Raw genomic sequence first — 125,480 nt, forward strand, 5'->3', positions numbered from 1 at the left:
CGCGAATTTGGCGGCATCCGTGTGGTATATTCCTAAGTTGTCGGGCAGGAGCATGGCGTCGAGCATCCTTATCACCTCGCGACCGTTGACTAAGCGAAAAGGTGTGAAACCGGTACTTTCTTGAACAGCAGTGTTATACGCTAAAGTTATGTAAGGAAGGATGGCGTCCCAGTTCTTGTGATCAATGTCCACATACATTGACAGCATGTCTGCAATTGTCTTGTTGAGTCGTTCAGTCACCAATGCCTACTCATTTAAGATAGGTATAGCCGACAGCATGGAGTGCATTGACTGTGTCGTCGATGAGACTACTGAACACATCTTATGTTACTGCCCGGCTTACACAAACGAGAGGCTCCACCTGCGCAGTGTTTTAAATCAACTGGACAGAAGCGATTCCACTGTCGAGAAAGTATTGGGACCATGGCACTGCTCATCCAATTTCCGAAAGGCAACGAAAGCACTATTGCATTTTCTCAAGGACACCGGCCTGTTTCATCGTTTGTGATGGTGAAACTGTTACGCGTCGGCCCAGTCAGTGACCTTTTATCTGCTCCTGTATAACTTTCCTTCCCCTCTCCCCTTCCCCAGTGCAGGGTAGCCTACCGGGGCTCAGCCCTGGTTAACCTCCCTGCCTTTCTCCTTGTGTTCTCTCTCTCTCTCTCAGTCAGCCCGTTTGCTTGCGGGTGGTAAGCCGTTGTTTTACGATGTTCCGTGCCACTTAATCGCAAGACTTCCTGCAGCATCTCTGCGGTGAAAGCTGTCCGGCGATCAGTTATGACGACATTTGGCGCACCGTGACGTAAGACGATGCTGTTAACGAAAAATTGGGCGACGTCTGCTGCGGTGGCTTTTGGAAGTGCCTTTGTTTCACAGTAGCGTGTTAAGTAGTCAGTAGCGACCACAATTCACCGGTTTCCAGACAAAGACGTGGGGAATGACCCCAGCAAGTCCATGCCAATCTGATGAATAGGCACCTTCGGTGGGCCTATTAGTTGCAGTAGTCCCGCTGGTCGAAAAGGTGGAATCTTACGTCGCTGACAGTCGCGTCATGTGCGAACGTAGTGCTTCACTGTCTTTGCGAGACGTGGCCAGTAGTAGGAGCGTTGAATCCGTTGCAGCGTGCGCATATAGCCGAGGTGTCCAGGCGATGGCTTATCATGACACGCACGTAAAATGTCACCACGAAGCATGATTGGCGCAACAAGCACATACATAGTTTGTGTAGGATGAAAGTTCTTTTTATAAAGCACTCCATCGCGAAAACACAAGAAGGATAGCGAGCGTGAAATGCTTTGAGGAGGGTGGGAATTGCGCCCCTCCAGGTAGTCAATGAGCGGGATGAGCTCCGAGTCATGACGCTGTTGCTCAGACAAGCTGGTTGCTGACACAGCAGAAAAAAAAAGTGTCGTCGTCTTCAAGGTCAGTGTTGGCATTTTCTACCGGTGCACGTTAAAGACAGTCGGTGTCAGTGTGTTTCCGCCCAGATTTGTGGATGATGGTGACATCGAAATTCAAAGGCTTCATCGTGCTTGATGACCTGAGGAATCTTTGAGATTCGTGAGACAACAAAGGGAATGGTGGTCGCCAACTACCCTAAAAGGGTGGCCATACAAGCATGGGCGAAACTTTGTTATGGCCCAGACAACAGCGAGGCATTCCTGTTCGGTTGCAGAATAATTTTTCTCCGCTGGGGATAACATTCTGCTCGTATAAGTGATCACGCGCTCTACGCCATTATGCCTATGAACCAATACCGCTCCTAGTCCAACGTTGCTGGCGTCAGTGTGTAATTTCGTGTCGGCGCTTTCGTCAAAATGACCCAGTACAGGCGAAGCCTGGAGAAGGTTTTGGAGGGTGTCAAACGCATGGCACTGATCGGGACCCCAAACAAACGAGACACCGTCTTTTGTAAGCTTGTTAAAGGGTTCAGCAATCTTCGAAAAGTTTTTGACAAAGCGCCTGTAATACGCACAGAGCCCCAGAAATCGGCGTAAGTCGCGCTTATTTGTGGGCATGGGAAAGGCGGCAACGGCGCGGGTTTTCTCCAGATCTGAGTGGATGCCGGCATGGCTCACAACATGACCAAGGAACTTCAGTTCTTCGTGTCCAAAATGGCATTTCTTGGGTTTGGGAGAAAGCCCCGCTGTTCTAATTGCCGGAAGCCTGAAGAACTGCCTAAAGGCGTTGGACGTGTTGTTCTAACGTGTCTGCAAAGGCCATGACGTCATCAAAGTAAACAAGACATGATTGCCATTTGAGCCCCATGAGAACCGCTTCCATTATTCTTTGGAAAGCAGCTGGCGCTGAGCATAGACCAAAAGGCAACACTTTAAGCTCGTACAGGCCGTCGGGAGTAATAAAAGCCGTCTTTTCGTGAATGCGCTCATCCACTGAGATTTGCCAGTAGCCGCTACGCAAATCCTTGAAGGAAAAATATTTAGCGTTGCGTATACGGTCCAACGAGTCATCTATCCGGGGTAGAGTATAAACGTCCTTTTTGGTGACCTTGTTCAGTTTACGGTAATCGACGCAAAAGCGCAAAGTACTATCCTTTTTCTTTAGTAGCACAACTGGCGAAGCCCAGGTACTGGTCAATGGCTGCATGACGGCGTCCTGAAGCATCTGCTGGACTTGGTCACGTATAGCGTCTTGTTTTTTTTTTTTGCAAACACCCTATAGGCATGTTGTCGGATAGGTCTCTCGGTGGGTTCCGTGATGATACGATGCTGAGCAAGTGGTGTCTGCCTAACTTTCGACGTAGTGGAAAAGCAGTCTTGAAATGAGCTTAGTATACGCAAAAGGCTTTCTCGTTGAGCCGAAGGTAGACTCTCGTTTACGTCGAGAGTGCTCTTTTTTTATTGCAACAAAGACTTGCCTTTAAGGCATAATATTTTTATTAAATGTGTGCTGTTAGGCCGGTGTTGTGTATGAAGTGAAGTAGTGTCTCGCGAAGGCCTCGTCAGGGTGGCCATTTGATGAAAATGAAGCTAACGTGGACGAACCTTCGGCATCGGCAAGTTCTTCGAAATATGCAATGGCAGTATGTCTCCTTAAGTGGCGATATTTGTCGCTGGAGTTCATGACCAGCAGGTGAACATGCCTGTTCCTAGGCTGAATGATTCTTCGGGCAACACAGATTTTTCGCGATATTGGGAGAGACAAACTGGCATCTGCAATTACCGCGTCAGACACGCCCTGTCCCTATTCTACCTAGTAAAAGAGGCTGCTTCGAGATGGGAGAGTCAGAGAATCGTCAGTAACATGGAGCGCTCTTTTCCGAAATTGCGTACCGTAAGTTGCAGCGCAAAAAGGATCCTAGAACGACAAAAGTAATTCACGGAGGTCTATGACGGCAGCGTATTCACAAAGGAAGTTCATTCCTAGAATGACTGGCCGAGAGCACACGCGCAATACGAGGAAAGAGCCCGCAAATGTCGACGTACGTATTTTAATGCGTGCCGTGCACATAGCAGTAGGCATCACCAGATGGTCAGCTGCCGTGCGCAACTGCATGGGGTCCTTGCCACGGTGTGGTAACCTTCGTCAGTTCAGATGCCAGTGTGGCGCTCATTGCGGAGTAATCGGCGCCAGTGTCGACGAGGGAGTTGACAGCATGACTGTCGACGAAGACGGCGATTTCGGTAAAAACGATCTTTCTGCTGTCGGAGAACACTGCAAAACCGGAATGGTCCTCGTAGGGTCGTTGCGTCGAAGGAGGGTCTTTTACAGTTCGCCGGACCGCGACTTCACCCCCAGAAGTCGCTGTTCCTACTTTCCCCTGTGGGTACTTGGTGACCGGCTCCTGAAAGGAGTGGAAGACGACGAGGGCGAACTGGGTGCGTAAACCGGTGAGGCGATGGTGATCTCGAGTGGTGCTGCTGAATAGCCGAAGGAGTTCGCTGGCCCGTTAATAGGCTTCGATTTCGCGGGGGCGCTCACGGTAGTGCGGGCATCGAGCATCAGGGTGGAAGCCGTGGAGCCCTAGTTGCCGGTATTAACAGTTACGGTATACGTGACCCGCTTCGCCGCAGTGAGAGCAGAGCGGACGGTTATCCGAGGGGCACCACGTGCTTACCTTGCTACCACTTTGTCTTGAGGCAGGCGGTAGATAGGAGGGTGTGCTCGGAAACCTTGAGCCGAGAAGCGGGCTCAAAGCAGTGTCTTGGAATGTTTGCATAGCTTGGTACCTTGGCCGCATAGCAGGGTCTGTGGCCGGTGGCGCAGGGGATCGCTATGCCACTGCGTATGTCAGGACTGGGGCCTAGGGAATCGGTGGTGTGATCGGGGCAGGGGTGTGACGGCCTGCCGGACTTCTTGTCTGATTACATCGGCGAGGGCTGGCACAGGTGGATGGGATCCCATTCCCTGAAGCTGTCGCAATTCGTCCCGAACGATACTTTGAATGAAGTCTGCTAGGGCCAGTTTCTTGCTGTCAGAGCCGATAGATCATGCGGTGGCCGGGATCTGGCGTTCGTATTGTGACGATCGACCGTTGCTGCAGAGTACATTCCATCGTGCTTGCCTCACTGATGAACTCGGCGACTGTCGTCGCTGGATTGAGATCTATTCCAGCAAAAAGCCGTTCTTTTACTCTGTGCATCGAATGTCGCACCTTCTTTTCCCCCGGCATAGCAGGGTCCGCGCGCCTGAAGAGCCGAAGCATGTCCTCGACAAACATAGATACTCGTTCGTTCGGCCGCTAGTTTCTGCAGAATATGGCTTGTTCAGCCCTCTCCTTCCTCTCGGTGTTGCGATAGGCGTCACGGAGTTGTCGGCTAAACTCTTGCCAGGTTGCAAAGGAGTCCTCGTGGTTCTCGTACCACGTCTTCGCAGAATCTTCCAAGTAGAAGTAAACTCGGCGCAACTTGCGAACATCATCCCATTCGTTGATACCGGCAACCTGATCAAAGTGGTCGAGCCAGTCATCAACATCCTCGAAGATGTCTCCATGGAACGGCTTTGGCATCTGTGGCGCATGAAAAACATGCGCGAGAACAGAACCATGGGCATCGCTGGTTTGGACCGCCTGGCTTGTCATCGGAGTTGCCATTTTTCTGGGTGTCGATGCCAAGGGACCGAATTCAGGGGGTAACCCACGCAGGCGGCGGATGCTTCATGCTCTGGGAGATGTAGCTGTCTCCAAGATGGCGGACACAGCCGAAGTACACGTACTCAGCGTCTCCACCAGTAATGTCACGAGCAAAACAAGACCTACAGCCAGGAGGTCACCTGAACCAGAGCAACGAAAATGCTCTCTTCCTCTTCTCAGCACAAAACGAGTGTCAGTCACAGCGGCTCGTTCATCAATGGTGGCTTGCGTCAATATTAAAAGTCACGTCATCCGCGTGTCAGCCAAATCTCGGTGACACTGCACAAAAAAGAGTTTTCTTTTATTGACAAGCGTATCCCTTAATCGATTTGTTACTCACCTGTCATGCGCGGTTTTTCACTTATAAAGTCTTGTTTCTTTTCAGCGAACTTCCAGTTCTGAGCGCATCGCTGTGTGTTCCCGCTCCTCTTTGTCTTCATTTTTTCAGTGCGTTGTTTTTTGCAAATATGAATACGCGCCAACTTGCCGAACTTGCCATTTTGTGGGGATCAATTTCGTGTGAAGCAGTTGGTGATCCGCAGCGCTCGCTTTGAGCCATTCGTTGCTTAGTGGATCGACGTCATTGCGGGTGAGTTTAGCAGTTGTCCGCGTATTGCGCAATGGCTAGGCACGCCGACTACACTGGAGTGTAAATGGTAGCGGATGGTTCGACACAACGTCGGTACTTACGTTAGAGCTGATTCAAGTTTCATCGTGAAAGAGCACATGCTTCTGTTCAGTTAAGTGCGTAGGTTTAGTAACGTTCATCGATATATTCAAGCGACTTAATTTCACTATAGATTGCATAGTCAAGGTTTATCACATTGTTATGAAATAGGGTAGCCAGCACTGCAAAGGTGGCTTTGCCCCGACATAATGCTTTCGTCGGGTCTTTTTCGAAAGAATTTCGAAGCGCTGACGTTACTTCGTGGTAGAATAGTTTATTTTTCTACACCAGACACGTCCAAGTCAATTTCTGAGGACAATACCGAACCAAAGCACATGGACACCGAAGAATGGCCGCCATTATCAAAGCTGCTACTAGAGCCACAGCCAAAGCCACAGCACAATTCGCAGCGACTCGAATGGTCGTAGCAGACATTGATCGAGTCAATGACAGTGCTGGTTCCTTACGACTATACATGAAAAAAAACGGACACTTTCGATCTCTTCTGAACACCCTGCATATGCTTTTGAATAAGCCGTATACTTATACTTTTGAAAACCCCTACAACCCTAACTGCCCTGCAATGGCTAGAGGTTCTCAATCCAGTTTCAGCACTTCAGTAATCACCACGGCTCACCCACAACCATCACAAATTCTGGAAGTTTCCGGTATATTGTCAGAACGCTGAAGCCATGTAGGCCAGGGCAACTCCGGTCTCACTGACTGCACTACTTTGTACGTACAGTGCTCTTTTCCTCTCTTTCTTTTTTTGATCCCCATTTTCTTATCCTCAGTGCAGGGTACAGCTCGTCAGGTTAACCTCCCTGCCTTTCCTCCTCTTGCTTTCTCTTTCTCTCTCTTATGTACAATGTCTGCGTTTGATTCCGGCTCGAGCTGTTATTTCAGTGTTTTCCTTCAATCGCTATTTCTCTCTCGACGATGCTCAGTGCTGGTACCGGATTTTCTGCGACACGAGCTCCCTAAAGCTTTCACATCTCGCTGTTCATTGCCTGCCGTATAGCACGGGCCGTGTTGTGTATGTATATGTCACACGTGGCGGGTGGAAAGGGTTTCATGACGCCCGCGACAGGCAAGTCACGCTGTTCAGATCACAACCTGTGAATCGTGGTCGGCGTACCCTCATGTCTGCCTACGCCATTTTGGTACATACCAAGTTGAGAAGACGACTGCAAGGGCGCTCGGACGTAGGCGGCTAGATAGACGTAAACGGTAAAAATTCGAAGACGCTTGAGCTTCGCCTTCAAGTGTAGATCACGATAGTGCATTCGTGTCCCGTGCGCGTCGCCTTGTGAACTGCTAACTTGGCTTTCGTTCTCGGTGCATGCCGTTGCACGTAAGGACACGAAGGGTTGTGCGCGTAACGTTGGTCGTTTCAAGGTATCATTGAATGCATATTACAAGAGCAGTTGTCAAGTGCCTACTATGCCATAATTGTTCCTTATTTGGAATTATCATTATCATCATTAATAATGCCGTAGTGGGTGCCCAGCAAATGTGCTAGCAGCAGTTACCCAATGAGTGTTTAGAAAAGGCTTTGAAAGGCCGCTCTTCTAACTTTCGCTGTGACTTTGCTGCGCTTTCCGCGCAGGCCTGGCGTTTTTTCGTCGTCGTCAGCCACTGCATAAAAAAATGCTCAAAATTTTCACCTATTGCATAGCGGATACCACGCCACTCCAAATAATGATGAAGGATAGCATAGGGAATGCTTGCAGACTACACAAAATTTGATTATTTATGGCGCAGTAGCTACCCAGCAGTGTACTTGTAGCATCCCAAAGGGTGTTTTGAAAAGGCTCTGAAAGGCCGCTCTTTAGCTTTCGCTGTGATAGTGTTGCACGTTCCGCGCAGGCCTGGCGTTTTTCTGAATTAGCGAAGAACCCACTACGCGTCCGCAGGTCAACACGGGAACCTGCGCAGCTGTTCACCTTGTTCATAGTTCGGCTGCTGATAAATAAATATGTCTGAGCGCTTCGTAATGGGTGGGCCTTTAAAATACTCGTTACTCAATCCGCATTTCTGACGCCTGATGTGATTCCACACTTTTCCCGCGCAAGGTATGATAGTTAAGGAGACTCCTTTTACTATATGCCACTCGTAGCGTATTTTTTATTATTCCAAAGTAGTTTCATAAAACATTGTGGCTCTGAGGTAGAACACCTGCTTGTCACGGAGGCTATCTTGGTTCGATCCTCACTCGGACTCAGAAATTTTTAGTATTTTATTTGCATCATTGTCGATTTTTCCGTCACAAGTAAGATTATAATTTTTCGCTCACAACCAACAAAATTTTCGCAATTTTCGTGAAACGAGCTCATTCACGCTGTGGCGTTAAAGGTTCGTTTGGTTCACTAAGAAATGCTTCGCATTTCATACCAGTAGCGATGAAGCTGTAAAAGACTTCATAGCGCTAGAAAAACAGGACCTGAAGCGCTGAAAGCGATTAAGCTTTGCCTTCAAGCTTGTGTATTGATTCATCATTACGTAAGAAGATTGAGCATATTCCCTGCTTTTAACATGAAAGTGTTTTATGCGGGGGTCCACCACGGTTCCATGGCGTATTCCCGTCACGGATATGACGTTTTAAAATATTTACTAGCACACTGCAAAGAAAAAATGCCACCTGCATCTTACACGAGTAAACGCGTCGCAGGGTGGTGGAGATATCGTGTGAATGTTGTGTAATTCGGTAAGGTTTGGGAATGCTTAATTACTATTAGTTTTTTTATTATTATTATTATTTATTCAATGAAGAAGAAGCGTTACCTTCAACGAGTGGTGAAACGCTGATGTACAATCCAGTGCCTACATATACATGGTGGCCAGTGAACGGTTGTGCAGCTCGAGCAGTGGGTTTTTACTACCAGACACTGCCTACTTCGGCATCGCGAGGCGATGAGGGGGAGCAAACAGTTGCCAAGACACGCAAGCATGCGGCACAATACGTGAGGCGCGAGCATGTGCAGTGGGGGTGTGGACAACGCCGGCGCGTTACATCATGTGACTAAGAAATGCTCCGCATTTAAATGGAGTTCCGCAGCTGGGCGTCGAACCAGTGACCTCACGCTTCTCAGCGCACGACACTAGCCACAAAGCCACCGAGCGACCCTCCTCCAACAAGTTAACGGTGATTCATCTATATACACCATGTACCGCTAGCGTTCCTCAGAGCTGTGCACTTTAGCGCTGTTTCACCTTGAGCAGCGAGATGGCACGACGAGCCCTCGTCGCGCACGCACGCTCTAAAGGTCGTTGTGCCGCGCTACCCCACACGTCGATGTGCTCACGTGCCTCCGCATTGCGTGGTCAAGTGTGTATAGATGATATCTAGCGTGCTGGCTAAGGTGGTCGAAATTTCCGGAGTCCTTCACTGCGGCGTCTCTCATAATCATATGGTGGTTTTGGGACGTTAAACCTCACATATCAATCAATCAATTAGCGTGCTGGCTTGGTCGTGCGTGCGCTTATCTTGGGATTCAGGCGCTCTTTCACCGCAAAGTTGCTTTGAAGTTACAGTAGTTAAAAACGAGGGCGCGAACGTGTGCACTTCGCTCGCTGCCACGGCCGCGTTTACGAAAAGAGGGCTCTGCTTACACATGAACTGAGAATTGTGACCATGGCTCGCGCTCGTCCAGGTGTATACTTGTGCGTTCGTTTCATACATATTTCTGTTTGAGCAGCGTGCTATTAGAGTCGAGCTGTGAGAGTTGTTTGTCCGCGCTCGTCCTATGTATGGTCGTTTCAACCAAAGGCCAGTTTCACAGCTCCGCGCGCACGCCGGCGCAATCGGCTGACGCGTGAACTAACGGCGCTGCTGTTTCGTTTCGCTTCACCTGCTGCGCCACTCGTGGTGACGCACGTGATGCCCCTCAGACACGACATTACGTGTTCGGCACTCGCTTGCTTCTTCGCGCCATTATTTAGTCAACTGTCATCTCTTACGAAAGAATTCCTACATGTGACAAGGGACGCCAACAAACAGTGTTTTCTTGTTTTGCGCCAGCCTGCAAAAGCGTCTACAGAAATGACACCGATCACGCTTTCTTTGAACGACCCCGAGATCCCGATGAGTTTAAAAGTTAAAAGTTGAACGCAATAGCGATATCCTGTACCAAGTGCGTACTTTAAATTCTTTGATGATTTGATTGGTATGTGGAGTTTAACGTCCTAAAACCACCATATGATTATGAGAGACTCCGTAGTGGAGGGCTCCGGAAATTTCGACCACCTGGGGTTCTTTACCGTGCACCCAAATCTCAGCACACGGGCCTACAGCATTTTCGCTCCCATCGAAAATGCAGCCGCCGCAGCCGGGATTCCATCTTGCGACCTGCGGGTTAGCAGCCTTTCTTAGCCACTAGACCACTGCGGCGGGGCGACTTTAAATTCTTAGTGCATGAAATATTTTCGAACTTTTTACGCACCCAATATGTGGTTCTAATGGAATAGGCACTGTGACGTCTGTGCCTCTTGTAGTGGATGACCAGCTTTAAACCAACAAGCCATTATGATAATCGCATGTTCAGACAATCGATGGAAATGTACGCTTATACCACGCATTATTACTGCAACAATTCATGTTGTGTTGTGAAGCACCTGTACAGGCCGAGTGTGTTTGTAAAGCATGAAAGTTACTTTCAGTGCATTTCTAAGTAGAGGAGATTATTTTCACTGTATTCATAAGTAGACACGTGCCTTGTATCAAAGAAAAAACTGTACAAAACCTTGATTGCTGTAATGATGCCCACAGCAGCATAAACTAAAGAATAACGCCCCCAGGCAAGACGTGCAAAAGAGAGTGAAGAGACTGACAGCAGATCTATAGAATCGTTTTTCTTCAAGTCACATGTGAGCACATTGCCCGTGGAAATGTAGCTGAAAGACAAAGGGATATTTATACCATGAACGCATAAATGTCCTTCATTTCAGGGAGGGCATCCGCTTTGAAGTTGTCATTTCTTGCTCTCTATTTCGTGGCGAAAGAAATTTTAGGAGGGGGGGGGGGGAGGCACGGACCTGGTGTGCCAGCCCCTGGATGCACACCTGCATGGACGCAAACTGCACTCTTTGTAACAAACCAGAAACAATTGAACACGCCATCATTGACTTCTCGGATCCAATATTCTTTTAGGGTGTGTTAAAAAACTTTCAGTAAAGATGTGCCGATAAAACTTTATGAAATACGTTGTCTATAAATACAAAATGAGGGTGGTGTTCCATATGATATGATATTGATACTGGGCCTCTACAGTCTCTGGATAACACGTATGGTCATGAGGCTTATGGATCCTAAAGCAAAATTGGCCCGGGAAACTTTCCTGAATGTGTAACACATGTGCGCGAGATATATTGAACGTTGAATGAACCTCCAGATTGTAAGGAGGTGTTTGATGAATTAGTGGAAATGAAGTATTTTTAAAACCATCACAATGGTGGCGTGCACCAAAGTGGTTTTTATGAAGATGAATTTCGTCATTTTAAAAATACATGTTATAAAGCAACGGGTGCGTGGCTGTGTGGCAGAACAGCCGCTTGCTGCGCGAACGCCCCGGATTCAATCCCTACTGTGACCCACAGTTTTTAATTTTTATTTTATTTGGATGTTTCTTAATTTTTAGGTCACGTCCAAAATGATAATTTTTCACTCACAACCAACTACACCAACGCCATAATTTCTGCGAAACGAGGTCTTCAACGCTGCCGCGTTAGGAATGGGAACACATGCTCAGCCACAAGAATAGGCGGCTCACTCTAAGTCCAAGGTATGTGAGAGACATATTGAGGTGGATGATATTGTAAAATATTATAAGTACATTATAAATGGAAATGAAATATTTCTACCTCAAAGAAAAGGGGCGCCAGGGGCATTGCCTCGCCTTTGTCCCGGTCTGCCAGAGCGCATCTCGAAGCCACAAGTGATGACAACGACAAGCAGGTAGCAAAGAAAAAAAGTGTGGGGATGACCTCATGCCATACAATGAAATGGGGCTGTCATGGAGTTGGTTGAGTGATTCTGGTGATGACTCCTCGCCGGGTGTCTCAGCCTCGTCACGTCGGCTACACCGTTCGGGTTCAATGAAGTGAAGAACGTCTCGTTGCTTTCCGCGTCTCGGCGCCAAGAATTAATCGATGACGCCGAGTCAGAGAATGCGTGCGGTATTTCGTACTGCAGAACTCTTGAGCCAGGAGAACTGCTATAGTACAAAAACTTTCATTCTTTAACGTTGTGGCAGGTGCACTATTCGGCTACAACGAAGTGCACAAGCAGCCGTTCCGCACTCTGACCACTGTCGCCCATTTGGGAAGTTTAGGTAGACAAACCGAACATCTTTGGAGGCATAACATCAGCCGACAATGTGCCCACAACCGTTACTGTTCATCATAAACACCGCTCAGTGTTTACAAAGTGCGCACTGGCTTTCTTTGCCTGTGCCTACGGAGACCATTGCGAACCTGTGAAGGTGGTGAAAACCAGAATACAAAAGGTTCGGTACCTCTAAAGAAGATTTGCCCGTGCGGCTGCCGCAAAAAGGAACAAAATTAGGAGATCTTGGCTCTTAAGCGACAGCTTTCCACGGTTTCGAATGAGAGAATCGAGGGGGCCCTGGCTGAGCTTCCTCCTTTGCTAAGGCTGTCATTTAACGAGTACTGCGTAATAAACAAGCGAAAGTATGTGAGATAAATGGCTAATATTTTAGCCATCTCTCTCACGAGAGATGGCTGACTACTGCGCTCTCTAATTACTTTCATAAAAGAATTCTCTCCGGACAAAGATGGCTAATATCTATGCGTTCGAAAAAATGCGAATACGAGCAAACTCGATTTCTAAAGTGTTTGAATGATAGCGTAGTGGCCATTTAGTTGGGAAATTTTACAGGCCGATGAACACCGGAAAGAACATGAAAGATGCCCAGCTGATTGGAAAAGTAAACTGCGCCTAGGCCGAGTCTCTGGAATAGAAGGACGACCACGGCCTAACAGCTTGCCCTGTGTACTTCTATTCCTGTGTGTCGTCGTTAGCGCAGTTTATTTTTCTAATCATGTTTTGCTAACTAGAGTTCAACACCCGCTTCTCGGGCCCAACCGATTTCGCCCGAAAGCAGCGTTCTGGAGACTGTAGCAAAATAAATAGGTCAAAAAATAATGAAATAAAAATACATTCTCCGATTAAGAAAAGTTCCTGAATTTTAGTGGTGATTATGGAGCAAATTTTTTTACAAATTTCGGTTTTTGAAGCAGGTGAGTTTACTGCGCAAGTGTCAATGGCGAATCTTTGCTCTCACGACTGGCTAGAGCTGCGCCGACAACACGGTTCATTCGCGCTGCAGCAGACGACGTGCGTGGCTTGAAGCAAAATTAAAGTTACTCTATATGCCGCCTTAGGTAGCATATATGCTACCTAAAGGTACCATATAGAGTAACTCTAAGCAAAATGACACAGCAGCAGTACTAGTTCTCGCGTCGGCCACTACGACCACTTCGGAGAGCACGCGCCTACGGGGAGCTGTGAAACTGACCTGGTTCTATAGTAAAGTTGGTTTCAACCACGTTTCTTTTCTCTTTTTTTAATTAAGAAGTAAGTTTCATTCTAAAAGACTAAGACATCTCCACTCGGGGAGCTTCGATAAATGCGAAAAAACGCTTTAAAATCCCTCTCGTTAAAGGGCCCTTAAAACTCCCGGCGGTTTAAAGGTGAGAGAGCAGTTCTTAAATGCGAAGCATTTCTTAGCGAACTTCGGTGACTTTGACCGTATCTATCTATCTATCTATCTATCTATCTATCTATCTATCTATCTATCTATCTATCTATCTATCTATCCGGCCGCCTACGACTTAGCTCTCCTGGCCGTTTCGATAATGGTATCTATGCCAAAATTGGTATGGCATAACATGAGTATATTATTAACACAAGTCATTAGTCGTAACATTAAATAAAACATGTATTTTATAAATGTCATGATTTACATTTCATGGCTCTTGCTGCTCTTGCGGTGGTTTCGTTCGCATGACATATTGCAAACCTGGTATGGTATGACATGACTGCATGGCGAACATAAGTGACAAACCCTAACTTGTAAATCATGACATTCATCTCATCGAAGCCATGACTACAGGCGACGCACATGGTGTGCTCGTGGCCGTTTCGCTAGCTACACATATACCGAATTTGGTATTACGTCACATGCATGGACGACGAAGGTAAATGACACGTGCAAATATGATAATCAAGGCATGCTTGTCATGTAAGAATAAGACAACATACCACGCTCATGATACGCTTATGGCTGTTTCGCTCGCTACACATACACCAAATTTGGTATTACGTTGCGTAAATGGGCGATGAACACAAATGTCAGGCGCAAACATGATAATTATGATATGAAAGTCATGTACGACATAATTTATGTCCACCTCGTAGTGTTTTAATGGTATTAAAGGTACATATGAACCTTCCCCATTCGTGCTTCACACATCATCGATTTCCACTGTACGTGAGACCTGCTCAAATTTTTTCTCGCCTTCGATACCCCTCCTACAAGCGCCAACTCTTCCTTGCCATTTACTTCCTTGAAGGACAGCACGTTAAAGAACCCCAGGTGGTCTAAATTTCCGGAGCCCTCCACTACGGCGTCTCTCATAATCATATAGTGGTTTTGGGACGTTAAACCCCACATATCAATCAATCCTTGAAGGACACGTGGAATGGCAGCACTAAGCGTTCAGCTAGTTAGCATTTCGCGCTTTTCGAATACACGCTGCTATCTCTGCTTGCGCAGTCGCAAAAGCCGAAAACGAAGAGACATCAGTTTATCGCACACTATAGTCATGCAATACAAGGTGGAACGTGCATGCGACTGCATGGTAAAGCAAAGCACGAAACAATCCACAACATATATCTCTCGTATATTGACAAATCAAGAGCCCATTTTATCCTGACGTCACGTGAATAAACTGTGGACGTCATGAATTGTGCTGTCAGAACAGGAAACGCCAAGATAGAATACAGCGCTGGTTTCCTGTGTTTTCAAAGCTCTTTAAGAGCCCTTTAAGTTGTATGATGTACTAGTAGTAATGTTTGGCCTTAAGGTTAATAATGAAAAAAATACATGATTGATGCCTCCGTCGTATGAATCGATATAACCCGAAAATGAAACTTGTGCTCGCAAAGGTGCTTGAGTGTTTATTCTACATTGATATATGAGAGCTTGTACATTGCATTTTGGTGCTTAGCACCTAGAGCACCGTTTGATGTGGATGCACTTGCGTTGACGCCTACAGTAGTACATCTCTATCCTGATGACTGAAGCCTATGACCAAGATCGAGCCGTTGTAATAGCTGAAGTTGTCAAGATATATGCCTGGACACAGCATATCGGCAACTCCGCGCGAAGATGGCATCAATAAGCACATACAAAAGTCACAGTTTTGCCGCAAGGGTTAAGCAATGAATGTGATAGCAACGTATTGGAATGTCACGCTCGAAACTGCTGGAATGTCACGCAAGCAGCTCGAAACTTGCTGCACTGTGCTCAAGCAACACCCACAGGACGAGCGCGAACTTTCTCAGCTCGACACGTGCAGCGCGCTTCTCAAACACAAATAAAGACGCGTGAATCGAACGCACAAGTACATGCAAAACTGGCGCATGTTAACGATGGTCACAGGTGTTACTTTGTGTTTGAAGCACGCGCTCCTTTCACAAACGCGGCAGCTGCGGCGAGCGAAGTGACCTTTGTGTGCTTTGTAGCTTCACGCAAAGTTAGTGGTCAAAATGCGGAGCGTACAAAACACTCACCTCACGAAATAAGCACGCTCGCTTGAGCTACCACGCCCTGTAGGGCAAAGCACAGGGCCGCGTGCACCGCAACGAGCGAAGCAAAGACCTTTACGGCGCACCCTTCACTCCAGCTCGCTGGTGATTACAGAAAGATGCCTACGAGCTCTGCGTATCATCCGGTAAATGGTGTACATAAATAGCTTGCCGCTAGTATGCTGAGGAAGGTATGCTCTGTGGTGGAGTCGTTTAGTGCCGCGCGCTGCCTAGTGAGGGGTCAGGCGTTTATCCCGGTGACGGAACTTTTCTAGTTTTTTTTTTTTGTCACCTGCTCAAGTACATTTTACAGCGTCATATTCGTGGCAGAAATACGTCAGTGAAGTCTTAATGGACCACTGAATTAAAAACTTTCGTGTTAAAGAGAGATCGATTAGCCAACATTTTATTTTTCAGCCTAGTGATCTGTAAGAGCTAGTTGTACTAGCTGAATGTTAGCAGGTTATACAGAGTGTCAAAAATATCACGCGTGTCGATTTTAAAAAAGAGGAACGTCGTTACTAAGCGCAGCGCACCTAGTGCATGTTGTTCCCAGTATACTGTAGTGGCCACTACTAATTTTTGGTAATAAGGTTAATTAATTAAAATTACGTTTCTAGCTCGATAAATACTTTAATTATTAAAATGTCAATGATGCATATATAGGTATGTTCAAATGACGCCTAACTGTGCCATTTTGAACAACGTACAAAGGGCATGCTTGCTTTTCTTTTTTTTTCTTTGTGGCTACTCAAGAAAACCCTCGAAACCTGCGCGCGCGCGCGCGCGCGCGAGTGGTTCTTAAGATAGAGAAAGGAAGAGAAAAGTGAGCCCCGTTATTGTCTGCTTCAGGAGCGACACCGCCACAGAGCTCACAAGGGATGGGGGTGAGAAGGGATAAAAGGGTGGAGGTAAAGGTATAGAAAAGAGGAAGAAGAAGCAACAACAAACTGAGGGGATAGGAGAGACAGGAAAGATGGAAGAACGGTCACTGGAGTCCGAGGACGGGGTACACTTGCGAGAGATGTTGTCGGCGTCTGTAGATGGCGTAGAGCAGGTCCAGTAGGTCAGAGCTGCGCTGTCACCGAAGACCGTTGGCGACAGGAGGTGACGTAGGGCCAGCCCAGTCGGCCAGAGCTACGATGACGCCGAAGGTCGCGAGCGCGCGGAGCGCGCGGGCGCACAACCGGTCGGCACGAAATCCAGGGAGCGACTCCTCGAAACCTGAAAATTGCATGTGACTAGAGAGAAGCATGCATGAGGAACCAGCGCCTTCAAACAGGATCACTGGGAGGTAACAAGCCGAGACTACGCTGTCATATTTCGAGGGTGGGGGGGGAGGGGGGCGTATACTCACACGTTATTTTTCAAATTTAGCTTGCTTCGTTTATCAGCCGTGGAAAATGAGCACATAATTAGTACGTTACAGAAAAAAGGCAGAGTTAGATGTGATTTGAGCATGCGCACAGATGCCTCATTGACCTATCAATGAGGTAGGTCATTACTTGTTGAGTTACGAACGTTATTAGAAATAAATAACTAAACTGCATCAACAAAACTATTGTAGTAGCTACTATAGTAAACCGGGAACCATATGCACTAGATTCTTGTTGCTGGTCACCTATTAGTTCGGGCACCCACCCAATGTAAATTGGCGTGCTTCGCATAACGGCGTTTCTATATTTTAAATGCGAAGCATTTTTTTGCGTACTACAGGCACATTCATGGTCTATCTATCTATCTATCTATCTATCTATCTATCTATCTATCTATCTATCTATCTATCTATCTATCTATCTATCTACCTATCTATCTATCTATCTGTCTGTCCAGCGATCTGCCTATCTATTTATTTATCTATCTATCTATCGATCTAGTCACCTACGTCTGGGTGCTCTCATGACCACCCCCTTAACTTGTGGTAAACCAAAATTATTGTGGAAAGGTAGGATGGTTCGATGAATATGACTCACTAGTCATGACATGAATAAGCTCACAATCCCTTCGCGTACTTCGTCAAACCCTTTCCGCCACATGTGTGGTACATACCCGCGGGCCGGTATGTGTCACAGGTATGCGGGTATGTGCCACAAGTAGTTGACATTTTATATACTTTCACGATTGGCGAGAACAGACATGGGTTATATTAATGTGTGAACATTATTAAAAAGCTCTCATCGCTAGCGTTTACCCGACGAATGCAAAGATTAGGTATCAGGGCCCCAGCAGGAATCGAACCCCAGCGTGCTGAGTGGCAATCAAGTATTCTAACACAGAGCCACGCCAGGTCTCGTAAATTGTTTTCAAATAGACGCTAATGTTCGTGAAACGTCCATTGTGGTTGCAGTGCTGGCTATTCAAATTTATAAACATTACACATGTACTCCTACGATACAGCAGTCACGTCGGTTTAACGTCAAATGTACTTAAGCACCACCCACTGAAGTTCATTTATGTAGCAGTGTCCAGGGCAACCATCCTCGTGAGCACCAGTGCGTCATATAAGCTTAGTGCTTCTGGTGTTTCTAATATCCACGTAGCTGTTGGCATTGTTACGCAACTGTAAGGAACTGGTTATATAAAACATATGCGGCTGTTTGACGTATGTCTGTACATGCATTTGTACAAATCCTTAGCGCCCTTTTGTAGCGTTTCGCTGAATAAGAAAAATTGCAATACGGTCGCCTTCCATCCGCATGCTTTGCGAAACATTGATTTTCAAGGTACGTGGGATCTTCCGAATGTTTTTATGAACGATGATTGGAACACCCTGTATATACGCAACGGTACTCAAAAGTAATCGTTTTGGCGCTGTTTTGGGTGGGGCTACCGTTGCACGCAATTCTCTCGCAAAATAAGCATCATGCCCCACCTTTCGAGTTCTTTGCCTCCGAGGAATTCTCCCAGGCAGCATTTCTCAGGGCACAGAGATTTTCTTCTTTTTTGTTGGTTCTTTGTTTCGTGAAAGCTTTTCTTTTTTCCGCTCGGCGCTTTCTTCTTCATTGAAGTGAGCAAGCAAGTGGCTGTGAAGGTTGTTTTTTTTTTTTTTCGCGCTCCGGCATTGTGAATTATTGCTTATTGCAATATTACACGCTGTTTAGATGGGCACTTCAACGAGAGAAAAATAAGGGAATAAGTCATTTTCTCTCCTTGAAAAAAGTGGAAAATGTCCCTTCCTGAGAAATTTTTTTCTGGACGGCTATCAGTTGCACGATCAGACGAAAATGTCTATCTATCTATCTATCTATCTATCTATCTATCTATCTATCTATCTATCTATCTATCTATCTATCTATCTATCTATCTATCTATCTAGCCACCTACGACTTTTACCTCTCCTGGCCGTTTCAATAATGGCATCCATGCCAAACTCGGTATGACATAACATTACTGTATGAAGAACATATTTGACTAGTCATAACATAAAAATCATGATATATATGTCATAAGTGTCATGATTTACATTTTATGGTCCTGCAACTCTTGCAGTGGTTTCGTTCACATGGCATGTTGGAAAACTGGTATGGTATAACATTATTGCATGGCGAACACAAGCGACAGACCCCAACATGAAAATAATGACACGCGTGTCATGTAACAACACGACTATGTTACACACTCATGATGCGCTCACGGCTGTTTCGATAGCGTCACATATACCAAATTTGGTATTACGGTACGTGAATGAATGACGAAATATATGGCTGGTGCAAAGATGATAATCCTCACACGCATTTCATGTAGGAACATGACAACATACCACCCTTATAGCGTGCTTGCAGCCGCTTTGCTAGCTCCACATTACTAATTTTGATATCACGTGACGCGAAAAGATGACGAAGGTAAACTACACATCCAAACATGATAATCATGATACGGAAGTCATGTACGGCATCATTTACCTCCACCTCGTAATGTCGTGATGAATTTAAAATGAAACATCAACATTTCTCATTCGTGCTTCGCATATCATCGATTTCCACTATACGTGGGATATGGCCATTTTTTTTCGGCACAAAACAGACGATTACAAAAGGCCTTTGTTTCTCGATCTTTCATGGTCTTATGTCTCACGCTGAATAATTCTCGCTCAAGGTCAATCACTTGAACCAACTTGAACCAAAGTCTTGCGAAGCAAGCTTCGCCACAGTAACGTCTTTTATAAGGAGAAGCCGACCTTTCATTTTGTTTCCTGGAATTTTTTTTTTTTTTGCCGGAAAGGTTGGCAAATCTAGAGCGATGCATGGTGTCTATTAAACAATGAATAACTTTTATAATAAATGCGCCTCTCAGATTATGGGTTTATTGTTTCTTCGAATGTAAAACACTATATCTTCTTGCGCAATGCTATCAACTCATCTTCAGCATTACTATCAGCCTTATCTCGACTCACGTTTACTCTTCCATCTACTCCTTGTATTCCAAAAAGGTATCGTTCATACACAAAATCGATATTCATTTAACAGAGGCGTCAATTACATTGAAGAAAGGTGTTTTGACTTCCCCCGCCAACTTTTCTAGAGACGTTCTTGACAAACATATATTTTCATATCTAAGAAGAATGTTCTTACTTGTTTGCGACCACTCATAATTCGTGTTTGAAGGTACTATATCAAAATACACCCAGAAGAGCCCCGATTGCCTGAGATATTGGTGTGAAAAGACATTGACGCCAAAGTCGAAAAACCTGATTCTACGCAAACCAACTATGAGTAGATTCACTCGAACTCACTCCGACTAAAATCGAGCCATGAGTTTGAGTGTGGGTGAGTAATATTTTCCCGAGTGTAGTCCGAGCGAGCCTGGCTCGGGAAAATTTTGGTGCTCCCGAGTCCGAGTGAGCCCTATGCGCAAAATATATTCCATAAGAGAGTCTGAGGGAGCTCCACAAGTTTTGTCGACCTAGAGCTTGAAAAAGGTCGGTCTACATGATGGACGCTTCACAGCAACAGTGTGTGAATAAGATTCAAGTTGGAATAAAGCTGCAAACGCCACGACACTATATAGGAAATGCATGAAGGTTCTTCGAAAACCTTGAAAGGTAAAATAATTCATCCTGGTGCGAAAAACACAAGTTCTACGAGGGTTTATTCACTTCGCGTATTTTCTAAAATTCTGTTTCAGTAGTTTTGTCATCGTTTCAGTAGTTTTGTGACTAAGCAGTTAACTTGGATAGCATATTTGTGCTCGGAAAGATAATCCACAACCTCATTTGCGTTATGCTTTAGCTTCCAAATAAGTTGGTTTTTGCGTAAAGTGTCATCACTACATAAGCTGAAGAGTTTATAGAATAAAACAGTAAAAGTACGTCGCTTTATTAGTTTCGACTGATAGTGACACACAAAACACGAAGTCGGTCGCAGAGCTCAAACAGCACACCACATGTAAGAAGTTACAGATGCTATAAAGCGCACTACTTCTTCTTCTTCTTCTTTTTTCCTTTGCTTTTCTTCTTCTTTTTACCCTTGGAGTGTTTCTTCTTGTGTTTGGATCCCTTCTTGCTTTTTTTCTTTTTGTTTTTGGAGCCCTTCTTCTTCTTTTTCTTCTTGTGTTTAGAGCCCTTCTTGCTGCCCTTCTTGCTGCTCTTCTTTGAAGAATCGCTCTCGCTCGTCTCGGAGGGACTGGTGGCGGCCGACGTCGTCGGAGTCTTGCGCCCTTCCACCTGGATGGGAATGATGAACTCTTTACCCACGGCCGGCTGCATCAGGTACTCCTCTCCGGGCAGGAACTCGCCGCGGTACACCTCGTGCACCACTCTACGCGCTAGTCGGTCGTCTCGCGGGCGACGGCCGAACTCGTCGGCCATCGGTCCACCGCCTGCTGCCGGCGACGCACCGCCGCTACGCAATCCTGTGGACGGAGACCCTCCACTAGCCTGCGCCATGTACTGCTGCTGCTCCTGTCCATACGCCTGCTGTGCGCCCAGCATGGTTTGTTGGTGGAACATGATAGGGTCGTTCTCCAGGAGCCTGTTCATTTGCTGGATCTGCTGGAGTCGGAGGAATGTCTCCACGTCACCGGTGGCCAGAAGGTCTCGCTCGTTGCGAACGCGACCGCTCAAGCCGGCAGTTGCACCGGCAGGCTGGTCCCTGCCCATCAGAATGTCTATGTCGCTCATCCCGCCCTTCTTGCCTTTGCCCTTCTTGCCTTTGCGTTTGCTCTTTTTGCGCTTAGGCTTGCGCTCGGGGTGCCGGCTCTTCAGACAACGCAGCTCGTAGCTCACGCACAGGTTGAACATGTATATCAGCGAATTGGTGATGCTGAGTACCTGTGCAGAAAGAAGCATCCGTGACATTCAACGATCCTAATTACACTTACACTGCTGGTGCTATAATAAGCTGACGAAGGGCTCACTTTCAGCTAAGCGAAGAAATCAGCGTATATGCGTAACTTATTATCGCTTCACCCTAAACTGGGGCCCGCGTCAAAAAATAAATAAAAGTGAATAATAAATAGGGTGTGGGGGGAGGGGTTACGGATCCAAGCTTTCTCCATATTTTGCTGGTTTAGGTGACGCTTTCTGTTGGACCTACGTGAAGTTGGTATGAACTATGGAAAAATGTAGCGCAAAACCCGCATAACAGTAAGGGAAACAACCCAACAAACAGCTGTTTCAAAACGACAAAATAAAAGCCGTTGATTACGTTTTGAGGTTGAAACATATACACGTGCGCAGAGATACATTACCCCTCCTGCAATTGTCTGCTTGATGTCGCCATGCATGTACTCTTCATAGATGAAACCCACGGTGAAAGGGAAGTATGTGATGGTGGCCAAAAGATAGTTAATACGATACTGAAAAAAAAAGAAAACAATACTAAGCAGATATGTTGGAATGTTAAGAAGTGAAAAGGTCACAAACAATCAATAAAACATGGTAAGTGTCAAAATACGCCAAAAAGGTCAAATGTTTCATGTTTTCTGCTGCTAATTAAGAGCTCGTGGATGATTCTGCACCAAAATATACTACTATATTCTACTCATTTTATGAGGACACGCTTACTTAACGATTTTATTTGCTCCCAATCATTGCCTCAAAATGCAACAATGAATATTTCATCGGCAGATTTACTTATCTGAAGCTGAATGACGACGAGCGATTGCCCGCGACTAACACAATCGCAGACGCATACAGGGTGTTTCAAGATATCTGCTTACTACAATCGGCATTCCTTTTGCTATGACGGAAAGCATCCTTAGATGTATGCAAACAATTACTGCAGTAATTAAAAAATAACGCCATTAACTTATTAACGAGTGAAAGTTAGCAGTCAATTCAAATGAGCGAATTCAAGCCGTTCCTGCGAACCGTCTATAGACGACTGAAAATAGCGCTAAAAAACGAGGACACAAGAAGGGGACACACAGCGCCTGTGCTGTGTGTCCTCTTCTTGTGTCCTCGTTTTTTAGCGCTATTTTCAGTCGTCACAATGCACCAACAAGCCCAAATTTCGACAGTGTCGTCTATAGACACTTTGAAATATCTGAAAGGCGGCCACAGGTGACCACCGCGTGGCAATAAAAACTGGCCAATTTAGCAGGCAAAACCTAAACCGACCCGCCCAACAGCGCATCTACCATCCACTTCAAAAACTCCCTGAATGCCCACACTGTTTCCCTCGCATTGAGGTAGAAGGATAAGCGAGCGTCAATAAGCGGCCATGCGACAAGACAAAAAAGCTCTGCCACGAAACGAAGTATCTAAATTGACGGTTGATAACGGCGATGGAAACAGTGTCGTCATTGAGTGAGTTTTCTAAGTGAATGGTAGATGCGCTATCTTATGCATCAGTTTCGGTTCCACCTGCTAAATTAGCCAGATTCCATCACCCCACAATGATTACCAGTGCCCGCCTTTCAAAAATTTTCAAGTAGCTATTAACTGTTCTTAGGAAGGACTTGAATTTGGCTAGACCACTTATTTACACTGGCTAAAGAGTTAATTGTGTCAATTTTGATAATTAGTGCTGTAATTACTGTTTGTACGCATCGGGAAATGCCTTCTGCCACAGTAATAAAAATGGCGCAGGTAGCACGCAGATACTTCGCGTCTTTTCTTTTTTTAATAATATTGTACACATTTCTTGAAACACCCTGTATGGGTCGAAAGATACACAGGGGAAGTACATTGTACAAGAAGTCACACTAGACAGGCATAATAACTAAAACAACGAAGTGTGGTAAATATGAGATTTTACATACCAAAAACACGATATCATTTAGAAGCACGCCATTATGACCACCCATGAAGTCTACTGTGACTCCAACCAAAGCACGCGGGCGCTTTCTGGATTCGCGTTCTTCGAAATGGAACTGCTGTGGTCGATATCGAACGTACTACTTCGAGACCAACCGAGCTACATTAGGTACCGGACAGTGACACAGAACCCCATAAGGTTCACTGCTCTACCATTGTTTTGTGCAGCACCAGATTTTAACACTAGACAAGTAATTGTTAAAAATCCCGCAGTAGCAAATGGATGAATAAAAAAACAACCGCCGGAACAACTTCTGTCGCAAGTGCTAACTATAGGGAAAAGGCGTCTTCCCAAAGCTGCCAAACTGACGCATATCCACTTCCTATGCCAACCATAGCATATTCCCAAGTAGCACCCGTAATTTGATATGCGCTTGATTCTCGAATGTTCTTATGTTATCAAGCCGCCATGCTAGTAAGCACTCGTAAATATTAATCAAGGATGCGCATATTGCTCACAATTTTCTCTCTCTCCCTACTCTCTCTCTGTCTCTCTCTTGTAAACGCCGTGTTTTAATTAAGCTCGATTGCTCTCCTTATAGTATACATATATGCATAACATTACTTTAAGACGACAGTCTTATAAATCTATATTTCAGGGTCGCGCATGAGAGCCACAGTAAATACCCCGTGGGCGCGTCAGCTGCGCGTCCACTTCGTCCCGCGGCGTTGACATGAGTGAAAAATTGAAAGAAAAGCGCTGATACCACACCCCAGACGCGAGCAGGAAAGAGCGCACTGTGTCACAAGGTATCTGTTTCCGTACCAACGCAGCTTCTCTTTCGCGTCGGATTAGCCTATATATGACATCTCGTTGCCTCCAGAACGCGGCTTCAAAATGCGCGAATATCACGCGACCAGGTCCCAGTCGTGGGTGTGAAAAACCGACAAAGCATATATATACTCCACGGTGGAAGAGGCTAGAGAAGCTTAAAATTCCGCTCGTTGTAACCACCACCGGGAGGATTATGACAGCGGCCCTACGAGAACAACATGCAAGAGCAACAGCAGCAGATGTAACCGATGTGTACTGCCATCCTATTCAATTTTCTTATTCACATTTATTTCCCAATCATGACAAATAACGTCCCCTGAACATTTCTTGGCTTGATTGCATGTCGGTCGTCATTTATGGGGTCCTGATGCGACGCAGGCATTTTGAGAGTGCAGAATGGGTTCAGAGAGAAAAGTTAGATCCGCTAAAGTTAAGATCAGCAGAAAACTCAACAGAAACCTCAACAAAAAAATCCAACAAAGCTTTCAACTTCACATTCTTAGAAAGTTCTAAATATCCTACATATTCTCTTTTTGTGTGTGTGTGTGTGACAGCATGTCTGTTGCTATTGTCTCGCTGTATCGTAGGCCGAGGAGGATTTAAGCAAGCTTGAGAAAACAGTGGTCGTCCGTGACCGGTTTAAGCTGCTCGTGCGCAATGCGTACAATGCCGTGAGCTCGGCTTACATTTGCTTCGCATCGCGCTGCAAGCGACTCCATCGCAAGCTCGGCGTGGATAACTGCAATCCCCAAAAATTTTATTATGGAAGAAACATAGTTATTGCTGTACATGAACCCCTTGAAGGGGCCCTGCATCACTTTTGCAGCGTGGTCCGAAAACGCTGCCGATCGATAGTAGAGGCTCCGCACGTTCGCCAAACATTTTAGCGAAGCACGCAGCCCGTGATCTACAATTAATACTCAAAGTCAGCTACAAAGCGCACGCTCTTCTCTCGCAAGTGATGCCATAAACCCAAATTACCACGCCATAAAACCAAAGTTTACGACGATTGACTGACTTGAACATCGTGAGCTGCATAATTAACGCAGCCGACGCGGGATGCTGCTGTGCGCCCGCACGCGTGCTCGCGATAACACTGAAAGTCAGCTGCGCGTTGAAAGAAAAAAACAAAAATGAAAGAAAGCGCTAGAGTGCTGATGAAAGGACGGAGGGTCTCGCCCTCTTGACATCCCTTCCAGCTCCCCCACCCCTTCCGCGTAGCCTTCAGCGCACTCGCTATCCCTCCCATGTAACTCCGCCGGCTCGTACTTGGCGAATTCCAAAAATTTGTTGCGGAAGTCAATTCATGAGGCAATAAGCTTTTTTTAATGAAGCCATTAAAGCCAGAGCAGTGAGCCAAAGCCATTAAAGCCAGAGCAGCGATGGCGTAGTGGTTAGAGCATTCACCTCGCATGCAAAAGGTCCGTGGCTCAAATCCCGGTGCCGCGCAGTTCCCAACCGGATAAAAAAAAATCCGCGTGGTGATGGAACTGCATTAAGAGGCCTGAGGTGCGGCCTCACCGGTAACCACCGCCGGGAACGCACTCCCTCACCAGCGAAGGATTGGCCACCCTGGTGCAGTATCTGGCCACTACCTCCCACATGCATACGTCAATTAACTCACGTCCCTCAGTCCCCAGCAGCTGCGAAGCAACTGACCACGCCGGTGGTCAGATCTGCAACGCAGCAGAGGGTGCTAAGAATCTCTGGATCCGGACAGGCCGCCATTGGAACCTGAACTTGGCAACGTTTAACGCTAGAACCTTATCTAGTGAGGGAAGTCCAGTTGTACTATTCGAGGGGCTATAGGGTGTTAAATGGGATATAATAGGGCTCAGTGAGGTGAGGAGGACAGATGAGGCCTATACAGTGCTACAGAATGGGCACGTCCTTTGCTATCGGGGCTTGGCTGACAGAAGAGAACTGGGAGTGGGGCTCTTAATTCACAGAAACATAGCTGGCAACATAGAGGAATACTATAGCATTAATGAAAGAGTGGTATGTATCGTAAATAAACTGAATAAAAGATACAAGATGAAGGTGGTACAGACTTACGCGCCTACATCCAGCTATGATGACGTTTCAGTTGAAAGCTTCTATGAAGACGTGGAATCGGCAATGAGTAAGGTAAAAACACAGTATACTATACTGATGGGAGACTTTAATGCAAAGGTAGGGAAGAAGCAGGCTGGAGATCAGGCAGTAGGAGATCATGGCATCAGTACTAGCAATGCCAGAGGAGAGCTACTAGTAGAATTTGCAGAATGCAATAATTTACAGATTTTTAATACCTTCTACCGAAAACGAGGAAACCATAAGTGGACATGGAGGAGCCCTAATGGCGAAAAAAAGAACGAAATAGACTTTATAATGAGTGCACACCAAGGCATCGTGCAGGATGTGGAAAAGGTTGGCAGGGTACGATGCAGTGACCATAGAATGTTACGGTCTCGAATTCACCTAGACTTGAAGAAGGAACGACAGAAACTGATACGCAAGAAGCCAATCAATGAGCTAGCACTGAGAGGGAAAGTACAGGAATTAAGAGTGTCGCTTCAAAACAGGTACTCGGTTATTAGTGAGCAAGCCAACCTTAACGTAGATATAATGAATGATAATCTGACGAGTATCATTACGGAGTGTGCAGTGGAAGTTGGTTTCAGGGTAGTTAGACAGGACACTGGAAAGCTTTCCCAGGAAACGAAGAATCTCATTAAGAAGCGTCAAATCATGAAAGTCTCAAGTACGACAGACAAAATAGAACTGGCAGAGCTTTCAAAGTTGATTAATAGGCGTAAGGTATGTAAGAAGGTATAACATGGAGAGAATTGAACACGCTCTGAAAAACGGAGGAAGTGTCAAAGCAGTGAAGAGGAAACTTGGGATAGGCGAAAATCAGATGTATGCACTAAGGGAAAAAGAAGGCAAAATAACTACCGATATAGATAGGATAGTTAAAATAGCGGAGGAGTTTTACAGAGATCTGTATAGTAGCAGGGACAACCACGACTTTACTACTATAAGAACTAGCAGTAACCCAGATGACACCCCACCAGTAGTGATAAAAGAAGTCAGAAAAGCTTTGGACAGCATGCAAAGAGGCAAAGCTGCTGGTGAGGATCAGGTAACATCAGATCTGCTGAAAGATGGAGGACAGATTGTGTTAGAAAAACTAGCCACCCTGTTTACGAGATGTCTCCTGGCGGGAAGAGTACCATAGTCTTGGAAGAACACTAACATCATCTTAATACATAAGAAAGGAGATGACAAGGACTTGAAGAATTACAGACCAATGAGCTTGCTCTCTCTAGTATACAAGCTATTTACAAAGATAATTGCTAACACAGTAAAGAAAACATTTGAATTCAATCAACCAAAGGAACAAGCAGGATTTCTAACAGGCTACTCAACAATCAACCACATTCATACTATCAATCAGGTAATAGAGAAATGCTAAGAATATAACCAACCACTATACATAGCCTTCATAGATAACGAGAAAGCGTTTGATTCAGTATAAATATCAGCCGTCATGCAGACACTGCGGAATCAGGGCATTGATGAAGTATATATAAACATCCTGGAAGAAATCTACAGGGGATCAACTGCTACCATTGTGCTTCATAAAGAAAGCAACATAATACCAATCAAGAAGGGTGTAAGGCAGGGGGACACAATCTCCCCAATGCTATTGACCGCGTGCTTAAAGGAGGTTTTCAGAAGCCTAGAATGGAAACCGTTAGAAATAATAGTTAATGGAGAGTACCTTAGTAACCTGCGCTTCGCCGATGACATTGCATTGCTGAGTAACTCGGGGGACGAATTGCAACTCATGATTACGGAGTTAGACAAGGAGAGCAGAAAGGTAGGTCTTAAAATGAATCTGCAGAAAACGAATGTAATGTACAACAACCTCGGAAAAGAGCAGCGCTTCGAGATAGGTAATAGTGCACTTCAAGTTGTAAAAGACTATGTCTACTTAGGGCAGGTAATAACCGTGGAGCCAAACCACGAGATTGAAGTAACTAGAAGGATAAGAATGGGGTGGAGCATATTTGGCAACCACTCTCAAATTATGACAGGTATATTGCCACTATTTATCAAGAGGAAGGTATATAACAGCTGTATCTTGCTGGTTCTTAGCTATGGAGCAGAAACCTGGAGACTTACAAAGAGGGTTCAGCTTAAATTGAGGACGACGCAGCGAGCTATTGGAAATAAAAATGGTAGGTGTAACCTTAAGAGACAAGAAGAGAGCAGAGTGGATTAGGGAACAAACGGGGGTTAAGGATATAATAGCTGAAATCAAGAGGAAATGGACATTAGCCGGGCATATAGCGCGTAAACAGGATAACCGCTGGTCATTAAGGGTAACTAACTGGATTCCCAGAGAAGGTAAGCGGGTTACGGGGAGACAGAAGGTTAGGTGGGCAGATGAGATTAAGAAGTTGGTGGGTATAAACTGGCAGCAGCAAGCACAGGACTGGGTAAACTGGTGGAACATGGGAGAGGCTTTTGTCCTGCAGTGGACGTAGTCAGGCTGACGATGATGATGATGAATGAAGCCATTCAATTATTACATGAAAAAAAAATGTGGCTGATGCCCAAATATAGGAATCCATATAACGAAAAAGTGAAGCGTGTGTCTAGAGTGGTAGTGGAGCGTTTATTGCGCATTCTTTCAAGAACAGCAACAAATGGCAAAGTCACGTTAAGAACGGTAAGCAGCTCGAAATTTGCAGCGCACACCTCAAGCAGAAAGCATGCCCGAAATAAGCATACACAGGACGAGTAAGGACTCACAACTGTCGCAGCGCGACACTTAAAGCGCGCGGTTCAAATAGAAAGAAAGACGCACGAAACGAGCGCACAAGTATGCACAGTGCAAGAGCGAACAACTTTTACAATTTTTTCTGCGTGGTGCGTCAGCAGCGCACTGCTTTCGTAAACGCGGCCGCGCAGCGCGCGAAGTGACCAGTGTTGTGGAGTTGCTCTTGCATAAACGCAATGAATCTGGCATCATTCCACATCTTCGTGACCCCGGAAAGGAATGGGAATGAAGTCGCGAAATATCTTGAAGGGATGGAATGGGAATGAAATTAAGCGCATTTCGCATGGAATGGAATGTAAATTGAATTTCTTCCTTTTTCCGGAAATATAGAACGTTTCCGCCGACGTGCTGTTTTTCAAGCTTCAAACATTAGTAAGTCAGACCCTCCAGTTTAACAATAAAGCAGTGATTTAAAATGGCTTGGCTGATTACAAGCAGAGTACATTCATAAGAAATGCACCTACTACAAGTACGTCCTTATATAGAATGTAGGAAAGAAGTGTAAACTTGAGGGCTCGTTTCCTTTGTTCGAAACAGTATTATTGAGAAATGACAGGCAATTATGCCAAGGAAAGCATAGGGGCTGTTATTAGAAGTAATTGTAATGTGAATGTAAAGAAAGAAAATGAATGAAAAGATAACATGTGCAGGAACCGAACCTGCGACAGTTAATTCAATTCTTTTTAACATTTACATTACAATTACTTCTAAAAACAGCCCCTCTACTTTCCTTGGCGTAATTGTCTGTCAGTTCTGAATAATACTGTTTCTAACACACGATACGGGCCCTTAGGTTTACCCTTCTTTCCTTCATGCTCGTTCTGGCAGACGTAGTGCCTTCGGGTGGTATGCGAAGGATTATTGGTCAGCTGCCAGCTCGTAACACGACCACGTGCTACCTGACGCCAATAGGCAAAAAAAAAATTGAGTGTCCCACACTCGCCGCAATGGCAACAGGCGGTGCTATCTAACAATCCCACGCTTAATGCACATACATACCCAATAAATTGGATGTGGTGATAGCCACCGTGGTAGCTTAATTGGTAGATCAGCGAATGCGTTATTCGAAAGTCGCATGTTTGGTTTCTGTCCATGGCAAGTTATCGTTTCATTCACTTTTCCTTCTTTACGTTCACATTATAATTACTTCTAATAATAACCGCTATACTTTCCTTTGCATAATTGTATGTCACTTCTCACCTATATAGAATGTGTTGCTCTAAAGTTTTCTTCTCTATTACTCGCGTAACCACGGCTTTACGCATTATATCCGTCGTTCGGAACTATAGTGTCGGCATGACCCCCCCCCCCCCCACACACACACCCCGTTAGGCCTCGCACTTTTTTGCCCCTCAGTGGCGCCTCCGCCACCTACTGCCTCCCTTTCATTCACTTCTTTGTTCTTGCTTCTGCCGCCGTCGGTTACTCGGACGCATATTCGAAAAAGCGCTTCTCTAAGTTGTGATGAGCATTGACGCTGGCGCGATGCTTGTGTTTACTGAAAGCTTTCGTATAACAGCTTGCGTGCCGTCTCACCTATTAACCCCCCTCTTTCTTTTTTTACCTCCCCCCCCCTGCCTACACACATGGGCGCCTTTTTGCCAAACTCTATCGCAAAGGTCTGTAGGTCAGCGCAGCACACATTCGCACACAATGAACTCTGTGCTGGGTGAACTCTGTGTGCGATGAACTGTCGTACAAGATATACGCATGCACATAGAGAGAGAATGGACTTTTGAAAGCATTGGTTCGGGTAGCCAGCCAAAACAGCGGATCCCACGTAACGAAGGCGGTGCCTCCCCGAATCCCTACGTGATGATTCACTATGTCGTCATTGTAGCACTAACGTGTCTAATCCTAAACAATGTCAAAGCATCACGATTCGTTCAAACATGCACTCTTAGAAAAAAAGGTCTTAAAATAGAGTTGTTGTACGTCGAGAAAGCTTCAGACACAGCTTGGCAAAAGGTGCTTCAAGAGGCAGGTATGGCTACCGGTGAGCGGCGTGCGCGAGCTACTACTACTATCACCAATCATCATCGTGTTCTTCAGTAGCAGCAGAGCGTCCGTTATTCAGATTCATTACAATTACTCCCCGCGAAATAAGGAGCCATCCTGGCGACTTATAGACAAGTAAACACGTGAAGGTCGTAGCAGGGCTTAAGTCTCGACACGTAGACAATTTCCTGGCCACGACGACGTTGGTCAGAAGATGGTTCCAGTGGCTCGATGAGGTAATTTACCGGTGACGTTTTCTGTAGTTACAATATGGGCCGGGATACTTGGGGACCAACTTGGTAGAAAGACCAGGTGTAGCAGAAAAGACATGCAGCCAGACGAGTGCACCTGTATGGTAGGAAGTGGTGTTTACTGATGCGTCATGGTGGTGCTTTTGGCGTCCTTGGTCTTGGGCTGTGAATGATCTTGCCTGCTGGCGGCACTCATCAGTGTATGTAGCGACTTGAGACAGAGTCGTGGACTCTGAGGAGTCAGGTCTGTACGAGAGAATGGTGTCAATAGTGCAAGAAAGTTCGCGTCCGTAAAGGAGGAAAAAAGGAGAGAACCCAGTAGTTCTTTGAATGGCGGTATTATAGGCGAACGTGATAAATGAGAGCACTCGGCCCCAATTGGAGTGGTTGACGATATGTACATAGACAACATGTCACCAAGGGTGTGGTTGAAGCGCTCTGTCATTCCATTGGCCTGGGGATGATGGGCGCTTGTAGTGCAGTGAACGACGTGGCACTCTCGCAGAAATGCTGTGATGACGTCTGACAAGAATACGCGACCACAATCACTCAGTAACTCTCGAGGTGCTCCATGACGTAATACGATGTTGTGAAGAACGAAAGTCGCAACGTCTTTTGCTGTGGACGAGGGAAGAGATGAAGTTTCGGCATATTGCGTTAGGTGGTCGACGGCAACTATGATCCAGCGATTACCGTCTGCAGTGTTGGTAAGGGGACCATAGATATTGATGCCAACACGGTCGAATGGTCGGGATGGGCGTGGTAGAGGTAATAGCTACCACTGGCGTGATGAGGGGGAGTCCTTCGTCTCTGGCACGTCGAGCAAGCCCGAACGTACTGTCGTATCAAACGGTACATGCCACGCCAGTAATATCGGAGCCGTATGCGAGAATAAGTCTTCAGAAAACCTGCGTGGCCACATTGGAGGTCGTCATGCAACGTGGAACAAATTTCGGATCGCAGATGACATGGAATCACGAGTAGCCACTGACATCCACCGGGTGCGTAGTTGCCTCGGTACAGCACGTCGTCGCCAGTGGTGAAGTGCTCCACTTGCCGACGCAATGTGCGAGTAGGGGGAGAAACCGTCCACCAAACCAGGATGTGTAGAATAGAAGCAAGCCAAGGGTCCTTGCGTTGCTCAGATGGCATGTCGGTGATGGCGACGGCAGTGATATCACAGATGAGACTTTCGCAGCAGGCAGGGTCAGCAGGTAGGGGCGAACGGGAGAGGGCGTCTGCGTCCGAATGTTTCCGGCCGAAGCGATAGACCACGCGAATATCATATTCTTGAAGGCGTAACACCCATCGGGCGAGGCGGCCACATGAATCTTTCAGTGACGACAACCAGCAGAGGGCGTGGTGGTCAGTCACGACGTCAAAAGGGTGCCCGTACACGTAAGGTCGAAATTTCTCTATCACCCAAATAATGGCGCGGCATTCCTTTTCAGTGACGGAATAGTTAATTTCGGCTTTGCTAAGAGTTCGACTTGCGTAGGCTACCACGTACTCTTGGAAGCCGTCTTTCTGCTGCGCAAGAATAGCACCTAGCCCGACACCACTAGCGTCGGTGTGGATCTCTGTGGGGGCCGATGGGTCAAAGTGTCGCAGAATAGGCGGCGACGTGAGGAGGCGGCGCAGTTCATTGAAATAATCATCACAGGTGGCAGACCAGGTCGAACGGTCTCTAGAGCCGGCAAGGAGCTTGGTTAAAGGAGCGATGATCGTAGCGAAATTGTGAACGAAGCGCCGGAAGTAAGAGCAAAGGCCTATGAAGCTTCAGAGCTGTTTCATGGTGGTTGATTTGGGAAACGCTGAAACTGCAGTAAGTTTGGCAGGGTCAGGAAGAATGCCGTCCTTCGAAACCACGTGACCAAGGATCGTAAGCTTTCGAGCGGCAAAATGGCATTTCTTCAGATTCAGTTGCAGCCCCGCGGTGGAGATACAAGCGAGGACTTTCTCGAAGCAGATTAAATGGGTTGCGAAATCAGTTGAAAATACAACAATGTCATCTAAATAACAAAGCAAACGTTCCATTTGAGACCTCGAAGGATAGATTCCATCATTCGCTCGAACGTAGCTGGTGCGTTGCAGAGGCCGAAGGGCATGACTGTGAATTTGTAAAGCCCGTCGGGCGCGATGAAAGCTGTTCTTTTCGCGATCGGCCTCTACCATGGGTACCTGCCAGTATCCAGAGCGCAGATCTAAAGAGGAGAAATATTCCGCTCCCTGTAGGCAGTCAAAGGCATCGTCAATGCGTGGCAGCGGATAGACATCCTTGAGCGTGATTCGGTTGAGACGTCGGTAGTCCACGCAGAACCTGATGGATCCGTCCTTCTTCTTTGCCAGCACAACTGGAGAGGCCCAGGGACTGCTTGACGGTTCAATTATGCCACGTTTCCGCATATCGTCGACCTGTTCATTGATGAGACGGCGTTCGGCAGTTGACACACGATATGGACGCTGTCGTAATGGTGTCTCTTGACCGGTATGTATACGGTGAACAACAGATGACGCTCGACCTAAGGAAGGCTGACTGTGGTCAAACGAGGCTCGAAAACGCTGTAGAAGCTCGATCAGCTGTTCCTGCTGCCCATGCGTGAGGTGGCGATCAGTGGGCTTGGGGAATACATCCATAGGGTCATTAACGTCAGTTGTGTGTGTAATGGCACAAGTGGGTAAAAATGGTTTGTCTGGATACATCGGGCTTTCGAAAGTACAATCTAAGGTCTCGAGGCTCCCCAGACACTCGCTGCGTAGCAGGATGTATGGGTAAGCAGAGACGTTGCGCGCATAAAGTACCGCCAAACCATTGGAAAATTTGATGACGGCAAACGGGAGGACGATGGTTCGGTGGTGCGCACTAGCTGTAGTTGGTTGGAACAGGAGCGTCGAGTTAGTGGCAGCAGGGGAAAACACAAGCACTAGGACGGCGGATAAAGGCGTGATGCGGACATCAGCTGCGGCAAACACTTTCGAGGGACTGTGGTAATTGATATCAAGGCACGGAGTCAACAAAAGTTCAGCACGAGCGCAGTCGACAAGGGCCTGATGGGTAGAAAGAAAATCCCATCCTAGTAAAACGTCGTAAGATGAACGTGGAAGAACAACAAATTTGACGGCGTACGAAACATCTTGAATAAGAACACGTGCTGTGCACTGAGCCGTCGGCGCGATAAAATGGGAGTTGGCTGTACGTAGAGCAAGATTCGTAAGCGGCGTTGTAACTTTTCTCAAATCGCGACACAGTTTTTCACTAATTACAGAACGACGGCGCCTGTGTCGACAAGTGCACGTACAGCAACACCTCCTAGTAGCGCATCAATTTCGTTGGGCGGACAAAGAGGAGGTCTTGGAGAGTTCGACGACGACGCAGTTCTTGCCTCCGGAACTGCGGCTGTCAGTTTTACTCTCGAGCGGGGCTCCTGTGCCGAAGCGTTGGGGAGACAGATCGGCGACGGGGCGGTAATGACCGGCGAGAGTCGACAGAGCGTCGTGGGGACAACGAGTCGGCAATAGGGGAAGATGGTCGCTGGGGATTCTGGGCAGCCTGGTAATTTGCAGAATTCCCATGGTCTGAAGGCTGGAAGTTGCGACGGCGACAGTAGCGTGCTCTATGTCGCGCAAAACCACATGCAATTCGATTATCGAAGGTGCGCCATGGGTTAATGACAGAAGGTGCAGGGGGCGTAGTAGGCCGGGGTGTCGTGTATGTAGGCAGCGTCGTAGGGTAGGAGGACCCGGTGCCCCGGTATGCGCCAGAGACAGGTGGGGGTGGGGGTCTAGCAACGACAGCAGCGTAGGTCAGCAGCGTAGGAACAGATGGCGATGAAGACAGTGCCTGCGTGACCTGTGTCTCAATGACCTGGCGTAGACGAGGGTCTGACCAGGTCACTGGCTCGGATGCTTCCGCCACAAGAGAAAGTTGACGTGCAAGTTCTTCACGAATGAATTGTTTGATGTGGGGCAGTAAGACGGTGTGATCAGCAGCGATGTCGTGCACGATGGCGGAAACTTCAGCTGTATCTACAGCGGCCCTGCGCGTCCAGACACGCTGCTTGCGCAACTAATCGTACTCCTGACAAAGCCGGACAACGTCGGTGACAGTCTGTGGGTTCCTAGCAACGAGCATCTAGAAGGTATCGTCGTCAACTTCGTTGATGACGTGCTTGATTTTCTCGTGTTCAGTTAGAGATGCATCGACGCGCTTGCAAAGAGACAAGACATCTTCGATGTAACTTGTAAAGGTCTTGTCCCTGCGCTGGACTCGACTACGCAGACGCTGTTCCGCGTGAAGCCGGCGCACGGTGGGACGACCGAAGACCACGGCGATGGTGGTCTTGAAGGCAGACCAGTTGGTGATTTCGCCTTCGTGGTCCTTGAACCAGAGGCTGGCCACATCAGCGAGGTAAAAACGCACGTTCGTGAGCTGGTCGCAGGCGTTCCACTTGTTGGAAGCGCTTACGATTTCGTACTCGACGAGCCACTCCTCGACGTCTTGTTCGTCGTTGCCGCGAAAAATTGGTGGGTCGCGTTGCCGAGGCACGCCAGTACAGTAAACTGTCGGTGGTGGGGCAGCTTGAGAAGGGCCAGGAGCAGTCATGGTGAACAGTGAGGGTAGCGTCCAATAGTGAAGTTCCAGGTTGATGGGAACCACGGCTCCTCCACCACTTAAAATAGAGGTTTTGTACGTCGAGAAAGCTTCAGACGCAGCTTGGCGAAAGGTGCTTTAAGAGGCAGGTGTGGCTACTGGCGAGCGGCGTGTGCGAGCTACTGCTACTATCACCAATCATCATCGTCTTCTTCAGTAGCATCATAGCGTCCGTTATTCAGATTCATTACAGTCTGCATATTCACTAAGATTCTAACGGTTTACTGACACAAAAAGCATTAACCTCTTAGTAAGCGAAAGTAGTAAAATGCAGGTTGGTGAAACTTGCTAGTTTGCTAAGTAGTTGGTGAATAGGTGAATATGTTGCTCACTGGAATGGTTAATACATTACTAAACTGTTAGTTAATGCACGTCTATATGCGCCAGTACATTACCATATCAAGACGATTTTATTACAAAAGTGTGCATAAAATAATAAGCGAGATACTATTATAACGTACATTAATTAGTAGTCACTAATTACTTGATGTTTCCACCATGACAAGAGCGCATTACAGCAACATAGGCATGAACAAATGACAGACGAGGACATACAAGCTAGCAAACGCGCACGCATAGTCTATAACAATCTACTGTAACAGCTGTTTGAAGGCTATTTATGCTCCTACTTTAGAATACCACGCTGTGTGCTGGCTAGCAGTCATTGAATTCAGAAAAATAATGGACGTTTGGTGCAGATGAGCGTCTGCCCTTTTATTTTCATATATGTTTGTCATCACTTAGCACGGAAATTTCGTTCATAAGTAATCAATACAATTAAGGTTGGTCTAAATTTTTCTAAAGAATGTCACAATTACTGTTAGATATACGACAGTGTTCACGAGAGCTCTGGCAACGTATGTGGCTTAGTAGTTACCTAGTTAAAAAGACCAAGAAAGCTTCCTTGGCTAGTATAACTGCAAAGGTTTCAATCTTTACTAGCTGCTGGCTATAGACGGTTTCGGTGTTTGTAAAAAATTTGGTTCACGCCGAACGGCCTACCCCAGAATACTTTCGGTGCGACACTTCTGGTAATGCTTTTTCAATGGTCCCGGTGGTGTTTTCATGGTGTGTTTAAATTTGCTGCTCTATTATTTTTGGTGCATTTCTTAGGATGTGTTTGAAGCAACGTCTAGCAGCTACATAAAGGGGTTTGCAACGCACGGGAGGTACAGGCGCGGCCACTGCTGCAGGTAACACGGCTCACGTGGCTGACGGGTGCCACGCAAAATATCCGTCGTGACGCTCCGATGAGCGCGGCCCCCTGCTTCGTGTTACCTCTGGCAGTGGCCGCGGCTATGCAAACAAAAAATGCATAAACTTCAGTAAAGTTTGTCAGCGAACCTAATTGGGCCAGTTGGTTCTGCATGTTGACGATGTGTATGCGCTTTGAAGACGCGGACAGGGAATTGACAGCGCACACCCGTCTCCTCCATGTCGGCATCTTCAAAGCGCACCCCCATGGTCTACATGCACGAGCAGAGTTACCCGATCCACAGAGAAGTTGTTCAATTCAGCTTTTTGACTAGAACTGGAAACCTGACTTCTGTCGAATGTGTTTTCGTCTAAGCACACAACCACGGGTAAAACGCTTATTTCTGCGCCTGCGTCACACCGGGCACTTATTACAGAGATCAGCGGCAATCATAATCGCTCGCGATCCGAAGTGTTTGTGTGACTGAATATATATATAATATACTGATTATGTGATGACGTAAACAGCGGCTGGGTCACGCGAACTGTTATAGTTTCCTTACGTGTAAAGTATTGATTAATCAAACTTTCAAGTTGAACCCACCTAAACATACAGTCCATGTTCACACTGATATATAAATTAGCTAGAATGCGGCGATTTTCGCTAATGGCAGAAAGACAGGCGATAAGTCATTTACTCGAACAGATGAGAGCCCACTCGCTGGCGTCGCTTGCAAAAAAAATCAAATAAAACGGCAACGAAGCGTGAACACTATGACGTTCACTGTGCAGCGATTCATGTTGAGCGTGGCTCCTTTGTGTCCATGGTTCCTTCGGACAGTACACACCATTGATGTCGATCTAACTATAAAAGAAACGCCTTTGCGATGGATTTTCAGTGTTATCTTTCACGTTTTGCTACCCATGTCAGACGTCAGTACACTCATCTGTTATGGGTGTAACACGACAGCGACCGATGTGTTTCCGGCAACTGGGGGCCTTCGACTAGCCTAACGTCTGAGTATCGCCTCTGCGCCATAAGTCTGCGCCGAGCTTTACATTGCATTTAATGAAGTGGGCAGAACAAACCTACGTGCTCTTGGTGGGAATCCAGTTTTCTCGTGTGATCGCTGAATGCAGGCGCTCTTTCTATCGTCATCGGTCAAAAAACAGAACGGTTTGACTAGCGTATTAAATTATTTCAGACTTGCAGACTGCATCTTAGCTTGACACAGCTGCGCCCGAGTTGCTAGCGCTTAATCTGAATAATTTCATCCGCATAAAACATCGGAACACAGGCAGTCACGGCCAGCAAAAAGGACTAAAAGCACGCAGAAACAAGCTAAACCAGAAGTTTCCAGGGGTGGTTTTCTGGTGAGTGCACAATGTTGCCAGAGACCGGCAGACTCTGGCGAAACCGTCGATAGATGCCACCAAGGTAGTAAAAAATACGCTAAAAACAAGTAAGTAGATGCGTTGCCAACTGTTTACTAACATTTTTTTGCTATGAGTGTGCTGACCATGCCAATACTATAGGTAGAGGGAGAACTACCCCTATGTAATTAGTAGTGTGGTTGTACTGCCCGAGATACGTCACCAAGCTACTATCCCTTGACTGTGGTAACGTGTTTTGCGTAATTTTGCAGTTCATATACTTCTCATGACATCAGCTTTATAGGACGTTCATTCTTAGCTCGATAAAGCTATCAAGACGCCTCTCCTACGTTGAGGAATAGTAGGAATAGAATTGACCTGGCCAGCCACTTCAGGAGTGGTAATGGGCTAAGTTCTTTCATTCCGAAGAATTGAAATGAATGAAATTACGCCAATCTCTAAATCCCCGTAATGGAAATGGAATGGAATGAAGGCGTACATTCCGCAACCCTGGAAGTGACCTTCGTCTTCTCCCGAATTACGAGTCTGATAAGCGCACGCGCAGGAGAAACCACGCTCTGCGGAGAAGGGGGTTCGTGGAGGTGACGAACTTAAGAGCGCGCCCAGTGCGAGCCCGTCACGCCATCTCACAACTGGTAACGAAAACGCGCCAAAGTTTCGAAGCTCTGAGCACTGCCAAACGGTGTATGGTGTATATAAATGACTTGCCGTTTGCAATCCAAACAATGCACGCGTTGTGGCATAGTGGCTAGCGCGCCGCGATAAAAATCTCGAGGTTCTTAGTTCGATTCCGCGCGATGAATCCTTAGTGTTTTTGTATTTGCAATCTCTCCGTATATATTTCAACGCCACTTCTGTGGCGGAATTTCGTCAGCGGAACCGTAGTGAACCCCAGCATGAAACCTTTTCTTAAAGGGACCGACAACTGCCCAGAACATTAAATGAGATGGCTGCACGAATGGGAACATTGTTCCTTATAGTGACTCAAACGAACCCTGTTTTTCTTGTGAGAAGTGAATTTTTATTTTTATTCCTTCATTGAAAATTTCGAGAAATGGCCTGTGGAGTCTCTGGTGGCAAAAACATAAACAATCATGAATGCTCAAAAAATGTGGCAGGGCCCATATAAAGGGGCCCTACCACACTTTTTGAGCATGGTCAGAAAACGTTGCTGATCGGTATAGTAGAGGCTCTCGACAACACGCGAGCGAAATATTATAGCGCATCACGTGGCCTGGAGCTCACAATAAATTATCAAAGTCAGCCGAAAATTGTTTTCTCTTCTCTCGACAAATGACAAAAGATGCTCAAAAATCACTCGTAGCAAGCCCATCAGCCATTGGCTGATTATAACATGGCGCCCTCGGTCGTTACACAGATCGCCGCGGGAGGCCGCGACTTTTTCATGCGTGCGCACGCGATCAAACTGGAAAAGCCTAAAAAAAAAAAGTACTCAAAGTCGAGCCATGGGTGACGTATTTTTATTATCCCTACCATCCCTCCCTGCTTAGCTTCCAGAGCTTTCGTCGGGACGAGAGAAGAGAGAATACAATTGCAGCATGCGACAAATCTTTGCAACTCCACTCGCACTGGACGGATTCTTAAAATTTTTAGGGTGTTGAATTCAATAAGCTCTTCTAGTGAATTCATTCCATGGTTACTTGAAAAAGTGTTTTAGGGTTTTTTCAATGTAGCATATGGATGTAACTCTAGGGGAAGGTAGCAGCCATACTAGTGGAAGAAACAGCGTCAATGCTGTATATAACTCCCTTAGGTAGCATATAGATGTAACTCTAGAAAGAACCATGTTGCAAAGGCGCGTTAACAACGAATGCTCTGTTGATGAGCATAGGTCAACCACGCGGAGGTGTGGACGACACTTTTATGGAGCCACGGCGCGACAGATGTAGCATTTCTATAACGTATCTCTAACAGGCTGCGTGCACCCGGCAGAAAGGGAACGCCAAATTATCGCAGTCTGGGATCATAAGTAACTGCAAATAAATACAAATCACAAAAAGAGTCAATATTTGTCTCAGATAGGGCGCATGGAACCTTATAAATAGATGTCCTTGACACAAGCAAGGACTAAAAACTCATCAATTCGCCTAGAGTGCCTAGAATGCGCAAGTCTCCCGGTGTTGCTAAGCTGACAGTGGTACAGCCCGTCGTAAAATCTGATACAGCGAATACAATTGAGAAGAACCCACTACGCTTTAATTCATCATTCTTCGAGGCAGCAAATGCAGCACGCGCATGCATGTAAGACGATGTGTGCACCTCAGTAGGAGCATACTGTATGGATGCTGTGGCTGCTGCTGCGGATGCTGATCATGATGAATTATGGTCGAGCCCTTCCTATGAGGGCAGCTTTGAAACACCCGTTCGTTGTGCAATTTATATGGCACGACGCAAGTTGCGTGTATACACTTCTGTCAGGCAACAATACATCAGTGTGATCATTTTTGCGTGCCGTGTGTCATGGCGTGTGCCGTGGCCTGCGTCGTGGCGTGTATATCACGTGGGGCGGTGAAGAAAAAAAGACGCCTATTAGTGTCTCCCAAGCTGGTCAGTGGGTGGTAACGCCAGCCTCAGCTGCTGGGGGAGAACCCGCGTCCACAGTCGTCAGCTGTGCCGTTACCCAAGGCTTGTGTTCCTCGGTCAAGTGTTCAACCGGCATCGGCGTGTTCCGCTGCTGTCGAGCCATGCCGTTAGTCTGTCCTGTGCTGGTCAATGCCTCAGATACTATACCAGTGCTGAGCTTCCGTCCCGCTTTCTTCCTATGTCTACCACGACGATGTACGACGACGTCATGGTACGGTCCAACGTCTGTGAATGTTATTAGACAGTTATCGTTTCCCGGGCTTAGCGGGATAGCCGGCTTACCAGGATAGAAAAATCGAAGTGTGCATGCGCAGTAACGTACGTGATCCCTACCGATCACTGTACGCATGCTATTTTTCAGATTCAACGTTACCATGTTATTGTGGTGTAGGTAGTGTGCGTAAAATATGGCGGCACTTTCGGACACCCGCGTCGAAGAGACTTTGGCGTAGTTGTTGGAAGATTCACTTTGCTCGCAGCAAACAACCGTTTAAAATGACTTCGCTTGCCATCAGTTAGCTTCGATGACCGGATATTATGGATAAGTTAGCTTAGTTTTTCAAATATTTTCTCATTTCAAGCGTCTCTAGGCCTAACTATAAGAATGATATAAACAAATCAGCAGCATTAGTGTTTTTGCGTTTTGTTCGTGGTTCATATTTTTTACTCTCATTATTACTAAAATCGTATTATTATCTGATGAATATATAGAAACTCTATTTATATGATACCACTTTTTTTCTATTTGGCTACAAATTTAGTGCTAAAGTTAGACGACATGGCTACTTTTAGCTCATTTTAGATTGAGTTTTGGCATCTTTCTAAGTCTATACCGAAAGGCAACATAGCTCCGAACTCGACTATGATGAAACACTTTTTAGAGCACAGATCTGTCCCCACATTGGATTGAACAATGAATAGAGGGCACTTTTTTATGAGTGATGTGAAATCGCGCTGGCCTTCAAGAAGGAAATTGTTCAAAATCGTTTTCGAAACATTCTTATACGGTGTTCTGCTCCATCTCAAGAGGCGTAAACTCGCCCCCGGGGTCTAGTGATTATGGCGTGGACTGCTAAACCACAGGTTGCTGGATTGAGTCCCGGCTGCGGCGGCCGCATTTTCGATGGAGGCAAACATGCATGCTCGAGGCCTGTGTACTTTGATTGGGTTCACTTTAAAGAACCACAGGTGGTAAAACTATTCGGAGACCCACTACGGCGCCTCTCATAATCATACAGTGGTTTTGGGAAGTTAAATCCCAACAATTATTAGTAAACAGTGTATGCGATGAACTGAGCTGACGTCACTCAAGAGCGTATGAGCGGCGTAACTTGCGCTTAGACAGACCGCCAAAACTGCCGGTGGTGCTGAGTGTTTAGATAAGCAGCGTTGACGTCATTTCGAGGCGACATATGATGGGACGGTCGTATCTAAGTGACGCAAAGTAGCTACACAAATGATATACGATTAAAAAACCTGATTACGCCACTGCAGGTAGCCCTTTGCAGGTATGAGGCATTTTGAAGGCGTGCGCTTACCAGAACAGAGTTCGGAAGCTCTGTCGAGCCCATGATGGTGCACATCAGAAGAAGAGCTGACGTAAGGACAAAGGTGAAGACGGTCATGGTCATCAGGAATGCATCGATACGAAGGCGGTACAGGCCCGTGCTGATGTCGTAGTGTCCCCCCATCAGTATCAACATCAGCACCAAACCGATGAGCTGCAGACACGGGCTCGCTTCAATTATCGTGTCATCTGGCTTCACAAAAACAGCAACAGCTCTATTGCACAGCAGCTTCGCTTTTACTGTCCGTAAATTAACCATATCGTGAAGTGGCGAGGGACCAACTACACGTATATAAGGCAATTAGTGCACCAACGAAGCTGCCTACTGTGTTGATGTTGTGGCTGCTGCTGACCATTACTAATTATGGGTGGGCAGGTTTACCACTCGTTATGTACTTCGGAGTGTGACGCCTCGTGCGGTTCTGCGCTTATTACATCTCGCATAATCACGCAATATTACATCTGTTAAGGTGACTCTGAATGACATCGCGACTGCACAGGTTGTGTTTCCGAAAAAACTTCATGCGCTGGAACGGCTTTGAGGGTTCAATAATTGACTGCCATTCGGGCTCGAACACTGCTTCTTATCTCTCATCTTGCACAAGGTCACTTGAGTTTTTGTTCCACACGCCACTTTTTTCAAGGCCAGCATAAAACTCGGGGGCAGCCACCACGGCGCTTCTTTTAGTATTTGGCGCCTATTTAAAATTTAGGATTAAAGCTTAAGCCACACATAACACACGCAAAAATTTGCGCTATATATATATATATATATATATATATATATATATATATATATATATATATATATATATACTTGCGTACGTCAGATGACTTGTAATTTCTTGACCAGATTCTGCTTCTACACGCCTTCATTCAAATTTTACGTCACTAGCTTACTTAAAGGGGCACTGAAACACTTTTTCAAATAACCATGGAATGCATTCACTGGAAGAGCTTATTGCCTCACGAATTCAACGACGCAAAAATTTTAGGAATCCGTCCAGTGCGAGTGGAGTTACAAAGGTTTGTCGCATGCTGCAATTGCATTCTCTCTTCTTTCGTCCCAACTAAAGCGCTGGAAGGTAAGCAGGGAGGAATGGCAGGGCCACCGAAAAACGTCACGCGCTTTGCGACCTTAAGCACTTTTTTTTTCTTTATTAGAATTTGCGCCTTTTTTCAGTTTCACCGCGCGCGCACGCGTGGACAAGCAGCGGCTTCCAACGGCGATCTCTGTAACGAGTGAGCACGCCATGTTCAAATCAGCCAATGGCTGATAGATAGGTCGTTGACGTTTGATTTTTCAGCATATAACGGGATTTGTCAAGAAAAGAGAACGCAATTTGAGGCTGATTTTTACAATTTATTGTGAGTTTTAAGCCGTGTGCTGTGCTACAATATTTGGCTCGCATGTTGTCGGGAGCCTCTACTATCGATCGGCAGCATTTTCTGACAATGCTCAAAAAGTGTTGCAGGACCCCTTTAAAAATTCAGAATCGAGATGTGCCCTTCCTGCGATTGCTGGGTGTGCGTAGGTCGTCTTGGCAAAATTTGAATAGAATGTGTCCCGTGGAACTTATTTTATTTCGACGGCAAACAGCGTACGAGAGTATAGTGAAAATGGAGTGCCCTGTGACATCGACACTTGTGCTACGGGTTCGGTGTGATACATTCCACACACACCATCCAGAGTGACGATGCGCTAGTACCAATGACGTCTACTTCAACGAGTGTTCTTATTCTGGCGCTGACGGGTGCCGAAGCCTAGAAACGCACTCGCTCGACACGTTTGATCTGCGTCACATCGCTTTTGAATGATTTCGTGAAATTACCAAGATGCAAACCACCTTTAAAAGAACGCCGAAAAAACGAGCATGATTCAACGTGTGCTTGTCGGTCAGCATGCCGGGGAACCATTCCGAATTGCAGTCGTCTCGTTAGAAGCGCGGAAAAAGCGCAATGAGGGTGTCTTTTCATATCACGTATGTGTTACACGCCGACAAGACCACAAACTACCAAAGTGGAACATCATTTAGGCAGATACCATCGCTAGCAAGTAACGCGAAGGCATCGTTGAATTTTACTTCGTCTGTAGACTTCTTCGTCCTCGTAATACCGGGTTACTGCCACCACAACCGCGAAAGGCTGGATAGGTGGGGCCTTCTGGATGTGCAAAGAAGAACACCGAAAAAAAAGAACGTATTGTATTCCTCCAATGATGCTCATTCCCGATAGCGACATTCCATTGACCCCTTTGCGTATACCTGAATGCCGTGAACGTAAAAACACACCAATATAGCTAACTGCATGAGACACGAGTGAACATGGCATCCTTGGGCACCTCCTCAGTGCTGCTTGGAACGGCGTCCATTTTGGAATCGTTGTTCTGTAAAGGGTCGATCAAAGCTAAAATAATTCGCGACATCGCGAATCGTGGGGATTCCAAGCTCCAGACTATCCTATTCAACTTGAGTCGAAACTTTGTACGGCGATTACGGCAATGAAGGTGAGAAGACATGACTAAATGTGTCCGCCTAGCAGACGAAATGTTTGCGGAGCAGTTGAGCCTGACGTCACTCTTTTCTGCAGAGAAGATGTCAGCTGTGGCACGATATAGAGGTGACCGCGAGGTCGCGCCACTGGTAGCGCTCCCAGCGCTAAATATGGCGGGATTGCCGGCCGCTTTGAATCGTACTAGGTACCAGTGATATAAATCAATAAAAGTGATAGTTATTCATCCATCAGTTGCGTTTTAGGTCGCCAATCGCTGCTACGGGTTCTATATGTACTCGCTGATGCAAAAAATCTTAGCATGAGTAAATTTGACGCCAGTGCTTCTTGAAGTGTCAGTGTGACGTCAGGTAGTGGCCCTCATTCCTGTGAGCCTGGTTCGCTTTTTTCCACATTGCCTTTAAAATTCAATTATGAATATCTCAAAATACGTGCAATTTCTATGACTTCAAAAAATGGAACCTACTTTTTTTTTCAAAAGTACCCTTAAATACATTGCTAAATTGTAATTAAAAGTTTTCGTTATTTAGACATTCCGGTGTAAATTTAGCTGCGGCCTCAACGAAAAGTTTGTGCGCAAAGACGACAGGTACCTGCCTGTCATAACATTTTTATAAGAAATCTTCATTGCCTAATCACATTACATATATATATATATATATATATATATATATATATATATATTATGTTTCCACCAACGAAGATAAATTTCTTACGATTTGGATCATCTTGAGGAGTCCTCCAGGGCTCCTCACGAAGCCCGTAAAGTAATACGTCATTTTGTTGCCTTAGTTGTCGACCTGGAACAAAAGAGCCGTGCGAATAATTGAATTCACTTTAAGCTCGCCGTACAAGCGACTGTGTTACAGCGTTTACCACGACCCCGTCCGAGTAAATTTGAAATGGCGCCGTCCCTACTTTCCAATTAGGGGAGTATATCAATAGTAATTGGTAGAGAGTTGCACCTCTCACTCACAATAAAAGGAGGAACATCCCGTCCACGTCTCTGGCTGTTATGGTGCAGCTGTCATAGTTGATATTATCTTTACACAGCACATGCATGCTAATCGTAAGCGTACAAAGTGTATTAAACTACATAACGACTCGAAAAAGAATGCCTCATGTGCTTAAAAATACATAGCAAAGCAAATAACGGCGCAACTAACTAGATAAATAACTTTCAATCGCGCACAACGAGATATAAGCCTACACAATTGGTCCTACCTGCGTAGTGTTTTCAGAATTTATCTGTCCCCTTAACTACACGAGAGTAGAATAACCATCCCCCACATATCTCTGGAAGTATACAAGTAACTGAACTCGCTTTGGTGGTCTATATTGCTTATGGTGTTTCACTCGCAGGTTGCAGAGTCGCGTTCCTGCCACGGCAACGGAATTCTATAGAAAGAAAAAAAGAGGGTGCCCATGTGCTTAGATTTAGGTGAACGTAAAAAACCCCAGTTGGTTGAAGTTTTCGGAGCCATTCATTACGGCGCCCCTCAAAACCACATCGTGCCTTAAAGCCCTAAAACTCCGACAATACTTATCATAAGCCGAGTTCATACCTGCAATAGAAGGCAAAACACGGTGAAATAGTTCTCTTTTACTTTTGCCCCATTGACGTATGCAACAACATCTGCCTGCGTGTTTTTTGTTCATTCTTTTTTATTGTTCTTATTTTTGTTACCCACAATTACATAAGCTACACATTATGGGTCTTCTCGCGCTGCTGCACCACTGCTTACATCTTGACCTCGAGCACTTTTTTCTTCTGTATGTGAAATTTTTCCCACTAAGATCTATTTTTTTTTTTTCCTATGCTAGCCTGTTTTATATTTAGGTTAACCATGATACTAATAGCTCTTCTTTGCTCGTTCTTTGTAATGATTTTTGTGACAAATTCATTACAAACTGTGACATTTGATTACTATATCTGCCTGCTGTGTACGCCCCCCTGCTGTGACCTCTTCGGGACTGAGAGTACTTCTAATTAAACTACAGAATAAATAACAAATAATACTCTACTGGTGGTAAATAGCGAACCCGAAACACCTCCGTGAGTGCTATGCGCATACTCTGATAAACTAAAATTGTTCATTTCAATTACTTTAGTATATATTCATATCTGTCAACTTAGAAATGCACCTAGTATTGACGGGCAAGCCTGAGAGCCTTGCAACACGTGTAAATAGAACGGCGGCTGCGATGTGTTTACATGTTTAATGCTAGAATATGGACTTAGTGAATGAAGTAACGGGTACTCGACTATCCTCGTTCACAATTAAGTACAGATGATTTCCTTGTGATTCTAGAAAACCACCATAGTGGCTTCTAGGTTGCAACACGTACATATCTATAACTCTTCGTCAAAAGCTCACGTGGTGCCCCGCCGCGGTGGTCTAGCGGTTAAGGTACTCGGCTGCTGACCCGCAGGTCGCGGGATCAAATCCCGGCTGCGGCGGCTGCATTTCCGATGGAGGTGGAAATGTTGTAGGCCCATGTGCTCAGATTTGGGTGCACGTTAAAGAACCCCTGGTGGTCTAAATTTCCGGAGCCCTCCACTACGGCGTCTCTTATAATCATATGGTGGTTTGGGGACGTTAAACCACACATATCTATCAATCAATCAAAAGCTCACGTGGTATAAAGTGCGTATTGATTACGTGTACTTTATTGCACAATTGAACTGTTTCGTGACCTCGCAGCAATCGAATTTCAGTGCGTTTTCAATCTAGACCCTCGATAAATGTCTACTGATGCTGAAAACAGACGCTATTTCAATTTTATCAACGATTTCGAGTAATAGCGTCATCATTCACACTCTCATTGACGTAAATGCGTTCGCAGGCTATACGACATCGTTCTGCCAATTGAAAACTAGGACTTGCCGATTCCAGGCGATAGCATTCCGCAGTCGTAGCTCGCTCTTCTAGGCTTTTCGGGGGTCGGCATCCCATGTTAGCTACAGGCTGTCCTAGGCCCAGAAATCTTGCTCCATCACCGATGTGGTTATGACATGTCTGTTGTCGCCCTGAGACCGTCTTGCCTGTCACCGAAACACATTCCAGGTACGGCTCGTGCTTAAAAGCCGCGCGGGCCGACCACCTCGTCGTTCTCTGCCAAAAAAGCGAAGAAGATGATGGTGAGCGTTCGAAACTGTCTAGGACTGCCTAAATTTATAACGATACACAGCAAAGATTATTTCTCCTGTAGTTTGCTTTTGAGTATATTTACCAAGCAAACATCTTTAAAGACATTTTAATTTCGTCTAAATATAATGACACAGTTCTCACTCCGTGCAGCTGAGGGGTGTGCGAAAAATGAGAAATATATACTGAAATATTGAATCGAATATAGCGCTATTAGACTCCTTGCTACAATAGAATAGCATGTACACTGTCGTTCTTTGCGAAAGAAAACACGCGACGGCGTGACCTGCTCTCTACAACGGCTGCCAACAGTATCTTGCAGCGCTTGTCCAGCGGCCATAACTCGTTGTTTTGTTTGCCAATAGATGACGCCAAAAGCCAACGTCTGTTTTTTTTTTTTTTTTGCTGTCGATTGATAATGAGTTTGTAGGTAGCCACCGCAGAGCGCAGGCCACGCCCTCACGTGTGCCCTTTCATAAAGGACGACAATGTACATTTTTTTTTTTCATTTTGCCCTCATATAGAGTGATCATTCACTGAAATAGGAATAACTTTCGTCTTCGAATGTCAACACACATCAAACTAAAACAGAAATGCGAACACAGTCACTCACAATTAATTGTTAATTGGACACACTAATCTGTGATGCGTAATTTTATATTGTTTATAAATCTATATCTTGGGTCTCCTCATCGGAATCATTATAAGAAAGCATTTCACAGCCACGTACTATGTACTTACAGTCTCACCTCTCACTGCTGCAACCATTCGAGCTATCAATTCCCGGCAGCGGCGGCTGCATTTCCGATAGAGGCGGAAATGTTGTAGGCCCATGTACTCAGATTTGGGTGCACGTTAAAGAACCCCAGGTGGTCAAAATTTCCGGAGCCCTCCACTACGGCGTCTCTCATAATCAAATGGTGGTTTTGGGACGTTAAATTCCACAAATCAATCAATCAACCATTCGAGCTAAATAAAACGCTGCATTGTTTTTTATTCATTTTTTTTTCTTCGTCAGCCATGCCCTCAGATGACACAGATTTCTGAATTTGTTCCGATTACTGTAGTGTACAAGTCAATATTTGACAGTAAGGCTGCCTTTCATATATTATAATAATGAGTAAGTGGCGTAGTGTAAGTACAAGGGTGAGAAAATAATTTAATATTAACATCAAGAATGCAGTACGTGATGAAAAAGCTATTCGGAAATATTGTATTCCGTTGGATTTGCTGTTGGCACTACTCGATGTGAATTCCATTCAGATATAAAAGCTGCTGTTTGCGCACCCCTGTGTACAAAGTTTTCTCGATCCGTGGAACGTCTATATCACAGAGTTAAGAAGTTGAATTTACCATGCCCAAATTCTCTTCGTTTACACTTCGACTGTACTTATCTTATGGTAATGATAGACATCCCTCGTACCAAATGGCAGATGCTCCTCTGCAGGATTACTCTTCGAACATAAAAACAATTGTGTTTATAGTGGCTGACGCCTCGCAAAAAGGAGGACAGTATATTGGTACATTCTGTCCTATTCTCGGCTGACATTGGCATTCAAGCATTACTTTTGCTTAGATCTCAACAAAAATCATTATCTTGGACACGCCGAGACCGAGATAATTCAGCCATCTACCAGTTATTGAAGGATGCGGTATAAATAAAAATATCCTAATTTTAAAGTATTTAGGTAGAATGCGGGCGCTTCGATAGTGGACGAGCACTTAATATGGTTCTCTTCAATATTAATTAAACTTTTCCAGTCGCTTTTGAGCAAAAGAACAGTACACCAACTGCGAAGGAGAACTGCACTACTTTGTCCCAAGCTGTACGCTGGTGTTGCAGATACAAATAATAAAATGGGCTTGAAGCTATTGAGGACGTCTGAACCTAACCCTTGATCCACGCATGTGTCCGAAATATCAGGGTGTCACAACTATCCCGCAGCAACATTTCAAAAAGGGGGAACGACGTTGCGTCGTGCAACATGATATCCCAGTCATCTCCCAGTACATAAATGGAGTAGCCTTTTTTTTCGTTAGTGCGATTTAATTAATTTTACATGCGAAGCATTTATTAGCGTACTGCAGTCACTTTGAGCATATATCTATCTATCACCAGAGGGCGGGTATGTGCCACATGTGATTGACAGATACCTAAGAACTGCGAGAATAGACATGGGCAATTTTAACGCGTGAGCGTTAAGAAAAAGCTGACATCGACAGGGTTGACCAGGTGAATGCAGAGACATCAAACCCCAGCATTCTTCGTGGCAATAAAGTGTTCTACCACAGAGCCACGCCAGGTCTAGGAACGACATTTTATATAGACCCCAACGTTCGTGAAACGTCCATTGTGGCTGCAGTGCTGGCTATCGAATTTTATAAACATTACATATGTACTCCTATTATACAGCCGTCACGTTGGGTTAACGTCAACTGCAGTTATGCGCCATCCACTGAAGTGGGTTTATGCAGCAGCGTCCAGGGCTACGATTCTCGTGAGCACCAGCGCTACATATTTGCTCACCACTGGTGGTGTGGCTAATATCCTTGTTAATGAAGGCACCAGTATGCAACTGTAAACAATTGGTTATGTACGAATAAAACCTATGCGGCAGTCTAAACTATGTTGGTGCGTGCATTTGTACATATCTTTAGCGCCACTGCGCAACGTTTCACTCAATAAAAAAATTACAACACAGTCACCGTCCATCCGCATGCTTCGCATAACATCTATTCCGGACTTTTTTATGATTACATTTGTAAGGCGATAAGTACTCACCTAATTGTCAAAATAATTTAGATGAGGCGTATGCGTATTCGAATGACCTCTAACTGCTCTGTTTTCAGTAATGTACTTACTGCGTGATTGTTTTTATTTTTTCCTGGCTTGGAGAGAAATCCCTCGAAACGTGGAGTAATCCCTTCCACACGATTGTGGGCCACTGTTAATATCCATACCTTGTGGCCGACTGCTCTGATTGATATCGCCGCCGCAGAACTGCTCTTTACTCCGTAAAACTTCCAGGACACTTTGTAAATTGCAAAGCTTGTTCGGCGAACGCCTGTACCCAATTTAGAAGGAGCCGGTCAGAATGGAACGCGATGCTGGGCACAGCGATGCTGCGCAAGCAGAGCGCGAGTGTAGAACGTTGAGACCGCGGCGTCCGTTGGCGCGTCCCGCCGGCGACCTGGCACCATGCCCGGGCACTATAACGGACGAACCTGAGCATGAGGCATTAAACGCTTTCGCCTTAATAGGGAGTTTTAGAATACCGTTTGCAAGCGCTGCGGGCGTTGCGGGCGCCATAAGAGTTTTAGAATAGCGTTTACCCTGCTGCGATCCGCAACGCACGATCGCAGCGACACCGTAGCTTCGAAACCAGCGCTTGCGGGCCACATGCGGGCCGCCATCACGGCACGCAATTTCGGATTTTTTGCGTGCGGTCCGCGAACGCGAACGCCGACACGCGTTATACGACGCACGCGAAATGGCAGCGACCGCACCACAAGGGCTCGCGGTGCGCTATTCTAAAACTCCCTAGTATCAATGCCATGAGTTTCTTCAGCCGGGGAGTGGCAGCTAGGACGGTCCATACTTTCCTTCTTTCTGCCTATTTTTCATGACCCCAGCTATCTCACAGTGAGCCTTATGAGGGAGCAGCTTCCTGACGCGCACTCCTCTCCAGTCACGTGTCATTTTTTTTTTCTTAATTTCGCGGGTTTTCTTCACTACCCGCAAAACAATCTCATTCAAATATGCCAACTATGATTGACATTTTGAGAATTAGCTGAGTATTTCTGAAGTTACAAATATAATTATTAGTAATAATGAAACCACATCAACAACAAATTAGCAGAGGCTACCCCAGCATGCTGGAAACAATATGCACAAAGTTTAGTTTGCGTAACACTGCTCCTCTTTGTCTTCTTTTTTCAACGTTTCTGCGTGATATATCGGAAATTGTGTATATAAGCCACCGCACACGACCCCGTTTTTACTGCTGCGTAACACCTGGCGCAGCATGTTCTTCCACTTCATCCTGTCAATCAAAGAAAAAAGTTGTTGGCACATTCGGATAGTCGAATTGATCGAGCACTCCGGACACACTCGCATAATTGTTCGCTCGGAGCGTCGTGGTTCACACCCCGGAGCACTCTGCGCAGGTCGCGGGATCAAATCCCGGCGGCGGTGGCTGCATTTCCGATGGAGGCGGAAATGTTGTAGGCCCGTGTGCTCAGATTTGGGTGCACGTTAAAGAACCCCAGGTGGTAGAAATTTCCGGAGCCCTCCACTACAGCGTCTCTCATAATCATGTAGTTGTTTTGGGACGTTAAACCCCACAAATCAAACAATCAATCAATCGTTGCTTAGGCGATGTTTCAAAGAAGATCCAAGAGGGTTCAAAAAATGCCCCCCCCCCCCACCGGAAGAGAATCGTGGAGAAATGTGCGAATGCATTGCGTAGCGTCCATAACGGTGTTTCGCACATGAGAACCCGGCGTTAGAAGAACAATATTTTCTTCTTTTTTTTTTTCTCACACCGTGCAGCCAATAGTGTCGTTCGCCGCACGTGGCGTTTTTCTGTCGCGAGAAATGTGATATGCGTTTCCAGCTGCAGTAGCTAGCGTGCACGGTTAAAAATTTATGTGAAGTGTACAAAACAAACAGCGTTCTCGGCTCGGCGTTTCGCAGTGGCGTCTCGAGCACACAATTACTCCTGTTCTTGAGAGGCGCCCAGCCAGCGAACAGTCGAGAGTGCGGCGCAAGCAGACGGGAAAGTGGGGCGCAGGGAGGAGAGATAGAGAACGGCGAGAAAAGGAGCGGCGACGCATGCACCTACCATCTCCAACACTCCATCGCACCACAACCTCCGGTTCATAGGCGCGAGGATTAGCGCGCGCCCGCAGCTGTTGCTATGAGAGAGGAGTAATAGCGGAAAGTGAGAGCGGCGCCGCGGACAGCGCCGCATGCCTGACATAGCCCGACTAAGAAATGCATTCGCATTTTTAACCGCCCGGCCCGCGCGGAACACGCAGCACCAATCACAGCAAAAGTAGGAAGAGTGACCTATGTAGAGTCTTCTTTAAACACTCTGTAGGTAACTGCTACAAGCACGGTACCCACTATACCATAAGTCATAATTTTTGTGTAGTAGGGTGACATTCAATTGCTATGCCATTCTCCATTCTTCGGAGAAGCATGGTACCCGCTACACACTTGCAAAAAATTTTCTACTTATTTTTTTAGATGCTGCGGCTGACGACGAAGAAGAATTATGCCTGAGCCTTTTGTAATGGGTGGGTGCACTCAACTACTCACTCCTTACGCAATTTGCTTTATGTGACGCCAGGTTGTTCCTTGCTGTTTTTTACACTTTTTCAATGTGGTTGAAAACGCTGCCGATTCGTAGTAGACGATCCCGACAACACGCGAGCCAAATATTATAGCGCAGCACGCCGCCTGGAACTCACAATAAATTATCCCAGCCAGCTAAAAACTGTTTTCTCTTCTCTCGACAAATGACGGAAGACGTTCAAAAATCACTCGTAGAAAGCCCGTCTATCAGCCATTGGCTGATTGGAACATGGCGCGCTCGGTCGTTACAGAGATAACCGCGGGAAGCCGCAAGTTGTCCACGTGTGCATGAGTGATTACACTGAAAAATCCCCGTATTCGAAGGGGAAAAAAAGTTCTCGAGGTCACGAGGGACGCGTAATATATATTCGTTGCCCATAATATCCCCCCCCCCTGCTTAGCTTCCAGCGCTTTCGTCGGGACGAGAAAAGAGAGAATTCGATTGCAGCGTGCGACAAATCTTCGTAACTCCACTCGTACTGGACGAATTCCTCAAATTTCAGCGGCGTTGAATTCGTGAGGGAATAAGCTCTTTCAGTGAATCTATTTCATGGTTACTTGAAAAAGTGCTTCAGGGCCCCTTGAAAGCAATTACTTTCCTGACATGAATCCTGGCTATATATGGTCATCATGTTTGTTGTGTATTCTATTATATTCATCTTGTCCCCTTGTGTGTAACGTCCAACTGAATAAAAAACAAAAAACGGCGTGGCTAGGTGGTAGAATGCTGGACTGGTATGCACGAGACCCGGGTTTGAATCTCGTAGTATTCTTGGTGTTTGTCTAAGCTTTTTTTTTTTTTCGCGCGATAGTGCTTATGAACACCGATGCCGGCAGCGGCGGGCAACTACGGCGCCAAAAACAACCCTTGTTGTTATTTCACAACCACTTTCGCTGTAAAATTTAAACTTTGAATTCGATTGAACATTGTACTTTTTGGGTTAGCACGCAAACAAAATTTGTTTATTTGCTCATTGAAATAGCCGGGAGCAAAAATTCTTCGAGTTTTTTCCTCAGTATGGATGTGCCATTTACATCAAGCACACTCGCCAAATTCAGAATGATGTAGCATAGGAAATATCATGGCTACAAAAATGCGTTTACATTTCTTTTCCTCTTTAATGTAAAACTAGTACGTACAAAAAAATGCTAGCATTTGTTTTAGCCAAAACCACAATATTCTGTATTGAGAATTCAATTTATGCATTCTTTTCAAGCTTTTTGGACAGTGCGAACTTAAAAAAAAAACCTAGGACAAAATTTGGAAACATGAGAAGCTTGAGTTGTTTGACAGTGGTGCATGCGTGGGCACTTCTGACCGATTATTAGTAACGAACGTTGCCTTTAAGATAACTAATTTGGTTGGAGAAAGCGTCAGTGCTCATCTTAGCTTTCAGCACCTTAATTGCGACATTCGCCGCATGTATAAGATAAACAGAGGCCCCTTGTGATGTTCCACAAAAAGAAGTGAGCAATATCGACGTCGCAGAACATTCACGGGGCGCACGCGAAACCACGACAGGCGCCCAACGGGAGCTATTTATTAGGGCGGTGCGAATAGTGAATTTCAGAACCGAATCAAATGCTATTTTAATAGTACATCAATAATTTCTATAGAAGACCAGGATTGGTAAGGTGACCATTTTCAGAACAGCCCGAGAATTCCACCACATTTTTATTGAAACGAATAATTAGAGCATTTTACAAAGGAGTATTGTGATTACATTTGACCAACAAAAAACGTTCCACAATCACTGTAATGGCTACTGGCAACGCTGACTGAACCTTCCATGTTTCAATGCACATATACCCAATAAAGCGGACGTGGCGTTGACCACCCCCGTAGATAAGTGCTAGAGCATCAGAGGAGTTATTCGAAGGTTCAATTCCTGCCACCTGCAAGTTGTCTTTTCGTCCACTTGGCTTTCTTCCTGTTTACATTAGAATCACTTCTAATAAGCATTCCTTGGTATCATTATCTGTTAGTTCTCATTAAAATAATGCTACAATTGTAGCAGCAAGCACAGCCTTCGAAATATTTCTTGACACTTTGTCAACAGCTTTTCAATGAAACTAATAGTTTAATATTGAGACATGTTCACGAGTTAATAGCATGAATTTTGCAGTAAGGAGTTGATTGCTGACAGTGTTGCTTTGGCGACATTGAAGTTTTTAAGCGAAACGCGAGCATCCTGTGATAAATATACCGTCGATAGTGCCGGAGTACACGGGCTGCATGCATCTGGGTAATCCGATTATTAAAACATGAAAAGGAACCCCTGCATGTTCAATATCTCGTTCCGTACAGCATTTTCCGACATTCTTGGTTGTTCGAAAATATTCGATATTTTGAATAGGCGTTATTCAATTCGACAACCGAATCAAATAGCACGTTATTCGATTCGTTATTCGAAATTTTGGAATATTCGCACACCCCAACTTTTATTGTTACTCGCCCCTCTCGCTCTGTTGTCAGGCTGTTCTCGGGGTGGTTTTGGCTGCTTACGATTTTAGCAGCTTCGTCGGCAAGCTTCTATAGCTCGCGACTCGCTCGCTGGATTTCATGCCGACCGGTTGTGCCCCAGCGATCTCCGACGACAGCACATGCAGCTCTGGCTGAACGGCTCGCCCTCCGTCATCCCTTGACGCCGTGAAACTCTCGCTTATTGGTGCCCCGTCCTTGGGCTTCTGCGACTGTGTCCATCTTTCCTATCTTTCCCTTACTTCTGTATGTGGGTCTCTTTGTTCCTGCCCCTATCTCTATCTCTATTGCTTTTATTCCTCCCTCTCTATTTTAATCCCTCCTTACCCCCATCCCTCGTGAGCTACTGTTGAGGGGCCGCACTATGATGCAGCCAGTTACGGGGCTCACTTTTATCTTCTTTTCTCTCTTCTAAAAATCACTTATTATATTGTCCAGCGGCGGCTGCCGGCGTGTACACCAGTATTTCCAGTGTACCCATCTCCGGTAGCCACCATATATCCCAGGTGGCGGGATAGAATCCGGGCTGCGGTGGTTGCATTTCTGATGGAGGCGGAAATGTTGTAGGCCCGTGTGCTCAGATTTGGGTGCACGTTAAAGAACCCCAGGTGGTCTAAATTTCCGGAGCCCTCCACTACGGCGTCTCTCATAATCATATAGTGGTTTTGGGACGTTAAACCCCACATATCAATCAATATATGCTACCTTTACCTGAAGGTAGCATATCGGGCGCGAGGACATACCGTGGCACCACCATGCGTACGCATTTCTGTGACGTCACGTACGTGGTTGGATTGCTCCACCAGCACTCTCGCGCAGCCCACAGCCGCTTTCACGTCTCCTTTTAAAGATTGTCTTTCTTGGGGACCTTCGAAAGTAAAATTTTGGTCTGTCCTGTCTGTCTGTCTGTCTGTCTGTCTGTCTGTCTGTCTGTCTGTCTGTCTGTCTGTCTGTCTGTCTGTCTGTCTGTCTGTCTGTCTGTCTGTACATTTCTCTGTTTGTCCACCCTTAACGATGCTCCAAACGGCACCAAACGATACCGCAAACGGTGGACACCATCCGCAGCGCCCACCAATTTCGCTCCAGATTCAGCGTTAACACTTGTGCGATTGTCAATTAAAAAGCAATTTTTGCGCATATCTGAGGCACCATAACAACACGTGGATGTTTTGTGTGCGTGCCTTTACACTAGAGAAGGCACACACAAGTAATTCTAAGGACCGTAGCGTTTATAACCCTGCGCTGACAAGGCCACGCTTGCACGAAAAAGTAAGCGTTTTCAACGCTTTGCTAAGACGACACAGTGGTGGCACTTACCCGTCGCCTTGCGTTCTACACCTTATCGCCTCCGAGACGGGCACGCTCACCGCCTCTGCCAGATAGCGCTCATGTCTCACGTTTGACGTGACTTGATGCGCTCGTTCGCCTCCGCTTCACGCTCGAGGCACTTTAGCGCAGCGCCTCCAAAATACCATTCACCAAGTTTCTTGCGCAGAAAATCAAATAAACGTTTTGATCACTCTCTCCAGACGCAAGCCTATCATGCTTTGACGACATTTGCAGTGTAACATGCAGATACGAGGCCAATTTTTTTTAATTCTTATTCTTGTGCTTAACTAAACAAAATGATAAGATACTACTGCAGCTTCTTCACTGACTGTGCGAAGTGCTAAATAACTGCTCCGGAAGTCTTACTCTTCTAATAATGCCTGATTGCCAGCATCGTCTGCTATGGCCACATATATGAAACCACGGGCGCTGAGCGCGCTGCTTTGGTAAAAAGTAACGACTCATTCCGAGTCGAATTGAAGCATCAAATGGGTATTAACGCGTGCTTGCGCCAAAGAGACTTAATTTTGCTGGGAAAAAAAACGCGCGCAACCACGCTACTTCATTCATTGTAGATTTGCACCTAAAGACGGGTCGCGGTCAACACGACAAGCATGAATTTGCATTTTCGTTTAGCACACATAGCCTCACGAAGCACAGCGCAAGTGGATTCCCCGCTTTGTGGGAAGCAAGGAAGCTGAAGGACTACAGCAAGGTGGTGAGTACTGCCATAGAAACTACGCGGAACAGTATGCTATCTTGCCTGCTGAGGAGTATGACCAAGACATAAACCAAAAAAGGTCGCACAGGGAGGCTGTAGGATTATAAGGGAAACCAACTTTGATGACAATATAGACAATCTCCTCAATAAGGGTCCGAAATATGGTATTGAGCCACAGGTTGCAGCACAGGAGCTTCTTGCGTGGAATCGGCAAATCGTCAGGAAAGCGCCTCATGAACAGCGCGAACGTTGCCTGCTGGAAGGTGTTGACGATCTACGCAAGGCTGTGATACTGGGCGACAAGTGCATGTGTTGCAGCGTGTAGTGTCATGTTTTAGAGACAATGAACTCTGTCTAATGCAATCTCATAAGGAAGGTGGGTTTGTGGCTTTGTCTAGGCACTCCTTTAATGAAAGGGCAAGACAAGCAATTAAAAAGAACTTCAAGCCTGTAGAAGTGAGCCTATTTAAAGCTAAGAGAACTGTGGTCTCTTTGTGTGAAGAAACTGTATGCGAAACATTGGCTAAACAGATAAGCAGGTGCAAAAAAGATTCTCTTGCTGCTTGGGTTGCGTGAGGCTCGCAATGGCGTGAGACACGGCTCCGCGTCAGCTCCGTGAAATGACCACTTCTTCACGCGGAAAGGACAACAGCCAGCTGATAAAGTGCTGTGTGTGGTTGCGGACGTGCTCAGTATCCTGTGGCTACCATTCTGAGAACTGTAAGTAGATTTTAAAGTATTGTATTGCGCCTTCGGTGTTCGGCTACGTTGTGCGTCTCGCCAACTCCACCGTTGGGCCTAGCGCCGAGGCGGTCGGATCGGCGTTCGAGGCTCCAGGCGTCGTCTTGTAGAGCGTCTGCGGAGGCACTATGACGATGGAAGTGACTGTTAATGGTAGAGATGCCGATCAAGAAGAATTGGAAAGCTCGGACTGGGTGACGAAAGTGTCGAAACGTGTGGCGGAGCTCCAGGAGAGTCAACAACGGGAACGCGATGGCGCCACCAGGGCGGCGTCTACCAGCAGTGGATGCGGAAAAGAAGGCAGGACGATGCCGGCCGGCTTCAATGGCGACAAGCATAGTGTAAGCGGGAAACCCTCATATAAAGCGGCGGGAAAAAAACTCGCGGAGCGGTCAGTAGCGTCGCATCTACCGCGTCTTCCGAACGCGGATCACAAAGTTAATCAGGCCCAAAGAAGGACTGACGCTCACCAGACGCTCGGCACCTGTGATTGGTGGAGCAGTAAGGATGGCAGCAGGCATTCCATGGCAGAAAGGTCGGGAGGAAGACAGGATCGTTGTCAACGACAAGCAAGGAACATTGATATACAGCACGCCCAGGGGGGATGATGCCAAGAAAATGTTGGACCTGAAAGTCATAAAGCTCGACGGCAAGGAGTACGAGGGGAAGGCATACATGGCTGCGCCTGAAAGCTGTGGCAAAGGAGTGGTACGTGGACTTGATATCAGACTCTCTGAGAGAGAATTGGAACTGGCTTTCTCACACGAAGAGAATCGTCCTATTCTTGGTGTGCGAAGGATGGGCAACTCCACTTCGGTAATCATCACCTTTGTTGACGACTACGTGCCGAGATGGATGATCTGCTTTGGGACGCCGATGAAATGCTTTCTCTACAAGAAGAGATATGAAGTGTTTTACAAGTGTGGTGAGCTGGGACATCGATCCGACGTACGTGACAGCCCACAAGAAAAATGCAGAGGTTGTGGGGTGGCCTCCCCACCCAAGGACCATGAATGTACGCCGAGGTGCCGTCTGTGTGGCAAGGAGCACGTGACCGGAGACAAAAGGTGCAAAGAACTTTTTCAGACACCTTATATAGTGAAGAAGCGACAGTGGGAAATGAAGCTTGAAGAAGCGCGGGAGCAAGAAGAACGACGCAAGGCCGAAGAGGGCACGCAGCGGCACAGCAGGACAGACGGGGTTCAAGATCGTTCGAGGCGCAAATCTAAGCATCGAACTAGATCGAGAGGGCGCTCGGAATCCTTCCCCTGATATCCACCGCTGGAGAAGCCGGGAGTTTCTCACAAGGCATCCCATGATGGTGGTGATTGCGCCCAGGAGAAGTCAAAATCCACAGGACCACAGGTGGGTTGGGTAACTAAGGTCTCCCAGGATGCTAATACAGAGATGATTAATGCTCTTAAAGAGCAAAACAGGATATTACAGGAGCAAAATGCGGAATTACGCAAACAGCTTGATGAGATTAAGGCTCATCTAACCAGTAAACCAGGGAAGGCGCTGAAAACACCCCAGGTAGCAAACCAACCGCCTTCAAAGAAGAAGAGGGCTAAAGAAACCGAAATTGAAGAAAATCACGGAGCGAGAATTGAAGCGCTTGAGGTCGAAACAAAGTCATTACAAGGTATGCTACAAGCTGTACTAGAACAGATGAAACAAGTAGGCAACGCTATTGAGCAAATTAAGGCTGAATTTGCTAGCAGGGACCGACAGATAGAATGGCTATGCCAAGCGCTCAAGCTAAACCATGATGGCTCTGCACCCTTACAGTAATACAATTTGGCAGTGGAACTGTAGGGTTTTCTCACGCAAACGTGCGGTTTTACAATCTTTTCTTACCGACGCCCATCGACCGGAGGTTATTGCGATCCAGGAGTGTGGGGAAAATGCAAAATTAGCAGGTTACAAATCTTTTGCCGGGTCGGGTAATGATACCCAAGTTACGACCTTCGTAAAGAGAAACATTACGACAATGCAGCACGAGACGGGGAGCTCGCAAATCGATCATGTTTTAGTTGAACTCGTGCCTCGCAAGCGCAAAGACAAGAGTCTTTTTATCCTGAATGTGTATAGTTCCCCCAGGCAGCGCAAAATCAACTTTGGTGATCCTTTCACGAAAACAAAGGTTATTTCAGCTAACGGTCTACTATTGATTTTGGGCGACTTTAATGCGCATCATACGGCATGGGGTTATAAATTCACCCAGGTTAAGGGCAGAAATTTGTGGAACGAAATTCAACAACATGAGCTCATACTTATAACAGACCCAATGCAGCCAACGAAGAAAGGAAATAGCGTATCTCAAGACACGACGCCAGATCTTACCCTGGTCAGCAGTGCCACCGCCGCCACGTGATGCAATACCGGCGAAGACCTAGGTAGTGATCATAGAATTTTAGAGATTATCGTTGCCAACGGCCCGCTGGTGGTCAATAAGAGAAAAGTTAAAACTACAGGTTGGGTGACCTTTTGAAATATCAGGTCAGAACAGGACCCATAAATGATATTAACGATTGGAGTAAAGGGGTGATCCAGTCGGTTCAGCACGCTACCGAAGAGATTGACGCTGGCGATGAGGAAGTTGTTGATAGACATCTTGTAAGCATGTGGAAGAAAAAGAAAAACCTAGAGCGAAAAATCAGTCAGAAAAGAGGAGACAGGAATCTCCGAAACGAAGTTGCTGCACTGAATAGAGAGATCGAAGATTATGCATTGGAACTTACCAAGCAAAAGTGGGGTAGTATCGGTGATCAGATGGATAGAGATATTGGCAGTGCTAAAACATGGCAGCTACTACGGCATCTATTAGACCCAGAGAAAACCAAGTCGGAGGCCCGACAGCAACTTCAAAAGCTTGTATATGAATACGAAGGTCAGACGACGGAATTATTAACGAAGGTTAGGGATCGATACCTCTGCTGCGCAGAATCTCAAAAGCTCCCTGGCTACGCTGGTTCAGAAAACCCGGAGCTAGACAGCCCCACCACGGTTGGAGAAGTCAGGGCTGAAATTAACCGACTTAAAACTGAAACGGCTGCCGGTCCGGACAAAATCAACAACAGAACGCTCAGGAATCTTGACGACGGCTCCATTCGTCAACTTGCAGCTTATATGCAAGAATGCTGGGACAAGGGAGAAATACCGCAAGCTTGGAAAACGGCCAATGTAGTCTTCATTCCTAAGCCAGGGAAAAAGCTCAGTCTTGAACATCTCAGACCCATTTCCATCACATCTTGCGTAGGAAAATTGATGGAGCACGACATCCAAACAAGACTGACTAGGTTCATGGAAGATAAAAACCTGTACCCTGATACTATGATAGGCTTCAGATCCCACCTATCGACGTGCGATATCATGCTACAGCTAAAGGAGAAGATAATAGACAAAAAGACTGTTGACACCAAAGTAATTGTGCGTCTGGACGTCTCCAAGGCGTTTGACAATGTCAAACATGAAGCCTTACTTAAGAACCTTAGTGCGCTAAACGTAGGCGTCAAGACATACAACTACGTGAGGGGCTTTCTCTCAAATCGTACAGCCACTATCAACATGGGAGGGCAGTCGCTCGAAAACATTAAATTGGGGAATAAAGGGACGCCACAAGGGTCTGTACTCTCTCCGACTCTTTTTAATATAGCGATGATTGGACAACCTGAGAAGTTGGAAGGAATCGAAAATCTGCATCACACAATATACGCAGACGATGTGACGCTGTGGATAAACAGGGGTAGTGACGGACATATTGAAAACGCACTTCAGGCGGCTATAAATACCATCGAACAATATCTCGAACCACTAGGGTTAAAATGCTCGGCAGAAAAATCAGACTCTTTTTCTACCATCGCAAAAAAGGAAAACAAACAATCCCCTCGGAAGGGGTTGTGACATCGCTTTGCGAGTGAATGGTAGTGCTATTACAACCGTAGACAGTATTAGAATTCTAGGGATGCGTATACAAGCAAATAGAAAAAAACACTGAAACTATCCGGAGACTCGAAGCTAGTGCGAACCAGACGTGCCGCCTGCTTAAGCGCATTTTTAACAAGAATGCGGGGATGAAGGAAGCCAATCTTTTAAGATTAGTTCAAGCTTTCGCGATAAGCCGTGTACTAAACGTTGCCCCTTATCTTAAATTAAGTAGAGCAGAAAAAGATAAAATTGAAGCCATTATAAGGAAAGGCATCAAGACTGCGCTAGGGCTTCCCCCGAACACTCTACGGTTAAACTTCTTGGGCAGGGTGTCTCCAACACTTTAGATGAACTAATAGAAGCCGCCATGATGTCACAGCACCAAAGACTTCTGAGAAGTAGAACCGGGAGGAAAATCATGGAGCACTTGGGGTTCGAGCCCACGGAGTGTTCCAGGCAGACCGCTAGCATACCTAAATCAACAAGGGCAAGACTGAAAATTATACCGCTGCCGAAAAACATGCATCCGGCGTTTCATGAAGGCAGACGCAAAGCTAGAGCTGTAGCCCTGCTGGTGAAACTTGAAGGTCGATCTGGCGTGCTTTACACGGACGCTGCAGAATACGAAAGAAAGGGAGCACACACAGCGGTAGTGGTTCGCGAGAATGGGGACCTGGTCTCGTGCGGCACCTCTAAGAACACAACCACCACAGAGGCAGAAGAACTTGCGATTGCTTTGGCAATAGCTCAAAAAGGCACACGAGTGATTGTTAGCGACTCTAAGTCAGCCATTAAAAACTACGATATGGGCAGGATCTCTGCTACAGCCGACAAAGTTCTAACACAAGGACCAGTACCCGCAGGGCTAATCTCACTAGTATGGTCCCCGGCCCATCAAGGTCTGAAGGGGAATGAGAAGGCGCACGCGATCGCCCGAGGGCTCACTTTCCGGTCCATCGACGCTGACCCGCCGCCTTCGCGCGAGCAGCCCCTCTCCACAAGAGCCGAACTACGAACGTTTCAGGAAATCACCGCACACTATAAACTCCACTGTAAGATTTATCCAGAGGCAGCTAAACAGCTGAGCAAAAAGGAGGAAATTATGTGGCGAAAATCGCAAACCGGGGTGTTTCCAAACCCTCACCTGTACAGTAAATGGCACCCGGAAGTGTTCAGCTCTAGATGTGCGCACTGCAACAGCACTGCGGGTTTAGTGCACATGGTATGGACCTGCCCATCCTACAACGATCCAAGTAGAAACGTAGAATCCTGGGAGGCCTTATTACACAGCCGTGACGCCGAAGAACAGCGTCAAGTCATCGGTCTCGCCCTGACCGCCGCCGAGTCCCAAGGGATTCCGGCCGATGGCTAGGGGGATGATTGGGGGCAGAGGCCGAAGCCTCCTCCCCCGTCATTATAGACGGGTGCAAAAAACGTTAGTTCTCTCTCTCTCTCTCTCTCTTGCTGCTTTGTTTAGTTCCAAGACGTATAGCCGACGTACCTTTCCACACTCTCATTTGTGAGCGTTGCACTTGGCAATATCAGGTTAGTGGTTTTTTGCTCGAAGCCCTCAAACTTCTTGAATTTCATGACCCTTTCTTGACGAAAAATTCCGATGAAGTATTTGAGTTTTTCTTTGGAAGCCATGAAAAGGCTACCTTTTTCTGTTGTTGTAATAATTGGCCTTTTTTACTCGGTTCCGCATCCGGAACTACTTCGAGCGGTTAAACAGTGTATCGAAGAAAGTGGCCAAGCCACCTTTGTGACTAAAACGGAGATGTCGTCTGCGAACTTTGTTACCTTCTTAAAAGCCCATATCTCAACCACACTTTCGTTCCTTTTGAACATGGCATGTTTTTACTGAGGAAGGGCATTTGCATGTGATTACGAGTTGCACCGATTTTATGCGACATCGTTTTATTGTCCCTTGACCATGCACTACACAGTGTTTATACTTCATCTCATCCGATTGTTTTTAAGGTGTTTAGATATGTTCCTGATTTTTTTATCTGTTATTGACAATAGATGCCAATTTCCTTGCCCTGTGATGGTTGAGGAAATTTTAGAAGTTTTTAAAGAAAACGCTCACGTTCACTAATGAATTTCCGAAAGATAGCTCTTTGCAGTTTTTGGACCTTAACCTGGCGATATTGGGCGATCATATATGCTGCGTGTACCTCCCACGAAGTAAGAAAGATTTGTTACTGTATGACTCAGCGCATTCAAAGACTGTGAAGCACGGAATCGCACTGCTTTGCTTGCATAGAGTTGGCTTTACGCCGATCATGTGAGCATGTTATGCAGGCTAGCTTTTTGATTCAGCTTCAGAGACTTTCCAAGGCGGCTATCCTCACTCTGTTGTTGGTTCAGTGATGGAGTCCCTGCTGCAGAAGTTCAAAGGCAGTGCTGCCAATGGAAATGCGAGCCCGAATGAGAGGGAGCGGGTTAAGCCAGAGATAGTCCCTAATGTACACCGTGCGAGTCATAACCTCAAGCATGTGGCCACCCATGCGGCATCCAGATCATTTTTTTTTTCAGCTCTTAACAAGCTGTGTCCGCGTATCACATGCGATGAGCAAAGGGAAGCAGCACACTTAACTTTTTAGGCGCTGCGCACAGGGGGTGGTATATGAGACACCCTTAAGCTGCGGCAAGTCCTACACGGGTCAAGGGGCGTTGCATCAATGACCGATTCAGGTATTATTGTATGAAACTCTATGGGGAGCATAGTTAAGACAAAAGTGATCATGCGCATCTTCCTGCGCACTGTAAAGCCTGCGGATGTGTGCCTCGCTTTAAGCAAACGGTGATTCTTAGTAGGAGTAGCAAACAAACAGCTAGAGAGCTCTTGGAAGCTTTTCGTATAAAAAAGAAAAGGCCCGATTGTATCAGTGATATATCTACAATGTTGTATTCTACAGAAATGAGGTTTTTCGATAGCTTATATTGCCTTGAACATGACGCTGTGCGACGTTTGTTGGCTGTGCACGCATGCATGGAACTGCATTATTTTTTTCCATGTGCGTTTCTTAGATTGTCATTAAACAGTTGGTAGTTTGCGCTGTTCTTTATTCTCTTCTGCTTTCCCCGTTTCAAGATATGTTTTTTGAGCCTCAGACATCTGCACCAAGTGCCCAACAACGCTTCCTTCGACGAACACATCATGCGCCGGCAGAGATGGCCTCGCCAAGGTGCAACCCCGAGCAAGCTCCAATAATTGATTGATTGATATGTGGGGTTTAACGTCCCAAAACCACCATATGATTATGAGAGACGCCGAAGTGGAGGGCTCTCAAAATTTCGACCACCAGGGGTTCTTTAACGTGCACCCAAACCCGAGCAAGCTCCTCTAACATCATTCACTTTGAGGATATGGCGGCGATTTTTTTTTTCCCGACGTTCAAAGCACTCACACCATTTCATTCTTGAGCGCGCGTGGGTCCCCCCGATTTGAAAACTGCGTGCTCAGCGAAGCTTTAGAATTGAGTGCACATAGAGCGCTTGTTTTTTTGCGATTTCAGGTGGCCGTTCTGAAGTGACGCTGAAAGTCGTCACAATGCACGTCGCTAGCATTAATTTTATGATACGTTAGAGCATTTACGATTTAATTTTGGCGTTGCCAGGCACAAGTTTACAAATTACGATAGTCACAAAAATTTGCTCTAAGGGGTCCTTTAATTTTCTCAATAATTGCGCTAAATACCTTTGATGAAGCAGAAATACTTATTTTCATGAATTATCACAGATTGAACCATATTTCAAAATTTAAATCCAGAAACAAAACACTGTTTTTTCTTCAAAATCTCGTCAGGTGCTTTTCACAAATACTAAAAAACGAATACTTAAAAAGGCGCAGCGTAATTTTGTCTGCAACGATTACTCCTACATGAGCGGCAAAAGTAAGAAATAGATTCAAGAGAACAAAAGGAGGGCAACGTATATGGGGCTTTGACTATATTTGAAGGGAGCCTCGCTCACCGAGCTGCAAAAACACATTTGTGCACCATAATGATGTGCTTGTATACACGATAAATATATCCAAATCGTGATGCAAATGACCGCAAAGCTGGAAAACGTTTAACTGGTAAGATTGCTAAATTTACAGGCGCGCACGAAGTGAGATAACTCCCACTGTCTGAAAAAAGATCTAGCGGAATGCTCCGTGTTGCTGCTTTCTAGAGAAATGGGAGACTGCTGAGAAGACATGTTCAGTTTGCATAAACAGCGAAACTTTTTGCTTCTTTCGATAAGAACAACAGAAGAAATCTAATATGCAGCTGCCTGCCTCTTAACTTGATGATCTGGCACTGTTTTCAAACGAACGTTGCATCACCTCACAAGTGTCATTGGCATTGTAGGTGTGACCCCCGCAAAAGAAAAAAAAAAGAACAGGCACACACCAAGTTTCGCGTGGCCCCATTTGCCTAAAAGGACCAGGGTTCCTGAATTTTTCGCTTGTATGGTACACATGCAGCTATCCCGTGACCTGCAAGAGATATGGAAATCTTTAAAAATACCCTCTATTTCACCCTTTATATTACTTCTCGGCAACATCTTGGCTTCAGCTGCACCTGGCCTACCTACTGTTATGATGTGTCATAGCTATAGCTGCACGTTTCCCAAAAAGTCAGCAAGCCGTGAGGTTGGCCGCGGTGACGGATGCTTCTCGATGATGAGCAAACAGTTATCTTCCAGTTCGTGCGGCTAGACCGATGCATTTTAGAAGCTGTCCAATCTGGCAGGAAATGCGGTTTAATTGAAACGTCGAGTACTTACCAACGTGCCCAAACTAAACCACAATGTGTGCCAATGCCAATAGCTTATAAATTAACCCTAGAGTAAAACAAAGCTTATATTCTATCTAAAGACAAAATTATCACAATACTGCACAATATAAGCATAGATAATGGCAAAATAGAAGTTGTAAACAATGTCAAAATCATGGGTGTTTTCTGTTCGAGCGATTTAAATAGAGTACTTCTGTTATAAAGTATCAAAGTATCGTAGGAAGTTGGTGTACAGTAATTTACTAACTTAGAGATATACTCCTCTAAATACATTAGACATTTACTCTACAATTAAATGGTGCTTTCATATAATCAGCATTGTCTTCCTGCATGAGGTAGAACAGGTATCATTGACATCACTAAAATACATATATTACAAAAAAAGTTTTAAGAAGTTTTGGAAACTGCCCTTTCAATGAGCACACTAAAAATCAGTTTTTACAATACTATGACTCCCTTGCACCAACAATATAACAATATATTAGGGATGTGTTTTAAATCCCCATCAAGCACAACACTACATAGCAAAGCTTACAAACCTAGATGTAAATAGAAGTATAGCACATACAATAAACAAATAATTATGGCACATAGCAACCCCAAGAGCTATAATAATAATCATTTATTACAGCCACCCATTCCCTATTTATTAAATAGTTTACATAAATCATTTGAAACTAGTTTTGTTATCCAAACAATGAAATCAATATTTTCTGATGCCTAAGTTGTATCAAACTTAACACCCATTATTTGTGTGATCTCATAAACTATACAGTAGTTAAACTTATGTTACCATTCCAGTTCTGTAAGAGAAGTTTGTCCTTTTTTTTTTCTGGCACGTATTCAAAAGTGTAACTCTTAGGCACCTGTTCCTGCATTAAACGGCGTCGGCGTAACCGGCACAGCGAATGCAGACGGAAGAGAGCGAAAGAGTTCAGCTGCATCTCCCGAAAGAGTTTTCTACCATGAGAGCAAGCAAGCTGCTGTGACAGCCTTTGCAACGTCTCATGCCTGCGTGCTTCTCGAGACGGCACAACGCACGCCTTTCGCGCATTAAGAAGAAATTGGGTTGACCTGCGAGGCTTGGGAGAAGACGTGCTTTGGTAGAAAGGACACCTTAAGTGTGGAACACTCTAGCGGTCTCTTACATTTTTCATCTAGTTTTCAGAGCACAAGCTCGTCCATAATTAATAAGTTTTACAGCGCAGCTATTAGGTGCCCATCTGTGCATTGAGCGTCGTCATCATAACAAGCACAGCGAACAAGGACGAAAGGATGAAAGACTGCGATAGCAAGCTCACCACAATGAGGAGGGAACAACAGTGGTGAGACAAGTTCCACGGCAACCACATGTGGGCCGCCGTGGGTAGTCGTGGCGTCATCACTAAGGCATGCGGCGAGGCTTTTACCAGTACCATATATGGAAATAGAGCGCTGCGTGAACGGAGGTCTGTCTCTGGCAGCTGTTGTGGAATGTGCCAATGTACGTGCTGCCTTCAGCAGTCTTCCGGTTAGCGAGGCAGTCGCGCCTTACCTTATCGCAAGGCCAAAACACCTAAACAGCTACGCTTGTGATTCGCATTAAGCAGTATCATAATCATTAGCGATGCATTCTATGAGGGATTCTTCGGGAAAATTCCGACAGATTTCACACCATGCAAGAATCTACTTCGAAATTTTTTTCTTGTACTTTATTTTTATTCTAAAAACAAATAATTAAGTTTTTTTAGAAAACAGTTCTTTCATAAAAATATTACGGTGGTCAGGCGTCCACCGTTTTGGTAAACGAACTCTTTGTCGGGGCGCAAATATTTTGCCACACCTTAAGTTTTATTGGAATGATTCACCAACAAGAAATTGTTAATTAGCTTTGTACATTTTAATTATTACACCAAATCTCTCTGGCTCATTAGACCACACCCCACAGCCCCCTGGCTATGCTAGCTCTAATCCAGGTCTTAGTATATTAGCATAATTGAATACCAATGCACTGGCAGTGAAATATGCATACATAACAGCTCTGACAAGTTGTGAGAACGGCCGTCAACAATAACTGCAAAAAGTATGCAACCATATAGTATGAAAAATAAAGCAATAAAATAACATGCAAAATGTTTACTTTGTTCCTTTTGTAACACACTTATACAAATAACCATAAGTAGTTAGTATTTAGAACTGATGCAAAAGTAGTTACCAATTTATCACAGAGGAGCCACGCACCAGTTAGGGCCACGAAAAGAAACGATGCAGACATGACAATATACAAGTGCCATAGCTAACAGATTCTTTCTAGCTCTTCTAGAACAGTTTTACTAATACTCAAATTTACTTGGCCACTGCAGTACAAGTGTCAGCAGCAAAATAGGGTTGGCAAGAAATATGCGTTCCTTTAGCATATTGCAATAGCAGATTACAAACTACCTTTGTACAGCTGTATTTTATACCACATTTTCACACAACACAAAAACGACGGTCAACATTCAAACATATATTTTACAACAAAACAGACAAGTTGACGTTTGTGAGCTCAAGTAATGACAATTATTACAATACGCAATACTACTAAACCAAACAGCCACTTCTTATTTCAAATGCTATTTCTGGCGACAAAATACCAGCATACACATTTTACTTGGCATCACTAGATTAAATTCCTTGTACTGGTCAGTGCATTTCCAGGCTGTACCTAATTGTTGACATTGTTCTCTTGTACCGCAATAACTTTAATGAAATGATTCAAAATCACATATAAATCAAAAAAGAAGAAGAAACAAGGGATGACCCACACCAATACATTCACCGAGCTTGTCTAAAACACAATATTTACGAGATGACAGGCAGACAGCAGCCATTGTAGTTGCTTATAATAAACTATTTGCTCTTTAAAGTAGATGTGCATAAGCTTTAACAAACTAAGCACTGAAATGAGGCTAACATGGTATGTACAGTACCTTTGAGGTCTGGCTCACAATTATAAGTAGCATGCTCCAAGTACCATAAAACAATGTTATGATGCATAACCTGCATTGTTAAAGGCTGTGGTTAAATGTCTGTTAATGTAATGACTAATAAGTAACTTAATTCTTCCATCAGATGGTTATTGCAACGTGATGTTCATCGAATGACCTTAAGAAAACATCATTTTTCCTGTATGCTGCCATATGACAAAGACAAATGTCATCATAACTTCTTGTGCTGTGACTGCGGAAGAAAAAAATGCCAAAAAGTTTGTATTTACTATCACATACCCTTTAAATAGCTGTTTCTAATAGTAAAAGTTGCTTTAAAGGTATATGCCAGCCATTCTATATAATTTGTCACATCTGCACAACATAAATCAAGCCAAGCCAACAACAGCGTCGCATACACCTTTTCAATCCGCTTTATGCAACATAGGTTCTCAATATGGTCCTCCCATAATTTTTAATAGCACATTGAAGTCTGCTTTGGTCCCTTGAGAGCAGCTTTTTGGTCATGTACATTTAATCCTATATGCAGGTGTAAATGAACTGAACTATACTGATCAGACGATACAATCGCGGCCGCAGAATAAAAGCCACTGGCATTTAGACCAAATTTTTGTCAAAGAGCTCTTAAATCAATGAACCAGCAATGAGAATAAAAAACCACAATTTTAAATGACAAATATTAGAAAAAGACTAGTAATTAGCAATTTTTCTAAAATGTCCCTGGCCTTGACACAATGCATTCGGTTCTAAATTTAATGTGAATACAGTGCAATCATTCACTTGAAAATTGGTTTTCATCATAAATGGTTAATTTTTTCCATACGACAGCAAGCAAATGACAGTATTAACAAACGTAGCTTGTTGAACATGACATTACATTCATAATGTGTCTGAGGTATATGTGCCATGCACACTTTGCTCCATTCATTAAGATTCAGTAGCATGGCTCCTGTAAAGATTTTTCATCGCAGGCAATTACACCAGTCAGTCACGAGTTCCCGTGAAAGAAGCAACAGCACAGAAATAGGTCACAACCTTCTTTCAAACAGCACAGAAATAGGTCACATCCTTACTTAAACTCATCAGAAAACAGGATTTGAAAACTTTCTTTCCAGGAATGTGCAACCTGTATTTACACACTTAAATGTCTGCAATGCTCTAGTGATATCTATTTAGACACCCTCCGATTGGCTAAATCTTGAGAGTGAGTAGGTGAATGCCTATTGTGAACTCCGCTCTAATTTTTATCCGATCGGTGCATGCTGCAACCAACAGCCCATTTAGTGAGCACTGGTAGAATACCACCCCTGCGCTTGGCTTTTCCAGAGATGAAAGACAATGCACAAAAACTTCCTGAAGGATTTTGCTGTTTCACGAAATAACCAGATTGGTATCACTGATAACATCAAATTAAAGTTCTGCACGGCGACTGTGCAGAAAAGTAGCGTAATTTTTTATGTTGTTAGCCCTTTTTTGCACAGTGAAACAGACCTAAGAATTTACATTAGTTGCTACATTACTTACGAAAAACCTTGCTGTAATGAACTTGAAGAGAATTTCCTTCAATCCGTAGATTACCTGCCCATAATTATTGCCCATCCCCATGACTATGTTGATTTTTTTCAATAATGGAGAAAGTAAGCACTACACTCTTTATATTAAATTACTACAATAAGCCTTTACAAAAAATTTCTGAAGGAAAAGATTATTTGAAAGGCATTGCAATGCCTCCAGTATGTTTTTAGTACTGAACAAAAGTTACAGCAAGCACTTTTTACAAGCACAGATCAGGACTATGATTCTGGTAAATGCTACTGCTTTGGATAAGCTGAGAATGTCCATAGCAGTAATACCACACAATTATGAGCAAGTGCTTCTCACTGCTAATTTACCATTTATGCGATGTTCCAGGATATATTACAATATTATTAAAATGTTAAATGTTCTGTGCACTGTGCTGAGTTATAAACCATCATTTTGCTCATCAATCAACCACCACCATCCAAATTAACAAATACTCAAACCATATTTTGTGATTTGTGAAGTAATCACAAAACAAGAAACAACAAAAGAAGCATGTGCACAAATCCCAAAATAAATCACCAACTCTCTCTGTTTTCAATCTTAATCACAGTCACAGCAAAAAAGAAATCAAGGAAGTTTACATATAAATAACACTAACACCTATGACACAAAACCATCCTAAAAAAATAAGGGGAAAAACACCATTTAATTAACATCTTAGGATACAAAGGGAAAGAGATCAGGTTTTAGAGCTTTTACACATTTTGCAGCTACACAATGCTTACTTTCACTTATTGCCGTTAAAGAGCAAAAACAGGTGACTGTGGAGTGCAATATACAAAAAAGTAGTTATGCAACAAGCGTTGAGACTTGTTCTACAGGTGACTACTTACGTGACGTACTCAGTCTTATGTTGAGTAGGCAACTTTGATACATCTAACATATCACCACGACAGCACACATACTAATGTGATATTACACAATGCCATCATTGAATGAAATGCAAGATAATGAATGTGCAACTCTCCACCGACATTTGAAGTTGAAAAAAAAAAATGATCTAAAGTCCACTGCTGCTAGCGCAGCTCTAACTTCATATTCTTCTCTTCAAGTTCTTTGGGATCCCCATTTTCAAGATAGAAGTTTCTCTTCACGTGAGCAAATAGCAAATCTGTGATGAGAAAAATCTGCAAAGGTGAAAATAGCAACATCAAACAAATGGTGAAGATATTTTACTATGTTTCATGGTTAAGGAAACCAAAAGAAGCACAGAAATAAATTTTGAGGCAGCTCTATGACTGTGTCTGCTTTTGTAGGTCACAATCATGCCATTCTGATCACATGCATGCATCCAACCATGATCGTCAGAAGGACTTTTTCTTGGAGGGTGCAAACCAGTGTTGCATCACAGCTGGGGGAGGGGAAAGCAAGGGTGTAGCACGAGTGAGAGAAGCTTCCGGTGAGGTTTGACGGAGGCAAGTGTCCCTTTTGTACCCCCCTGTCAATCCCCATGCATCCAATGCACACAGAGTGCAAAAGTAACACTGCTTGCTGTAACCACTGCAGACAAAACCATGGTCCCTGCAATATGAATGGCAATAATGCAGCTCCAAAAGTAAGTGTGTGGCCAATAAACACGGGTATAAAAAGGAGTTTACCATGCGCCAACATCGCTGCCGACAAAACTGTGGTCACTATCGACATGATCATACAAGCATTCACTGCATATCGAGTCAAAGTGATGCTTCTTTCTGTGACGTCATCCTCATATGCCCTGCACTGCCTGTTCCACAGACAAGGACCCAGATACAAGGGGTACCCAAAAATAACCGACCTGGCTATTTGTTACGCAGAGCTATGAAGTAAACAATTTTCCAGCTAGATGAGCATCAAGCCACACCTCTCAAGTCCATTGCATCCAGTGGATCCTCCCACAAAGCTTTCCTCGGGGTACAGTGATTTTTTTTTTTCATAAAAACAGTTTCGCACACCTGACGTTTTTTGTAATGTCTGCTGCAAGAGTACTGTGAATGGGCATCAAATATTATTGTGGTGGTAAGATTAGCACTATGACTAGATATGAGTAACATCCAAGAGCGAAAGTGTGGGTAGCTTCGGAGCTGTTCTTTCACAGCATGGCCTTTGTTCACTCGACCAGCTCTTTGTTTGTTTGTCCAAATTCAAGGCAGAAATTTCTCAGTGGCCCTTTAAATCCCGAAATCTTTTTTTTTAATTTGCTCAACCAGCTCTTTCCAAGTCACACTAGATAAATTATTTAACTCTTTAGTTGTCCATCGTCAGTATTCATGAAGTGTCAAATTTTTTTTATATATATAATTTTGCCCACTCGTGAAGTTGACCCAAGTCCAGAACGAGATTTTTCTAGAACTGACATTTCCCCCCTTTTCAAACAGACAAAATCTTTCAAACTTTCCCCGTCACATCATTCTTGTAAATGGTGTTTAATATCACAATATAGGTGCTCAGTAATTTTACTAAAGCATGGAACGAAACTTAACAGCCGCCCCCTGTTCACTTCAGCTGACAATCACGAAAAAAAAAAAAAAACACACCGAGCACGCAAAACTAGTTTCATGAGAAAAATCACTGTACCCAGTGAAAAGCTTTCTGTAAGAATCCTCTAAATGCAATGAACTCGAAAGGTGTTGTAGCCTGATGCCCACCTAGTGGGATATCTGCGTACTATGGTAACTCAGCCCAACGCAGCACCGGTCCGGTTACTTTTGGGTACCTGTGTTTTTATCACCCATGACCCAGTCCTCACAGAAGTCATATGCAGACCTGCCAAGTACTGGGACACATAATTAGGAAGACCCTGCCCGAGGGGGGAGGGGGCATTTTTTTTATTTTTTTGAACAAAAAAGTGCACCTTTCGGAAGGAAATGGTCTCCAGGCTTTTCAACTGAACTACCTCTGCATTAGGCAGAGCAGGGTCTGTTGGGGAAAACTTGTGTCGCATGTAGTCGCACACTGTCACAAAGTAGTGCCGAACTGCCTCGAAAAGTTCCTGTTGTTCCTTGGGCTTTAGCTTGTCTTATTTTTGAACAAAGGTGGTGGTCGCCGACTTGGCCCTCCTCAAGAAATCTTCCGTGTAGGTCTGGTTGTAGCAATGTCCAGCCTGGTCGCACTTCGCAAGGAGAACATGTCCGAGAGTTTTGTCGGACATGGACGACCGAAATTCAGTTCTTGTTTTCCTCACAAGGCTAAAGAGACGCTCACACTCGGCATTGCTGTGTGGAATTGACAAAATTCCAAACATCACCTCAGCATTTCGGCTGAACTTCAACCTTCCATCTGCAGTTCTCAGCTGTGACACCATTCTCCACTGGGCATCCACTCGTTCTTCTTGTAGAATATGGGGAGGAAGATCCTGAGCCTGCCACTTGGAAAACTCTACCTCCAGTGCGTCGACCCCTTCCATTTTCGACTCTCCCGGTTGGAGAGGTAGCATCGCTGAAAAATAGTCCACAAAAAAGTGAACCTTTCGGAAGGACATGGTGTCCAGGGTTTTCAGAACTACCTCTGCATTAAGCAGAGCAGGGTCTGTCAGGGGAAACTTGTGTCGCATGTAGTCGCACACTGTCACAAAGTAGTGCCGAACTGCCTCGAAGAACTCCTGTTGCTCACTGGGCTTTAGCTTGTCTACCACAGTCCTAGTTTCCTGTCCAATGATGAGGTCCTCGTCCCCTTTCTGTGCCTCCCTGCTATGGTAGTCCAAGTTGAGCAGCTCTGGGCTTCGTTTCAGCCACGATGGGTTTACAAATCTTGAGAAAATGTCTCGAAGAAGTTCCAAGAGAAGCGACCGTAGCACGTGGATCTGGGGAGCTTGTGCTTGCAAGGAGAGGTTCACTTTCTCGAAAATGGGAATAATATTCTGCAAGAAGAGACAATATGCTCGGTTGGTTTCCAGGCTGAGGAAAACAAAAAGCCGTTCTTCACGTGTTGGGCAGTGCTGGTCAGTCTTCTGTGTGCAGGAAACCTTGGCTTACTTCGCTAGCACTGAAGGAGCCTGTGTCAAGTTCTTTCTTTTCGTTTTGCACTGATCAGGCTTTTCTGCTGGAGCTGTTGCTTGCTTTGCTGATGTTTTTGGGATCTGGTATGAGTCCAGAAAGCTGGGACTCTTTTTGTCCTTCACTTCGTGCAAGAAGAAGCTCAACAGAGGCTTCCACTGATCCAGGAGCCTGGTCAAGCATTTCCTAAGAGATAGCCACCGAGTTGGGACATGTTTCAAGATTTTTCTGAAGTCTGCATCATGAATTTCCTGAAACTGCCTCAAGGCCTCCTTCTTCTTAGCACTCTTTTCCAGGTAATAAAATATATCTACAAGAACTTCGTCCACTTTTGCTGGAAGGCACACTGCTCCCTTCTCAGCTGCCAAGTTTATTAAGTGGCATGTGCACCCGATTTTAATCAAATTTTCTTGGACTTCCATCAGCACCGCTGCCACGCCATTTTTACCAAGCATCACGTTGGCGTTGTCGGAACAAAACGCTACACAGTTCGTGACCGGTATATGAAACGACGCGAGAGCCTCCAGAATTAGGTTGCCTATGTTGCGACCACTTGCTTGTCCCGTCAACGTACACAAAGAAAGTAGTCGACTCTCAACTAAGCCAGACTCCCCCACGTATGTCACCACGATCGGGTACAACTGCGAGTGGCTATCATTACTGCCGTCGATGGCAACCGAGAAAACTTTTTGCTTCAAGGAACTCATTGTTGAATAAAACAGGTCACTGACCAATGTCAAACAAAACAAGACGTTTCGGGACCCGTACGGGTCCCTTGTTCACAATCGTGTTTTGTTCACAATCTTGTTTTGAAACGTCTTGTTTTGTTTGACATTGGTCAGTGACCTGTTTTATTCAACAATGCCTTTACCTGACCAGACGGCATTCCGTCGAACTCTCGACTACTTCAAGGAACTCACTATGCGCTCCTGAGTATGGTTTGCCATCTCGCCAACAATTGCACTTGTCTTGGTTCTCGCACAGCCGTACCGCTTTGCGACATCCGAAGTAGGGAACATCTTTCGTAGAAGGGGACCCACGTGGTCAGAGACGGTCAATGGAAGGTTATGTTCCAGCAGAAACCCAGTGAAGAGACATTCCGCTCGGATCACGTCACTATCAGAGTTCCGCTTTGAAAAAAACTGTCCCAGCTGCTGCTGCTTTTCTTGGCATTGCACGTGACTTACGTGTTTCTTGGATGAAACGTGAGCAACAACGTCGGTTTTGCCTCTGTGAGAAACGCTGATGTCGCAGCCACACACCACGCAGAACGCAAAATGCTTTCCCTTCCTCGATTCCACGATGCAGGGGAATTCGGATGTGTACTGCTTCAAAAACACCTGTAAGTACTGTTTTCGCTCCCGCTCTTTACTAAGAGCCATGGCTGACAGCAAACCAAGACACCAACACCACTGCTCCGAAGCACGCCAACTCAACCGCTAACAAAGCACAACATGCGAACATCGCAAGCTCGATCAACTGAGTGATGGCGATGGCAGTTGGTTTTGATTAGTCTCACCAAAGTTGCCAGACCAACAGTAAATTTTCTGCTAAAAACGGCTAAAACTTTCCACAAAACTACGTTTTGCACGCTTCCCGGAAGATTTTTGCGTCAACCGTACAACCGTACAAAGGGGTCAAAATTCGTACATTGTACGTGTAATCCGGAAGACTTGGCAGGTCTGCATATGAGCATTCTGGCAGTATATATTTTATGACGCAACATTAAAAATGGCCTCTCTTCGTCATGAAGCAATGAGCATCTGTTGATAAGAATGACACTTTTTGCAAATGCTGTTGAGAAAACTGTGGTAGACGTGGACATCGATGGTGCAGTTCTGAAGGCAAGTTCGCGGCCAGTGCACAATGAGGTAAATAATGAACATTAAACTACTGCTGAAACAGTTACTGCAGATGAAAACATGATCACTAGTATAATCACATTCACTGATAGCAACTATTGATAGCAGCTGCTGAGCTGAGTATGTAGCCAACACAGCAGATTAAACACAATAATATTACAGAAGGGCACGAACAATTTTGAGCTTTTCTGTCATTCAGTGGAAACTATGGTGGCATAGATTTCTACACTTTATTTTCAGTTGGCCTGCAGTGCAGCTTTTGTGATGTGCATTTTTTGTGTTTCGTTGGTTACGCCAATACCTCTATGAGTGGCCAAATATGCTCCTGTTAATAAAATTTTTATGCCAATAAATAACTCTCACAACTGTAGGGACCAGGGACCAAAGACAAGCCGTAACTATCAGACTTTCTGAGCTTGTGCAGTCTATGTATGAAACTTGGCAGCAACAATATTCTACAACAAAAAATTTCCTGCATGTGTCTGGTCGATTTCACTGAAGGAAAGAAGTTTAAATTTAAGGGCTCACTTTTCTTTGTTAGATGCAATATTAATGAGAACAGGCAATGAACTAACAGACATTGTCCATGAATTCTCATTAATATTCCGTTAATTTACATGAGGGTGTTTGCTGTGTCAATTTTGTCAAACATTATAGACACAGTGAACATTTTACGGCATCACAGTACAGCATGATGGGACAGTGTAGTGTAACATCATCCCTAGTATAAAAACAAGAAACAAAATCAAGCTTCTTTTTTTTCGTTTTGCTAAATATTTGAGGCTGATCTAACCAGGACTGACATATGTTGCATACTTATTTTGTTTTTGCATTATCTATACCAGCCTTTATTATCAAAAACTGCAAGTAGCAATAAATAGGATATAAAAATAAAGTCTGAACTCTTTATAATTTGTCACATCTATGTTTAACTGTACTCAGAAAGATGTTCTAGGACATCTTTAACATGCTTTCTGTTTGTAATATTTGCGTGCAACATCTGAAGAAACTTGTCATCAGTGTTTGCTTGGCAGTGGTTTACCAATAAAGAAAGTTGCAGGTATCATAAATTACATAGTATAAAGTCACAGGGAGCACAAGGGGCCTTTGATTTGATATTTTTAAATCTTTTATCATAGCAATACATAAGTAATGATAACATTATGCAGCAGCTGAACATTTAATGGCCATCTTCAAATCATTACAAAGCTTATTCAAATGTGAAAATTCCCTTTTATGTGTATTTGCAAGCATTAGGTTTATATATCTTGCTAAAAATATTAAACACTATTCTAATAAAAGTTATTTTCAATAGTCTTCGGCTCCGTTTAAAGCAGCCAGTAATTTTATTTTTTCACCTATAGCTTTTTATAACCTCTTTTCACAGAAACTGTGAATAGTACCAGCTAGGTTCACAGCAGCATGTGTGACACCTGAAATATACTTAGTCACACATGTGCAACCATGCAGACGAATTTACACTTAATATTATAGTTCATGAAAACTTTCCCTACGTACTTGTTGTGATCAATGATGCGCTTAGATACCTCCCAATTTCATTTTGTTAACCATGCATTAGAAAGGACAGTGATGCAGGAGAAATAACAGATAATTAAACAAATATGAACCAAAAGCCTATTTTCCTAAACAGTACAGGTTTACATTCATCAATTGTTTGGCCGCACTGCCTTACCTGACCAGTGTTAAAGGCTAATGTAATGCCAAAGTAAAAGTTGGCATTGGCACTACTTGAAAAAATCCACAGGTGCCAGAGAAGCGGTGCAAGTGCTGAGCATGATACAAATATACAGCCCACCAGGAAGTACTGCTTCATATCTGCAAAGAAACAAGCCAAAAATATGGAGTATGTTAAACATCTTGAGCAAGTAATTAAGATTTTCCAAAATGTGTAGTGTGCACAGTGAGGCAATGGTCTTTGCAGAAAACTGCAGTGAATTTGTCGAAAATAACAGTGTGATATCTGTCTAAAAACTGCATGCCAAATGCCGATGCCAACAGCAGTGCCTATGTACCTACCTTATGGCTACATAAACAACCTCAGTCATCCATATTAGATCATTATGCCTCAATTTCTATGCTTTAAAATCATATTGTTACGTAAAATGATACGAGACGTGACTATTTGTGAATGTATTGACACGGATCAAGACGGAGCACAGCACACACAGTGCACAAGCCAGTCTTCTTCAGCATCTTCTGTACGCAGAATGTTTCACCCTTCATGTGCTAGCTACATAGCAATATTCGCGTGTCTTCCTACTTGTAATTTATATTGTAGAGCTACTGAATAGACACCCTAAATTCAAATTACATGACAACAAAGGGTGTATGAAAAACTGAAAGCATCTATCTCGGACGCTGAGAGAAAGCTGGACTCCAGTTATTCTGTCGTACAATTTTCACTCAATTACTGCCAACAACAGTTATGTGCCTCTGAGTCCAGAATAAACATAAGAGACTCATTTGAGAAGAAACTACCAGTGCTCATACAAACCACAGACTCACTCAAAACTCCAATGATGCAACATTCACATTTGGTAAGACTTTGTGTGTGATACAAATTTGCCACATTCCTTGGCACAAATAGGTAGTGAACAAACTGAAGAAGCACCGAAAGGCAGGCTAGTTGGTACATAACTATAAACTTGAAAAAACAGCACAAGGACAGGACGAAGGACGGTGACACGACTATGGGAACCGACTGCCAACTGAACTTTGTATTGACGAAACCAAGACTATTAGTTTGCAATTATTAGTGATGTGCGTAACGTCAAATAGCCGATTTCTTTTTCAAACAGATCAAGCGGCGATGCACTTACACATCGACTGTCTCTTTGGTGGATGACAAATGCCTCGAATATCTCCCCCACATGCCTTTGACGATTTAATTGTTTTTCATTCTTTCGTGTATCAACACATTCTTTGTTTCGTCAAAAAAATATTTCATTTGGCAGTCAGCACTTGTCCTCGTGTCACCTTCCTTCATGCGGTCTTTGTGCTGTTTTTTTTTCCAAGTTTATAGGTAATGTACAACATACAGAACATTGGCTGTTCTAAATGCGTTGTCATGCTGTAGCAGATCATACAAATGTGCCCCACTGTGCCCCAGGCAGAAGATCCAGCAAACCAACCAGTGGCACAGGATGCTGATCCTACCTATACCATATCCACAACACCCATACTCATACCATACCTATAACAACCATACCTATACCTATACCACCCATAAAACAGCACCCCTAATCACTCAATGCCTCGCATGACACAAGCATTTCGTGGACCTCCTTTGGGCAGCCAATGTCTCTAAGCTAGTCGTTTTTTTTCTTGATTTATACTTCGTTGTAGCTACTACTCAAGTAACAGTAGCAACCACATAAAAATAGTTAAATTATTAACAATAATAAAAAAAGTTGCTCATAAATTACCATGAAATTTACAATTGCAAGGCCTTCACTAGGCTGCAAAACAATAGGCAGTTGGTGGAATGGAGAACATTGTTGGCGGCCAGATGGTCATTACCCCTAGACACTTGCCTCAATACAACAAGTTCCTCAATGCTCTGGACAGACTATTCTGGGGTGTTTCATTGACTGATATTATAGCATTTTTGGGAACAGTGTTGCGACGGCATTTTAGAGCAAGAGACGACCAACCACAAGAAATTGTTACTGTCTTCGTTCACTGTATGGGTGTAGTCTCACAAAATGAACTTCCGTTCGAAGTGTAGCTAAAAAAGACTAAAGTATTGTTCCTATTTTTAATTTTAACTTTATAAAATATAAAAACAAGAACATTATTTCTCCACTACTGTATAGAAAATTTTAATAAAAATTGGCACTACTATGCACTCACATGGAAAGACATGCTTCCAGACAGGCAGCAGAGATGTATAGAGAGCGACGTCACCGATACTAGGATAGGATTTGAAAACTGCTGTCAATGCAACCAGTAAAAAGAACAGGAGTAGTGGTTCTTTCCTGAAAATGTACAGACAGGCAAGTAAACACATAGTTTAAACACACATGAATGGTTAGCACACGAAGTATTAACTTCTAGGGCTGAAGGCACGAATGAAGTACTATAAAGACAGCGGTGTAGCTATTTTTTATAGAAGCCAGAGGGCTAACCTATTTATGCAGCTTATGATGTGCACGGTCAAGCAACTACTATTGATAAGATGTATTTGTCTGCTGTCAGTACAATAAAACAATAAGTGCTGAAAAAATGCACCTTCCCACAAAAAAGTGGCAAAGATGGCAGGCAATTATAGTATATAAAACAGGCACTTGATAATACTACAATTGTCAAGATTAAATAAACGCTATACCATAGACTCCCTTTAAAAGGAGCTCAAAGGGACCACGATCATTTATTTGTCTTATCAGGAGTTTGTCTTATCAGAAGAGCCCCCCAAAACCAAATGCTAACATGCCAAGTACACCCAAATATGTTGCTTGAAAACATGAATGAAGTGTACTTATTCGGCTCAGCTTGATAAAAAATATGCTTACAAGTAGAGTATTTAGACTAAACTAACGAGTACTACTTCATTTCACGAGTTCATAATAAATATGCTCATGAATAAATTTCTACCACATCTTAACAATAAAACTGTAGCACGACCCTATTTTGACAATTAGAAAAAGATGAAAAGAAAGAGACAAGCACAATTTTCCTTCAAAGAATGAAAAAATTATTCTTCTGGCTGTTCACCTTCTGAGAAACTGTTTTACTGGCTTTGCTATCACTTTTGGATAAGCTTCCATTGCACACCGCAACCTTGACAAAGCCAATATACGCCAAGTTGCTTATGATTGTCTGCAAGCTTTTTTTTTATGTGAGGTTCCGATAATTTCTTATTTTCAGCTTGCAGTAACTTTTCCTGAACGACGTGCAGCTCAAGATCTCCGTTTACTCAACTCATGATCACAAGCCTCGGGCACAAAAAAAGGACATGATGCAGCTATATTTTGTGTGCAAAATGGCCTCCCTTTGTCGTGCACTTTCATTATAAAAATAGTGCATTACAATTCGCTGCATTTCACTGCGAACAAATATGACGTGCATAATAGGCCCTATGAAAAACAACGCTAACTGACCACAACGTGGGCTCAGGCGCCATTGCGTGACGGCAATGACAATGCATTTGACTCCCCTGATGGGAGTGCTAGTGCCACATATGTGGTTTCCGTTTCATGTGATTATAATGTACAGTCAATTTTTGTTCCCATTCTCACTTTTATTTGGCTTTTTTTTTTCTTCCCCTTCTCTTTCATTTTCCCCTCTAGCCAAGCTCTTGTGTTCTTCTGTTCTCTATAGTACTCCTGTTGGAGAACTGACGAAAGCGAAAAGAATGCGAAAATATGAATGCTTTTTGTTGCTTTCTTTGCTAATAAAGCCGGCCTTTTCTCCACCTACAGGCCAGGGGTGAGAAAGACACCAGCTTTATGCACTGACCTTTCTTTTCCATTTATCTCGCTTTCTCCTTTCCACGTCGTAATTTGATTTCGATTTGCTTTGAGTCTTGACGCCAAGAAGCTTTCTTTTTGCTTTCTTTTTGCTTTCTTTTGTTCGCCTGAGTGCCCCTGACAAGTCTATATTGTTTGTTGCGCAGAATCCCCATCACTATTGGTCGCTGCGAGAGTTCGTCCTAACAGAAGAGTCCTGTTAGGCTGTTATTCTTCAGCAGATTTTTTTTGCATTGAGTCAATGGAAAACTAAACAAACACTCCCGTGTTGTTTCTCTTAAGCAAGAATTTCTGTTAACAGAGTTCATCTTAACGGGAGTTTACTGTACAAGTATACAGAGTAGGGTGCCTGAATACCATGTCACATGATTTAAAAAAAAAAAAGGGGGCAATGAGTTAGCTAGCGGAGAAGCAAGGAGGTACACACTGTTCACAGTCAAGTGGGATAGATGCCAGTAACCTTCAATAATAATTGCTGATGCTTTAAGTGCCGAAACCACGAAATGTTTATAAGGCACAACGTAGTGGATGGCCCAAAAGCTTTGACCACCTAAATCAGGCCTCTAACATTCTCACCTCCTCTGAAAATTCAACCACCACAATAACGATTGAACCTGTGACCTTTGAGTCAGAAGCCAAGTACTGTGATCGTTGTAACACTGTGATGAATTGCCAGTAGCCTTCAAACATGCTCCAAGGAGCATGCTTGATTCCTATTTCAACATGTGGCATAGGTAAATATTACACAGAACACATGTATTAAATATTCTGGCACTTTGTAGCACTTTGTAAGATCAACATAAATATGTCACGCTAAAAAGCTAAGCAAGTCTTTATAATGCTAATAAGCAAATCTGGAGTCACTAAAGAAAATGCTAGAGCAAGTGTTTGATTATTCAGTGCCTAGCTGCTTTCTACCAAGACATGGCTAGCAGTACGTTGCTCATTAAGAATCGACTCCTTATCTAGCTGAAAACCAAAATAAGATATTGTGAATGAATAAATGCAAAGTTTTAGCAAAGAGCAGAATCAGCACTCTAATGCAAGTAGGTGATCAGCAGATATGTTTTACAACTGGCACAACTATGATTGAACATTTTTTTGCATCCATGCAATCCCCTCATGCATTTGTCTCAGATTAATGTTGACACGATGCAATACATTAACTACCCTTCTATATTCAGGCCAAAGCTGAACCCAATTATTTATGGTAAGTTTAACTACTTGTCATGTTGCAACAGAGCATGTATAGTTGGTCAGAAAAAAATGCAAATAAAAATTTGGTGTCACAGTTATCTAAGAGAAATCAAGATTACAAAAAGGAAGTCCTAAACTGCCAACATGCAAGTATGCACACTCTAAAAAGACTTGCCTTAGACGAATGCTCAGTGGAACCATATAGACGAAGGCATTAAGTTGGAAGATCCAGAGAAAAAAGACCCGAAAATGTTCAAAAACTTCAGTAAAGAAGTACCAGAAGACACCTATGTTAGGTGTCAAGTCTGGCACAGCACATCTGCAAATAAGCATGAAATGTTTTAGTGAGAATTTTAAATGTTATGATGCTACTAACTATAACTAAGATAATAGACATGATAACAGTACTAGAGTCTAACTGATATGTCAAAAGCACACACTATTTTCCTGTCTGACTCCTCACCTTTTAGACAGATAACTGAATTTAACCGATTCCGATGAGGTAATTTAGATCAGCCTTCAAAACCACACTTCATTTCTTACTTTTAAGTGTGGAGTATTTCTTTAAGAATGAAAGCCACTTTGACCACTTCTATCTGTCTGTATCTCTATTGAGCTATCTAGCCAGAAACTTAAATCAGGCGCTCTCGTGGTTGTCTCCTTGAGTTGGTATATACCAAAGCTTGCACAACATTGCGTGAGAATAGGATGCACATAGTTCACAAGTCATGAAATGAATACCTTACATGCCTGTCACATACGTTATGTCACATACATCATGAAACCCTTTACTCGAATCACGTGTGGTGCTATCTGCACACCATGGCCCATGGTGTATAAGCAGGTATGTACGTACCACAAGGAACTAACAGTCTACATCAACCAAGGAACAATGAAAATTGACATTGGAAACCACACACTATGCATAGGTTAAATAAGAGAAAGACATATCATTTGTTAAAGCTTGCAATTTTAATGTAACAGAAAATCACTAAAAACATGTTGCAATGACCTTAAACAGCAGCCGAGTGGTACAGATCATGAATTAACGGTTGCCAATAAGCTGTGGTACCGTTGTTGTTCAACAGTCTGTGGGTTCATTAAAATTTTTGACATATTATTAAAAATTATGCCTGCTGAATATCTGAATAACCTGCTTAGAAAAAGTATGAAGCAATTTCTATCAAAATATGACCATTAGTCTACAAGAAAAAAATGGGACGTATCTGTCCCATTCACCCATAAAACCTCTTTGAAAAAGTGGGACACCAACAGTTCCATTGTCTCATGAGGGCACTAAGTTGTAATCCTTTATCTAAATTTCTTGCACAAAAAGACCCAATGCAAGCAGCACAGAGGGACACTTCAAGAACTATGCAAAGAAAAATTTCCGGTGGATCTCATTTCTAGGTGTGGTATACAATCAATGCATCTGCCTGCTGCGTTGCGCTCCATGACTCTGTCCTAGGTCTTCAGGTATACCAACCATCTTAGCTTCTTTCTGTCTATTCGGCTGGTGTAAATAAGAACCAACACCTTAGATACGCCCAAATTTCTGCCCATATATAAATTGCGGAAATGAATCACGGTAAGCCACATCAATGCGATGTAACTGAATGCACTGAATCCTATGAGTGCATTTACAATCGCTGCACAAGATTTGTGAACTCTATCCAAGACTGAGACATTAGCTTTTCTCAGAGGTCTTGCACATTCAAGTTCTCTTTCACTTCCCAGCTGTCTAAAGCATCAATTTTGTCATTCTACTTCTTTGACCCTCAATTAACAGCGTCTTAACCACAGCTTTTGGTCTCAGTGTCACTGCTCTTGTAGTCGTAAAAAAAAAAAAGGATAAAAAAGAACTTGAGGGCCTTCTTTGTAATAAAGTGCTGTTTTGTGACAATATAACTCATCAGGCCTAACAAAAAAAAGTTATGCAAGCACGTTATGTAGTTATGCTAAGAAAGGAATTCCTTCATTTTTTGTTCAAGTGCATCTCCAATACACTTTCTGGCCAATATATTGCTCCAGTTCTTAAGTAAAATACATAGTTGCACGCTGAAATTACTTCTCTCAAAATTCAGAAGAAAAAAAATACCATAAATCTAAACTTTAGCTATATTGCACACAATGTGACACCAGTTTTAAAAAACGTTCAACAGAACAAAGCGAATTCAAACTCAACATATCTTTGATACCATGTATTACAAATGTGCCAAATATATTTTCTTGGTTTCGAAAATGCTGCTGATACACTGTGGCAGAAAAGCACAGCTGATGCCAACTCGAAGCAGTAGAGAGAGCTTTAACTTAAAACGAAAAAGTAATTTACTCTTTTAAAATTCCATACCTACCAAACCAGGGGCCTCAAAAATTGGGAGATTTGTAAAATGGGGGGTAGAGGGGGGGGGGGGGGGGGGCAAATTAAAAAAAATTACTTCTTGCTTTTCAAGGCCTCGTTGACGTAAATACACAACTTTTGAGTGACTGCAATAAAGCTTTTGCATGCCAGCGATCACACCACTGCATGTGATATAGCACACATGTGTAACTATACAAGTATGTAGAACAAATCTACGATCTGCAACCAACAGCAGCCTTTCCCCACACAGCCCGCTTCACTGCATAGCATCGTATATGACGGTGAGGCTAACGTAGCATGCACTGCAACATAATGCTATCGCGAGATCCTCATTGAGATAAATAAAACATTTTGAGCTACAAATAAGCAAGGTAACACACAAACGTGGCGACCTCTTTTCCCTTTACATCAGGAGGTGTGTTGGGGGTCCTGCAGCAAGCTGTTCTGGTTCCGCAAGGTCCAAGAATTTTAATAAACAATGTCATGTTATTTTCCTTTCGAGTAACTGTTCATAGGGAGATGTACGGCCACACCCGCCCAATCAGGAGGGCTGTTCAGAAGTCTGGAGTCTCCCAGGCAAATCGGCAGAGTTGGCAGGTATGAAATTCCCAAAGTATCATACTTACTGCAAGAACAGGCTCGGCAAGCGAGAAAACGAAATGCGCGTGGCAGAACAATTTTGTAATTCTCACATCAAACATCATAAATTCATACTTTTTGACAGCATCTACTAGGTCATAAATAGATTATTATCAGTAAAAATGAAGTACATTATCCTCTCAGGGGCCAAGACTTGGTATGTTCCTGAAACATATCAAGTTGCAGGGAATTTCGCTTGGCCAATGTCACCTAAATACTAAAAATACACTTTAAAATCTGTGTGAAGTCACATGTGGCGAAATTTCGGTGCACAGTTAGGAAAGAAAACTTCGACTTAGATTTTCTTATCTGTAAATAAGCCAACGACGACAACATTAACAACGTTAGAGCTCTGAGAGAGCAATTTATGATTCCAAACAAATTCATTATTTCACTTTAGTGACCCTTTAATGTGAACTGAGGTTGCAGTGTTGGCGATCGGCCTTATAATAATGTAACATACTTTATAAATGTACCACTCCTATATACTTACACAGTCTAGTGATGCTCCTCCCCGCAGGAATGAGTCAAAAAATGGAGTTTCACATCAGCTTCATAAAAGTCATGCGTGCACTGGAAGTTGAGTGCCAACGTTACGTTTAACAGTATGTTATCCATTCCACATCAGTGTAGTCGCTGTGGCATGGGAATACCCCAATATGCGCACAACTAGCCAAACTACACAAAGATGCCAATTAACCTTGTAATGCATAAATTAATGCGAACAAATGCAGTGTAAGCAGTTCTATACTGACTACATTGCATGAAATCAATTTCAAGAATGTGTGAGATCTGTCAGAACTTTCTTAACATTTCAGTGTTTTATGCCGGGGTCCACCAAGACTTAAGTAATGTATTTCCATCACGGATATGACGTAAAATTGACGCTACCAAATGAGAAAGGAAAACATTCAGGAAAAAGTTCTCCCACTGGGTGCCAAACCTCTGACCCCTTAGGAAACGACGGATAGTGCCTGGTGCCCTACCAAGTGAGTTATTGAGGCAACTGCTGGGCTGCGTAAGAATGCACCTTATATCTTTCACATATTCTTTCTCGCTTCATGCTCTCTGTTGGCGAAGCAGGGCAGTGCCGTCGTCTGTAGTGCTGCATGATGCAGTCAGAGCAGGCATCCAAGATTTCGTGCTGGCACGCAGTCTTGGAGGCCATAGTGAAAGTTTGTCAATAGCAGTAAAAAACCCTGACCGAGCGAGCAACAGAGAGTCACCGACACAGTAATGTTCTTTACCTTTCGCTTCGTGATTGATTTATATGTGGGGTTTAACGTCCCAAAACCACCATATGATTATGAGAGACGCTGTAGTGGAGGGCTCCGGGAATTTCGACCGCCTGGGGTTCTTTAAAGTGCACCCAAATCTGATCACACGGGCCTACACCTTTCACTTCGTGTTAGCACGTGACAGCTCATTCTAGCATTCATGCAGTTTCCACATGCACCAACAATGTTTCGCCGTCAACTACTTTGAGTGTGATAGCACTGGCTTACGATGTCGGCAGGCAAATGCAATGCCTTGGTGGAACGAAACTGAGGCGAGCAAGACATGGAACTACGCACCTCTGCATACCGCGTTATGGAAGCACAGTATGCATGAGCGCTGACTCTCTTCATAACTGACAATCTTTTAAGACACATAATATCGAGTAGCATTGTTTAGTGTGGGCTTGCTGATGTCATCTTTGTATGAAATAAACTGCCGGAGCAAACACGATAGAAAAAAATGGCGGCTATGACATGATCATAACTTGCTGCAGCAGGGTACATGTGGAAAGTAGGGGGCTTTGAGGGTGTTAATTGCGCGATTGATTCCATCATTCACGTTAAAATTCATTTAAAATACCTTAAAAGCTACATTCGCTGTTGATATCTTGCAGATAATATACACATGTTCATGGGAATCGATCCCGCAAACTATCTCGACCGCAAAATTTTACGTCATTGATTAATCAATATGTAGAATTTAACGTCCCAAAACCACCATATGATTATGAGAGATGCCGTAGTGGAGGACTCCAGAAATTTTGACCACCTGGGGTTCTTAAACGTGCACCCAAATCTGAGTACACGGGCCTGCAGAATTTTCACCTCCATCGAAAATGCAGCCGCCATAGCCGAGATTCGATCCCGCGACCTGCGAGTCAGCAGCTGAGTACCTTAGCCACTAGACCACCACGGCGGGAGGCAAAATTTTGTGTCAGTACCCCTTTAAGGACCTGGAGGAACCCTAAATTCTGGAACTGCACTTCCTGGATGAAGTGAAAGAAGTTGTGCAACATTTTCCACGACACCAGTAGCCTATAAAACTCTGCTATGGTGTCATAACTCTTTTATATGCCATCAAATCAAAATTCGGGGGTGGGGGGGGGGGGCGAGTTCGAACCCAAGCTCCTAAGTGCCAAAAGCGAGTTTTAACCAATGGGCTACACTAGCACATTTGCAAAATGTGAATAGTATCTGAACCATATGAATGTGTTGCACACGCAGAGCAAAACAAATGTAGAAGAACACTTTCTACAACTTATGTTGAAGTTCATGGCAGAGGAATAAAAGTCTGCAAAACGAAATTCAAAGCCAATGCTGAGAATTCTGCCCAGCAAGGAAATTCCAACTTCTAAAAATTTGTTGTGCCAAACATGTGTTTCGGTGGTCACAAGTGTAGAGGTGCTATCCCCTCCTCTCCTCCCCGCAAGTTCATCTGCACCTCATGGCACATGTGCATCTCGCAGATTAGTTGCAGTTGGCTTGAAAGGGCCCCTAAACCACCTCCAATGTTTATTCAAATATTTCAAGTAAGCACGCACATCATGTGCAGAAAGCCATTACAATCAATGATGCCACACATGGCAGCGCTACAAGCCACGGGCACACCAGAACTTTTAACAAACAACCCCTTCTCCCCTCCAAGCCCTTTTGGCCACCAGTAGGCTGTGTGATGTCACAAAGTTGAATCTGTGATGCTGAGTGCAAGTTATGCTGCCAATGATCGAACAAGAACCTATGACTTCCGGTTAGTCAGCAAGCAGCTGCCCGCACTCCTTGTTGTTCGCCATGCTGTCATGTTGCGGTGGCGGCAGATCCTCATCTCGTGCAGAGGTGCTCGGGCACAAAGTATAATCGCATGGATCCATCATGTTGGTGGTTCTTTGAAAGCGTGCACACAACAAAGGGTCCATACCAACACGATTCATAGGAGCAGGGGCCGGCACAGCAACAGTAGTTAGCCAACAAGCACAAAGTTGAGTCGTGGTAACCGGAATTAGACGGTGTTTCGAACAGCACGTCAGCAATGACGTATGTCATGCGAGGTTGGGAGGGGCACTTGGCAAGGAGGGCAAAGTGGCTTTGGAAGAGGAGACCAGCAGAGGGCAGCAAAGAAAAGAGTGAAAGGAGCAATCGCCGCACTTCAATCATACAACACGTCTAACTCTGTTATTATGGCACCGTTTCGAAAAGTTTTCATGGCTACGTGTTCATTGTAGACTTATGTATAACTTCCCGAACACAATTACATTTCGACCTCTGGGTGGTGTAAAAGCCCTTTAACAGCCACCGTGAGAAAAGTGTCACTGTGCTAGCATGGGGCGGGGTTAGAGTGGTGGCGCTGCTGGCGGGAGAGAGGTTAGGCGCGCACACAGGAAGCAGCAGCGAGTCTCTCTGGGGTTTGGCAGCATGCATGAACGAACATGTTCCACAGTGGGTCTATGGGGTCCATACTACAGCTCGCTTCCTGTGGGCCCCTCATGGTGAGCTGAATATCGACAACTCCACATTCACAGTACTTTGTATATGTGTTATGTTGCTTGTGTTTGTAATGTTGTTTTTGTGTGTAATGTTATCCAAATATTGTACTGGCATTATGTATCAAGTTATTTAGAGTGTTACTATAGTTATATGTTAGATTCAGCTCGCGAGTTGTTGTTGTAAGGGCAGCTAATAAAAGTACACATTTGTTCCACAACGGTGTGACAGTGTCTTATTCCATGAGTGCGGCTCATATTTACAACCTACACAGGATGTACGTGCCATGAGGCCACTCCAGATGCTGATGAACGCTAGAAAGAACACGAAAGATACCAAGTCCATGTTGTCCTGCAGACAACATTCTGGGGAAGTGCACAACACGAATGTATGCTCACACATCACTTGGACAACTCCCAAGAGAGATTCTGCGTGCATTTGTCTTTCCTCAAACTAGTCTGGAGTTGTAGTTATATTCTGTAAATTATCTACCTTCCTTCAATGTCTTTGTTCGTTATATAAAGTACTCATGTGCTATATATTAATGGGATCACCTTTGTGGGTCAACAACAATTTTAAAAATGTATGTATAATAATATTGATTCTCACAAGATATGCTCCGGGAACATTCTTCAAACACTAGCTCACCTACATAGGAACGGCTTCAAACGTTTCTTTTCTCTACTAACTTTGCAATTCAGTACACTAGACTATATCAGAAAGAAATACAAAGCTACATGGCTTTTAAAATGGCTCACATAAAGCTACTTGGTTACAGCATTACTTCCATAAGACATACTCATGGTTTCTGGTATTCATACATAAATTTCACCCTATTCTTAATGAATGGTCCTAGCCTTTTCAAGTTAATTTTCTTAAATATAACCTGCACAAAAAAAAATGGGGAAAATCTGCCTAAAAAAGGGATGTGGATAAGATGCAGGGACTATACAGTTGAACCCCGTTATAAGAGAGATGCACTCGGCAGCAATTGTTGTCTTTTGTATGACATGTCTCTCATAACCAGGATACCACGTACGTATGGCTTTTCTTATCAACTCCAATTCAATGTAGGCACACTGGTGTCTCTTATACCCATTTGTCTCTTACATCAGTGTCTCTTATACAGGCGTGCAACTCTAGGCACGTTTTTCCTTTTGCACAGCTAAACAAAGGGGTACGAGTTATATGCAGGGGTGGGTTGTATGCAAAAAAATACGGTACTTCCTTTTTGCTAGTTTATAATAAGTGCTAATGGTATCCTTTTTTACTAATGTACCATAATTCCTCGAATCTAACGCGCACCTTTTTTTCGGTTAAGCGAGTTGATAAATCGCATGCGCGTTAAAATCGAGTGCGAAAAAAAAAATGAATACGGTCATTCTATTGCCATTGGCATTTCCGAAATGGCCGCTCCCAACGTGCTTCGGCATGGCGCGTCGGCCATTTCTGCCTATGTGTTTCCCATGTGCGGCACTTCGTTCGTATGCTGAGGAGTTCGTCATCTTGTATTTCATTAGCATCGACGGCATGAAAGGACCGACTCCAAAAACTCGACGAGTGCAACACGATGCCGCTTCTAAAAGAAAAGTCATCGCGTGTGCCGAAACAGACAGAAATCGGGCCACATCGCAGTCGTTCAGAGTTCCCGAAACGTGCGTGTGGGACTGGCGGAAACAAAAGCAGAAGAATGTCGACAGCAAATGTTCACGCAAAGGCTTCAGTGGACCACAGCAGGGTCGGTTTCCGCAAATTGAAGAGCTGCTCGCCGAGTATGTGCTTGAGCAGCGAGCGGCACAGCGGCCCGTGATGACAGAACTGCTCCAAGTGCGGGCTATGCAGTTAGCTTTAGAAAAAGGGCTAACGCGGAGCCAGTTCAAAGCGAGCAGGTGCTGGCTAAATAACTTTATAAAGAGGAAAGGCTTTTCCCTCCGAAAGTGAACGGGCATGGGCCAAAACTTGTCGGAGGAGTACGAAGAAAAGCTTCACAGTTTTCAGAGGTTCGTCCTAAACTTGCGGCACAACAACGGCTACCTGCTTGGGAAAATCGGGAATACCGATTAGACGCCTCTTTACTTCGACATGCCTGGCACCACAACCATCGAGAAGAAGGGGGCAAAGCAAGTTCGCATGCTGACATCGGGCCACGGTAAAACAAGAGTGACGGCAATGCTTTGATACATGTCAGATAGACACAAGCTTCCCCCGTACCTCATATTTAAACGGAAGACGCTCCCGAAAGGAGTCGTTTTCCCGAGTAGTGTGATCGCGCGGGCCAGCGAGAAAAATCGGTGCGCGTTGCAATCGATGTCTTACTTTTTTTTTTTCGTCGTGAAGCCGAGTGCGCGTTACAGTCGAGGGCACGGTAGAATCGAGTAAATACGGTATATTCCAGTATCAGCGATTCATCTTAAAAACCCAGCTATGCTTATTTTACATTAGTAATTTTCCTTTCATTACTTATTCCGACATCTTTATTTTTGCTGAAAATTGCATAATGTTTCATGAAGTAAACACTGATAGTGATACAGCCGAACCCATACAGATCGCATCTGCAGGGAATCACTATAGAGTTCTACATATAGGTAACTTTATATATAAATATTTTATAAAAAGAAAATATATTCAGGAAGATATTATAATTGTTCAAGAGACACAATATTTAATTAAATGTGGATTCGATCGCATTCACACATTCCGATCTGACCAACTGCAATATTTAACTGCTGCAAAATATGGCTAATGGATTCTATGGCATTCAAAGTGTGTGCTGTTGTCTTATCTCCCAGTTAAAAGGGTACTGACAAGAAAATTTTCATAAGTTACTTCTTTGTGTCAAATGAAAGACCAAGTTCTCAAAAGCCTAGAAAATGCACCGGCAAGAATGAGAGCACCCAGAAAAATTATTTACATCATATTCTAAAAGCTAGTTTCATATCCTACCATGTCTCTGAAGCCACAACACAGTGTAAGCTTCTCACTCATGATGTGCTCATGCAAGATACCATGACATTTCCAAAGCTGCACTGCTGCATCACTCCGTTAAAAATGCACAAGTGGCCATTTTGAATGCTTTCAGCGACGTGCAAGTAGGCATTTGATATGTTTTGGTGTCTGACATCATCACGACTAGTCATACTGGCACGTGAAGTCACCAGAATTTAAACAATGTAGTGTCACGCTAGCGTCAGTATCAGTGATTTCACCATGCGAAAACTCACTTTAATATCAAAATAAAATACCTCATCTGTATTTATTCTGCTTCACACTTGCTCAGAGCCATCTCTTTCGCAGAGTAAACCAGGCTTCAAAAATTGGTGTCAGTACACCTTTTATGCATTGCGCTGGGCCCGAGCTAGCCCGGTCGCTAAAAACCACAACCCCAGCCGCAACGTGGAAAACACAACTACAGTGCAAGATTCATTTTACCATGCAAACCGAGATACTCCCTCCAGATGGTGAACCCCCACATGGGCCCACATCACTCGAATGCACCCTGGTTGACCTCTACGTGATGTCCCTACTGCACACACACAAGCATTCTTCCACTGATTCCTCAATTGTCACAGAGGGGTGTTCACATGCCTGCAGCGAGTTGGTTACATGAAATTTTGTGTTCATAGTACCAATAAGTACTGTTAGCCTGTAGCACAGCAGGCACATATACTCCATTGGTCTTGTGGTCAGCCTTCCTTTGCCTGCAAGCATTATTGATGCACCGAGCTATACCCTGGGGGTTAATAAATCCAAACTTGTGTTGACAATCTGTCTGTGGTGCTTCTTCCGTGTTGCATCGAAGAGTCAATGAACATAGCTCGGGTGCCCTTTGTGTGTTTAAGTGTGGAAAAGTGTTATGTTCTATCTGACCATGCTCGTAGGATAAGCTTATACTCGGCGACAGCTTTTCTTGACATTGGAGCGAAGGCTACGGAGGCGGGGCCTCCGCACATTTGTGTTACTACGCAAGTAGTCCGGCAGCTTGCAGCCGATTTCGGTTCCAGTTTCAGTTTTCGCTTGCTCGCTGCGCTAGTGTGTTTAGCAAAATGTATGCATGCAAAATGGGAACGTCAGAGTTAAACTTTGATGAGAGTGCATACATGAAGCTAGTTACTGTGCTGTTTATATACTGGTACATATAAAATTTTCCGTTGTTCAGAACGTTTTCCCAGCATTATTTAGCCTTTATAATAGTGAAGTTTAGGTTCCGTGTTCAGCCCAGTATATACGGGTACACGCCACACGTGATCGAATGTTAACGTTTACGGTATTGAGCCCTGGTACAGGCGAAATGGAAGGCCGGTTGCGGCACGATCCGGCCACGGGCCTGTCTTGTTTCAGTTTTGCTGTATTCGGTTTACGCCCTCAAAGGCTGTCAGCAATGATCGGCGCAAACTGCGCCTCAGTGTTCGAGAAGCCTCACAATTGTTGTAGATCGTTGTTAAGATTGCGCGCAAGCCGCGAACAGTGAAGCTTATTTCAGAGTTTGCGCGGCCACCAGTGATAAGGCTGGAAAGTTCGATGCGTGATGTATAAAAGACGGCGCGTCCCAACGATGAGCAGCTTTTCCATGGCCGATGCTGTGCTCGCCGCTGCAAGAGCAAGCAGCAAACGCAGCCGGCGTGCGGAAAACGTGGTGCCGTCCAAGAAATAAAAAAGAAAAAAAACTAGGGCGCACGATAACTTCTTTTCCATGAACAGCGTCCCATACTTGTTCTATCCTTATAATGAAGAAAGTTTTATTTATTCGGGCCAAGTAGCTATTAGAATCAGAAAATAAAATAGGTACTATTTCCTGGCGCGCGCGTATGCAGGCGGTTCGGCTCTATAGCTTCCACAGTGCTGTCAAGAAAAGCTGTCGCCGAGTATGGTGCAAACAAGTGTCCGCAAGCAAAATTTCAAACAATACAAAGTTACGCAATGCACCTGGGACACTAAGATTCTACCCTTTCATCTCTCAAACAGGGTTTACTTAGATACCATTCTTTTTTATATATAACTTTGGTTTTATTATATAGTGTAATCTAACTAGACAGTGCACATTGAAAATATTATTAACAACACTAACTATATGCTGGGATACTTATGTCAACTATTATGTTACTCCTGCCTCAGTTAAATGACACTTTAATAATATCTGGGATTTAACATCCCAAAACCACCATGTAATTATGAGAGACGCCGTAGTGGAGGGCTCTAGAAATTTTGATCACCTGAGGTTTTTTAACGTGCACCTAAATATAAGTAAACGGGTCTAAAACATTTTTGCCTCATTGAAAATGCAGTTGCTACAGCCGGGTATACTGACACTTCACAAAACCTCCTCCCTGTCCTTCCTCCTTCCTTCCTCCTCCTCCTCAACACAATAAAAGCATGAATATGCTGTTACAGTGTCAGATCTTATGCATTAAATGCCACAGTACAGATACTCTAGCCTGCTGGAAATTTCTCATTATTTTGTTGACTGCATTCTGTTATAATAGACAGCTGTGTGTCATAGTTAAATTTTGCTGCATTCAAAGATGGGACTGCCCAAAGCCACTTTGAAGCAATTTTTGGAGGAAGTAAAAAAGAATTCAAGAGCAGCTCGGAGCAGACTAAATTTAGTTTTAGACCGATTTGGTGCATTTATCATTTTGAAGCAGTTTCAAGCTGGCTGACCTAATAGAGATGGTTAGCCTTTGACTGAAGCCAGCTGCCTCGTGCATGAAAATTTTCTATCACAGCACCAAAAAATTCTGAAATTGCACTGCTTTGTTTATTTAGAATGCTATCACCACTTCAGTTTTTAGCATCACCAATCAGTGGTGCTTTGTGCATAGTGCACTCTGAGAATCACTTGAAAAAAAACAGGCTGCAGACAAACATATCTAAATTAACAAGACCTTAATGTCATTAGCTAGTTCATATAATTGCAAGAAGCCGAGAAAAACTGCATTATCAGGTTCTCAAAATGAATGTTTCACTATATATATATATATATATATATATATATATATATATATATATATATATATATATATAGACAAGTTTTGAGAATATTGCCACATGCCCTAGACCCATTGGTTTCAACCATAGGATAGCATGTAGATTACCACTCAGGCAAAGCTAAAGAAGCAAACATGCTACACAAAAAATCTTACATGCAGCCATAGGTAGAGTGGAGAAACTGCCAGGAGCCAGTGACCAGGTATGATCCATACAGGAGCCCTCCCAGAGTGACCAAGAAGGTGATGACAACAGCTGATACTAAAAGGCTGGCTTGCCGATGACTACAAGCACTTCTTTTCACCTAAGGGTGATACAGCATGGAACAAATGCAATAAAAAACAATACTTCTGCATTTTTGTATTTATTCATTTATAAAATACTGCGGACAAAAAGTCCAAGCAGAGTGAGCAAAATACATACACACATAACAATAACAGAGAACAAGTTTACAAAGTTTTTTTTAGAAAATAATTTTGGTTGTAAGACGAAAGAAAAAAAACAACTTGGTCATGATACAATTATAATTGATTGATTTGTGGGGTTTAACGTCCCAAAACCACCATATGATTATGAGAGACGCCGTAGTGGAGGGCTCCGGAAATTTCGACCACCTGGGGTTCTTTAACGTGCACCCAAATCTGAGCACACAACATTTCCGCTTCTACAACATTTCCGCCTCCATCGGAAATGCAGCCGCCGCAGCCAGGAATCGAACCCGCAACCTGCGGGTCAGCAGCCGAGTACCTTAGCCACTAGACCACTGCGGCGGGGCTGATACAATTATAAGGAAGTAACAAACGAAAAACAGTATTTGCACAAATGGTCAAGGACGTTCAGGGAATGCTTCAGTTTATTGCAATCAGCTATAGTTTGTGGAAAAAATGAGTAGTGAAAAGTGCCAGTCCTTGCAAAGAATGGCATTAGGGAATGAGAATAGTGGTGCAGAGTGGGTCTGCTTAACAAGGGGAAAACGTACGCTGCAGTGTCCAAGGATAGCCTGTGGTTTACTATGTCGGAAAGAAACTCTAGACGACAATTTTTTCTCCAAGTTTGTAATAATTCAATACTACTTGCAGTTAGTAGTGCAGTGGAGGAATCGGTTGAGTTAAATTTACTATAAATAAACTGCACTGCTTTCCTTTCAATTCTTTCTAGGTTTGTTTTGAATGTTAATTTTTGTGTGGGGATCCAAAACTATGGAGGCATACCCATGTTTTGGCCAAATTAAGGAAAAGTAGGACAGGAGTTTAACACTAGGCGGGGGGGGGGGGGGGGGGCAGTCTTGAGTTTTGTGGCGGAGAAGGCATAATTTCTGGAAAGCAGCAGAGCAAATGTTATTTATGTGTATATTCCACGATAAGGTACTCGTTAACGTTACACCTAAGTATTTATAGGAGGCTACTTTAAGCAAAGGTGCTTCAGTTAAATTGTATGTGCAGTCTAAGGGGACTTTTTTGCACGTTAGACGGAGATACACACATTTATTTGCATTAAGAAGCATTCCCCACTGTTCACACCATTTTGAGACATTGCCCAAGTTAGTATTAAGGTCGCATTGGTCACTAATGCAGGTTACTTCTCTAAACAAAACACAATCGTTCGCAAATAGACGAATTTGTACAGGGGTGCTAATTACATTGCCAATGTCGTTTATGCAGACCAAAAACAGTAGGGGGCCGAGTACGCTCCCCTGCGGAACGCCAAATGTCACTGGAAGGCAGCCGGACTGTTGTTCTCCCACATGAACGTATTGGTTGAGGTTGGATATATAGCATTTAGCATTTCTCTGCTCATTGAGAGAATATGCTAACAGTGAAAAGAAAGGAACTAAGGTAGACTTGTTTTCATTTCCCTTTCGGTACAACAATATTACAGTGACCAAAAATGAGAATGTTGAAACAAAAAAAAAACTACTGGTTGACCAATTAGCTTAAATGAATCAGCAGTAACTCCTTGCGAGCCTGTAAAGGACGCTTAAAGCAAATATTAAAACGGCGGGCATTGATGGAGTACCATTCCAGGAAACTCACAACCCTGCCTTTGTGCAAAAAGAATGCTGCAAATAAAAAACATTTGGAAGGTCCAAAAACTTTTCAAACAATCTAAATCACTCCCCCATCAGTGAAAACTAGCATGGCATACACCATTCCTGCTTTTCATCGCCCAAATGTTGGTACTACAATTTCTTGCCAAAAATATGCTTACAATACAAAAAAGCTGCCAGAAAATGAGCTGACATCACATTCACAAGGCGTTTTTCCTTACTAACATGCAGAGCAAGTTTCAAGATCCAGCAAAGCCCTACACATTAATTAAGCTGATGAGAAGGTAGCACACAGGTGTCAAGACTTCAATTACCCACATCACCTCAATCATGGCCTCTTAAACATGATGGCCATGAGGTGTTTACGACTCCCATTATTAAATCTGATGCTCACAGCACTTAGAGGTAGAGCCTCAGGCTAGTACCAGAATGCTTCGCTAGAGTTGCATTTTATTATGTATATTTACTTTTATATCCCGAAAAATAAAGTGCTCTCACCAATAATATTGATATTTAGATGTGTTCACAAGTACCAATAAGTCCATAGAAATTATTTAGCATTCAGTGCCCCTCTTGCAACAAACCAAATTAGTGAGCACCACTATAGGGCGTTAGCCTCCCTTGGGAACTGATGTTGGCATTCCTCCTCTGGTTCTGCAGCACTTTTTCAGTGCATTTTTTTAACTGCTATAGCCAAATGAGCCTTACAAGTTTCTTCCGATTTGGAGTGCACTTTCTGTCGGATCACTTTAGCCTTTTATTGGTAACATTCCTCAACATGAATTTTAGTACCTTTTAGCAAAGGCAATGCATTGATTTCGAACTGTACTCAAGGTGTGTGCCTTCTCAAGGCAAGTCTGAACCTTCCAAGCACCAGACTTACCAGACACAATCTGCAAATTCCCTCACAACTGGATTTTGCTCTCTTCCCCAATGGTCTAGCAGTGAAGATTAAAATGTGACATTGCACAATCTATACTGCTTTTGCCTGCCAAGGTATGACATCACACCAACCACTCCCCTCTCAGTTCCTATTATGGACTTGTGATGTCATACACTTCCCCCTGTTGGAACACTACAAGGTTACGAATGCTGATAAATTCCTACCCATATGGATGTTCTAATACGAGCCCACTAAATTATGTCATGCTGGTAATGGATTAACTTGATATATACCTTCCATTTACTTACCTCATACAGGTACAGCAGTGCAGGGAGTAAAAGCATGATAGGGTAAAATGACTTGTATGTTTCAACAGCAAGTATGACCGAGGCAATAAGCCACCAGCCTGAAACAGCACAAAAGAACACAGGAGGCTTAAGGATACGGCAGTTATGCTCCCCAAACTATAAAGAAAAATAATAAAGTCGAAGCTTTACTGAGAGCAACAACACATTACAGAAAGTAATACATAGTAAGGCAACCTCAAAGGTGATTTTCGGCAGTTAAATATATATTAAACTTCTCCTTTCTCACAATGCCTACGTCTTTATGAACATTCTGTATAAGAGTTATTTAAACGTGAGGAGACAACACTGCACGATACACATTTTAACGTACTGATCATATTATAATTGATGGAGTTTAACATCTCACAACCATGATGTGATGAGAGACACCATGCTGCTCATGTGGCCCAGGAATGGTCGATAGGGTTTTACATGTTCAAAGTTCACTCTTTAACAGTAATGAAGGTTGTTTCAGACTCTTAATGTATGAGAATCAGCATTTATCAAAGCTTTTGTTTCCAGCACAATAAAATTTAATTGATTTGTTTTTTCAGTACTGCTCAACTTTTTGTTTCACCTGCACATCAAAAAAAGTAGTAATGACAAGAAGCAGTAGACTCAAGGAAGCTTTTTGATATAGGTGTGTTAATATCAAATTTTTAACTTTGAATTGAATTCAAATAATGAAATCTAAGTTTGAATCAAATAGAATACTTTTTCAATATTTTGGAAAATGAATGGTGCCATTACTGACTTCTGCAAAAAAAAATTTCTATGAACCAGACATAAAAAACGAAGACTTTTATACAGCAAACAATGCAGAGGGTAATTATGCAACGTACAGGAGGGCATGAAACGAAACACAAGTTACAAGGTTCACTGTTATTTTATGCTCTGATCTTGGTGACAATAAAATGATGCTGGAGTGGTTCTTGATAGTACCATGAATGACTTCAAAAGCTTTTTATTACCACACAGGCTACAACTGTTTGAAAAAAATACAAAGCAGCAGAGAAGATAGATGCCACACTGTTTGCATTTCTTTCCATCCCCACTATACGACACCATTCCTTGAAAGCATCACATCTGCAGTTAAACAATGTTGTTGTGAAGGAAGGATAGCTGCTTCGTTTGTTTGGGGAGCAGCAACAGCATGACACCATTCCTCCGAAGAACATAAACACCCGCTCGCTACACACACTAGTGCCGATATACTTTTGGTTGTTATAGTTCAATCTTTCAAGCAGGCGATCTGAACTGGGAGGCATAGCGACAAATGCCTGACATGATGTCCAGAGCAGTTGCTTCTTTATAGGGTTACTGAAAATAATACTGGATTTCCTTATTCTATGGGCACTTAATTTTCATTTCATAATACCTGCTTATTTGTTTTGGGGGTCTTCTTGAATATAAGTTCATCATTCAACGTGCTGGAGCCATGTGGTGGACGCGGCCAATCGGAGAGCTTGAAACTAACTTCCAAGCTTTTACGTTTTGTACATTGGTTTATCACGGGAAGGGCTCGGTGTGGCAACAAGTGTGAAGGGAGCATAATGCACTTAAGGCTAGACTAAGAATACAGTGGAAGCAGCACTGAGTGGAGAAGTAGTGGAAGTTTCACAATAGTTGCAGGCTATTGCAAAAAAAAAAAAAGTTAAAAAAAACTCCATTTTTCTTATTGTTTCTGTGAAATAGATCATGACCTGGCTGATATAACACTTTAAATGTCACTTGTATGCCCCAGAAAAAGGTTATGAATGTGTGTTAGAATTATGGCGTGTTCGAATATATTGAATAGTAAAAGTATGTTTCTACTTGAACTATTCAAATTGAATATTCGAAGTTTGAAATATCCACACATCCGTACCTTTTATCTAAAACCAGCATTTACAATTTTATTGTTATTAGACTTTATTTCAATTTAACATGCATATGTACCATTGCTGGAATCAGTCATTGTACATGTATCACACCTTTTCCACCTAACAAAAAGAAATAGTTCAAACACCCTTCAACATTCACTCTAGATAAGCAAAAACTAGTGGGTACATCCACAGCAGCATGTGTAAGAATAAGCTAGACTTGGGTAAGTATCTTACAGAAAAAAAGTTGCTGAATGTTTACTTCAACATATGCCTGATATCATGAGAACCCTCTTCTAGGCAAAGTTCTGTACTGTCCCTGTGCAAACGTAACAAAACTCCTCATCTCTTGCTGGCTGTTCCACCTTCAAACTTGGTTTTGTTACTTAAGAGTGGTTTTAATATGAATGATTTCATTATCCGAGTGTGGTTTTACCATGAAACTTGCTACCATTTCATCGATACTGTAGAATTGATCAATGTTGCTTTAATGTCTTTACAGATAACAAAACCCAAATCTTTTCTTTCTTCAGGGAGCCCTACGATACAGAGGATGTGCCCATAAGTCAATGAGAAAATAGGAACAGAATGGATCAGAGAAAACCAAAAGGGGTAGCTGATAATGTGGTTGGCATTAAAACAAAAAAATAGACCTTGGTTTGTCATGTATTGCATAAGATGGGCAACCAATGCTCAGTTAAAGCTGCAGGATTTACACCAAGGAATGGAAAATGCAGTCAAGGTTGTCGGACGGCTACATGGGGTGACAAAACTAAAAATTTGGAAGGCAGCAAATGTAGTCTGTTCATGCAAAAAAAGATAAATTCGAGATCATTGAGAAAGGCCTTCATGTTACAGTAGACATAAAATAAGTTGATAGTGATGATGATAAGTGCAGTACCAAAATGGCACCTGTTGATGACTTCACAGCCTTTGCTAGCAATGTAACAGGGCCAGTAAACAGGCTCAAACTTGTGTTTTTTTTTCATACCCTTCCCCAAAACAAGCTCACCAATTCGCACAGTAGACCAGGCCGATCACATTTTTCAAATATTAGTGCCGCCCGCTGAGCAAACCCTTCATTAAAAAAAAAAATTCCCGTGCCTGACCAATCCCCCTTTTATGTGCAGTAATGCAAACTTGCCCATGGGCAACTTGACGTACCACTGAGCTCATCGGTTGGTCTTTTGCCCTACGAAACGACGCTTTGGCCCTGCAGTGATAGAGTTTCAGCATCACAGTCTACATTTTTATTTTCCTCTGCCATTTTGTAGAGCCCGAAACTATCGAGAGAAGTGGTATTGCCCAAACAAAAGCCTCCCAGATAAAGAGGCATCTTGCTACTTTACCGCCAGGGGAAGGATACTCCTCACATCATTATGACATATGCCCACATGGGAGCAGCCCTGCTTGGTCATGCACATATCACTGTCATTATATCACATGACTTTTAACTGACATCGCGTCACATTGCTGAAGTGAGTGGAATCACGACGACAGGCTACACCATCCCCTCCTTGCAGCAGAGAAGGGGAGAAGCAGAGAAGAATGTGCGAAAATTCGAAACCAGCTGAAACAAATGTTCTAACCCCTGTCACTCCTTATTATAGCACAAATTTGCAAAATTCTTGCAGTAGCGTGTTCACATAGCAAAAGAGCACATACTTCTCTTCATTACAATGGCTCTCAGGGTTGTGTACTGGCCCTTTATGTATGCAGTGTAAAGGAGTACTTAGTTTAAAGAAGATGAGTATACAATGCCATACAAATCTGCATACATAGGGTGAAGCACAAGGGAGCTCTGTGCAAGGGTGATGCTCTGCAAATGCTGACATCTTATTTTGACATTGAAGTCCAATTTTCCATAGTGCACCTACTGACATCAACACTAGCTTGATGTCAGACTACAAGTAAATTCTGGTGACTTTACGTACTAGTATTGCTAGTTGTGATGACGTCAGGCACCAAAATGTTCTAAATGGCCGCCTATGCATCCCCAACTGAGCCAGAGACAGAGCAGCCTAGGGTATGTCATGAAATCTTGCGTGAGCACTTAACAAGCGCATACCATGTTGAGGTTAGGCTACTGTTAGAACTGAAACGATCTTTTGAAAACATACTGTAATTACCATTTAAGAGTGACATCAAGCTTACCAGTACATTTTCTAGGCTCTTGAGCTTGGCCTTTCGTTTGAAGCAAAAAAAAACACATTTTTGTGTCAGTACTCCTTGACACTGCCACACACTTTTAACAAGTGCACATAAGCATTGTTGCACTTGTGTTATTCCTCAAATGAGTGGTGCCTGCAGGGTCATGGCAAGATGGTATACATCATGCAAAAGAAAAGAAGAAAGAAAAAAGTATGTACTCTAATTTTCTCTTGCTTCAACTTTTCAAAGCCTTTTCTTTTTTAAAGAATTGCAGACCGTAGTTATGGCTATGCCATAAGTGGTCCTGAAGTTATCGCATAACTCCCCCACACCCACCACTTTTTTTTTTTTTTTACTGGCAAGTGATTTGCTGACCTTACTAGATTAGGATATGTGGTCAAATCCTTTTTGTGTTTGTAGACAGGCTGGAATTTAAGCTTTCTTTTTCATATGTTAAATGAAGCAAGAATTCTCCCACAAATGTGATTCTAAAGTTAAAACACTTCTATTAGTGCAAAATACACTGTCACTCAGTACATTCCAACACGTCACAGGAGAAAGAATAGTTGGCCAGCATGATTAACGAAAACAGCTCACTTGCTGAAGGTCAAGAAGTATGAAAAATAGTAAAAACACTGCTGTCAAAACGGTTATAACATGCCCATAAAAGTGAAACACGCTGCTCGCAAGGTGTGACATAGGACCACCTGAAGAATTAAAAAAGGTCTTCGTCCAGGGCAAACACCCTTGTCCAATATTATAAAACAGCAGGGACTGTGAAGCCGAAGGTGCAGAGTTCCTGCTGCATGATATATTAAAGCAGGAAAACTGAAGCTATGTGAAAATCATTAAGGCTATCGTTTGAAACTGCAGGAGTCATCTTCAATCTATTATCGGACAATTCTTGCAAGCTGTGCTAGCAGTGAAGGTAAAAGGCAAGAGGTTAACCTGTCTTTGCACAAGGGTGTTGCATCTAGATCCTATCCAGGTGAACGGCTTGACAAAATGACAACATTTGAACTGCTCATAACACCTGTGTTCAACGACTGTGTCAACGGATGCAAAATTTTGGCACATGACCAGATTGAATTCTTCTTTTCCTTTTGCCCCAAACCATTACTGACTCTGCCATGCCGTCCTTAACACTTTTGTGACCGCACCTATTCCCATTTTTAGTATGTTAACAATGACTTCAAGCTCAAATTTTTGTGCTCTCTAAGTGACGCTGAATAGCTGATGCCATTTAAAGGGTAAAAGATGCAGTATTTTATCACTTTTGCTATTGAGTTTTGTTTTTCTGCAGTGGGGGAAATTTTCAAGACCCTTTCACAGTTGAGAAAGTGAGTGCTTGAGGTTTCAGTTACGGCACTGACGTCACTCGCTGGTGCTCCACGAAAAAGGCGGATTTTGACGTATTCGATTAATCTGAGTATCAATCTCTGGGCGATGGTAGCAGCACAGACACGAAAGACGTCAATTCATCACGACTTCAGAAAGTTCGATGCTACAGCGTCAAACTCCACCCATAACATAAGCAGGTATCCACCAGTAAGTTTAGCTCTCTCCCAGGGCCATTTTATTCCTGTTGTACATTGAGATAAACATATCCTGGACGCACTAAAGGTCGCAGTTCTTATGTGCACGATGTCAACTTTGTTCAGGTGGGAGCATTGGGCACCGGTTGCAGAAAGAGGGGAGTGGAGCTTGACCTAGTGTTTTGGAATGTCGGGTGGTGGCTTCATGTTGTTTTTCACTGCAGAAGTCATCAGAGACACACGTAACCACACAAATATTTAAGTGTGAATGCATATTTTCAAAAAGCCAAAGCTCAATGAGCCAACCCTCGTATCACTGCGTCGAGAAACTGCTTTGCACAGTGGCATAATAAGCACAAGCGCTCATATTTTTGGATGTATATAAAAAACTTTTGTATTTATAGAGCTTACAAACATATGAATAAAGAAAGGATGGGTATGGAGCGTGTTAGTATGTTGACATGATGCTGCCGTTGATTTTTTTTATGCATGCGTGGTAATGTTCTAGTAATTTTTTTTTAATAAACATCAGTTGTAAGTCCAGCCTTGTCCTGTGCATTCTTCTCTTCTTGTGCTCCCATCTGAAAATTTTTAGAACCCTACACTTTCAAATATTTCAAATTTTTTAAGTTTTCACCCTGTGCAGAGTAGCATTGGTGTTCTTAAGAATTTTTTTCTTCTCGCTGCATTTTTCTTCGTTCTGATAGTATCTTGCTAATATTCTAAATAAATCTGCTACCTGAAATTAATACTGTTGGAAAGACCAACTCTTTTTCTATCATTTATATTGTACACTTCAGCATCAATTAATTTCTGTAGCAGAAAAAAAAACATTTTTTGGATCACCCAAAAGCAACCACTTTTTCTGCAATCAAGAAAGTGTTATAGGACAGAATGCCAACACTTCCCAAATGAAGAATGTGTATGGCTCTGTGGATGTAGGAGTGCAGATGGACAGCTATTCTTTTAAGACTATCTTCGGATCCAGAGGATTTAAAAACACATCACAGGCTTTCCCCTTATGGACCCCCAAATTTCAAGCTCCTAGTCCTGGTTCTCAAACCATACCATTGCCATGCTTCTTCAGCAAAAGAGCAAATTTGCCAACATGAGCATCCAATCCCAATGATAACGCCCACTGATGCACTCATAATGGGTCAGCCAATCTTCAATGCCAACATCATCCGTAACACAGAACATCCCAGGGCCTTTTGTATATATAAGGACATGCTGAAGCGATGAACAATGCAAGGCCATGCTGTGCAGCACATATTTTACAGCACAGCTCCATAGTATCATAATGTCATGGGAATCAAAAGGACATAGGAAAGATTGGGATACGTATGTTACAATAGCTACAATGTAGTCAAGACAGTATGGCAAACTGAAGCCTCCCACAGTGATTGCTTCTTTTTCACGCTGCAAGGTATGGCGCTACTGACGACACACTCACATACAACCTGTAACAACATAATTAAGTCTTTAGTACCACTTTTATGGGGCCTTGCACACTTTCTAAAAATTAAAACATTGATAATCTACAGTCAACCCTTCCATGAACATGTGATCCAAACATTGTTGCAACACACACAGCAAGGACGCTGACATTGTGTGTATTGCACCACACACAATATCATGCTAATAATAATAATATCTGGGGTTTAATATCCCAAAACCACGATATGATAATGAGCAACACTGCAGTGGAGGGCTCCGGAAATTTCAACCATCTGGTATTCTTAACAACGTGCACCGACATCGCACAGCACACGGGCCTCGACCACTTTGCCTCCATCAAAATGCGACTGCCGCGGCCGGGATAGAACTTCGAATCAGCAGCTGAGCACCTTAGCCACTGATCCCCCACGGTGGACTACAATATCATGTTATAAACAGATAAAAATCCCTTGCTCTCTCCTTCACAGTGTCATAACTAACTAGTATGCAGTAAGCAAGCTTGACAACTATTAGCCAATTAGTCAATCATAGGAACATTTAATGTAATAGCATTACTGCTAATCTTCAGTCAAATAAATGAGAAAAACACGTATCCCACATCAGTGATCACATATCTGTGATGTCTTAAGTAAAAGCTTCCAAAACATTTTCAGATCTCAATCAATGGTTGTCTGCTTCACATATTATTTGAAAAGGCTCCCAACGCACAAGTCTCTTCTTTTATGCACCACCTGCATGCCTGTGATTGTATCCCAAATGAGCTCTAAGCAACAGTACTTGCGAATGTCCACTGTCACCTATAAAACCATTCGTACACTTGCCAGTACATGCCAGCTCTCGTGTAAGTGCTTTGTGAGCTAGATGCCTTTGTGAACATTGTTTCATATTTAGCCACTAGGTGGATCGCAAAACTATGCATTGTGTACTACGGTACTTCCGGTTTGAGGCCTAGCACTTTGCTGCTTCAAGCTGTGTGTTTTTCAGAGTAATCGGGGAGAAAACACGCACTCTTTTGGGACGCATCTGTTAACGGTTGTCCAGTGTTTTTTTTTTTTTTTTTATTCTTCTGCGAATGAATCCAAGATATTTCGCACTTAAGAGAACAAAGTGATAAGTGAAAAAGGGAAAACACAAGAAACGATGAGAGGTGTATCTGAAAAACAGCATGTAGATTCACAGTTAAGCAACAAGTGGAAATAGGAAAACATTGGGAATGATGAGAGGTCAGTCCAGGGGTACAACAGCCGAAATAGAATTTGGAGCAATTTTTGGAGGAGTAAAATCTTACTTTTGTAGCACTTAAACTCAAATTCGGAGCAGGTAATGAGGAGTCATTTTTTACCACGAAAGAAAAAATTTGGAGCACTATAAAAAAAGAAGGCTCCTCCTACCTAAATCCTCTAAATAGTGCACAGTAAGTATGGGCACTGTTATTTCAATAAAAGTACTACTTTGAACCATCCCATTCAGCAAAACATTAGCATTTGCCACACCTATCAAATTCTTTGACGGACCAGGATTCAGATGTGGATCTGCCAAGCTGGCGACCTTGAGATTCTGGACATTCATAAAACTGAGAAATAGGGGTAGCAAAAAAAAAAACAAAAACTGGCACAACCTTTTGTTTAACTTTTTAGGGCAGCAGAAGTATCATACACTGCCCTAAGTGATGGCCAGTAACATTTTTAGACGTCAGCGATCGTATTAGTACTCATAATTATACACTGCATACACGCATGAGTACTTAAACAGTGCCATGTCCAGTGACTAGCGCTAACAGATATGTGGGGTTTAACATCCCTAAACCACCATATAATTATGGGAGACGCCGTAGTGGAGGGCTCGGGAAATTTTGACCACCTGGGGTTCTTTAACGTTCACCCAAATCTGAGCACACGGGCCTAAAACATTTTGTCTCCATCGTCAATGCAGCCGCCACCGCCGGGATTCGATCCTGCGGCCTACGGTCAGCAGCTGAGTACTTTAGCCACTAGACCACCGCGGCGGGGCAACTGGTGTTAACAGCCCCTTCGAAAGCTTAAATCGTTTTTCCGCAATGCACCAAGTACTGCGGCAAAGGTGGCATTCTGCAGTAATTAGGACGAGGCTAAGAAATTTCCAAACCGCTACAACCCCCGCCCCCATTTGTTTTTTTTTTTTTAAGATGAGGTTAGGTTTAGGGTACCACTCGGCTCACTTGCAAGGTGCATTTGACTAGATAAACTAACAACAGCACACACCCGATAACCCAGCCATGGCCCAGCAAGGCTGCAGCTATCCATTGCATGTGCTGTTGCTATGGCAACCACCGCAGTCACCGGCAATGCCGTCGTTCGCAGCACCGTTCCAGCTTTAGTTCCTAACACACCATAAGTGCATGCATATTTTCGTGAAGCATTGGTGGCTATGGTAACTCATTTTTTCTTGAAGTTGTGGACCAATATTAGTGGCCGCGTGGTGTTGTTAGTTTATCTGGTCGCTCGCGAGTGTCCTAACCTAATGAGTATAATAAAATACACTGTGGGTTAGGGTCTGTGTGCCTGTATCCCTGAATTGATCGACAACGCAAACTACATGTGGCCCCATTTCTAGCTTAAATTAGCACAACTAGGAAAATTTTGAGTGTGGTTGGGCATTTTGGCACAGTGTGGAACAATTTTGGCAAATTTCATCGTATTGGAGCAGCTCGGTGCAAAAAATGGGAAATCGTATCAAATTGGCACAATTGGCGCAGCTGTTGCACCTCTGTCAGTCTGGAGCATGGCATGCGAGTGTAGATCAACAATTCAGTGGTAAATGGAAATGGGAAAACACATGGAACGATGAGAGATGGGTCTGAAGCACAGCATGTGAGTATAGATATACAGTTAGCCTTTAAAACATGCAGTCATATTTTGTCGCAATAGCTTTATTTAGTATTTTCAAGCACAAATGGTGATTACCTCTTAATGCTCAAAATATGAGCACATGGTGACATGTATGAACATATGTATGTTCCCAAATCGCTTAAGGATTTCTCACAAATGTACGTGTACTCTACCTGATCAAGTATGCCAATACAGTACTATACTTGTGCTGCATATATAGCACTGTCTACTTTTGACGAAATTTGTATAAACTGCTGAGCACATAAAAAGGCCAACAGAACAAAACGGCCGCTCAGTTATATGTATTGTAGGACAAAAAACGATCGACATTGCTTTTGAAGCAATGAGCTACATCATTTGGTGTCTCTAGTATTTCAAGGACTTTGACGTGTGAAGTGCTGATACATTTCAGTCATCTTCAAAGACAAATGTGTGTCGAGTGGGCAGATTTCGCACGCATTAAAACTCAATGTTCAAGTGCACGAGGGACCAACATTTCAAGTAGTACAGCAAAAGTCAAAGACATCAAAGAAAAGCCAGAAAATGGCAAGAGTTGTTAATTTCTGGAGTCAGAAATATTTTATTACAACTGCCATTCATTATATCAAACCGTAGATGGTATCTTTGCAACAGAAAAGTTTGCTATGAGTTCACATGAATGTTTCATCAGACTACATATAATGTGCAGCAAATATTTACATGTCACAAAACATCTGTGAAAACACCCTTTGTAGCAGAACAAGATACATGTGTCCAGAGGTGCATGCCACTTGAACGACGAAATGATTGCTCGCACAATTATAGGTAAGCCATAGTGACTGCATTGGTTATTAAACTAAGCTGCACAGCACTCCAAAGCATTATGCACTAATTTATGAGAAAAGGTGACCACAACTGCTTGGTAGAACAAGCAGAAAGTGATGGCACCAGCAAAAATGCTGGTGTGGCGGCAAACCAAACGTCTTGAACCAAAAGGCACCGTGGACCACAATCCTTTGCAAGAGCCACGTTTTTGCTATCGACCAGTTGAAAGTGCTTCAAAACGCACAACCTCAGTTCGGCAACAGTCAATAAGTCAACCAGCAAAGCAAAGCTTGTCCACACCAGGTACTCACTCAGATCAGTGACACCATAGTACATGAGCCTACACTCAACACGACAGTTATATGTTGCTTTTTCTGCTGCATCATAAAGGTATTATGACCACCCCAACGTTCTACCATGTGCTGGTGTCACCCATGTTTAAATCAGAAGTACTGTACGATAAACAAAAACATACAGAAAATGCTCAAGGCTTTTGTGCAGGGTCCTGCCTGCTTGTCACAGCCCCCCTTTAGTTTCCAACAGCATGCTCGTGACACTAAAACAAGAAGGTATCCGCCTCATGGGATAACCAAAACACCTTTGCTTAAACTTCATGGTTTTGAAAAATTTTTTGCATAGGAGATTCATGAGCACATAGACTTCCCCCTTAGTGAAGATCTCTATCTACTAAGAAAGGTATAATAGAGTCATTTCAAAGCTTGATTGAAGTTTTCAGAAACCACCTGGTATAGCAAACAGCACCAGTAAAATTTAGCTATACTCTGTTTCAGTAGTTACATGCAGCACTGTGGAAGCTTAAGTTCCTCTCAACCAATCGTGAGGGTGAGCACACTGTGTATCCTTCCGCACCCTGTTGTCTGCAAGTGGCGAGCGCTGCTAACGGTGAGCTTGGGCATCACTGGAATTTCCTTCCTTTAACAGAAATTGAGCACGGCTCTGTGCAACACACCTAGGTCAAAGTCATCCTACAGCTTTTCTTGAACACAGCCCCTGCCATCGCGAAACAACGTCTCGGGTGACAGCTAAATCGGTGAGTCATGTCATCTGCTTTCGGCTTTCCACGATTTTTGCATCTGCTGCAGGAAATTTCAAACTGCTTACTTCTTGCTCCGTTTTTTGGCAATGACGCGAAATATCGTCCGCGTCACTGCCAAGCATGGTTCCAGCAGCCAATAGAGCTAGGCAATGTCATACCAGCAGTCTGTATTTTAGAGACGAAAACTAAATACATATGAAGCACAGTTGTGTTGTTTTTTCTGCCAATTGTATGTTATAACATGTACAAGTGAAAACTCTTTCTTCGGTATCATAGAGCCCCAAAAACTTGTTTCATATAAAAAATGCAGCAAAATTACCAGGCCGAAATTACAAAACGCAGAGAAGCCTTCAAGTAAAAATCTTCTGACGAGACCACTTGTAAAGATCATGAGGACATGCAACAAGTTCTGAACATGGGCACGACATCTCACTTTGAAAGAATCTGCGCACGAAAGTGGCGTAGCGTCGGCTCTTCTTTACGGAATTCATGAAACTGAGTATAAGCAAACATGCAATTAAGATGCATGTACACTATAACAAGAAAATATTAGCTACTCTACATGTATAAATTTTTAAGTAAATTAGCACTCCATTGTTATTGTCAAACAGTTCCAAGCACTTACCATACACAAAACTGGCAAAATACAAAGCCAAAAGGAAGTTCGAAAACAGTGTTGTAGCCATGCCAATGCAATTTAGCAGGCTGTATGGAGACAATAAATACCTGCAAATGAAATCATATTTCAGTCAGTTTCCTAAGAGAGCCACACCGTGGAGTACAAAACAGAAGGTCGGTGATGCCACTCAGCACTTACACTGCCAACACAAGTTTTGGAACTGCATCAGCTGACTTCATGGTGAGTGTAATGTTCTTTGCACTCTTTGCTTTCTTGACCTGGGCCTCCCTTTGCACCTGAAAAATAAAAAACCAAGGTATGTATCTGTTTTACTAGCCAACCCTCCAACGCTGTGTGCTATTCTGTGCAAAGTCATGAAACATTAATGCAATCCTGTGCAAATATATGGGACAATAATGGTGCAGCGCTGCAGCATCAAAGCTATTATAGTAATGGCATGCATTAATATGATAACACACTGCTAAAACAAAGAGTGCAAATAATACAGCAAAGAATTTTGATGGCACAATGCACCTATAATTTAAGACTATTGCCTGTGAATACCTAAAAGCAATTCATAGCACAACGTTAGTTATGCATACACACATAAGAAACCCCACGAACAAGTTACTAAAGTCATCATTATCTGCCTGTTCGATGTCCACTGCATGATGAATACAGTTAAACCTGAATATAACAAAATTGACAAATCCCTGGTAAAGTTAATTATAAAGAGGATTTCGTTATATGCAGGTTCAGTAGGAAAATTTGAATAATAAGCACACAAATTAAACAGAAGGGGAACAGAAGGCAGAGCCAAACCAACACAGTTGATTGATGGTAAGTAAAAAATAAGTTTTTATTTCAATAGCAATTATATGTACACTCTCGGTCGATTTTTGCCGCCGCCGCCAGGTTCCGTAACAAGTATGAATTAACATGCCCTGGTGCATCGTAACGTTAGGAGCGGGTAAAAGCGTGCAAGCACTCTTGAAGCAGAGATCAAATGAACCGGCCGTTCTCTATCGTCTGGAAAGTGCATTTGATAACACATTCCACCCCCCCCCCCCCCTGCCTGTTAGACCTGCCGTCGATGCGGAGAGGGGGTCACTCGAGTGGCAACAGTGAACTTTGATTTTGAGGGCACGGTCACGACCCTGGCGCTTGTGCTATCTTGGCAAGCATCAGTGCACCTTAACGTGAAGAGACTGTGTGAAATTCTCCCTGGAGCAGCCATATTTTCTTACAACAACATTTTGTAGGAGTTCCGCAATATAGAATTCAAAAGTGTGAGCTGCCAGCCTTATCTCGTATAACATTACAAGTTGTTGATATCGCATTCACTGCATTGCATTGAACGCGCCACCGCGTTGTTGCTAGAGCTAATCGCAAAAGCCCTTGAACTCACGGCGCTGCACAAGACTGAAGCATGTGACGAGTCAACATCAGAAGATCTGTCATTGTCACCACGGTGTCGGTGAGTTTCCATCAGCGCCTAATCTGACATCACCTCGGTGGTGACGACCCGGTTGCTCGCATTAGAAAACAAACAAAAAACAGAAAAACAAAGCTGGACATCGTCGGCAGCCACACCACGCGCGCGCCGTGATACCATGCACACGCGCACAGCGTCAAAAACAAAGAGCGAACGACACGGATACCGCAGAAAACTATTCGGTAAAGTGCCCTCCATATGCAGCGTGGCTCCAGATATGTGGCTCCAGGTGCTAACTAAAAATGTGGCACTGCCAACATAAAATTACTTTTCTTGTTCTTAGTTTGGAGCAATGGGGAGGGCACATCCGCACATTTGCCCATGATGGCAGGAACGGCTCATGAGGCACAAGCCTGCCTGCCGCGCCTGCCCGCCTTGCACTCTCGCGCAGGAGTCACCGGGGCCATGAGCGTGCTGTGCACACCGCCGTCGCTTCGCGCTTCATTGGAGGGGCAACCGTGGAAGGTGCATGCTCATGCCAAAATGCAAAATCCAGGGAAAAATGCCTGGATTGTCCATGGCGAAAATTCGTATTGTCAAGGATGTCTCCCGCTGTTACTTTGTTACAGAGGTTGCAAATACATGTGCTTCTGTGGAGTAAGGGTGGGGAATAGAAAAACTTCGTTACATCGAGGAATTCATGATATGGAGGTTTGTTATAAGCAGGTTTAACTGCACATCTCCCTATAATCGTCAATTCAACCTACCCTGCAAGCTGAATCAATTTCATGCCTGCAAACATCACCACTCAGTCTAACTCATGTCTTTTTTCTGCTTTGTTTCCCAGCCCTTGGCATCTATTCCTCTGACGGATCACTGGTTGCCTACCCAACTCATTGGGATGTCATGCTAGGCCTTCTCCTCCCCTCACCCCCCCCCCTTTTGTTTCTCTTTATGCTGACAAAATATAGGCTATCCCTTTTAATTCAATGACCCACTAAACATGCTGTCTTCCTGCCTCTAAATATCACACCTATCATTTTCTACTGTAGAACGAACTGCTCTGCTTTGAACAACATTTAGGGCCTCTTTGTTCTCCTCCATGTTTCAGTTCCATATGAGACTCGTGGCAATACACTAGGGCTGTACACTTTTCGCATTTGGGACAGAGGTAATTTACTTATTCATGGTTTGACAACGTCTCCTGTATGTGCTCCAGCCCAACCTTATTATTTGAAGAATTTTCTTTCAAGAAGTAGGATCCCCTATTGGTAATTGACTTAGATATACATAAACTTGCATGAATTCTGGGGGTTGCAAGCTAATCATAAACCCTCATTCTTCTGACAAACTATAACAAATTATATATATGTTCTGCAAGCGACAACTAGTAACAGCTATTAAATATGCAGGAACACTACTGCTGGTAAGATCGAACAAAGCATGGCGGGTCAACCTCCTGAATTTCTTTCACAATTTTATATATTGTTGCCTAATCAGTGGAAAGAAGAGATCCTCAATTGGTTTTGCTGTAAAAACTTTTTCTGAAGCACAGTAAATCAATAATGACAGAGAGGTGGAGGGCCACGCTTACCTGCTTTGCTTTCTTTTTTTTTCAATTTGAGGGTGAATCGCACAAAATGTATTAAAGCTACATATCTCTCATTTGTTTAGCTAAATATATACATACTTGCACTTATGATCAATTATATTTCGATTCTCTGCATAGTACAAATTTTTTTATAAATACTCTCAAATTTGACCTAAAAACATTTCATTGTCTAGTTTGCAGGCCTTTATTTCACAAAGGGCCTATGGCAGAGCAGTGAAAATTCTGCATCACTTTCTCAGCATGCAGATTAAAACTGCCAAAGCTTATATTATTAACACTTTTCAATAAAAAGTTATAACCACACGAATTTCAAGAAAAGAGCATGCAAAAGAAACTTCTGACGACGATTAAAAAGAAAAACTCACTTTTTGATAGTTTTACACTTTACCCACTTACATCAGCTTTCACAATCAATAAAAACATGTTGCGTTAAATGGTTTCGCTTGCAGTTACGGCCCATCAAATTGCCCTTGCACAAGGATAGGCAACGGTAGATCTGACTTCCTGCTCACTAAGTATAGAATGCAGACCTATATTTCAGCTTTTTAAAAGGCAAGCAGCACTGAAATAGCTGTGAACAGCACTGAGATCACCAATTTCGAAATTGGCCAGCCATGCTTTGTTCAAGGTTACATGGAATCACCTAGATTGCATAATGGTACGTGCACTGAAACTTCACTTCACAACTTAGAATAACAAAGAGCTGAGTTAGTTGGTACGCATTCATTATCTTTAGCATTTGTACTTCCCACTCCATGGATAATAAAGCCTAGCACAGAACCGTCACAATTTATATTACACAAACATATAATATAATGCAAACAACAATAAAATTTGACATCAAAACAAGTAATTAACTGTCAGCCCAATGAAAAAAGTGCTTACCATGTACGAGATGCTCTTTTTTGCACCAAGTGCCAGAAGTAAAGCTGTCACCAAGTCACATGCCTAGAATATTTGAGCACAGTCATTAGAACTTATTCTTTTTACAAGTGAACAGTGATGTAACAATTTGAGAAAAAAAAACAGCCAGGCCTGCACACAATGCACAGCACAATCACAACGAAAGCTGGAAGAGCGGGATTTCCTGAATATTCTTAAAAAAAACTTTGGGTAACTGCTACAAGCACACTTGCAGGGTATCCAATACACCATAAATTATCACAATTTTTGTGCAGTAGGCAGGCATTCACTATGCCATTCTTTGTCATTCTTCGGAGAAGCGTGATACCTGCTGCACACTTGCAAGAAATTTTGCGCAATTTTTTTATGTTGCGGCTGACAACGATGAATTATGCCTGATGCTTTTGTAATGAGCTGGGGCATTTGACAACCTACTCGTTATGCAATTCACATTGTGCAACACCTGATTGTTTCTTTTTTTTGCTATTCTAAAAGGCTTTCTAATGGGATTCCTTTCACAAAATAAAGCCTGCCCAGGGTCAGTTCGCAACGGAGTTTCAAGCACCGGCGTGGCTCAGTAGTAGAATACTGGGCTGGCACACAGGAGACCTCGGTTCAAATCCCATTGTGTTGTTGAAGTATTGTGTTCACTTATTTTTTTTTTTCCCCTATTTCATGTGATTCTGGTTATGGACACCGGAGGTGGTGTACAACTATGGTGCTAAGAACAATCATTGTTGTGATCTCATAACCGCTTTCACTATAATATTCTATTACTCTTTAAAGAGCCTTCCATCAGGCTCTACTGCAATTTTTTCTTAGACACTGGACGTTATAACGGAGTATTCATGGTGTATTCTACTGCAAAAATTTTCGAAAATTGGTTAAACAATACTGGATGTTGAAGGGCTCCTAAAACATTTGTGGCCTACCTGAAACTCACCTCAGCTAGCTGGCCTAGGTTGCACTCAGGAAATTAAGTCTATTGGTGGGTCAATACAGCTTAGAAGGCAAGAGTTGGTAGAGTGGGGGTAGTTTGAACAATATATCCTTTCCCATATTTTATATATGGGTAATTTCTGAAGGAGATTTGATATCAGGTTTTGGGAAAAATACTATTCTCAAGAAGAACTGAAAGCCTATGCCGATTCAAAGATAGTTTTTTCTATTTTATTACATTCTAACAAAAATGGGTGCCTTAAGAAAAAATTGCTTCAGACCAGCCACGTCTGTGTAGGGCATTAACATCTTTATTAAGGAAAAAAAATATGGGTCAAAGGCAGTCATGTACGGCTGGGCTGCTAGAGAAAGGTCTGCGGGCCGCATGTTTAAGACGCTTGGCCATGGTAATGCCTTTATGCTATAGCGATTGATGTATCTATACCACGCATATCATGAGAATTCAGTATAAACTAGGCCAGCCAGGCATCTCCTCTCCGCTGTCCTTCTTTGCTTTATATACCGGTGCAAGAAAATGAATGAATTAGATAATTAACTCATGCCAAATCTTCCACTCCTTCGAACACAGTTGAGTTAAAAGGACATCTTCTTAATTATACTACCATACTCTTGTATTAGGTGCTGTTACTAGAAGGGTACTAGAAGGGCAACAAGCTTTTTTTCACTCAAGGCTGGAAGTCAGTAAATTACATATGCCAGTTTTTCCTCAACTGTTAACTGAGAGAGAAGCCAGTTATACAGAGTGCCCCAGGTAACTTTAGCATGAGTTTAAAAATATGCCGACACACGCAATTACGACGTGACCAAATGCATGTTGCTGACCGTTGCCCAGAGTTGGACTATTCTTGTGTTCAAAAGTATTGTTTATTAGATATGCTTAAATAACTTTTGAAGGAACGAAGATGAACACAAAAATTCAATGAGAAAGTTGTAGATCGGTTTGCAAAACGTCCTATTATAAAGTTTTGAGCTTTATATCTGGTAAGTATTAGTGTTTTTCTGCTAATTACAAATGCCCGCAAAGTACGAAAAAAACACCACGTGACAAACTCGCTCATGCGCTAGTGCGCACAATGACTCTAGTGCTCCCCAATGTTCCACTTACTAACGACCACAGCACTTGCCCAATTGTGCTGTCTCGACACAGCCGCAACGATGGTGGTGGCTTTGCTATTAACACGTTTCGCTATCAGCCACAAAAATAATAGGCGCTGTGACTGGTTATCGCTGTCATGAACCAGTACGAGGGAAGCATATCATTCGTACCCAGAACGTACGAACTCTTCCACAATCCAAAATGACCTCTGTTTACATTGTGATTGTGTAATCACTACAATAAAGTTAAGGGGAAACAAAGACAGAGAAAAAAATGTGGAACTTACAATAAACAAAAGTGGTATCCACTGCTTCTCCATGGTTTTTGTGACATAGTCATACATAATTAAGCTCAAAGGAGGCTGCAAAGAAAAAAACCAATATGTTATTTTCACGAAGGTTGACAGCGCATACTTCGTACCTGCAGGTTCACAACATCAATGAGCTTACCTCATGAAAAATATCTCCATCATACGGGGAGAGCTGCATACGATAGAGGTAGAGCCCTTCTGTGACTAGAATGCAGTGAAAAATGAAAGAACCTGAAGATATATATACATATACCGGATTCTTTCAATGTCATTCACGCTGGACCCGACAGCGAAATTTTATGAAAGTGTCTTCACTGAATGTTTTCGGATGGCAGCCCAGCCTTCATCACAATAACCAGCTTAAAACGTTCAGTAAAGATGCTTTCATGTAAGTTCCGTCGTCCCATCCTTGCATGCACACACACGTGCATGCACACACACACACAGATATATATATATATATATATATATATATATATATATATATATATATATATATATATATATACACACTGAAGGCTTTATTTTTGGATGCCATAAAACAAATTGAGAAAGGTATACGCATCAACAAAGCTGTTAACTGTTTATTCATTGACGTTTCGATTGGAGACCAATTGAAATGTCAACAAGCATATTGTAGAAGTGTACACTACATACACACACACACACATACATATATTTGTTCTTTTTCACATTGTGTGTGTGTGTGTGCGCGTGCGTGCGTGCGTGCGTGTGTGTGTGTGTGTCCTTTTTATGCTACCATGAGTGTTACTTTCAATTCATATTATGGGTATTCTTAGTATTGTTTCGCCACTTAATGCCATTGTTCCACGATTTTTCAAGTGCATTATTGTAGACACTTTTCTGCCCTTGATGTATTGATTTTTGTTTTTGTTTTGTTTTGAGAGAGCGCACACACACGGAGTGTCTCTGTGGTGCTTGGATTGGACACAACACTTTGAGGTGTCTGCCATTCTTTCATGTTCATGATCCTCCCCTTACTAAAGGCTCCCCACGGGGCCTGTAAGGTACTTTGAAATATAGATACTTTTCTTCACATACAGGCTTACAAATGCCGAGCTTCTTATTTTCCCTTCGAAGCGCTAAGAGCTGCTACGTCGTGAGCTGAGGCAGATCGCAGTTCTTCCTTCAGGCTTAGTAAAAAATCGCCCACTGAAAATGCGCATATCAATAACATAACAACGTTAACCTCTTGTTTAACCTCTTGCTTCTCGACATGTCTGCCTAGTTACACATACCAATTTTGCCACAGATTATTACGAATAGTAATACAGGCTACAGGTTACAACGTTAACATTTTACATTGTTGTTTGATCAGCGTTAAATGGTAACATGTTACCATGGTATGCTAACATTGTAACATGTCATCATTACAACGTTCAAATAAACAAGTGACAAGCGTGTACCACATGGAAGCAGAATTCTGACACATGACATGCGACGCCACACATGGCCAACTCCAAACGCCGGCAGCACGACAATATGCATACTTAAGTTACATATATTCTTACCCCGCCTCCATGAGTTCATAGGTGTTGACACTTCGACTCGTTCGGATACCGATCGCGCCAGAGGTGTATAAATAAGCCCCAAACGTAATATAAATCCCAAAACCACAACCACCCCGCTCGAAAGCAACGCCATATTTGCAACTTTTGTTTACGCCGGGCTCTCAGCGTTGCCAGAGTAGAAACTTCGTAAGCATAGAGTTTCTCACAAATACAACTCGATTCGAAAGAAGTGCACGGCTTTGCATACAAAAAGTTGCAGCAGGTGTAGTTAGGTGTCTCAGCACCTATTACAGGGCATAGAGTTTCGGGGTACAAATGCAACGCATCAGCAGCGTCACTGCTTAGTGCAAATGGAATGCTGAGGTGCAAGCAGAGAACACCTGTCGTCTGCTGCTCAGTTTCAGCTGTGGTGCGATTATATACAAATTCCACTGATTTGTCAGCATGGAGGAATTCCTCATTGCCATGGAAATAGCTGAATTCTACAGTGAAGACGAGGAACTGGACGCAGTTGACGTAGTGTTATGTCAAATCAGTGCTCAACTGGTGTGCAGCGATCGTAACCGCACACCTAGGTACTGCGAGGAAGTTGTGGTCCGTTATTTTTACTACGCGTCCAAGCGCCTTTTTGCCGATATTTCCGAAATTATCTTTATCTTTATCAATAAAAAAGTTCATCTTTCTTCCACTCCACAGCGCTCCGTCAGAGTCTTCGTGACGTGCAGGACCTTGATCAGCGCTATGACGAAGCACGGGGCAGCTGCTGCAGTGGCCACTTGCGTCGTCGGTGGTCTTGCGCCGTTGTATACGTATCACTCCCGTTTGTCGAGTCGGTGATGGCAAGTTGGCCCGACGTGCATACAACCCGCAATGTTCTGCCATCTGAAAACAAGAAAAACAACGGATAACGAAGAAATGTCGCGGTCCTGCATCTGAGCGAACTTCTCAAGAATGCTATCACTTCTGCACAATTACCTGCTGTAACGTAGAGTTCGGTGTCGCCGGCTAGGAGTATCAGGTCAAGATCGTCCACAATCAGAAAAACTTCCGTCGGTACACCGTCGATGTCTACGACGTCCCACGGGCGTGTCTCAAGGTATGTCTGCAACACGACCGGCTTTATATTTATAAAGCCGGTCGTGGTCTGCAAGCGCGCGACAGGAATGTGCGAGGCTGCACCAAAATGCTGCACCATGGCTGCACCCTCGCGCTAAAAGGTGCAAGGGTTCGCTAGGGTGCCTGAATGGTTTCCCTCGCCCACCGGCGGGCGAGAGAAACCGTTCAGGCGCCCTAGGGATCGCGGCACCACGGCGACACCTAACTCTGTACAATCGAGGACGCAGGACGTGCGGGGGGCGGCGTTGTACTTTTGAGAATCGAGGAGCGACGTGCAGTGCACCGTAAAAAGGTGCAGAGAACCTAGGGTGAATTGAATAGGCCTTACATAACTTCAATATTACGGTGCAGAATTGGGCTTACCCATCTGAAAGCTTTGTGTTAGTGCTGAGGTAACAACATAACGCAAGAAAAATCATGTGTCAAATGGCACCATGCAGCGTGGCCCGTTAAGGTGACTGAGCTTGTGAACGTTGGTGTGTGCGTAAAAACGCGCAAAGTGAGTACGGATGAGGAAAAAAACTCCTTCGCACGAGTAACCTCGCAATGGCATCAAAGATGCTATACTTGTAAAAGTATTAAAAGAAGGTAAATTACACGAGCAATCAGCTGAAACACGCGCAGTGATATCGCTTCACTCACCACTATAAGCGAGCCCCACTGCTCGTGATCGCCAGTAGTTTGCGAACCATATGTACGCCGCTTCATTCGACAATTTGTTAGCCTTGACTAGCTCTTTATTGGGAACATAGCACATCGAGAAACGTATAAGGGAGAAAGTGTAGAGACGGCTATATGACATCAATACTGTTAGCTTATTTTCGCTTCTGAGGTAGCAAGGCTCACCGAGTGCAAAGCTTCAGATAAATTCCGACGATTTAAATAAAAGCAATTCGAGGTAAACTTACATCATTCCACGATTCTGTGCTTAAAAGAGGCATTATGGAAGCTGCTGTACCAATATCCAGATATGAAATCTATTATCTTATTTTTGCTGTACAGGTTGAGTTGCTGCCTCAACAAAAATACCTTACGAAGTTTACTAATGTGAAAGTGTCATTTTTTAACTGTTTTAGAAAACTGTTCAAATATAGATATTGCCTATGTACCTAGACAGACAAAAAAAATCAGGATTCCATCGAGTGCGAGTGGAGTTACAAAGGTTTGTCACATGATGCAATTGCATTATCTCTTCTCTCGTCCCGACGAAAACGCTGGAAGCTGAGCAGAGATGGGCGGCAGGGGCGAAGAAACTACCGTGTCTCGTGACCTTCAGCCCTTTTTTCGATCGCGCGGCTTTTTCAGTGTGATGGCGCAGTTTTTTTTACTGGTTCCCCGGATAGAATCGAAAGCCTACGAGTCAATCCAAACGAGTCGGCCAACAGCGTTGCCCGCCATCTCACTGACCGGCACGCTTTTACAAATGGTCCTGACTCCGCTGGATTGATTCCACTACACAAAGATAAACTCACCACGTATAATGAAATCACTAAACACTTCTATCTGGGCAGAAGAATCTATCCACACCCCCACGCAAACTTCAACAGAGCACAAGCCACTTACACAGCTACAAACAAAATCGTATGATTTACCGGTTCAAATGAGTCAGTGGTATGGAGCGGAAGAAATAGAAATTACATGCAAAGCCTGCACCAAAAATGCATGCACATTAGACCACATTCTCTGGGACTGCAATTCACTGGAGCCCGGTATTAAGCGTGACCGCTTCGAAAGGATCATCAGATCACCAGCTTATATGACAATCAAATCCTGGCTGTCCAGTACACCCACGACAGGGCCAGGAGGCTCGACCTCCCTGTTCCGTCATGGAAATAGCCAGGCTGACGCATTCGCATCATGTACAGGCTAACAAACAAAGTTTTAAAGAAGAAGAAGAGCGGTGGTGGCCGAAAGCTCTGCTGAGATGATTGAAGTTTTGGACCTGCTTCAAACAGCAGATGTTGCTGCTTGTTTTCCCGCGTTTGTGGTGGTTTCGCAACGTTGTGAACCACGGCCTCGATATTACCGTAACCATTTCAGTTTCTCAAGTAAACGAAAAGTAGAAAGAAAAAGAAAAAAGTTGACTGGCTTCCCTGTGAGCCTGGATGAGACAGCTGCGTATATTGCGCATCTTTTATAGATTTTCATTTCTTTGTGCTAAGCTGCTTTAAAATAAAAAAAATCGCGAAAATTGTGCCAAACTGCTCCAAAATAGCCTCGAAACTAAAACTTTTATGGCAACGTCAGCATCAGAGGAGGGGAAAGGTCGATTTGCCTAATAAGACGCAACGAAGCGTCTGTGTTTTTTTTTTTTACTTTGCACCTTTTTGATCACATTCTCCCATGATGCCGCCATAATCTCCTCTGAAGTGTTGTAAATATTCGTGACTCCGCAGAAATGTGCTGCCGTGCATCGAGCGTGCTGCTTGTATACTAGCTAGGCTATGTGTTCTGGTGCCACTGTCGCCTATGGAAAACCGCCAGATCGGATGGCACTGAGCGTGCCGTTTCTACTAGCTATAGGCTGTGTGTTCTGGTGCCATTGTCACCTATGGAAAACCACCGAGTCAGATGATATCAAGCGTTCTGCTTCTACTAGCTAGACTATGTGTTCTGGTGCCACTGTCGCCTACGGAAAACCACCGGGTCGGATGGCCTCGAGCGTGCTGCTTGTATACTAGCCAGGCTATGTGTTCTCGTGCCACTGTCGCCTGTGGAAAACCACCGGGTCGGATGGCATCGAGCGTGCTGCTTGTATACTAGCTAGGCTATGTGTTCTCGTGCCACTGTCGCCTGTGGAAAACCACCGGGTCGGATGGCATCGAGCGTGCTGCTTGTATACTAGCTAGGCTATGTGTTCTCGTGCCACTGTCGCCTGTGGAAAACCACCGGGTCGGATGGCATCGAGCGTGCTGCTTGTATACTAGCTAGGCTATGTGTTCTCGTGCCACTGTCG

At 43.8% G+C, this 125,480-nt stretch overlaps 2 protein-coding genes across 3 annotated transcripts; both read right to left on the minus strand.

Annotated features, from left to right (window-relative positions):
- Positions 1 to 20,879: 20,879 nt before the first annotated feature.
- LOC119175577 (uncharacterized) lies at positions 20,880 to 65,117 on the minus strand. Of its 2 annotated transcripts, XM_075878439.1 has the most exons (6): positions 64,475 to 65,115; positions 48,511 to 48,738; positions 46,339 to 46,422; positions 43,083 to 43,265; positions 22,276 to 22,383; positions 20,880 to 21,856 (listed from the first exon to the last, which is right to left on the minus strand). In XM_075878439.1, the coding sequence occupies exons 3-6, from the start codon at positions 46,399 to 46,401 to the stop codon at positions 21,002 to 21,004; spliced, it is 1,209 nt and encodes a 402-aa protein (XP_075734554.1). In that variant the 5' UTR covers positions 46,402 to 46,422; positions 48,511 to 48,738; positions 64,475 to 65,115; the 3' UTR covers positions 20,880 to 21,001. The 2 variants fall into 2 exon arrangements, with proteins under 2 accessions (XP_075734554.1, XP_075734555.1); XM_075878440.1 differs by lacking the exon at positions 43,083 to 43,265 and having other exon boundaries at positions 64,475 to 65,117.
- Positions 65,118 to 69,783: 4,666 nt separating this feature from the next.
- On the minus strand, positions 69,784 to 121,572 carry PIG-U (phosphatidylinositol glycan anchor biosynthesis class U). The gene is made up of 12 exons (XM_037428829.2): positions 121,409 to 121,572; positions 120,016 to 120,080; positions 119,853 to 119,927; positions 117,493 to 117,555; positions 113,759 to 113,856; positions 113,567 to 113,667; positions 101,169 to 101,266; positions 98,086 to 98,234; positions 85,365 to 85,508; positions 82,377 to 82,501; positions 80,197 to 80,339; positions 69,784 to 73,797 (listed from the first exon to the last, which is right to left on the minus strand). Exons 1-12 carry the CDS (start codon positions 121,539 to 121,541, stop codon positions 73,687 to 73,689), a joined length of 1,305 nt encoding a protein of 434 aa, XP_037284726.2. The 5' UTR covers positions 121,542 to 121,572; the 3' UTR covers positions 69,784 to 73,686.
- Positions 121,573 to 125,480: the final 3,908 nt, after the last annotated feature.

The sequence above is a fragment of the Rhipicephalus microplus genome, chromosome X (genome assembly GCF_043290135.1).
Source record: "Rhipicephalus microplus isolate Deutch F79 chromosome X, USDA_Rmic, whole genome shotgun sequence".
In the NCBI taxonomy this organism is placed as follows: Eukaryota; Metazoa; Arthropoda; class Arachnida; order Ixodida; family Ixodidae; genus Rhipicephalus; species Rhipicephalus microplus.

What these genes read in the sequence shown, in the direction of transcription:
- LOC119175577 (XM_075878439.1), bottom strand. Translation starts at nt 46,401, where the DNA reads ATGACGTATTACTTTACGGGCTTCGTGAGGAGCCCTGGAGGACTCCTC. An exon ending in AGCTTCCGAACTCTGTTCTG is followed by an intron (nt 22,384 to 43,082) that starts GTAAGCGCACGC and finishes TTTTTTTTTCAG; the next exon opens with TATCGTATTAACTATCTTTT. An exon ending in AGCAGACAATTGCAGGAGGG is followed by an intron (nt 21,857 to 22,275) that starts GTAATGTATCTC and finishes CTTTCTGCACAG; the next exon opens with GTACTCAGCATCACCAATTC.
- PIG-U (XM_037428829.2), bottom strand. Translation starts at nt 121,541, where the DNA reads ATGGCGTTGCTTTCGAGCGGGGTGGTTGTGGTTTTGGGATTTATATTA. An exon ending in TATGAACTCATGGAGGCGGG is followed by an intron (nt 120,081 to 121,408) that starts GTAAGAATATAT and finishes ACTGCATTCTAG; the next exon opens with TCACAGAAGGGCTCTACCTC. An exon ending in CCACTGAGCATTCGTCTAAG is followed by an intron (nt 82,502 to 85,364) that starts GCAAGTCTTTTT and finishes GTACATTTTCAG; the next exon opens with GAAAGAACCACTACTCCTGT.